Source organism: Crassostrea angulata, chromosome 9 (assembly GCF_025612915.1).
Source record: "Crassostrea angulata isolate pt1a10 chromosome 9, ASM2561291v2, whole genome shotgun sequence".
Taxonomy (NCBI): domain Eukaryota; kingdom Metazoa; phylum Mollusca; class Bivalvia; order Ostreida; family Ostreidae; genus Magallana; species Magallana angulata.
The window spans coordinates 26,143,637-26,287,815 of record NC_069119.1 but is presented as its reverse complement, the minus strand read 5'-3'; the positions used below and the strand labels follow the sequence as shown (position 1 = coordinate 26,287,815).

The 144,179-nt window shown below is 33.1% G+C and overlaps 8 protein-coding genes and 1 pseudogene across 15 annotated transcripts; 6 read left to right on the top strand and 3 right to left on the bottom strand.

Annotated features, from left to right (window-relative positions):
- The first annotated feature begins 290 nt into the window (after nt 1-290).
- On the top strand, nt 291-1,505 carry LOC128163368 (WD repeat-containing protein 74-like). Its single transcript, XM_052826945.1, has one exon. It carries the CDS (start codon nt 291-293, stop codon nt 1,491-1,493), a length of 1,203 nt encoding a protein of 400 aa, XP_052682905.1. The 3' UTR covers nt 1,494-1,505.
- A 3,345-nt stretch (nt 1,506-4,850) lies between these two features.
- LOC128162939 (phosphatidylinositol 5-phosphate 4-kinase type-2 alpha-like) lies at nt 4,851-28,324 on the top strand. The gene is made up of 9 exons (XM_052826369.1): nt 4,851-5,190; nt 11,554-11,651; nt 12,611-12,707; nt 15,846-15,995; nt 16,595-16,741; nt 18,767-18,805; nt 22,231-22,344; nt 22,767-23,034; nt 23,981-28,324. Exons 1-9 carry the CDS (start codon nt 5,059-5,061, stop codon nt 24,163-24,165), a joined length of 1,230 nt encoding a protein of 409 aa, XP_052682329.1. The 5' UTR covers nt 4,851-5,058; the 3' UTR covers nt 24,166-28,324.
- Nucleotides 28,325-33,068: 4,744 nt separating this feature from the next.
- Nucleotides 33,069-33,501, bottom strand: LOC128162981 (putative nuclease HARBI1; annotated as a pseudogene).
- Nucleotides 33,502-33,856: 355 nt separating this feature from the next.
- LOC128162462 (uncharacterized) lies at nt 33,857-40,237 on the bottom strand. Of its 4 annotated transcripts, none has more exons than XM_052825674.1 (4): nt 39,157-40,237; nt 38,972-39,033; nt 38,070-38,350; nt 33,857-35,882 (listed from the first exon to the last, which is right to left on the bottom strand). In XM_052825674.1, the coding sequence occupies exons 3-4, from the start codon at nt 38,347-38,349 to the stop codon at nt 34,879-34,881; spliced, it is 1,284 nt and encodes a 427-aa protein (XP_052681634.1). In that variant the 5' UTR covers nt 38,350; nt 38,972-39,033; nt 39,157-40,237; the 3' UTR covers nt 33,857-34,878. The 4 variants fall into 4 exon arrangements, with proteins under 4 accessions (XP_052681634.1, XP_052681635.1, XP_052681633.1 ...); XM_052825675.1 differs by having other exon boundaries at nt 39,970-40,237; XM_052825673.1 differs by lacking the exons at nt 38,972-39,033; nt 39,157-40,237 and having other exon boundaries at nt 38,070-38,398.
- Nucleotides 40,238-49,581: 9,344 nt separating this feature from the next.
- LOC128163263 (uncharacterized) lies at nt 49,582-51,820 on the top strand. The gene is made up of 2 exons (XM_052826808.1): nt 49,582-49,663; nt 50,009-51,820. The coding sequence occupies exon 2, from the start codon at nt 50,016-50,018 to the stop codon at nt 51,678-51,680; it is 1,665 nt and encodes a 554-aa protein (XP_052682768.1). The 5' UTR covers nt 49,582-49,663; nt 50,009-50,015; the 3' UTR covers nt 51,681-51,820.
- A 9,051-nt stretch (nt 51,821-60,871) lies between these two features.
- Nucleotides 60,872-76,741, top strand: LOC128163474 (caspase-7-like). 2 transcript variants are annotated; one of them, XM_052827088.1, is made up of 5 exons: nt 60,872-60,969; nt 62,521-62,761; nt 62,970-63,184; nt 75,054-75,327; nt 75,841-76,741. In XM_052827088.1, exons 2-5 carry the CDS (start codon nt 62,551-62,553, stop codon nt 75,927-75,929), a joined length of 789 nt encoding a protein of 262 aa, XP_052683048.1. In that variant the 5' UTR covers nt 60,872-60,969; nt 62,521-62,550; the 3' UTR covers nt 75,930-76,741. The 2 variants fall into 2 exon arrangements, with proteins under 2 accessions (XP_052683048.1, XP_052683049.1); XM_052827089.1 differs by lacking the exon at nt 62,521-62,761 and having other exon boundaries at nt 60,899-60,969.
- An 11,623-nt stretch (nt 76,742-88,364) lies between these two features.
- On the top strand, nt 88,365-94,537 carry LOC128163473 (caspase-2-like). Of its 2 annotated transcripts, none has more exons than XM_052827087.1 (6): nt 88,365-88,716; nt 91,585-91,801; nt 91,886-92,130; nt 92,789-92,977; nt 93,339-93,468; nt 94,024-94,537. In XM_052827087.1, the coding sequence occupies exons 2-6, from the start codon at nt 91,588-91,590 to the stop codon at nt 94,254-94,256; spliced, it is 1,011 nt and encodes a 336-aa protein (XP_052683047.1). In that variant the 5' UTR covers nt 88,365-88,716; nt 91,585-91,587; the 3' UTR covers nt 94,257-94,537. The 2 variants fall into 2 exon arrangements, with proteins under 2 accessions (XP_052683047.1, XP_052683046.1); XM_052827086.1 differs by having other exon boundaries at nt 88,366-88,767.
- A 13,427-nt stretch (nt 94,538-107,964) lies between these two features.
- LOC128162623 (dentin matrix acidic phosphoprotein 1-like) lies at nt 107,965-126,174 on the top strand. The gene is made up of 10 exons (XM_052825864.1): nt 107,965-108,095; nt 110,903-111,022; nt 111,361-111,457; nt 113,935-113,990; nt 116,219-116,263; nt 118,188-118,263; nt 118,703-118,736; nt 120,208-120,306; nt 122,518-122,598; nt 122,870-126,174. The coding sequence occupies exons 2-10, from the start codon at nt 110,911-110,913 to the stop codon at nt 124,844-124,846; spliced, it is 2,577 nt and encodes an 858-aa protein (XP_052681824.1). The 5' UTR covers nt 107,965-108,095; nt 110,903-110,910; the 3' UTR covers nt 124,847-126,174.
- A 959-nt stretch (nt 126,175-127,133) lies between these two features.
- Nucleotides 127,134-137,080, bottom strand: LOC128162624 (polycomb complex protein BMI-1-A-like). Of its 3 annotated transcripts, none has more exons than XM_052825865.1 (10): nt 136,958-137,080; nt 133,679-133,790; nt 132,897-132,993; nt 131,565-131,620; nt 130,339-130,383; nt 129,348-129,459; nt 129,044-129,092; nt 128,581-128,679; nt 128,378-128,458; nt 127,134-127,939 (listed from the first exon to the last, which is right to left on the bottom strand). In XM_052825865.1, exons 2-10 carry the CDS (start codon nt 133,788-133,790, stop codon nt 127,298-127,300), a joined length of 1,293 nt encoding a protein of 430 aa, XP_052681825.1. In that variant the 5' UTR covers nt 136,958-137,080; the 3' UTR covers nt 127,134-127,297. The 3 variants fall into 3 exon arrangements, with proteins under 3 accessions (XP_052681825.1, XP_052681827.1, XP_052681826.1); XM_052825867.1 differs by having other exon boundaries at nt 129,348-129,456; XM_052825866.1 differs by lacking the exon at nt 136,958-137,080 and adding an exon at nt 135,430-135,625.
- Between the last annotated feature and the right edge of the window lie 7,099 nt (nt 137,081-144,179).

Genomic DNA, 144,179 nt, shown 5'->3' with positions numbered 1-144,179 from the left:
TAAGTAACAACAAAAACCCATTCGAGAGATAACTCGGGATGTACTAGTAATCACAACTGACAAGCCCGATACTTTATCCACTCGGCTACGTATTAATTGTGTGATAAATAAACTAGGAAATAAAGGCAGTGTTACTGTATCAACCTGTGGATTGGGGTCTGTTTTTTTGTTGTTCTTGATTTGTATTGTTGCTGTTTTCTTGATAATCTGAGGAATACTATACCGACCATAGAGATCCGGATAATTAGTATTTGACTGGTCCGGTTTTAAGATTTACTTCGCACTTAAAAATGGCTGCGCCCATGCTGAAAGTGCTGGACGTGTTCGTCGGTTCAGAAACAGGACTTTTAAAAGGAATCAACGTTTCCAAAGCCGAGTGGTTAAATTTACACGACACAGAATCTGTGGATAAATCAAAAGAAATTGTATCATTGTGTTGGAAAGACGAAACGGAGACTGATGTGTGTATTGGGTCCAAAAACAGAACTGTGACAATTTGGCATTCGGCGACTCGAACCTTTTCCGATTCATTAATTCTTGGGACAGAGGAATCAAAACTTCGAGGTGTCAGATTGCTGAACGGTGATTATGTTTCATGTGTTGATACAGGACTTGTCCGTTTGTGGAAAGATGGCGAGGTAGAGTCCGAGATAAATGCTGGGAAGGACGTGTTTACTTTCGAGCAAAATCCAACTGAGAGAAATATTTTTGCTACAGGAGGGAAAGAAAATGAGCTCAAAATATGGGACATAGAATTAACGGAAAATCCAAAATTTACCGCTAAAAATGTGAGAAATGACTGGCTTAATTTACGGGTACCTGTTTGGGTCACCTGTGCAAAGTTTCTACCAAAGTCTGAGAAAATTTTCACTGCAACAGGTCACCATCAAGTGAGAATGTATGACTTGAAAGCACAGAGAAGGCCGGTTCTAGATATGTCATTTGACGAATATCCCATCACAGCTCTATCTCTCTGCCCTAAGAATGAAAACGAAGTCGTGGTTGGGAATACGGTTGGAAAATTAGCAGTTTTGGACATAAGAAAAGGGCGACCAGTTCAAGTGTTTAGGGGTCTCGCAGGTGCCATCCGGGCAGTCCAACATCACCCTACATTGCCGGTTATAGTGTCCTGTGGGTTGGATCGATATCTGCACATTCACTCGACGGATGACAAATCTCAACAGAAAATCTACTTGAAATCTCGACTCTCCGCTCTCCTTCTAAAATCTAGCTGGGATGGGAATGATGTGGACAATGAAGAGGAAGTGGTCGTCAAAACGGAGGTCGTCTCCGACGAAGATGGAAATGACGACGAAATCTGGGGGAATATGGAGGTCGTCCAGACGAAAACCAAAAGAGAGGATGTGAAGAATTCTAACAATAAGAAAAAAATCAAAAGAAAGCAAACTGGAGAAGAATCAGGGGAATTTGATAAACAGTCAAAGTCGAAAAATGTTAAAAATAAGAAAAGGAAAACTGGAATAAAAGCTTGATTGTATATTGATTTTGAGTTTTTATGTACTGTGTTTTACAGTTGTTAAAGAGGCATGGTCACAATTTTGATGATTTATTTTTCAATTTTCAAAAACATCTCAATGGATACAAATCATCAATCTATTTATTTTGTTCTGTATAAAATACAGTGCATCATTGATAGGAATAATTTTAAACTATCAGAGTATTTCTTTCAAGGTTAAACTTGTATAATGTAGTACTAGTCAAAATACTTTGACAAATGGGAAACTATTAGGAAATTACAAAGTGCATGTCCAATGATCAATCAGAATGGAGCTAAAATACAAAATAATAAAATCAAGATACATCTATAGGTATAATACCGTCCAGACCCAACATAACATAAATTGTAAAGCATACTCCAACCAAAGCCCAGACTGCCTTTCTGTGTCCGTTCAGGGTCTGCTTCAGGTCTCCTATGGCAGACCAAGAACTGACCCCAGGCTGACCCAGACTGGATATAGAAAACATACTCCAATTTCAGAAGCAGACCCTTAATTAAATTGTTTTGTTACTGAAAAACTTACCAAATGTCTGTATATGTGTATTAGGAATAAACAAGGGACAGACTTACAGGTGTTAAGAAAAAAGAGGGGTCTGCTTCGATGCTTAAAGTGGACTCGAAAAGCAGATCCCAAGTGGACCCTGAGAAGACGCAAACTTTTAAAAAGCAAAACTGGGGTCAGCTTGCGGAATCGGATTAGATTTTATCTGGATGGTACTGTAACTTGGCCAACTTTTATAACTTCATTGAAAATAAGAAGAGTCATCAAAACTGAGGAAGTGACAGATTAAGACAATATTTGCTATCATATTCATTTGCAAGAGTCAAGGTTGGGGTCAATTACTTTGAAAAGTAAATTAAATACTTTGAAATACATTAAGAATTTTATCAATTACTTGCAATTACAATTACATTGATTTTTTAAAATCTAATTAATTTCTCACTTACTTTGATAAATGTAATTAATTCCATTTCTATTACTCTAGTTTTATTTTTTTAAATCTTGAGAACACGTGCATATACATATATAAACAACATTAAGATATACAAGGCTTAAATATATATGTAAGGTAATGTTTTTAAAGGTTGAAGTTAAGTTAAATGATTATTTATAGATTTCTTGAAAATTTCTAGAAAATTTTTCTTTAACATCAAATTCATCAAGTACCTTAAAAACGATTGACTTCATGTTTGGTTCTGAACAATATTTTCTCTATAGTGAATTAATTTTTATTCACATAACTATGTTTATTCAGAAAGTACAACTTTTGGCTGTACAACATATCAGTATATAAATACACATGTAATTATGGCTATAATTCACAAGAATGTGATGGTGTTTTAGGTACCTGTGTTCCCGTTTTGCACATATTTAATAACTGGGTATAGAACAACAGGTGTGATTTGTGTTGTGATAGCAATTAGATCTATAGTCTGCTTTCAGTCAAAGATTTTACCTGGGTGTTTTATCATTCATTCATCAGCGCCGTGAAACAAGAAAAATATAGGTATTTTGTTGTGTTTTAGTATAGTATTAAACTAATATTAACTATCACCATTTTTTTATATTAATATTTTTAGTCTTAAATTTCCGCTCACTGATAAGAAAATAAGGATTAGATGATTTGACTTTTACATTTTTGCCAATTTACTTTAAACATAAAAACTCGGTGAATTAAGGGAAAATTGCATGTCCCAAGCCAAATGGAAGCTGATTCAGTGGATAATTATATGATAAAGGGGAAAACTACACGGACAGTCATATGCATGGGGTACTCCGTGTCTCTTTTTTACAACTTACATTGTAGATGTAGCTGCAAAATATGTAAAACGCATGTTTACAATTGGTTGTTTGGTATCAACAGAAAGATTATTATGAAGAGAAACTTCAGGCTGCGTTTTACAAAAGAACTTAAGACAAAGTCGTAATTCTTTTCAATCTCATGGAACGGTCTTTAATGAACAAAATTTATATCAAACCATTTATTTACAACTATTTTGATATTCATAATTAAATTTTACAGATATTACAATAATATATTGATTAGTTTGTGGTTCATTAATTCGGTCGTAAGTCGTAAGTTCTTTTGTAAAACGCAACCCAGACCTTTATCTCAAAATATTTCAATCTTTGAAGTAGCAGCCTTGACAGTAGATCTTATGATCGACATCACCGATTTAATATATTGCGGGTCACTGTTCTGGTTTTTCAAATTAGTAGCCCAATAAATTCCGACAAAAATAATAATTTAAATATTGATTTCATATACCTCAAACTGAAGAAGGTTGAAGATGTATGAATTAGATCTACATTTGATATGTTTTGTGAAAAAAGATTTTCAGTTTTTGAATCCAATAAAATTGGCTATTAATCATCATACAGTTTGTCTATTTTCTTCGATTATTCAAGCCAAAGCATAAATGAAAAATATTTAGCAGCGTTTTCACTAGACACATTTCCTCCATTTATGTAAGCAGAGGCAATAAATAAACATTAATTTATGATATTTTCTTTTCAAACTTGTAGCATGTACTTGTACATATACTTTCTAAAGGTAAAAAGTTAAACATAAGCACTACAAACACAACAATTTTGCAATAATCTGTTTTGTTAAAAAAAAAGATATTAATGTAATTGTTCATGCCCAAATGGGTGTTTAAAATTAAGTTCAAGAACATTGATCGATGTCAATTATTATGTAAATGTGCTTTTATGCAAGTCATATTGTAACATTGTTTGGCACACATTTTTTCGATACCTAATTTTCAAATGTGTGCAAAACGGGAACAAACTCTCTCTCTCTTTCTTTCTTTCTTTCTCTCTCTCTCTCTCTCTTTCTCTCTCTCTCTCTCTCTCTCTCTCTCTCTCGCTAGAAAAAAAGAGAAAAAAAAATATTAAGTGATAGGTTCATAAATGATTTTAATTAGGCCTATAAAGCATCGTTCAATGAAAAGGACATTTGATACAAAGTAATAAAGGAAGATACGTAAATTATAAATCTTATTATCAATTACTGTCGTTTTTTAAAATCTATAAATCAATTTAATATTTGATAAATAAAATGTTGATAACTTAATTCAGAGACATAAATAACATGTTAACATGCTAACTAGGCTATTTATGTCTCTTCTTTATTCAATATTAATTTCAACAATAAATTTTCAAAACTTTTTGTGCAAGGTTTTATTTCCATTTCTGAAAAATTAAAACCTTTTGTTTTAATAATTTCCTTGTTTATTGTCTTTCTTGACAATAAAACAGTAGAAGGCTTGTCTGAAAACGTCATGCAACGCCCACGCAACCATGTGCATCATCGACCACGAGTTGTCTTTCTTTAAAAAAAGCATGTTGGGATATCCATTTGTTTTCGTCGCCATTTTGGATGTTGATTCTGGGTAGCTTCATCTGTCAGAAGAGCGAGAAGAAGTTGACGTATCTGGCCAGTTAATCGACACGTGCCTGCCGATAAATGACATCAACACAATGAACTCTTGACAGTAACGTTAGTGAGCAGACACCAGGGAGTATAAAAACAGAAATGGCGACGACGAAGGATTCAAAACAACAAAAACGGAAGCAACTGAAATTGAAGGCGGTGCCCCAGAAGACGAAATTGTTTCGAGCAAGTGAACCCCTTATGAGTGTGTTTATGTGGGGTATTAACCACACGGTAAGAGCTTTTTTAATTTCAGATTTTTCACGAGTACATTTTATTTGTTTGAATTCTCATAAGGATTTTAAAGCTGATGTTTGCAACATAACAAGATGTAATTTGGGATTGTCTGTCTGGTGCAAGGCCCTTGTTAAAAAGAATGATACAGAATTAAAAAAAAAATGTGTATACCAATTTATGTATGTTTGATATAGAAGGGGTAAAACTTGTTGTAAATTGATAACAATAATAGGTGATCTGACCGTGATCAGCAATATAGGATGCCTGTATGATGTGCAAGTAAAACGGGGGTGGGTGATTGGCATTTAGCAACCACTATCACTTTTCTTGAACAAGTGCCTAATGACACGCTGCTGCTAAACAAGGCTCCAGGACCTAATTTTTACTCTCGTCATACCATATGTCATATAACTTAGAGCATAGTGGCACTCAGGTGCTCAAGTTCTGTGAAATCCAGAGATATATACCCAGGATGTCAGCACGAGTCAGCACAATAATGTTTTGAAGTTTGAAGTTACCATGTTAAAGTCAATCAAATTCAGTTTTTGACAGCTGAACAATTTACATGTACATGTATATATTTTCCTTAATTAAAATTGCACAGCATGGATCAGAAGTGTGACTGGCACGTTTATGTTAATATGAAGCCAGAAGGTGATGATAAAAAGATTAAAAAATAATTATTTATGTGATTATAGTTCACTAACTAAGCTGGTACATTGTTCCTCGTATTCCACAATTGATCGACGGCTACATGTACATGTTCCAGTTATAGACTGAATGCAGGGAACCCAAATAATTTGAGTTTCCATTTTGAGTGAGAAGTTAAAAAATACATGTAGTTGGGGTGTTTTTTTTAATGTGTACCATGTTTATATAATAAAAACATCATATCTTTCTGACAAAAGCAACCTAAATAAGTAAGTCTTACATTAAAATATGAAAAGTAAAATCTTGTACCAAATTTGAAATTAAAGTCAGACACATGTGGAAAAGAAAAAAAATCAGGCCAGTCAGGAAAAGTGCTAACATAGTTTTTAGAAATGTAGCAAGGTAGTGTGAATTTTAAAAGACAAGAATGAAGAAAAACCATGGGTTGCAAGAAACAGAGACGTCGTTGTATTGTGTGTGTGTGGGTTTTTTTTTTTTGTTTTATTTTTTTGGGGGGGGGGGGGGGGGGGGCTTTAAAGGGGGGGGGGGGGGAGCTGAATTTATATGGGCATATGTACCTGCTCAAAAAGAGACCTACAATCTATATGGTGAATATATGTGTATAGATTTGATCAGTTTCATTAAATGTAGGTGATATATACATAGAGTTATGTATAACAGTATATATTGATATATATAAGTACAAAATGCAGTATTTAAGTGACGATTTACCAGTAAGATAAGATTTCGAACAAGAAATTGTGTTTATGATTACTGTATATTTCTCTGGGAACTCGATACACGGGGAAACATTTCACCCACTTTATCATTTTTATTGCAGATTTTAGTGTTATCAAGACGATTGATTTGCACAGTTCATAGCATTATAACCAAGATTTATAATGCTGGTAATGTACAATGGTAATTTGATTATTTCTCCGTGTATATGCCATAGGGACCGAAAGTGAATTTGATGAATTAGAATAACACTGCATTACGGAAATAAATCTTAATTAGAAAGTTATATTTTTTAAGGGGGGAGGGTTGTTTTCTAAAAATATCACTTAATTATGCTTTGTCTCTGATATGTGCAGGAGGCATAACTACTACTTAATTATTGATGAATTACTGTCTATGGCAACAATAATGCTATTTGTAGGACTAAGTAGTGTAAATATTTCATCACAGAAAGAAGTTATTTACCCCAAAATAAAGTGCTGTAAAATACAGGAAAAATGTTCACCCACTAGCAAACACAGGGAGTGAAATTTGAATGGGGTTAATTTAAAACATTAAGTAAGTTTTTAATGTGCATAATTATGTTTAGATAATAAAGTATTAAGAAGAAGACAGAATTTTCTATAGTGTATAATTAAAATTGGGTGAATTAACAACAGGAGGCTAAAATAAACCTGTATATTTAATGTTAGTATGGCTGGTACTTATATCACCTAGACTAGTAGTACATGTACTGGTAATTATAAGTCTACTTTAATTTTGAATCAATCCTCGTGTACTTTTCTGTACATCCATATTTTTAATGTAAAAAATTAAAATAAAGACGTTGGTTTGAGATTACATTGTAGCTTCACTACCAAAACCATCTAATACTGTTTATAATTGCAAAGGGAGAAAAAAAGACACCAGATATTAATTTGTAGAATTGTATGTGGCAATGTTAATTAGAGTATTAATGGCAAAATACTACTCCATTTAACCTTTTCTAAGGTAATTTAATTTAACCACACATCCCAGTGATTAATGACCACTTTATACATAGCTTCTAGATTTTATTCAAAAGTACATTGAGCTACCTTCTTTACGAAGAAAAATACATGTACCAAATAAAATGTCTTTTTGAAGGGATCTAAATTTTTTAGGACAATAACATTTAATACAATAAATACATTTTGGTTTTATAAAGAATCAGATTATAATTAAGAGTGAATTAACAATAAATTGATCAAGCTGACATTCTTCTCAGACTGCCTGAAAAACATCATTTGACAGATAGGTTGTAGGTTTGATGTGGCGGCCAATGATGAACTTAATTTCGAACATCCTCCCCCCCCCCCCCCCCCCCCCCCCCACACACACACACCATCGTTTATCCTTTTTCCAGTATCGACTGGCTTAGATCAAATAGATTCGAACATCCTCCCCCCCCCCCCCCCCCCCCCCTAAGGTGTACCACTTTACCGGTATCTATGAATCTGTGACTGGCATACATCAAACAACGAGTCGTTGAAGTACTCTTTGCTCTCCTAAAGTAAACTGTGCAGATAGAAATCAGTGTTTGTATAATGATGTAATCATATCCTGTTTGGGAATATGTTGAATCACCGTCACTCCGAGATAATGCAGGTGTGATATGACTATAGTCTACACCTGTTCTATAGGTGTAATTAAATCAAACATCGTTAGGAGGAAAATGGTGTCAATTATTAATTTTCAAGGTGTGAATTTTGTTAATGTATACATTCAACATTGATCTATAATGAATATTTCCTCCCATTATGAAGCTATATAAAGAACATAATTTTATGTATTTATATGTAATACGTGATGTTACAGGTAGATTAGAAGTTGTGAAGTTGTCATGTCATGCATGCATGTACCGTATTTCTAAACATTTACTGAGGGAAATAAAGATAAGGTATTGGAAGTCATTGCACTTTATGGTCTTGTACTTTGCTACCTGTCTGTTTCTATCTGTTTCTGAAAAAACCAAACAAATGCATTAGATATATTTGTACCTGGAATATTTTTGAGTCCATGATAATGATAAAATTTAAAAAATGTAATTGCTAACCCACTTTGTTTTTGGGAAGAGGAAAAAAAAACCTGGTGAAATAAAAACAATTGAAACAATAGGCCAGTGGAGAAGGTATTAATTTTGCACTCATTTTGATTCTGAGCCATAATCTCACATCAATAACGTTAATCGTATATATATACATCTGATATTCTTCATGAAGAACTTGTCTCGAGCTCTCTGCTGTTAATGGAGTGTAATGGTTGGATGTGACATTTCCCTACAAGCCGGTTATAGATTGTTCTCCTGTCGTGATTGAGACATATTTACTCCATTTAGCGGTGCCAAGAGCCGATCTTCCATTACAAATTTATGCTACTGATCTACATGCAAAAGTTTGTGCCACGTACAAAAGTTACAAAACACAAAAGTTTTTTATCATTTTAAAGATACACTGTATTTTTTATTCAATTCGTTGAATGATACATGAATACATTATTCATGTAATCTTTCTATTAGCCGACGAGAGCAGAGCTTCATCTTGCTATCAATATTTACAAAATTTAAAATACGGTATTTCTTTTCTTCTGTAAATTAAAAGCCCTCAATTTTTGTCTTATAATTAATAGAGCGCTTAACTTAATACATGATCTTTTTGTAACAAGATTTTTCTAGAGGGACCGGGATAATGTTTTTTCCTGAAGCTTTAGAGACTTCAGTAAATTGATAAAGAGAAAAACGTATCTTGGAAGTTGCTTTGCTGGCAAGTTCATAAAGTTAATGTTACATAATGTTAGTGTATCATGGTTACTATACCAGTAATATAAGACATTCTGCAGAATCGGCCTGATTGATTAAAAAATAAAAGTTGTTAACCACTCAAACGCTTGTGTTTAAAACTTTTTCACGAGCTTTTAAATTTTTCTTCAAGGAGCAATAATTGCTTGCTTTGCCTTTGGTGAAATTTCAAAAATGCTCAACAAGTTGTTATGTAATGTTTTGGTGCATTATCGGATAGCACCTAGGTGCGCTGTATATGTAGTTATGCAAACATTGAGGTAAAAAATAGGTAGAGAGAGAGATGGGAAGTCTGTTTGCCTTGGTTCATCAACAAGTCTATTCATTACAGAGGTGGTGTCTGCCACCGTTCAGCCAATATAATGTTATAGGATATAAAGTTCGGCTGATCCGACTGATTAGCTACTAGACCATTATATTATTATTGGGTGTTTTTACAGGTACACAATGCAGGTATATACAGGTTGTATATATATAAGGGCTGAACACCTCATGCTTGATGATCATGCTCAATGCACCAGGGCAGTTTATGCATTTTTAAAAAAATTAAGATTTGAAGACTCAATCTGGCTGAAACAGGAATATGTGCCTACAGTCGAAAGATATGAAGCATTAAGTTTCTTGAATGAAACTTACGGGTTGTTTTTTTTATTTTCCCATTTTTTAATCGGGTTACAGAGGAATTTGAATTTTTCTTGATCAGAGAGGTGAAAGCTTACTTAAAGGCTTATATACTGAGAGATTTCCTTTAGAAAAAGGACGTTGAAAAAGTCAATAGAATAACAGATATTATATGATATTGTTGTCATATCAACAATATCAATATCATTGTTAAAAAATCAAATCAAAATAAAAAAAGCAAAACAACAAAAAACCCAGATCCGTTGGCTGCTAACATTGATATTGAAATTAGCAGCTTTGGATTGCAATAACTGTATAAATAGTATTAAATTATCCTTAGCAGTAATATTAGTGACTATACATGTATATATAGTTAAAGGGTCCATAGAGATTGACAATGGTTCAATGTCTGGAACTGTTAGGCTATTGCACTCAACACCAGGTCAGCCTCTAGCTCTGACAATCCGCAAGGATTTCACAAGTAACTCTTCAGACTTCTGTGGATGAAGGGAGATATCTTGTCTTTACTGTCAGATAACTTAAAAGATTTGGGGGTGGTGGGGTGGTGTAACTGGTGTTGCATTATTAGAACTTTGGTAGGGTGGGCAGATTAATTTTGAAAAAAGGAACATGGAATCATTCTTTAAGATGTATTGGAGTATATGTTACTAGATTGATTCGTAGTGTTTTATCACCGACAAAGACGCTGGAAAATGTAAATGTTTTCTGATAATTCCTTGGGATTGAAGAATTCCATTTTGGGTTGGTAAGGTGGGGGGGGGGGGGGGGGGGGGGGAAGTGGTCAGTCGGAGCACACCTTTGTAATCTTTAATGGGGTATGTTGGATCAAAGGGAGGAATACTTCAGTACCTTATTGTCTATGGTGAGGATGTTGGTCAGCGTGTATGCATCTGTTATTGTATTCCCTTGACGAACATCAATGCATTAGTGATGAGGTTAGCAATTAGGGGACAGTAATTATTGATAGAGGTTAATTTCCACTTGCATACCATGTCAGCTATATCCATTACAAACTACTGAACCTCCGGTTTTACATGATTGTATGAATTAAGTGGCAATATCAAATGAATTCTCTATTCTTCTTCAATAATTCATCCATATACATGTATTAATAGCTTTAATGGTTTAAATTAGTATTTTTTGGCAGAAATGTTGAGAAGTATATATTTTATATAGATACAATGGTGAATATGGTTAGAAAATGTTTTCGTCTGTCAACGTATTAACTAACATATTAATACTGTGACATGATTCTGCCCATCTTCCCTTGTAAACGGTTTCACCCTGTTTTGAATTCCCCCAGACATAGGTGTGTTTAAAGAGAGGTCATTTGAGACATAATGGAATTCGCACAGTCTTTAAAATTCGATCGTTGACAACGAGAGGGAAAAGGGCGAAAATAAAATGGGGGCGAATATTTCCCTTAAACAGTATTTTACCTGGCTATAATTATAAAATTACATGTACACATATGAATTACATGCAATGACTTTCAACTTTTCTTGTTTCGACAGATTAATACCTTGAACCATGTTAGCATCCCTGTTATGCTCATGCCTGATGATTTCAAAGCCTTCAGTAAAGTTCACGTCGACTACCACAAATTCCACAAGTAAGTAAAAAAAAATTATGTTTACCATCCCTACAACTAGAATTATTTTGAAGAATTATTGATTCTGATCATAACCTGCGAGACGTTGTTCAAATGAAAACCTCGTATATCGTTTATCTTAGCTGTCAGTGTCAAACTATACCCAGATTCAACGACAAATAAAAAAAAAAATGTCTGCGGTTTCATAAATATTTTTTAAAACCAATTTTTGTTGATTTTTGTTGTTGAATTGATCCATGAAATTAAATTTTTTTGAAGAACATTTTCAAATAGAATGTTGTATTTATTTAGAATCATTAGCCATGAATTGATGTAACATTAATTAAACTGTGATTTTAACTCAATCCAAGAAAATTTATGCCCAAAATATTAATGAATTTAGCTTCAGCTAGGTCTGTAGCTCCCGGTCTGAAAAAATTCAGATGGACAACCTTGGTCATCCATCCAAATATATTTAGTTTTGTAAATAATCTGCATTTAGGATCATAACATATAGTCATTGGTTTCAATTGGTAAATTTCTTACAGAGTCATAAAATAAATTAGTACATATTACATACAGTTTATTATTATCTATCAGTGTTTCATTTGTATATATTAAATCTTAGGTGATTTTAATATAATCTCATTAATTTAGACTCACAAGGTTTATTCAGTCAAAATCAAAGTACTGAGACATCTGATGGGAGATTTTTTTTTTTAAGGTTAAGAATTTGAGTTGCCTAATTGTACGGGTAAATATTGAACCAAATATTGCAAAGATTCCAAAGGTTGTTATAATTAAAACTAGATATCCATGATATCAGAGGAAAAAAATATTCATGGAATTTTTTTTCCAGGTTTGACTGAACAAACAAGTATTTACTTGCTTCTCCATAGGGATCTAAGTTTCGAATGCAATCAGTATTTCCTTATGATAGAATTTTCTTTATTTGGTGTATTTGATGGATTATTTTGTAGAGAAGCAATGCCAAGTCACTTCAAGTTCAAAGAATACTGCCCGATTGTGTTCAGAAATCTGCGGGAACGCTTCGGAATTGATGACCACGACTACATGGTAAATATTATTACAGATATTGATGCGATGACATATAGATAGGAGGTACACGAACAGGAAAATCCCATCACGTAATGATGGCAGTATTAATAGAAGATAAGCTAGTCTAATGGGTCCTGCTTCTGGTCTGTTCTCTGCCTTGTTCTTATGTTGGAAATAGAGGAGAAGCCATCGTCTCGCCGGAGAAAAATCAATGCTTTATTAACTAGTGATGAAACGATTAATCATTTTATAAATAAATCAATTCTCTTATTGAATAGGTCCCTGATTATATAGATATAGGATAATATTTTGTAAGGTCTGTATCTCAATTAAAGCTGGACAACTGATGTTCAGCATTTGGATGTCACACGAAGTGCCTTATTTTAACAACTTGAGCTAAAAGTTTTCAATTTTTCTTTTTTTTAAATTTGTAATGTCTGCATACTTTTAGCTGAAGTTGTGATCGTGCCTCTTAAGGAGGTTGAGTGGTCAACAGATTACCCATCAGATAAACCTGGAAATTTTGGAGAGAAGTTCTTTATCTACAAACAATCATTTAGTAAAGAAAAAAAAATCCGAGAATTTATAAGGATTTCAAATTTGAATATTTTACTGTATCTTGATTCAGAGCTCTTCTTTTAAAGAAGATTTATAAAGTCTAAAAATGGCAATGACCATCCAGCCCTCTTAAGCAGGGGGGACTTTATAGGAACCCTCCCTCCCCCTTCCAATTTATTGGGACTTAAGTGATTAAGAATGAGTATTTGGATTGTACAAAACCCGAGTCCAGTCATTTATACCCTGCCACTAAGCATGACTTACGTAACTCCCCACTTGATGAATGAATTGATAAATTTGACATTTACATGCGCGGGAATCGCTGTGTCAAATTAAATCTCCATAGAATAACGGTGTCTGCAGTCCAGAGAGAGACTTTCAGGGTAAATGGAGGAAAATTGAGTTGACAGAGGTCAAAAGTAGCAGGAAGGCAAATGTTCAAGTCTTGATAAATGCATGCAGGATCTTAATTTCTCTGTGCTCATGCAGAGCATCACAAATATGTTAAAGTGCTCATAACAACAATTGCATATTGTAAAGGCTGTATAAAATTCCCCTGTAGGCTCTATGTATTCGCTTTTGATCTTGTTGAGTCTAATTTAAAACTATAAAAGGAAAATATATATATTAGGGGGGAAAATGATATCGAGATCAAATACAAGCTTTTATGAGTTTACAATGGCCACAGATCAGGCGCGGTCTTTAGTATATTTAATGCTTTCTATGATCATTCCTAAATTGACATGACAGAGCTTAATATGTTTCAGTTATGCTTATAAAAGATGAAAGATTCTTAGCCATTGCATTCATGTGTTGCTAGGTAACCATGGAAAATCAGTCATAGGATAAAAAAAAAAGAAAGAAAGTCAATTGAAAGCAAATACATTGTGGACATTAATTAATTTGTCATTCTTCTAGGTATAACAACAACCTATTATTTTCCAAAACCATGATGTGCGTGTATTATTTATCGGGTATTATGTGCAACAAAAGACTTCTGTCAACAAGAAACTCCAAAGTCTCTTAACTTAAATGCAGGCACCAGCTGGGGTCTACGTTTTGTATATCAGTTGGTGTTGGAAGTCTACAAGAAATTTATTTTTCAGTAGAATTTTACTGAAAAGGGGATATGAAATGTATGATGCATTTAAAAAAAACCCAAGGAAGAACTCATTTGAGTCTCTTTAAATTCAAGTTGTTATAAGCTGTTTCCTTCCTGTTTCATGAAGATGTTGAATAATTCTGTTAAGAGTTCTGGTTGAGAGAGAGAGAGAGAGAGAGAGAGAGAGAGAGAGATTTATTTTAGTCTTTCATGCGGTACTGCATGCATGGACCCGGTAATTTCTGTTTTATACGCCTTCTTTCCTGTTCCCTGTGTATGTTACATAATTCTCACGAGAGAATTGTTATATTAAGGAAATAACTGTAGGGTATTTATAGGTAATGCATTAATGTGTTCAAATTCAACAACAAGGAAAGCCATTGTCATGTAAATTAGCATGAAATACCGCTTGGATACTTACATGAACATGTAACTGCACATGTTCATGCCATATTGCATGTACATCTTATTGCAAGTCCCCCATCAATGGACACAAAGAGTTATTTTGTACATTTAGAGTGATCTGCCCTTTGACTTTGAATAGAGGTTAACTGTTACCAGCATATACTACATGTATTGTGTATTGTGTTACTGTAATTTGTCTATAATTTAAGAATTCAAATATTTTACCAGATCTAGATTAAGTAGTTAAAATAAATGTTATTTTCCCGTTTGATTAATCAAAATAGAGTTCTGTTCATCAGGATATCTTTGTCTTAAATTGTAATAAATTTCCTGAGGGAAATTGGAATGTTTACCATGTTAACCATGTGTTGTACGTGCAGTTTCATGCAGTATCATTTTATCGAATTCCGAAATGTGATTTTCATTAGTCGGTTACCAATATACATGTATATATTCATTGAGCTGATTTTTCTAATCAATGTGATTGTTTTACTAAAATTCATTCACCTCTGAAAAATTTTGAAAGCTTTAGTCAGTTGGTCTTACTCAGACTGTCCTGGCCAGCTTATTGAACTTTTCTCATTTTGATGAATAATACATGCTCTAATCCTATTGGCTTCTTCACACTTTCATTAAGGAAATTACACTAACCCTGTTAATGCCTTGACATTCCTAATTTAAGACAAGTTCTGAAAACAGTAATTGATCGCCATTTATAGACCTCCAAGAACTAAAGAGTTCTGCTCACTCAATGTGATGTGTCGATCTGTTTGTAGAAAGATGCATGTAATAAATGGATCACACATGCATAAGTGGATTTTTTTTTTTTTTGGCAATTTGAGCTCAGATGCTAGTCTAGACTAGCAACCAACCTCTAGTTGAAGAGGGGGGGGGATGCTGAGAAGAGAGATTGCCCTTTAAGAAACTTAGGCTGGAAATGCATTCGATTCAAAGGACTGTTCATAATATAATAGCTTTGCACTTATTAGAAGGTGATACAACATATAACATGGTTTGACAGTAATATTTTCTCTGATGTGTCACTGATGACCTTTTTGATGCAAATTTTGATGTTGATTTTGTACTCCCAGAATTCCTTGACCAAGCCTCCGGAGGACATTGATTCTCCGGGCAGAAGCGGGGCCAGAATGATGATGTCAATGGACAAGAAATACTTCATTAAAACACTAGTCAGTGAAGAAGTGGAACAACTTCACCTCATCCTGAAACAGTATCACCAGGTATGTACTGGGGCGGACTGATAGACAGACAGATAGACAGATGGACAGACACACTGGGGCGGACAGATAGACAGATCGACAGACACTGGGGTGGACTGATAGACCGACAGATAGACAGATGGACAGACACACTGGGGCAGACTGATAGACAGACAGATGGACAGACACACTGGGGCAGACTGATAGACAGACAGATAGACAGATGGACAGAGACACTGGGGCGGACTGATAGACAGACACACTGATAAACTGACAAGAGAAATACAGACTGATAGACAGAGAGATAGACTAAGATATAGATAAGACAAATACCAACTGATAGATAGACAGACAGGTAGACAAGACAGACTAATAAAAAGACAGAATACAGACTGACAGACAGATAGTCTGATAGACAGACACCTAAAGACACTGAAAAACAGAATGAGAGACTGAAGAACTCTTTCATCATATACGTAACATCCTAGTTTATTTGGCTATATTGAAAAAAAAACCCCATAAAGTTGTTGTTGATAAAGCATGCATAATACAATTTTCCCTTTGTGAGTGTTATTTGGTGCTAAATTGATAGTCCTACATTATGGACTTTTATTTTGCAGTTCATAGTGGAAAACCATGCAAAGACTCTACTGCCTCAGTACCTAGGAATGTACCGCATCACCGTGAACGACACAGAGACGTATCTAGTGGTCATGAGATGTGTGTTCAGTCCCCGACTCACCATACACAAAAAATACGATCTCAAGGTATGGTATAATGAAAAGCTTCAGTGAGATATACAAACTCAAGGTTAGAATGTCAAGGGCTTCAGCAAGATATACAATCTCAAGGTAAGATTGTAAAAGGCTTCAGCAAGATTATGATCTCAAGGTTAGATTGTCAAAGGTATCAGTGAGATATACAATCTTAAGATTAGATTGTTAATAGGCTTCAGCGAGATAAACAATCTCAAGGTAAGGTATTATTAAAGGTTTCAGCGAGATATACAAACTCACCATACAAAAAAAAATATGATCTCAAGGTAAGGTATTATTGAAGGTTTTATTGAGATATACAAACTCAAGGTTATAGATTGTCATTGGCAATTTAGCTTCAGCAAGATGTACAATCTCAAGGTAAGGTATAACAGTATTAAAGGCTTTAGCGGGATATACAAACTCAAGGTTAGAAATCATAGGTTTCATCAAGATTATTGATCTCAAGGTTAGAATTTCAATGGCTTCAGTGAGATATATGTTCTAAAGGTTAGATTGTGAAGGGCTTCAGTAAGATATACAAACTCAAGATTATAGATTATCATTGGTAAAGCTTCAGCGAGATATACAATCTCTAGGTAAGAAATAATTGAGATATACAATTTCAAGGTAAGATTGTAAAAGGCTTCAGCGAGATTAACGATCTTAAGGTAAGATTGTTGATTTCTTCAGAAAGATATACAATCTTACAGGGGCATGGTCACGAATTTTGTCAAAAATTATTTTTTCGATTTTAATGTTTACAATGCTTCAGTGAGGCATTTTAAAATAGGCAACCAACATTTGAGTGCCATTTGTTGAGTTACATGCGAGTTACAGAGCTTACAGTTCTTTGCTATGTAAACAAAGCTTTTGTTTACGTTTTGAATGAAGTGAAAATTCCAGTTTTAGACCTCAAATGAATGTGTTAATCATTAGAAACTGTTTATTTATGCTTAGAATTAATAAGAAGGTAGACAAATCAGCTTGAAAAAGATTTTTTACGGGTATATTGAACCTATGCAAACAAAAACAGGGCACGAGCCTTGTTTACATAACAAAGAATCGTGAGCCCTGTATCTTGCTTAAAACTCATCGGCTGGCACCCAAATTTCATTTGATCTTAAGAAATGCATTCCTAAAGCACTGAAAATAATAAAAACAGAAAGATAAATTTGACCAAAATCGTGACCATGCCCCTTTAAGATAACATTGTTAGGGTCTTTAGTGAGATATTCTACCTCAAGGTGAGATTGTAAAAGTCTTTTGGGAGATATACAAACTTAAGGTTAGAGAGTAAAAGGCTTAGAAATACAAGATATACTATCTCAAGGTAAGAGTGTTAAAGGCTTAGACGAGATAGATAATCTTTAGGTACTGTAAAATTTTTATAATGCTTCAGTGAGATATATTATCTCAAGGTGAGATTGTGAAGAGCTTCAAGGAAGTATACAATCCCAAAAAAGGATTGTAAAATACTTCAATGAAAATTACAATCTCAAAGTAAGGATTGTCAAAAGCTTCAACAAATAATGCAATCTCAAAGGAATGATTGTAAAAGACTTCAAAAAAATATACAATTTTAAAGTACAACTGTCAAAGACTTGAACAAAAAAAATATAGACATCAACAATATATATGATCTGTGAGGGTAACTTTCATGAACCGTAACAAAGAAATCCACAAACTTCTAGATATATGACTGCTACGAGCTTGAAGCAAAATTGCAGTCTTAAGCAAGGAATGTCAGAAGCATTATAAATCTTATTTTAAGAAATAAGATCTAAGAGGAACTCAGCTAGCTTGGAAAACTTTTTGTCGCTAAATATTCCCACAGAATGTTTTAAGAAATAACTTGATAAATCCCACACTAGGGCATGTTTTGAGTGCCAAAAATTGCAAGTTTTTTTTGCATGTTTGGAGCTGTAGCTCTAGAAGCTTCAACCCAAATTTTCCCATTTATAAAGCTATTATAGACCTGCAGCTACATGACATGTGATTTGATAGTCATTCAAATAATCCTTTCTTTGCTTTCAGGGATCAACAGTTGACAGATCAGCCAGTGATAAAGAGAAAGTAAGTTCACAGAACCGTTTTAACAGAATCTTAGATTTTGGGTAATAGTGTCAAACAGCAATGTGATGTAGGCCTGTCTATTTCATTTCTGGCCACTCAGCCATGGCTCTTTGAAATCAACAAGATATGTCCGGCTTTTGAGCTAGGACTATGCAATCTATGCATTTTTCACTGGAAACAAGCTTCATTTTTTAATTACCTTGTTTTGATGCAGAATCTAGATAGTTACGAAAGTCCAAGGCAGGGGCGTAGCTAAGGTTTGTTTATTGCAGAAGCAAATTCAGGCAGGGGGTTTGGGGGCCGCCTTATAGTGGAAGTTGACGAGTTTTCAGTATTTCAAATTTTGAGTATCCAGAAAAAGGAGTTTCATCAAAATAGCCCCAGTTTGTAATGTGTAAACTGCTAACAACGTCATCATCATCACAAAAATAAAGGTAAAGAAGAAAAAGTAGTGCCAGATTTATGATGAGATTAATCTAAATTTTATGTAATAAGTTTTGTGCTTTCATGTGATGATTTTTTTTTTAGCCATAAACTATTATTAAGTAAAGAAAAAATCCAGATATTTCAGATTCAAAATTTTAATATATTTCGATAATTTTTCACAGACCTCTTCTTCTTTTGAATAAGATTTATACATAAAAAATGGGCACTTAGTTTAGTACATGCGTAATATAAGGAAGCTACATGAGTATTGTGTGACTCATGACCAAGAAATACCAGACTGATATTATCTTAAGTTTCTAGATATTAATAATTTTAGTACAATACATGCATGCACTCTGATTAGTCCCATATTTGTCTACATATACCGAAATGTATCAATTTTTATTTAAAAATATAAAAAAAATCATGCAATTACAGGGAAGAAGAAAAAGGAAGTGCTAAGAATAATTTAAATTAGGCGGAAGAAATTTTTTAAAAATATTAGGAAGAAAATAATGAAAATACTTAATTTGAGACAGACTATATAATTTTAAAGGCTTCCTTCCTTGAAAAGTGAAAAAGGAAAACTTAAGATCATTGTCTTTTGAAAAATATGTACATAGGCCTACAGGGGATGTTTAAACTAAAACTGAACAAGTAATACTATGTCCGTCAATAAAAAAAAGATACAAAACTAACTTGTTTAAAAGCTTTTTGAAGTTAGATTTAGCATACGAGACATAGTCTTATAAGCCTGCTCAATTTCTACAAATTTTTTGTTTAACAGTTCATGTTATTTCTTTTAGAACAACATGTTTCAAACTAAAGTTTTTAATCTCCCATCCATGCATTGTTTACAGTGGACCCAACTTAATTATACCCCTGCTCCGAAGGAGATGGGGGGTATGCTGTTTTACCCTTGTGTGTGTTTGTCTGTTCGTAACAAAGAACTATATATGATAAGAGTTAAATTTTGCCCCCATAATTCGCAATTTTTTAAGTGTTTCGGGTACAATAAAATGTTAACAAATTTTTTAGAAGAGTTGATATAAAATATATTTTTCATCTTTTTATTTTATTTATTTGCACTCACTGGCAGTATATGACGTCAGAAGTGACGCCATTTCTATAATTCAATCAAAATCGGCCAAAAATTGACATTTTTCTTATATATTTACGAATGGGAAATATAGAGCGCATGCTTGAACAAGGAAATTTTTTTTGTCACTTATTAGTCCTGGCTAGATACATCTCTGATTAAAATATTTTATTTGTTCAAGAATGCGCTCTATGTTTTCGGAAGGAAAAACTGCTTGAAAACAAGCTGTTTTACGCTAAAAATGCAAAAATGGCGGGAAAAGGTTGTCTTTACGATGTCATATTTCTAAATTGTGGACACTTGAACCAAAATGAATATTATGTAAACACATCACAGACATATCTGTATTAAGAAAACAAAGTATGATAGTAAAATGTTGATGTTCATTTTAGGGGGCCATTTTAGGCCCTTATCATATATAGTCCTTTTTGTTACATTTTTACCAGCAACTATTAATCAGAGATGCTTGAAAATTTAACACACTCTTTGTTTATACGTATGTTATTTGGTAGGATGATCATCCTATCAGTTTTGTACCAATCAGATGTCAATTTCCTGTTTAATGACGACTGTTTATTTTTAGTCTAAATTTTTTTTTATAAACTATGGGATATATTATTTGAAATATGTTTTCATACTGATATGTAAAATAAAAGGTTTTAATGGGGCCTTTGGTTTTGAATCATGTTACACTGTCGATTCCTTATTTTACCTTAGAATACTTAATTCCATGTTTAAGCCATTTTGTATGAAAATTGTGGAGAGACTAAAACTGTGAGAGCTTAAATTTAAACAGTTTTTAGCTCACTTGAGCTGAAAGCTCAAGTGAGCTATTCTGATCACATTTTGTCTGTCGTCAGTCTGTCCGTCTGTCTGTCTGTCCATCTGTCCGTAAACTTTTCACATTTTCAACATCTTCTCAAGAACTACTGGGCCAATTTCAACCAAACTTGGCACAAATCATCCTTAGGCAAAGAGGATTCAAAGTTGTGAAAATTAAGGGCCACACCCGTTTTCAAGGGGAGATAATTAGAAATTGATGAAAATTTTCGAGATATTTTCAAAAATCTTCTTCTCAAGAACCAGAAAGCCGGGAAAGCTGAAACTTGTGTAGAAGCATCCTCAGGGAGTGTAGATTCAAAGTTGTGAAAATCATGACCCCTGGATGTAGGGTGGGGCCACAATGGGGGGTCGAATTTTTACATAGGAATATATATAGAGTAAATATTTAAAATCTTCTTCTCAGAAACTAATCAGCCAGGAAAGCTGAAACTTGTGTGGAAGCATCCTCAGGTAGTGTAGATTCAAAGTTGTGAAAATCATGACCCCCGAGGGTAGGGTGGGGCCACAATGGGGGGGGGGGGTCGAAGTTTTACATAGGAATATATAGAGTAAATCTTTAAAAATCTTCTTCTCAGAAACTAATCAGCCAGATGATTCTTTATAATTGATAAGACTTTGGCTCCAGGACAATTCTTCGGCCTCACAAGAAGGTTCAGAGTTTGATGTAGCTTTTTTTATCCATATATAAACAATTGCTAAGGATCTTTTTGAAAACTGCAATACTCAACATGTGATATGACTATAAAATCATCCTGTTAGAAAAGAGACTAATGATTATAAACATAGGAATATCCAGGGGGAAAAATGAATTTTATTTATATAGGATCTACATGTATTATTGTACATTGTCCAGATTGTTTGTATTATGACTCCATTAAGCTGATTTTATCATACCTATTGTTCCTCAGGTGAGCGATGTGGCCCATGGGCCTCTTGGTAAAAGTAAACAACTGTCAGAAAAATATAAATGAGTTTTTAAAATTCTATGATGATGATAAATTCTTCAGTTTGAATAAGAATCAACTGTATACTGACAATACCATTTTCCTCTTCACAGACTAAAGAGCTGCCTACTTTCAAAGACAATGATTTCCTGAATGATGGCGCCTCAATTCACATAGGAGCAGACAGCAAGGAGAAGTTGATGACCATGCTCAAATCTGATGTGGAGGTAACATTGAAAACAGAGAGCCTCACTTTCATTTCGTGAAAGCAAAAAAACTCACTTTCAATTCCTGAAAGCATAAAATCTCACTTTCATTTCGTGAAAGCAAAAAAACTCACTTTCCAATTTCTGAAAGCAAAAAACCTCACTTTCATTTTATAATAGATAAAATTTTCAGTTATTTTGTTGGTATTGTACATGTATGACTGTAGTCTCTTTCATTTGAATTAAATTAAGCCAAACGTTCATTGAATGAAGTCAGATGAAAAAGAACCCCATCATTTCATTTGTGACAGTCACAGAATTGTTCTTTCGAGTTTAATAATAATAATTAAAATTGAATTTAAAAAAAAATTATTGTAAGATTTTTGCAAGTCAAATAAGTGCCATTTAAAATCAGTTCTCATTCCCCTTCTTTTCTCTCTCAGTTTCTATCTAGTTTACACCTAATGGACTACAGCCTTATTGTTGGAATACACGACTGCGAGCGGGCGGAGCAAGAAGCGTTGGAGAACTCAAATCCAGACCTGAGTGCAATGGAGGAGAACGACTCAGAGAATGGCCTGGACGATGACGAGTACTACGGTCCAGGGGGTGTCCCCACCCCCCCAGACAGCCCACAACCCGCTGTCTACTTGCCTTACACCGGGGAGCTGGACAGCGAGATGGAGAGATACGGGATCAAATCTAGTCCAGGTGAGATACAGGATCAAATCTGGTCCCAAATCTAGTGCAGATGAGATACGGGATCAAATCTAGTCGAGGTGAGATACGGGATCAAATCTAGTCTAGGTGAGATACGGGATCAAATCTAGTTCAGGTGAGATACAGGATAAAATCTAGTGGAGGTGAGATACGGGATCAAATCCGGTCCCAAATCTAGTGCAGGTGAGAATTAGAATAAAATCTAGTGATGGGGAGATACGGGATAAGATGTAGAGCAGGTGAGCTACGGGATCAAATTTTGTCCCAAATGTAGTGCAGGTGAGAGATAGGATCAAATCTAGTCTATGTGAGATAAAGGATCAAATCTAGTCCAGATGAGATAAGGGATCAAATCCAGTCCCAAATCTAGTGCTGATGGGAGTTAGGATCAATTCTAGTCTACGTGAGATACGGGATAAAATATAGTGCAGGTGAGTTATGTGATCAAATTTTGTCACAAATGTAGTGCAGGTGAGAGAAAGGATTAGATCTGTTCTAGATGAGATATGGGAACTAATCTAGTCCCAAATCTTGTCCAGGTAAAATATGAGATCTTATCTGGTCCTAGTGAGATAAAGGACCAAATTAAGTCCAAATGAGATCAGGATAAAATTTAGATCAAATAAGATATGGAATCAAATCTAGTTCAATTGACATATTGGATCTGTTAAATTTTTTGTTACATGTAAATCAAATCGAGAGTTTCTTTAATTAAACAAACAGTAATACTTTAAAAACAAATAAATTGTATGATTTGAATGAAATAATATCTTTATACTTCTTTGCATAATTCTAGTAATATGTTACTGTAAAGTCTACACTATGTGTAGCATTGTCAAGTATCATAGGTGCATAGTGTATTTAGGATTGCCAGCTTTTTTCTTTCTTTGCATTTGTTCATAAAATTATTTGTTTTATTTTTTAAAATTTCCAACAGAGAGTCCAAGACGAGAAATTTACTTTTTGGCAATGATAGACATTCTGACAAAATATGGTGTGAAAAAACGGACTGCGACAGCGGCAAAGACCGTGAAACATGGCGCAGGAGCGGAATTCTCCACAGTCCGCTACGATCAATACGCAAAGAGATTCCTGGAGTTCATCAACAAGTGCATAGAATGATGACCATGAAGTTTGTGTTCTCATTTTCACAGTGTATACAAATTAAGGAGATGACAATACTTTGTCCCCTAACTACTGTGTTACAAGTGACGGTCAGCAAAAGTCACCATGTAAAAGCATCACTTCCTGTTTGGGAGTTTGAATGACACGTCACATGGCACTATTTTACGTCAAAGGTCTCATTGCACTTGTGGTTTGTTTTTTTTTTTGATTGCACACAGCAAGATAATTTTTTTTCCCAGTTAATAATTGTAGAAAAAGTTGCAACTTACAAAAAAAATTAGATGTTATCCATATTCTGTTTTGCCTAACACAACAGTAATTCCTCTGAAAAAAACCCCCCAAAAACTCTGCAGAATTTTTACTATACATCTGGAGATGTTTTAGGTGAAGATAATCATACATTTTTTGTACAAGGTTTATTTTTTGTCTGGTGGTCTATAAAAGTACTTATGATATTTCCTATGAGTTTAAACTTTAAAATTTAAATCAGTTTTTGAACTGATTCATGGAAAAAAAAATTTAAAGTAGTAAAAATTTAAAAAGAAATAAAAATTAAAATGTGTCATTACTTTTTAAGGGATAGACAGTGCACATATTGGGTAAAACAATCTGATATAGAACAGTATACATAATGTTGTATTGTATGGGGTTTTAAATGTCCAAAATGTGATGTAATATATTGATGTCAGTTTGTTGTTGTATTACTGTTATCAACCATGACACACAGCAATCGATGCAAGAGTTATCTTCCTTAACACGACAAAATAATTAATAATTCTTACCTGTCAAAAAAGATTAAAAAAAACTACTACATATAACTGATTAGTAAACCAAGGTTATAAATATTCATGTAGTGGACATGTATATTAATGAAGGTCATGATGCATGAAATTATTGTATTATCTATACATTCAGCATTCAGATATTATCATACCCGGTTTAGATATGCATATGCATTGAATGCAAATGATAGTATTACAGATGTATACAATTTATGATTTAGTTTCAGAAATATTTCAGGGTGTCATAATGTTATTTGTCTCATATACTAACCAATATATTGACATATTTTATTTATGAATAGATTTTAAATGGACAGTATATCTTATTCATAGCTTCATATTAAATTTAAAAAGGCTGTGTGGTCATGACTATTTTCAAGATTCTATAAACTTTCCAGAAATAAGCGCTCTCTATAGAAATGTAAGGAAATATTCAAATGGAAATCCTTTATAGTTAAAACATTTTGTTTTCTTCTCTTTATGAAATTAATATACTGTTAAAGAAGACATATTAATTATTTAAGTGGATCTTATTAGTCCTCTGATTTTTGGCAATCCAACCTCCTTAAAAGCAGTTGTTTGTTTTAAAAACTAACGCCACAAGTTTTACTTAAGAAAGCTGGATGGTCAAGGCAATTTTTAAGGCTGTATTTACCTCCTTTAGATGAAGAGCCCTGTATGAAGATACAGGAAATTGATCAAATTTTTATGCAAAAATGTTTGGATATTTTTCTTTTTACAAAATAATAGTTTATGGCAAGTAATATTATATTCAAAAGTGTATGGCAGATCTGATGGGTTAAAACCACCCAGCCTCTTTAATTTGACAACACATGGGTTTTGATTTTAGTGTAGAGAAAATTCAGATTTTCACTTTTGTCTCAAATTAAGTGCATTTTTTACACCCTCCCTTTCGAAAACAAACTTTCCCTAGTAAGATTTGATAATAAGAGCGAGTGGGAATGAATCCTTGTTAACTGATGCACAAGTTACATGGAGGACCAACTCATAGGCATAACTCATTTTTTGGGGTGAATTCAAACTCTTTTGTTTTGTGCACAGTATTTATCGCTATGTACATGGATATACCTAATAACAAGGAGGAATAGGAAAAAGAAGAAAAATGGGTTTTGTAATTCAGTTATTATTTAAATCTGTAGCAAGAAGTTTTCGGTACTGTGTAGCATACATTGTTTATCATAGTTGGTCTCACCTGTATGTAACTTTTCATCTAGGAAGTTTGACTGGTCCTCGCCTACCCCCTTCTGAATTCACCTCCCTATCCTCAACTACATAAACCATACACAAAGAAAATACATATACACAAAGAGTTATAAATTCAAAGTTTGTCAACAGAGTTAAAAATGCATTTAAAGATGGCTGGGTGGTCAACAAACTTACCGTCAGAGCCACCTTAAAATGTTAAACATGATTTTTAGATTTTACAGAGCTCTCCTTGCAAAGGAGATCAATATAGTCTTAAAAAATGGCCAAGATCATCCAGCCCTCTTAATATATTCAGACACAATTTGATTGGTCATTTAAACAATTGGTCAATGATTTAAGGGGAGGGTAGCAGGGTGGTGAGGTCAGGTGAGGTGAAGAAGAGGTCCTACTTGTACTTCTTTTGACTCATCATAAATGTTTGTATTATATATGTGTAATGTGCAATGCCGTAAAATTCACCATATTGTTAGTCCCATCATGAATTAATAACAAAATCGCTTAAATGCATACTGTAAACCCCATTATTTCTGCATTTTTCACCATCAATATGTATATTAGAACATGAATACATGCAGGTGTACGTGTAACAACACCACCTGGTTTTTGTGAGAGTACATGTACGGATCCAGAAATTTTTTCCAGGGGATGTTGGGGGATATTTGAGTTTTCCAGGGGGGTGTGAGAAATGTTTTTGGCAATTTAATTACGAGTACGTAAATTTAAGAAATTTGAATTTTCCAAGAGGGGCTCTGCCCACCCTTCACACCCCCCCCCCCCCCCATCCCCTCTCTTCTATATCCACGCAAGGGGTACACTAGATGGGGAGATGTCTTGCTGTTTTTAGGTTATTAAAAATCTTGAACATCTTTTGTAAAGAAACTGTGATTAGTGAAAGGGGATTAAATTACCCATATTCTGTAGATCTGTTTTTTTAAAATACATTTTTTCTTCTTTTTCTTCTTTTTTTTTTAAATCCTGAACAAATAAGAACAATTTAAGAAAATATTTTGCTCCATTGTTTCATAGGGGGTTTCTTCGTTTTGTTTAATATATTATTTTGTTTTCTCTTGTTATGAAATGTATAATTATTTACAACAAGTTACAGGATAGATATATATATATAATTTTTGCATGCAATAGAAAAAAAGAACATGTACACAGCCATTATATACATTAAGTGCTAACTTAACTGGATATTGAAGTGCCATCCAGTTTCTCATCTTTTGAATCCTGTCTCTTTTATCATCTGTGCTAGCAAGATTATCATGCATATAATTGCAAGGGGTAAACCCATTTCTCGTGGTGTTTGACCAAATTATTGAGATATAGTATCGGTTTTCTTTTGGGACAATTGGGGGTTGGCTTTGTAAAGTTTGTGAAAGCCTAACAAAAATCGTACCATCTGCCTAGAATTATTTGAGTTGATCTGAGTGAATTTAGTTTAAGTTAGATTGTAGGAGAATTGTTTGATTACGCATTCACTGAAGTTTTCGTGAATAGTCTTGAATTCCAATCTGTTTTGTATTTCGATCCAAAAATTCAGAAATGGTGCACTTTTTTTCATTTTTTATTTGTGTTGATGTTTAAATGGAATATTCACTTTTGAGATTTTTTTTTTATTGTTTATATATGAATCAATAAAATCAATAGAAGAACTAACCTAAATCAATTTAAAATTTAATAAATATAAACTCGGAAATGGTTGCTGAGCATACATTATCTGAAGAAACTTGAGATGAGAAATGATTTTTAGCAAGGGTAACTACTAATGAATTAGGAAAATTGTTTACTGTCATATTTGTTTTCAAATATTGTATTTTACTTAAAAAGTATTCACATTTTTTATCACAATGTAATTCCGTGCAATTTTACCTAGTTATGTATTTTTTGGACAAAAATAATATAAACTTGTGGTGCAAACATCTTTAAAAAGAAATGAAAGTTGCAGTAGAAGTTCTCAAGCATTCCCTGTCGAACGCACCATACCGATTCAAATGACGTCACATGAATTAGTGTTCATTATGCTGGAGTTTGACGATATCGAATATTCAGCACTGTCCGATCTAGATTTATATGTTGTTGTATGGCTCAACCTATTGCTTCATATGTATAATATATATGTAGGTAATAAAGATATAACAACACTATACCTGAATGCCTTTTTTATTCTCCCAACTTACTTTTTTTTCTGAAAGGGGTGTGTGGTGGTTCAGGAATTTTGCTCTTTTTAGCTTACCTGAACCAAAGGTTCAAGTGAGCATTCTTGGAATAAATGGCAGATCTCTTTTTCAAAGGGAGATAAATGCGAAACAGTGAAAATATGGTGCATGTCTTAAAAAATCTTAAGAACCACTGAACCAGAAATGCCAATATTTACACAAAAACTTGTATTTAAAGTGAAGAATCAGAATTTCTTGAAAACTACAATGTTCCAATTTGTGAGATTGCTATGCGAGAATCATCAAAAAGTGTAGATTTTATATTGTAAAAATCGCGACCTCCCAGACCAATACTGAGGCCCAAAGAGGGAATCAAAGTTTAACATAAAAATGTATAGGAAAATGTTTAAAACTTTTTCTCAAGAACTACAATGAGATTACTATGCAAGTATTCTCAAATAATGTAGATAATAAATTTATAAAATTGTGACCCTCGGACAAATACTGAGGCCCCAAAAGGGGTTCAAAGTTAATATACTGGGAAAATGTTTAAAACAAATCTTTTTTTTTCAAGAACTGCAATGCTCTATTTAGTGATATTACTATGCAGGCTTCCTCAAATTATGTAGATTCTAAATTGTTAAAATCGTGACCGCTTAACCAATACTGAGACCCCAAGAGGGATTCAAAGTTTAACATAGAACTATATATTTAGGGAAAATATTTAAAAATCTTTTTTTTTCAATACATGTAAGTACATTGTACAATGCTACAATTGATGAGAATACTATGCAAGTATAGTCAAATATTGTAGATAGATTCTTAGTTGTTAAAATCGTGACCACCGGACCAATACCCAGGCCTCAAGAGGGGTCAAAGTTTAACATAAAAATATATTAGGAAAATATTTAAAATCTTCTTAAGAACTACAATGATACATGTAAAACTTGTGGGATTATAATAAAGCATTCTAAGATGATGTAGATTCTAAATTTTTAAAATCGTGACCCCCGGACCAATACCCAGGCCCCAAGAGGTATTTAAAGTTTAACTTAGAAATATGTTTATTTAGTAAAATGTTTTTAAAAAACTGATATAAAATTATATAAGTAACTGTTTTCAGGTGAGCGATGTGGCCCATGGACCTCTTGTTAAAGAAGTTTTCGCAAATTTTGATATTTTTTTAAAATTTATAAAATGCGCAAATATTATGCTAATTATTTTTTTGTAAGTTTTATTTTCAAAACAGATTTTGATTGGTTTCATGATCTATTTATGGAATCGATTAGATGAAAGCAGACGAATGTTTTTTGATTACGACTTATGTCAAGGTATTAGTTTGATAAGGGAAACAATTAATCTTGGTAAGTTTTTCTAAAAAAAAAACAAACAAAAAACCAAAAACAAACAAACAAACAAACAAACAAAGCAGAAAAAAACTTGAAAAATCGCAAAAAAGTATTCACGATATTAATGAAAAAATTAATTATTGTTGAGACAAATCATGGCCACATGCAATAAAAGTATGTTGACATGCTTTAATGATACAAATATGTTTAAAATATACCGTTTTTAACACATTCATTTTTTCATGTCCCCCTGTTTAAGGTAGGTCCTTACAGATTTAAAGGGGCATGGTTACGATTTTGATCAAACCTTATTGAAACGATTTTAATGTTTACAATGCTGTAGTAAGGCATTTTTAAAGTGTAATAGGCAACCACACTTTGAGTGTCATTCGTTGAGTCATAAGCGAGTGACAGAGCTTACAATTCTTTGCTATGTAAACAAAGCGTTTGTTTACATTTTGAATGTTGAAGTGAAAAACTCCAGTTTGACCTGAAATGAATGTGTTTAACGTAAGGAACTGCTTCTTTCTTCCTAAAATGTATGAAAAGATAGACAAATCAGATTGAAAAAGATTTTTTTATTGGTATATAGAATCTATGTAAACAAAAACAGAGCACGAGCCTTATTTACATGACATTGTATGAAGAATTGTAAACCCCTGTATCTTGCTTATATCTCTACAAATGGCTCTCTTTCATTTAATCACGAGAAATGCATTACTAAAGCATTGTAAAAAATATTAACAGGAATATAGAATTTGACCAAAATCGTGACCATGCCCCTTTATTTGGATAACAGAATATTTCCTAGTTGACATGTATTTCATACAGTTAGAAAATAATTACTGATGACATTTTACATATCTTAACTAGACTTACAGAAACATTCATCATTAACAAAATAGAAAGTTAACTAAATAAGACAAAATAAGAAAAAATGTTGAACATAAAAAGTCACAAGAGAATAAAAAAAGGAAGATGCATTTTTACCCAATAATTGATATTAATAAGCTTTAAATCTAAAAAATTACCCTGATTACGATTATCGTAGCTATTTGTTCCTGATTTATCAACATAGATACATGAGACATATATCAAACACAAATTAATCGGTTGCCTAAAAGAAATATAAGATAGGCTACCGGGACTCTAAAAAGAAAAAAAGTACATTGTTGACCAATGATGATATATATTTTCATAATCATATTTATGAATTAGACTAATTGGATGGACTTGCCTAATAGATGGACTTCAGCCATTAACGGAACAATAGCATTTTTTTTTCTAAACACACATTTTTGTTTGCTTAAATGATAATGATAATGACAATATGTTAATTCTCTTAACTACATAAATTATAGTGTTGATAAGAATCCAATGAACAATAAAAAATATATTACATTGCATATATTGTAAAGTGACAATGCAAAAATGAAAAAAAGGGAACAAGTAAAAAAAAAGTATGATTGGCAGTCAGCCTAGTACGAAAGCCGAGAAGGATCATTCGAGATTCGAGATTCGAAATACGAGATTCGAAATACGAGATTCGAGATTCGAAATTCGAGATTCAATATCTAAATTAACCAATCAAATCAAGGATCTGAAAATATATATGTATCCTAGCGACATCAAACTGTTCTAAATAAAAATCATACGTACATGCTCTTATATACAAATAAATGCTATGTTCACTTCTCCCTACCTAACTAAATAAATAATTATTTGTATTTACTTTTACACAGAATATCTAAGTAGACTAGTAATAATGCAGTGTGCTTCGCGGATCTAAGTGATTTTGTTTGCCCTGGTGCATTTCCACCTGATGCGTTTGAACCCTAAGGTATTTCACCACCAGTAATAGTTTAAAACCCGGGTGGCATGTTCACGAAAGTATCTTAAGATTCGTCTTAAGACATGTCCTAAGACATATCTTAAGACGAATCTTATGACCAGTCTGAGATATATCTTATAGGATGTTTCTCGAAGCTATCTCAGATGTGTCCTAATTTAAGACATCTTAATTTCAGTTTGTATGTATCCTTACAAGAAAAACAGTTTAAAACGATGATACAAAATACTGTTCTATTCTTTGGAATGTATTTTTTTCAATCAGAAAACATAATTTGGGTACATATATCATAAATAGAGTAAATAAAATCGTCTTAATAAAGTATTTATATTTTCACATGATTCCTGTGTGTCTATTTCAACTTTACGAAAACTCCCGAACTTCATATTTCCACCAGATCTTGTTTTAGAGAGAGAGAGAGAGAGAGAGAGAGAGAGAGAGAGAGAGAGAGAGAGAGAGAGAGAGAGAGAGATTTCTTGTGAAACATTCACTACATTATTGTTCTTTTGGATTTTTTATCTGCCTTTAATCCAATAAATGTAAGTGATTGTCTTCAATATTATGGAATTTTAACATGTAAATAAATACTTTTAGGAAAAGCTAATGTATGTAAATGAATGGTTCACACAGCAGTCAACATACACTTGTAAAAGCACGTGTACCTTCTTTATGTTTTTATATGATCAGCCAATGATATTTGTAATTGGTTTTAATTCGCGCCAGTCTTAAATCACCCGTGCGTCCAGTTCTGTCCAGGGCCTATTCATTACATTATACATATTAAGCGAGTGAACCATAGCCATGTCATCAAGAAAAAGAAATCCTAACTTTTCTGAGGCTGAAATTCAAATCATTCTCAAAGAAGTGGAAAATGCAAAGGAGTCTTGTTTTCGAAACTTTCGACGGTAACGACAAACAACACAAAAAAGCGAGTATGGGAGGCAATTTACGAAAAAGTCAATTCCTTCAACTCTTCCGGACATGCCAGGAATGTGGATGAGATACGAAAGAAACGGACAACATACATGTACATGTCAGAAACAAAGAAAAAGCAGCAAAACAAAAGAGAGCTAAAAAAAGACTGGAGGAGGACCGCCGCCGGCTGATCTGACGCCTCTTGAGGAGTCGGTGATAGGTATAATTGGGGACATGCCCATTGACGGAATTCCTGGGGGTATTGATGTTGCAGGGAGACAGAACTCGGTACCGCAACCCCCGGTCCATCCAATATGAGCGAATCAGCTGATGTACCGGTAGTTGAGGCTGCATTGAGTCCTAGTCTTGATCACGGTAAGTGTAAACAATTATCTAATTATTATATTAATAAGATGTAATATTAAACATATATAGATAACAAGAAGTCGAAGTTGTTTATATAACTATTGATTTTGATTTTTAAAATTCTTATGCAATAACCTCAATGAAGAATCATTATGTAAAATGTAAATATGATAATTTTAATATTATTACTTTCAGAGTATTATGGCGTATTAAAAACATATATCAATATGATAAAATAGATACATGTACAAATTTAAGCAAATCGTCTGTTGATGAGTCTGTTTCTCACTGTCACTCCGTCGTTGATGGGACCAATGTACTGGGGGCGCCCAATTCGTCCTCTGTCACGGGCATCGACACAGTCAGCCGGAATGGGGACTCCATTGTTAATACACATGTTGTGCATGCCTTCGTGGGTGAATAAAAGAGAGATCCTCCACTTGTGTCGAGGCACCTAAATCTTGATTTTAGGACTCCGAAGCTGCGTTCCACGCTATTCCTTGTCCTGAAGGTCTGGTTGTTGGGTTCAGCACTGGAGTGAGCAGCCAAGGCCGCGGGGAATAGCCGCTGTCCCCAAGGAGCCACCCCTCAGGAATTGCACCCCTCTCAAACATATTTTTCAACGTACTGTTTTCTAGAATGAAAGAGTCGTGTGTGCTGCCTAGCCATTTTGCTACAATGTTCATTAGTTTAAGCTTTGAATCACACACAGCCTGCACATTAATGGAATGGTTGTCGATTTCTCGAAATATGCGCTCGCGATGTAGGTTTGTGTTTCTTCTTCTTATGTAGTTGTAATAGGCGACGGCCATTTTTACTAGTTAAGACACCTGTTAGGATGTCTTAAAGTTAAGATATTTTTTAAGACATGTCCTAAAATAGGACGGCTTCAAGAAATTGACTTAGGACTAAGACGTGTCCTAAGTGATGTCTGAGACATATCCTAGTCCTAAGATAGCTTCGTGAACATGCCCACGGGTTTATTCACCCCTTTTATGTCAGCCTGCCAAGAAAAATACTTCAACTCATATAAAGGTAAAAAGGTCATTTATTAAGTAAATAAATGACATTATATAAAGCAACATATATACAAGACATATATACATATATATAACTAACAATGACAGAGTCCTTTACTTGTTCAAATTAAAAACATTGCAAAATATAAAGCAAGAACAAACAAAGATATACTCTCATATGCCATAACTAGTATTACGTATATCATTGGCACATATTGGCATAACAAAAGGACTAGTCAATAAAAAAGTATCAAATATACATAAAAGACCTGAGAAAATGGGGCGTTCATCTGCCGAACACATAGACAAAAATTTGACATAAGGAGGAGGGGTGGGTGGCGGTTAGTGCGAAAACAATAACAAAAGAATGGATTAATGCGCATGCGCATAGCTAAAATTACCTAATTGGTCTGAATGCGCATGCCTAGTCATGCTAAAAATATTCACCAGTGTAAACATAAACAATGACCCACGTGTAAAGCAGATGATGTATTTGGCAGCTTACATAAACATTTTACTGACATAAACTGTTTTTATGTCAGCCTGCCAAGAAAAATACTTCAACTCATATAAAGGTAAAAAGGTCATTTATTAAGTAAATAAATGACATTATATAAAGCAACATATATACAAGACATATATACATATATATAACTAACAATGACAGAGTCCTTTACTTGTTCAAATTAAAAACATTGCAAAATATAAAGCAAGAACAAACAAAGATATACTCTCATATGCCATAACTAGTATTACGTATATCATTGGCACATATTGGCATAACAAAAGGACTAGTCAATAAAAAAGTATCAAATATACATAAAAGACCTGAGAAAATGGGGCGTTCATCTGCCACCGTAACAAGGTAGGCTATGTTTTGTTAGCTAGTTCCCAAGCCAAAACTAGGCTGTCTTGTTAACGCCCCATACCAAAACACAATAAAACAGTGAAAAAGACCAACAGCCCTTGACTGTGTGGTAGTAAAAATATGTGTTTGTCATTGATCTGAAGCCCCTGTCTTCAAGATCTGGATGAAGAAAGTTTTCATAACTGTAGAGTTGGGATTCTAATGTATTTCCGAAATGCGTTAGAGTTCCATCGTCCCATAGTCTGGATTTGTAGTTCTGTAAAACCCTTGGCAGCAGCTGTAGATGCCGCTCCGATTCGAAAACTATGTGTATGATAATTATGTAGATTAAGATCACAGAAAGATAATGCTGCTTGCATCTGTTGTGTAAAATAATGACGGGTAATTGGCTTACCATCCAAAAAAGAGAAAAGTGGTTCAGCGCAAGAAGAATGTTTCCTCAAGTCAAGGTAGCGCACCACAGCTTGGTAAGGACAGAGGTAAGGAGTTGAAGTATTCTCCTGTAGTCGCAGGGTTGTGTGGTGTGATTTCGAATGTTTGAAGTGTGGAATATTGACATCAATAAATTTTCGGACTCTCACATCTTGGCTAACACAGATATCACCAAATTTGAGGAAATGTTGGTTAGCATTACCAGTTTTAGTAATTTCCCCTACGCGTAAAAAGGCACAGAAGGCAAGAATAAACATTGCACGTAGAAGAGCTCTTAAAAATGGAGATGATGTCGTATGTTCAAGTGCATTAACAAGTTTCCCTAATATCAAAGGAGTGATTGGTAGTCTGGCATCCATCGAGGGTTTGCATTTCTGGTAGCCTTGAAGCATTTTCTTTATTATAAAGTGTTGGGTTACATCCGAAAAATCCCCCAATTTGAATATAAAGCTAAGAGACGATATCAAAGTTCTGGTTGTAGATGCTGCCAAGTTACTCTGGAAGCAATGGGCGATGAATGCTGACATGTGCTGAACTGAAGGTGGTAAGAGTTGTACTTGTTCTCCAAAAGTTTGCACCAGAAATTGCTTATAAGACTGGAAAGCTGATTGGTATGAAACTATGGTTGACTGCGACAGTGAGTTTTGTAATAACATATTTGTTGTGGCACTTAGAGATGAACTAACTCCTGTGGGACTTGGGTGGGTTCGTTGTCCATGAAAGGAAACTGAGCTTTGAATTCGTCCACCTGTAAGCGAGAAAGTAAATCCGCAGCTTTATTTGATTTGCCTGGAATATGTTCAGCAATAAAATGAACATTATGAGAGAGGGATAAAATCATGAGTCGTCTCATAAGTTTCATAAGGCAAGAGTCCTTAGAAGTGTTTTTATTTATCACTTGGACGACAGCCATATTATCTGAGTGCAAGATTACCGTGCAGTTTTTAAGACTAGATCCCCATATTTCTAAAGCAAGAACAATTGGTAAAAATTCACGTACAGAAATATGATATTCGAGCCATTCAGGGGCGAATGCACCAAAAAACCATTTTGTTCTATATACACATCCAAAACCTGCGTTACTCGCATCAGTGAAAAAATGCAGGGATGAGGGTGTATGTGTGATATTTGACACAAACAGAGCTTTGCCATTGAAATTATCTAAAAATATCTGCCAAGCTTTGAGGTCAGCTCTAGCTTCCAAGTTAAGTCTGGTATGGTGGTATGGTTTAGACAAACCTATAGTAAGGTTTGTTAAGCGTCTCAAAAAGGTACGACCCGGGGGAACTACGTTGCAAGCAAAGTTCAGTAATCCTATAAGAGACTGTAATTCAAGAAGTGTCACTGATCGTCTGTTTTGGAGTTTAGCTAATTGTTGTTTTAAGCGTATTAATTTGTCCTGAGGCAATCTAATTTCAAACAGCACTGTATCTAACTCTAAACCCAAAAAAGTCAGGGTTGTGGAAGGGTAGACAGTTTTTGAAGCATTGATAGGGAGTCCAATGTCTTTTGCTAAAATATAGAATGCCATTAATGAACTATAGCAAGAAGAGGACTGGGGTGGGCCAAGGAATAAGAAATCATCCAATAGATGCACACAATGCTGAACGGAAAACTTTGTCTCCAAAATCCACTGAAGTGCTGTGCTGAATTTTTCAAATAAGTTACAAGAATAGCTTAATCCGAAGGGAAGGGTTTTGTCAAAATAATATTTTTTATCAATCATAAAACCGAGGAGTTCAAAGTCATCTGGATGGATTGGAATCTGTTTATATGCATTTTCAAGGTCTGTTTTGGCCAGGAGAGTTCCTTTTCCCAATCGCTGGATAATACTAATAGCGGTGTCAATTGATTGGTATTGGACAGTGCAAAACTGTTGTGGAATATAATGATTAATCGAGCTGCCTTCTGGAAAGGATAAATGATGTATTAACCTAAATTCACCAGGTGTTTTCTTAGGAACTAAGCCAAGGGGGGACACTTGTATGTTAGGAAAAGGAGGGAATTCGAAAGGCCCCGCGATGTGCTTTGATTTTAACTCTTTGGAAATGCGTTGGTGAAGAATGCTTTCCTTCCCATTTATAGACGATAAGTTTTTTGACAATCTGAATGACCGTGGCCCTTGGTAAGGTATTTTAAATCCAAAGGTGAAGCCTGTCGTCAAGAATGATGCAAGATCTGCATCGTAGCCTTTAAGGAAATTTGCTAATAATTTAGGGTTTATTGGTGTACTGATCTTCAGGTTTTCGATTGACAATTGGTTGTCTGGTAGATGCATTATATCGAGGGTTTTGTTGCTTGGTAGTCTTTGGTCTGGTACAAGATTTCCGAGGGTGTTTTCCGGCACAATATTGGCAGACGTGAGGATGGGGGCAGGCGTTTCCACTGGAACAAAACCCATTGTTATTATAGGAAAAGCAGTATTTATGTCTGGTTTGGGCACGAAAGGGCTGCTGTTTCTTGCTGTGTAGTTTAAAGTCTAGGCCCATAACCACAGCCTCCTGGTACAACTCAACGTTCTTCTGATGCCAGGGGCAAGCAGCAGAGTCCTTTTCCCTCCATTTCCTAAACTTCTCGTCATAAGAGAGTGCTGCTTGGTCTCCACAGGTATTTGCAATTTTTTGGATAGTTTGGGCATAGGTCATTAAACTACCTATTTCCTGTGGGAATTTCTCCGAATATACCGCCACAAAAATGTGGAATGCTTCCATCCATTTTGGCATGTTGGGTATTGAATGCTTTTCATTGTGCTTAACAAAAATCAGTTGACCTTCTTTTTCCAGTGAACGGTACCGATTATCAGTAGATTCGTTGTCTGGTGGGAGCAAAGAAGCAAACTTCACATATTGCCCCTCATGGATACTCCTTCGAAGTTTATCATCTACTCCTAAGGTGAGGGAAATAGAAGAAGATGCTGGTGTGCTACACGAATTACCTTGTGGTGGGGTGGTTAGTTCTTCAAGTAGTGAGATTTGTGAATCTGCCGCAGAGCTAGCCTCTTGGTTGGATTTGTCATGAAAGTCCTTTATGCATTGCTGAACGGTTTCTTTTAACGTTGGGGTGATTGCCGCCAGACAGGAGCTGACCATATTTTCCATCATTGATGTTGGAAGCGGAGTCGACGGGTCAGGCTGTACAGCACTGGATGAGGGAGGGTCCTCTGGTGACACAATTGTAGCACTTGTACGTTTCCTACGTTTTGGTCTGGTGGCCATCCTGTGCAAATGGAATGGAATTAAAAATGAAGTTAGCATAAGGGATTGCAGGCAGAATAGCCTGAGCAGGTATAATTCAACATAAAAATGCTGAACTTGACATTATTAGGTATATATAGCTACATGCTGATATATGAATTATAGCACTGAAGCTGAGTGAACTTTAAAGATAAAAATATAGCCTCCAGGCTTGTATATATAAATTATAAATAATATTATATTGCACTTAAGCTAGCCAACATCATGTTGATGTATATATCAACACACTCAGATACTATTACAAAAACATAGCACTTAAGCTGAAGAAACCATAAAGGTTCCACATAGCATTGAGGTTTACTTATAATAATAATTATGCAGTAGTATGTATCATTGATAAATAGCACTTAAGCTGAATGGTATGAATGCAAGGCATATTTAGGGTATAATTGTATTTAAAATTCCCTTAATAAGTCATGATATTGATTTGCATTATTACATAAAATGCATGTATACATAATCATATAAATGTTGAATATGTATACAATATATGTATAGATATATACATCTATGAGCTATCAAATGCACCTGGCATTTCATCTCTCGTCTTATAATGGAAATCACCACAGATTCTAAATATTACCTGAAGCATTCAAAATTACATGGAATAAAAACAGGCAGGAATTGGCAAAATCCCAGGAATAGCTGAAATAGATATTATCTAGTTAATTATTCATGAATACAGGTTCAAACATAGTGGGTTGATCAATATAAAACAAAATGAGTTTTGATTTCATTACATAATACAAAATAATTATATGAAATTACAGCTAGAAGCCCCTGTCTTCCAGCTTTCTGTCAAAACGTGGATACTGTTCTCGAGTAAGAAAAATCCCTCTGATTTGTCGCACAAGTTTATGAAAACCTAGACTATTTAAGTGGACACCATCACAATAAATATTTTCCACGCTGTTATAAAAACCTCTTAACTTCCAACAAATAATGTTTGACTGTGCACAAAGTTCATATAGAAGTTTATTGGCTTCTTTCACACGTTCGTTGTACTTATCCACTGAAATATGACGACACACATGTCTTGGGATGAAAGTTATACAAGTCACTGTATCTAAATGAAACCTATGTCCGATCTGAGTTAAAAACGCTATCAAACGAGTTAATGTACACTCCAGGTGGAAATGTTCGTCATTCGAATCTAGGTCGTTTCCTCCAAAGATCACAATTATATGACACGGTTTAAAATGTCTCACAGCATCATCGATCAAACGTAAGTGGTTATTATTAGAAATTAATCCCCCACTTATCCCGTAGTACTGAACATTACCCAGGTTAGAAATTCGGTATGTAATAGACGCTGGCTCGTTTGTATTGACAAAGCGTTTCAGTCTTTTCACATGCGAATCTCCAATACACAAAGTAGTCATTCTCTACACATTATAAGATGTATATTAGAACACAGTTAATTGGTGGTATTTAATTGTTACATGATCCAGAGCCAGAATGTTCAAAACTTTTATCAATCAACAAATTCACGTGGACGCCATTTTGTAAACAAAGGTTCAAAGTCCAGCAAGGGACGCTATCACCACAGTACGCATATTTCGAAACATTTTAAACTTTTACCTATGGCTATAATTGAAGAATATCCTCCTAAGCACTATACGTCCCTATTAGAGGCGGATCTTGATAATTAGATGTTGTTTTTCTTCGAAAAGGCGCTGGTCTTTCTTAGTGCGAAAACAATAACAAAAGAATGGATTAATGCGCATGCGCATAGCTAAAATTACCTAATTGGTCTGAATGCGCATGCCTAGTCATGCTAAAAATATTCACCAGTGTAAACATAAACAATGACCCACGTGTAAAGCAGATGATGTATTTGGCAGCTTACATAAACATTTTACTGACATAAACTGTTTTTGTGTAAAAATGCGGTTATGGTAGAGAACTTCATAAGCGTAGCTAATTTTTTCTGTAGGGGGTCCTAGGCCAATTTTAAAAATTTTTACTATGTAAATCTAATAAGCTCCAATTTTCCCGAGGAGGGGGTCCAGATCCCCTGACCCCCTCCTTTCTAGATCCCCGCATGAAGATTAGTACATGTATCTAAATAATCTAAATATAAATAATCTGTCCTGTTTCACTAATAAATATAAGCATTACTTATCGTTTTTATGTATGCATACAGTGATACACTAGTACTATGATTATAAACAAATCATTGAGATATTATCACATCATACGGAATTATTAATAAATACAATTTTTTTCCTTTTCCTCAGTAAACAACTTATTATGAGTCTTACTTTTGGAATTGTTTTCAATATAGAAGGATACCTACTCTCTACAATTAAAGGTAGGGATGATAGGGTGCCAATTTGTTGACATTGCCGATTTCTTGTGCAGAGAACAGTAAGACCTTTTATTTGATTGTGCATGAATATTTCAAAATTAATTGTTGTACATATATTTTGTTATAATTCATTCATTGATATATCAACAAGAAAGAATAAAAGCATATGTTTCACAGCCAAGTTAAGTTTCTCTGTAGTTTCCTACCCCCTACCCCCCACCGCACCAAAATTGACAATAATTACATATAAGTCATACAAATGTTTACTTTTTTTGTAAGTAAATCTCTAAAGATGTAAATAAGCACTGCAAACAAAGATGGGTGTATTTAATATACTACTACATTACACTTAGCCAGCTAAAATGTAATCAGGATGAAGCTACAAGGGGTGAGTGGTGCAAATTTACCAATTTGTCGCCATACACACAGAACACCAAATAAAGAAACTGTGAGTGGTGTGTGGAATGCATAAAAGATGGCGGCAAATTATCTCAAATAATCAGTGCAAAAACCCACAAATAGGCTGTTATTTGTTTCATATCCTGCAAAAACATTGATAAAATATGTTTTCGTCACATAACATAGCCGATTAAGTTAATGTGTACATATGGTCAACGTACATGTAATTCTAATATACAAGAAGGCGGACGTATCAGGCGGGGATCCAGAAAATTAAATTTCAAAAATGATCGGTTGAATTACATTAAATGCTTTGAAAATTGTTTTAAACTATCGCACGGGTCAAAATGCGTAATAGAAGCTATGTACAGTGTAATTGGAAACTTTCATTTTATAATATCAATATGTAGTAGTACCTATTATAACAAATGAGAGTATAGCACAACTGCCACAAGCAATACATGTCCTTTACCGGCACCACCTCCCTCCCCTTAAAAAATGAAACAATTGCCGTTTTATTTGCTAAAATGTGTGTGGTTCAAGATTTTTCTAAAGGACATACCCGATTAGAATTGAAAAAGAGTCGTACGTTTAAAACTAATTTTGTCAAAATTTTTAGATTCATTTGGTTATATTTTGGTCCATTTGGGTAAATATATGCACCAGCGCAGCTCTAATTTATATATAATCAGGCCATAAATTCAAAATATTTTCAAAAATTAATAGCTCTATATCCAGTGGATGAAAGAAAAGGAAAGCAAGTCGAACTCGATGAGTGCTAATACCTGTGTTGAATGAATGGTACAGTAGGATATGCGCAAAAAAGTCCCGTCTACTCTTTCCTACCCTATAATTATTGGAATATTAAATCCGATTATAAGAGTCAAATTAAAAATCAAGTACGGATATGTGCCTGTTTATCAAAAGTAAAACTACTCATAATTTATCTACAGTGCATCGTTATGGAGCTACACAGAAAGTTAGCTACCTCCTCTCTTTTCTCGTTTTAGAGGCTTAATGCTTGTAACAAATCAAATCAATTTCAAATTCTAAATCAAACTGAATTTGACACTACAAAACTCTCTCTGTGTCTGTCTGTCTGTCTGTCTGTCTGTCTCTCTCTCTCTCTCTCTCTCTCTCTCTCTCTCTCTCTCTCTCTCTCTCTCTCTCTCTCTCTCATATCGACAATGGCATTGCCATACCCTACAATACACTATTCTTATCTGGATTTTTGTCTTTGAGGTTGTAAATCATTATATCTTCTATGGTTTAAAACTTTATCATAACCTATATTTTGACATGTCGATTATTTCATTGAGTTTCGTTTCATAGCTAAAACATTTAGATTAAACCGATCTTTCTTCGCGAGCCGATTTTTACACAGTTGGGGCGAATACACTCCGGGTTAAAATTTTTCGGGGGGGGGGGGGGGGGGAAATACATACAGGGCAAACAAAACCTCTTAGATTCGCAAAGCCAACAGTGTTATTTCTAATTTAATTGTTTATACTGTGTGGGGTTAATTCATCAATGTTAATTTAACCATTTTATAACCACTATATAAGAGCTATTAAGACATTTATTTGTAGGAAAAAGCATGTACGAAAGATCTTTATTTAGAACAGTTTGATGTTGCTAGGATACAGGTTTCAGATCCATGATTTGATTGGTTAATTTAGATATTGAATCTCGAATTTCGAATCTCGAATCTCGTATTTCGAATCTCGTATTTCGAATCTCGAATCTCGAATGATCCTTCTCGGCTTTCGTAGCCTAGAGAGCTAACTCTCTCAAAATGAACATGGACTTTAGGCCTGCTCATGTCTTGAGTAATTAGGATAACTTCTATATTATATCTAGTTTATTTCTAATGTCAAGTGAAACAAGAGGCCCATGGGGCCACATCGCTCACCTGAGCAACAATGGGCGTTCAAAAGATATTGTGCCATATGGTCCCTCGGTAGAATAACAAAAAATAAATAATGTAAAGTATTCGAATTTTACACTTATTTTTGCATACACGTAATCTTTGACATTGTACCTTCATGGAATACTATTTTTTACCCAAATAAGAAAATCCTACGCAAGATATAAAACTAAACATTTGGTAGGGGTACACTGTTAAGTTGTTAACTTCCAATTCCCTATATTTTCGTTCTGCCCCCCCCCCCCCCCCCCCCCCCCACACACACACTTTGTAAAGCGATCAAAATATATGAGAGCATATACAATGTAGGTACATTTTTTTCATCAACTACTTACTAGTTATTATATTTAAAAAATATATATAATAGTTATTGTTTTTTATTTAAAAAATCATACATGTATAGATGTGAAAAAGAAAATTGTACCTCAATGTGCTCAATTCCTCAAATTAAAAACATTCAAAAATTTAATTTGTCTTCTCCATTATAATTAAATGACTGTTATTTACCTCGCGTACAAACCACGATAATTTTCCGCGGTGATAGTTTCTTAGGAATAGCAATAATTACTTTATCCCCGCAACAGAAATGTGTCAGAACTATGGAAACTGTTTTAAAGATGTCGTTTTTTATTTATTCGTGTCTGAAAAACTATCAAAATTGATGTAGATTTCACATTATTTATTGTATAAAGAGGGGTCCCAGAGAGTAGGTATATACAGAATATCATTCTTTTATTTTGTTGTACAAGTATTTAACATACTCTAATTCATATAGAATTTCTAATGTTCAACCAAAATTTCAGCGTCAATCGTAGAATTATAAGCAAGATACAGAGCTCTCAGTTCGCTTAGGTTTGAGTCATATTTTGTTCGCATGAGTTTATTACATTCAGCTTAAGATTTTTAACTTGGCCGGTATTTCCTATTCAGCATTTAAAATGGAAAAAAAGAATGGCCTAAGATTTTCAATTCATCATTCACTCAAGACCAGTTCACTGGTATTTGAGATTCAAAATCAGTTTATACAAATTTACACAAACACAGTCAATTTTGATCACATGTACAGTAGGAGTGATAATGACGAAAAAAGGTTAAGTTTACAATACAATAAGTTGTTAAAGTTGGTTTTTGGAAGAACAGACTTTGAAAATTTTCTTTAAAAATATTGACAATTTTTTTTTACTTTTTTAATCTTTAGTTTTTAAGATCTGTGTACAAACATAGAATTGTGAGCAAATCTCTGTATCTTGCTTATACATGTAATTCGAAGCTTAACACTCAAATATGGTTAGTATATAGAAATTGTAAACAATTAAACACAAGAAACATGCACTATAACAAATAAAGAACACAATTTATTTTTTCGAAATGAATCATATATATACATGTATATATACCTACATATTTCCGTCAGCGGTATCAAACTCTATAATTTAAACTGAATAAACTCGAGGAAATGCCGAGCATCTTAACAAAACCTATTGCATTAATCTACCATTACGCAAAAGATAATGCCGAATTACCGATAGAATGAATTGTATAATTCAGTACTTTTTTGATACATCAGATTTTGCTTAATTTGCGCAGGTAAACAGTTCACTGTTTGATTTACCGAAGCCTCTGTTTGATTTGATACGTAAAATCACGAAATACAGACGATAGTTCCCAGGTTACAAAGCATAAATAATGAAAACGAAACGAAAATCAGAACAAGCTAACACCAACGTCATGTGTAAAAACTGTCAACGCATTGAAATATTTAGCCTTAATTTACTTCACAAAATCGGAACCAATATATTTTGCGTGTTTCAAAAATTTCCCTTCATACGCGAACTGTTGCACAACAAGCAAATTCATCATAGTCAGATCGACCCTTTTTCGTATAATGTCATGGCTGCTTTAAACAAAGAACCTCGTTTTAGAAGTATGGAATACGAGTTTTGGTAAAATGGGTATGCAAACCCGGGCCGTGGCAAAATAAAAGCCGGGGCAGATCGGCAATCGTCAATTCCAAATACGCATTATTTTGCAGCAATATTTACAGCGAATACAAATATACTGGTCCATCAAATATCCTGAAATTTTAATAAGATTGGCAGATTAATAACTGCCAATCTTTTGTTTTGCCCAGGCCAAGTCTTGCCTACCCATTTTACCGGATGCCGAACCCGCGCGAAGCTATTAAACTGATTTAACACGCCTTTCCTTTATTATTATTTTCGTAATAACTCAGATTTGAAACAGAATTATCCCTTAATTTTTGCAATTTATATTTTCCTTCCCATAAGGATAATTTATGCTAAACTACGTTGAATTTGCCTCGGTAGTTCTTGAGAAGAAGATTTTTAAAAATACACCCCCCTTTTTCTACAGTTTCAAGGTCTTCTCCGCTTTGAATACAGATCGGACTTTTATTTCTGCAATTTATATTCGCCCTCCCAAAAGGATGCTTTGTGCCATTTGGTTGAAATTGGATAAGCGGTTTTAGAGAAGAAGTTCAAAATGTAAAAAGTTTACAGACGGACAGACAGACGGACAGACGTACGACGGACAAAATGTGATCAGAATAGCTCACTTGAGCTTTCAGCTCAGGTGAGCTAAAAAGTGAGTAAGATGTAAATATTAGATTGGTCCATATGCAACACTCTAAAAAAAGTTTTACTTAGTAATCATTTTTTACTTAAAATCATATTAATAAGTAATAGGTAATTACTTAACATTTACTTACAAATTTAAAACAATTACTGAACTTCATGTCAATTACTAAATAAAAATATTTTACTTACATTTACTTAATGTGTAGAAATGTTTTACTAAGTAATTCCTTTTTACTGATTATTGTTATGAAAAAAGGGACAATCATTTACTAAAAACAAAACATGATTTACTAAGTAATTCCTTTACTGATATTTGTTATGATAAGGAACTATCATATACTTAACATGATTTACTAAGTAATTCCTTTACTGATATTTGTTATGATAAAGAACTATCATATACTTAAAGCAAAAAAAAAAAAAAGACTTACTATATAAGTATATTTTGAATTATATAATTCTAAGATAGACTCAATAAAAATTTCTATTATTACGAAAATACGATCAACTTTAATTGCATGATGTTTCATTACATAAAAGGCAAAATGACCCCCCCCCCCCCCCCCCCTCCAGACCCCACGTATTACGTGAACACCAACCTGTCTGTTCTTTTGTTATGCTATATTCTTTTTTCCTACGTTCAAATATCAGTTAACTTATATTGGAGTGTCTAAACCGCTTGATGTTGAATCATGAAGATTGAAGATTTTTTTCGTATGTTGTTCAGTGTTTGTTTCTACTTTTACTTTTGTTTCAATGTTAAGCTACGCGCGCGCTGATTGGTCGATCAATAGCTAGCCGCCAATTTTCACATTCGATGCTGCCATGTTGTCTGCCATCACCGAGATGGTAAAATGAATGAAAATAAGGGAATAAGGCTGTGCACAAGGTAAAAGAATGATTGCCAATGGAGTGTTTACTTTTGGAATATCCACGGCTAAACAGAGGACGAATATAAATGAAAGAATCGAGTCTCAACACCCAAGGCCACTGCATGCACCATGGTCCATCTCGTGCATGATCATGAGCACGTTTTTGAAAAAGTAAGTGACGTAATGAAAATATATTCGTTGAATGGCAGTTTAAACAGTTATTGGAATATAAAACGAAAGACTGTGATCTTTTATAATGAGTTTACACTGGCGTCGGAAGCAAATTGAAAGTGGGGGGGGGGGGGGGGGGGCTATACTAATCCTCAGAAAATTGAGGGAAAAAAAACTAATTCCCAAAATCATGGAAATCCTAATCCATGCGCGGGGAGGGGGGGGGGGGCTATACCTATACATACCAAATTTTTTTTTACCCAAAACATGAAATTCCTAATCCGTGGAGGGAGGGGGGCTAGTATGCCTATGACTCCAACTTCTCAATCTTTCAAGGTAAATTTAGGAACAATTATCATTGCTGCGAGAAAAAGTGGGGGGGGGGGGGGGGGGGGCTGAACCCGGCCTCTATGATGCTATGTCCTTTATGATTAGGTCTAACTTTGCAAAATGAAATTCCTAATCCGTGGAGGGAGGGGGGCTAGTATGCCTATGACTACAACTTCTCAATCTTTCAAGGTAAATTTAGGAACAATTATCATTGCTGCGAGAAAAAGTGGGGGGGGGGGGGGGGGCTGAACCCGGCATCTATGATGCTATGTTCTTTATGATTAGGTCTAACTTTGCAAAAAAAGTAGGGGGCTAAGCCCCCCCCCCCCCGGTTCCGACGCCTATGGTTTAACAGTTTAAGGCCGTCCCTATGAATGACAATGCCGGGTGTCGAATCAAGCTCGTTATTGACATCTTTGTGATGCATGAACAAATACTTTAAATTTATTTAAACAACGCCAAATTTAGTGTATTATCATTACATAGTGTATAAGTACATTTTATATGACTTACATTTTTATTACTTAAATAAAAGAATTCATGTTCTACTCACATAGTCAGAGTTAGTAGTGCAAATTTGTAGCTATATTGATTAAAAGATCAGTAGATGGAGTAGATATATGATAGACTAACTTGTTTTTCTTAGAAACTGCTTTAAATTTGAAAAAAAATTGTGCTTATATTAAATCCATTTATCTTCCCAATAGGTGTCTGCCCTGGTGACTGGGTTACACAGACCTAAGGAAAACCTTGCATGAACAACTAACTCACTGATTTTATGATCAAATGATGCAAACAAAAAAGAGTGAAGACAGAATTTGTGTAAGACTACGTAGAAAAGCATATACACAACAGTGCTGAAGTCTGACCATTCCATTGTGGACATTATTGTGATATTCGGCTATTTGTGTGATATTGTTTATGTGTGAAATTATATCGGAGAGCACATACAGGAGACTGTCATAAAAAAGACATCAAGAATGCCTTAAAGATTGCCGTGATTAATTGTAATATGACCAGTGATCTTGCAGGGCTTAATTGTGAACTATATGGTTTGAACTTTGCTCATTGTGAACTTTTGTCCAAGTCCATCTGTGCATGCATGTTGTGATCAAACTGCATTCAAGTTTATCAATCTGCAGCAAAAATCATCACCGATTGGTTGAGAACTATTTCTCAAATTTCATTATGGTTTGTTCATCAATTTTGTGTTTATTTTTGAAATTTATAAAATGTGCAAATTTAAAGTTGATAATTTTAACTTGTGTTCTTTATCTCTAATTTTGCTGCAACTGTTTAAGTTAAACATCTTTGTTAATCACCAGTAGAAGTTATTTGTAAATTGATTAAAAAGCATAGTACATGTATGAGTAACTCATTATTAAATGATTATAAGTGTTTATTAATTGTTTTTATGTTGTAATATCTTAAAGTTGCTATGTTTATCTGTAGCTTGCGGCAATTGTTTGTCGCAAATTTGCAGCAAACTCTCTGCAAAATTGACGTTGCATTAAAATGTTGTAAAAAAACAATGTTATATAATATTTGGAGAATAATATGTCCACAACAAGTAAAAAACAAATGGGTAAACCATATTGGTATCAAATAAGTAAATTATTTAGATATAAAGATAAGTATTGCTATTACTTAATTATAGAATATTTCAAAATAAATGAATTTGATTACTTGAAATGAGAATTATATTGAGTAAATAAATAACAAGTATTTATATACATTTTAGTAATTGCAAAAAAAAGTAAATAGTGAGTAATAAATTTGTCTACTACAAGTAATTAAATTACCTATAACAAACCATGTTAGATAAACTAATGAAAATAAATGAATTTAATTACTTGAAATGAGAATTATATTGAGTAAATAAAAAACATATTTATATACATTTTAGTAATTGCAAAAAAGTAAATAGTAATTAAATTACTTATAAAAAATGATTTTGATTACTTAAAATATGTATTAAATTGAGTAAATAAATAACCAATCTGCATATACATTTAAGTAATTGCAGAAATGATGAGTAAAATAAATCATTAGTAATTGTATTAGTGGTATTTACTAATTACGATTCCAATTACTAAACGAGATTGCCTTTTACTTGCTATTCTGACTAATTGTATTACTTAATATTTATAGTTTTTCTAAATTCAAATACTTATTTTAAAAATGTATAGTAAAACTTTTTTTAGAGTGAATGGCGTATTTAGGGATATACCACATCATTTTACAATGGAAAATCCACCTAGTTATGGTACAAAAAGACTTGTTTCAATTCTATTTATATATGAATATACTTATTTCTGGAAATTCTATGGTTATTTTTTAAGTACAATATATAACATTCTTTAAAATGTTTCCATATTTTATTTAACCTACCTCGTTAAGTCTTAGATCTAGAGTCAACAATTTTTAGGGCTGTATACAATATCTGTCAACACTCCTCCATGTACTTCTTTTGAAATTAAGTCATCGTAACTGTTCAGTAAGGAAATGGGGTGCAGAATTATGATACACGGGGAATAACTCTAATTGTTTTTAATTCTTGATGTCAGGTGACCACATTCTATACAAGCAAGCTCAGCCATGTTTAAGTTTCGTCTGCATGTTTGATGTCCAATTCGACGAATATGTAAATTGATTTATTTTAAACAAGGTTAGTGCCGCTTATAATTGACTTTATTTATTAGACGAAAATTGAGATATCTACGTGTAACGTTAGTTGTTTTAAATTAATATCTTTCAAATAAGTACTTTCGTTTTAATTGTCTGTATGAGTTGACCTTCAACAAATATATTTTATGCTTATATGTTTATCAATTAATGCAAGTTGATTATTCTATTTGGTTATTGTAAACCCTTGATAAAAGCATGGCTGCAACATATGGTTTTTTACGTTAACGGCTCTTAATATATTAACAATTATTCCTACGTTTTCTTCTGGATTAAAGACAAACAGTTAATTTAATTTTTCATTTAACTTTTTCATTAATTTTTTTAGAAAAGCGATGGATCCTCATACTACTGCCCAGGATGTGCACCGATGTGACCTTTGTGAGACCGCCATAGTACACAGCTACTGTGACTTTTGTCATGTCAACCTCTGCAAGCCCTGTGTAGTAGATCACATCTCAGATGGATATGACAAACATAAAATAGTCCCTTTCCAGGAACGAAAATCAACTCTGATTTACCCAAAATGTGGGACACATTCACACAAAAATTGTGACTGGCAGTGCAAGAATTGCAACGACGTATTTGTTTGTTCTTCTTGTACTGCATCAGAAATACACAGAGGACATATATTTATAGAAGTTTCCGAAGTTTACATGACAAAGAAAAATGCTATTGCAGATGAAGCAAATAAATTAGAAAATCTTATTTCTCCGACATATGAAGAAATTGCACTCGACTTGGAAAATCAGCTTGCCAACCTGGATGGAGGATATGAGAAACTTACAACAACAATTTCCAAACAAGGAGAGCAATGGCACACAGAAATTGACATCGTTATCAATAAAATGAAAGCTGAAATCAGTGAGATAAAAGTAAAACACAGAGACATTTTACAGAAACACTTGGATGAAATCAAACAGATACAGTCTCTCATAAAACAAACATTATTAGCCATAGAAGAAATCAAGAAATCCACTGAAGTATCTCCTACCATTGAATACAGCTCTAAGATCAGAGAGTTCAGCAAGCTGCCACCCAAAGTGAAGATTACACAGCCAACATTCATTCCCAAACCATTAGACCATGAAACGTTGTATAGTTTGTTTGGGCAGATCACTACTTTGTCTACTGCTACAGAAGAGAATGTCTTGTCACTAAACCAACCCAACACTTCAGTGAGAGAACTACTGGATGAACCGGAGCTTGTTGCCACAATACAGACAGGGTATGAAAAGGTTTACAATGTTACCTATCTAAATGAAGATTGTGTTTGGACAAGTGGATCGTCAAAGGATATCAAGTGCTTTAACATTAAAGGTGTATTGCTTCATACAGTTAGCAACAAATCAGGACAACAACCCAATGATATAGCTGTAAACAGTGATGGGAATTTACTTTTCAGTGACGGGAAATCAAGGACAGTGAATAAAGTAAAGAATGGACGGACAGAAGAGTTGATCAGATTACGGGGATGGGTACCTGGTAATCTATGTGTCACCTCTAATGGTGATCTACTGGTTATCATGTTCAGTAATGATAAAACTCAATCCAAACTTGTCCGTTACTCGGGATCTACTCAGAAACAAACAATTCAATTTGACGATGAAGGTAAACCTCTGTACTCGGGGAATATGATGGTAAAATGCATCACTGAGAACAGAAACCATGATATCTGTGTAGCTGACTATGAAACTAGAGCAATAGTGGTGGTTAATCAGAACGGGAAACTCAGATGGAGATACATCGGTCATCCCTCAGTTACCAAAAAGGAACCATTTAAACCAGTTGGTATCACAACAGACAGTCAGAGTCGTGTCCTGACAGCAGATTATTACAACCATTGTATTCACATTCTGGATCAGAATGGACAGTTTCTCCGTTACATTGATAACTGTGATCTGCAGAATCCCTTTGGTTTATGTCTGGACAATAATGACAATCTGTTTGTATCAGAACATTTTAAAGGCAATGTAAAGAAAATAAAAATTTTCAGATAGACACCAAACTGGGAGATAGAGATAAAGCAAGACTATTTCCATGAATTTGATGATTTGTTGTAAGTAAAGTAAATTTGTTCATATCAGGGGTGCAGAACACGTGTATTTCATACTATGTATTAATAAATATTTACATTCAGTGTAACTTATTATGATTGCATTCAAAATCTGCGATGTTTAATTTCATGTGAATACACTTATATTGGCCTATTCATGCGTCAGGGCACAAATAAAAACGTCATCACGCATTTTGAGTTATTGTACGACTAAAGGAAACGTTCCCACTTATATAACCAATTTGATATTTACTTATGATATATGATATACTATTGTAATAGTATAAAGCACACAGTACAATACATGAAAACTTAAGAAATCGTATATAGCAACCAAATTAATTAATTGTCTTTGTACTAAACATGGTGGCGGCAAATGATTCATCAAAATTAGGCATTTTATCCATAGAGGCCAAGCCCGTTTTAATATTGATTTCAATGTAACTATAAATTTTCTTCATTTATCATATGGTTACAATTTGTTGAAATGAATGTTAAAACAAGCTCGGTCCCCATGGAGGGAAAGTGTCGAAGGGGGGGGGGGGGGGGGTACCAGGAGGTGATTGTCTTATAGACAACATGACGAATTATGTCTAACTTATATTTGATCTATTAGGATCCAATAATTGTTTACATTGATATTGGATCTGTTAGGATCTAATAATTGTTTACAGTGATATTGGATCTGTATTAGGATCAAATAATTGTTTACAGTGATATTTATCTGTGTTAGGATCCAATAATTTTTTACAGTGATATTGGATCTGTTAGGATCCAATAATTGTTTACAGTGATATTGGATCTGTGTTAGGATCCAAAAAGTGTTTATTGAATCTGTGTTAGGATCCAATAATTTTTTACAGTGATATTGGATCTGTGTTAGGATCCAATAATTGTTTTACAGTGATATTGGATCTGTGTTAGGATCCAGTAATTGTTTACAGTGATACTGAATCTGTGTTAGGATCCAATAATTGTTTACAGTGATATTGGATCTGTGTTAGGATCCAATAATTGTTTACAGTGATATTGGATCTGTATTAGGATCCAATAATTGTTTACAACACCTCGCACATAGATCGGTATTCTACAAATTTCACTGCAAGAGAAAGTGATATAATATATAGTATATTGTATTTTTATTGGGAGTTGAAAGGGGGAGGGATATTGGGTGACGAGGCCTACATGTATGTCTTTTTTTTAATACCATGTTTGATTTCTCCAGGGAGGTTTGGACCCCATGCACTCCTCATTCTAGATCAATGCACTTTTTATTTTATGTCAGTCGATTTTCATCCTCGGCAATTTTAAAGAAACGTTCAGTTTTGTAGCGTTAGATGTCACGAGACTCTGAAAATCATAAAATTATAAAATAGCACTTTTTTTACTAGCAGTTGTTTTATTTATTAACTAACGATAAAACTATAACAATTACAGCAATATTATAGCTTTTTGGCAATCAAAAAGAAATTCTGTCATTGAAATATAACGAGCTAAATCAATAACACTCTTTCACCTTATTATTATTATAACAGTTTAATTAAGGTGCAAAACTTGTTTGTGTGTTTGGTCAAAACTCTCTCTCTCTCTCTCTCTCTCTCTCTCTCTCTCTCTCTGTGTGAATGTTTGTTTTCTGTTTAAAAAAAAAATAAAGAGAGGCATACAAAAACTATTCAGTTATATCTGGAATCTTCTATGTCACTAAGATTTTACTTCTCCAATCCGGAACTATACCGTATCGCTTAAGGTTTAAATTTTATGAATGATGTACTAAAATTACCTTCCTTTAAAAAGAGTAAATTTGTTTGCCCGCCCAAGGCCGGTTAGCCGTTACGACTTACAGTCGTTTAGGTACAACAAAGTTAATAGATTTTATTTAATCTGAAATATTTATACAGGAAATATGATCCAGAATAAAAGCATAAGTACACATTGGAAAATATCCAAATAAAAAAGCAAATGGTAAATTATTTTCTTTTATAAAAAAATAAATAAATAATAAACTGAGTAGTAAAAAATGATAAAAGTTACTGCTCTGACCACCTCCTCCCCCTCACATGTTAACACTCAAATTTTATTTTAACAATTTTAAACATGAAAAATATTATACTAATTAAATTTTACTGTGTTGTATTATAATGACCGGGTAAACATATTGTTAAGAGGAAGTTGAGCTTTGTAATAACTCAATGCTCTTGACTTCTATGTCATAATAAATTAAGCATTAGAAAAAAAAAATTGTATTTACTTTTCATGTCCAACTCTTTCTGGATACCCCATTCATGGAAATGATCGAAGATTTAATGATATCACGTGTTTCTTTACAAAGAAATGTTACATGACGATAGATAATTCTTCAGAACTTGAACAAATTTCTCAAATAGTATGGAAACAGGTTCGTTTCTCTTCTTTTCAAGAGTCATTTTTCTTCACCATTAGTCTAAAAAAAAGTCTGCACCATATATAAAATTTCATCGTATACATTTATTTTATAATTTACTATATTGATATTCTACGATGCCAAATAAACCATCTTCAATTAAAGCTATAGTGGGGTAAATAACCTTGGTTATATTAAATATATAAGGAGTTTAGCAGGTATCTTTGTTTTGTGGCAGGCAGTTTTTAAGAAAAAAAAATAATTTTTTTTTATTTCAGCTTATTTTATAAGTACTGTAAGTTTGGCTTCCAAACTCAAACACAGGAGCTGCATAGGAAGACAGTAACTGATAAACTATACATGTATTTATAAGCACGCACCTTAAAGAATAAACATTATTGAATTAAAAGAATTTAAAAAAGCAAACTATAAATCAATTTAATAAACTATCTGGTACTCTTTTTATCCAATAGACAAATGGGCATGCAAAAATGCATGTGTTCAAATCAGTGCTATTTCATACATAATTGTTCTATATATATGGTAAAAGTCCATCCACTAATGCAATAAAAGAATGTCATTAAAATGGTGAACGGTGCACTTATTATAATAATGCGATAATATCTGATATCGTTCGTGGATGTGCATTTTGACCATTGATCATGTAATTCTAAAATTTTATCATTATTGGACGGCCGTTAATGATAAAATTATTTCATGCATGGTCAGGATTTTGACCACTAAAGAAAGTTCATATGATAAGGATATATATCTTGATTTTATATTGTTGGACTCTGTTTCCCATAAGATACAACGTAACACGTGCTTCCTGCGTTACCTTATAAATGTTGATATACAAATCACGAATGATGCAAGAATAAATGTCAACCTTGTATTGAACAGATAATAAATGAACAATTTACCAAACTCGATAAATCTAAAAAATGGCGATCTACAAATTGTTACATAAATTTTTTAAGACCTACCTAACATGTGAACAATTTTAAGATATTCATCTATTTCAATTAAACGAAAAACGCAATTAGGGAACACAAATACATAGAATTACATAGATAGAATATTGTAGCCTCTAGCTTTCTATAAATTTGGTCGCAATTAATTTAATCGCTCTTTGTTGTTTTTTTTTTCAAAGTGTGTTGCTGCAGTCATGTGTTAAAAATTAAACGTTTGTTACCAACAAGGAACAGAAATTGAGACAAAGTGTTTATCACTTGATTTGTCATATCAAGTTACCAGAAACGGTCCCTGTGTCCTTAAAATAAAATAAGACCCTTCACTTTTTAAAAAGTTGTTTTTCTTGAAACTGTGAGCCACTCACTCAACAAGTAGGTGACAATGAAGTGTACATTACCATGTGTTTCCTTTCATATCAAGAGAGTTATGTAATGCTACTTACAAAGTACAAGTACAAGTTGGTTAAGGTTTTGTCATTACTGGTACCGGTATTAACAATCCAGGATATATGATGCATCTTGTAACTTTTAACAGGCTTATATAGATGCTAAATTTGAACCGTTTCGGATGCTAGATGAGGTTAAAGATTTTGGAGAAGTTTAAAACTTTTTTGATTTAGGTCACATATCTATGTAAATATTGGTCCTAACTTATTCAAATTTGCATGGTTAATTTACAAAGTAAAAAACCAGAGCTCTCCTTTACTACAAGTACACTCCGGGATAAAACGAATCGAAGGCAAATACACCCAGGGCAAGAAAATTCACTTAGATTCGCGAAGCACATGTTATTATGACCAATTTTGCTACTCATATTGTAGGGAATGATTAAACTAAGTGAATTTAACCATTACATCAGAGATAATATAACATTTATTTTTAGGTAAGAGCATGCACAATTGATCTTTAGTTAGAACAGTTTGTTGTCGCAAGGATACAGATGTCAATCTAGATGTTGAATTTCGAATCTTGAATTTGAGCGTTCTCTTCTGGGCTTTTGTAACCCTTAGATACGGAGTATGATCTCGATATTTTGGATGCTAGTACAGGTTTAATTTTTTTTCTCTTAGCTTTTCAAAGAGGGTTAGCGTATTGGAACTGGTTACATTTTGACGTAAATACTGGTCATATCCCATTAGGATGTGCATATATTATGTAAATACTGCTGGGTAATAAACGGTAGTTATAGGTTAACATCAGAGCTTGATCTTGAATATCCAGATGCTAGGGTAGGTTAAAGTTTTTTGAGTAATTCAAAGCAGTTTTGAAAGAAAAACCTTGTACTAACAAATAATGACTGTCATGGTTCATAAAATTATAGATACATTACATTAGGCCAGCTAAAGAGTTTTATCTCGATTTTCAAGGATGTATCATAACGAATCCAGTACTATTTTATAAAAATCCACAAGGGGGTTATATGGGGTGTTAAGATATTTAATTTATTTCGATTCTCGAGATCTTAGTTCCAACATGCCCACACCTGGCGGGTGCCCTAGCCAAAGTGTTTCCGGAATGCCTCCTCTTCTACATGGGGAGTAGCCCGTGTCCCAGTCTGTATAAAAAGAGGAGGCGGAAATACAAGTTCCAGATGACTACTCTTTTACTAGTATTTAGATATAACAAATTAACATGACATTTTAACAATAAAGATCAATATTCATTCCAATGAAATTTATCAACATTATCAAAAATCCCTAAAAATAAAATATTATTTGAACCCTCTGAATCTATTATCTTTACTTTTGTGAATACGTTATAATTTATCTTACTTGTATAAAAAGAGGAGGCAGAAAGACAGCTTCCAGATGACTTCTGAAGAGTTGTGTTTCCCACACCCCCATTTTATACGCACGGACACTCTGCTACTCCTCATAAGTAAATGCAATCAAGTGTATACTAATGATCCGACGCACCGTGGTCAGTAGTAGCATTTTATTTAGACCCGGCGTTGACAGGCTCATCACTGGACTTATCAACACACATTTCTCCATGAACATAAATAAACATACGCTATTGATATAATGCATGCACTTTAAAGAATCTTCATTATGATAGATGCTATATAAAGAAGAAAGAAAGAACTCGTGTATGGGCGAGGGAAAGGGTTAAAAAAGGACGTTAATGCAAAACAAACAACTCTTCTTTTTTTTTTTAAATTCTGAAATACAAAGACTCGTTTGCAAAATGAACAGACACCAATGCAAACAAACACCGACCGATGCAAAACCTACAGTCTTTCACTGAATCGACGCCAGATGAAGTGCAAAGAGGTTTCAGGAGAAATCGTACATCGAAAACGTTATAACCTGAAAAAAAAACCGTAACCTTAACTTAGGGTGCGTTTTCTCTAGGAAAAATCGTACTTTAGTACGTCTTTTTTAAGATAAAACGTACTCTGGGGAAATTATAACCAGACTTTGAAATTGTTATAAAAACTATTTTAATGCACAAGAATACATGATTATATCATGGAGTGAAATTTCAATGAACTATAATTCAAGACATTTTGTATAAAACTTCAAATTCACATTCCTTTATTTGTTATCAATTTGCTAGAATATCTTTATCGCATTTTGTCTTTCAAAACATTAATCCCAAAACATCTGTTTACGTAAGGCGTAATTGCTTAATCGTTTCAAATTAACTCTTAACTTTGCGGACTTGATATAATTGACTCACTCAATTTGAAGTTTTACTCCGTGTCATATATCACTCATGCTTATAGTGCTAATTACTATTGTTTGCTATTCTTATTTATATCATTTGTTCATTATTATCATGAGTCAAGAATTAGGCTTCGGATTGTTCGGGTGTAGTTTTTGGATTTCCAGAATTCACCCTACCGACCTAAAGTTCAAATAAAGTGCTTTTTAACATCTAGAGCATTTTAGTCTTATTGTCGCCGGATATATAGAAATGCCATATTTTTCCCGGTGATAATTATATAAAGTTTAGCAGTATTAATGTCTTGTACAGTTCATGTAAGGTAATTCTTATCTATGTATTGGTTTAATATTTAAAGGGACTCGGACACTCTTTGCGCTCAAACATTTTAAAATGTATGTTTTTTATATCTAGAATAAGATACAAGCAAGACACAACAATTAGAATTCTTTGTTTTGTAAGCAAAGCTCGAGTCTTGTATTTGCTTATATAGTTGTTAAGTTGGTAAACAAATCATTTAAATCTTCTTTTTATTTCGTGTATAATGATTATCATGAACAAAATGAATAAATTTACCATGTTTGTTACAAGTAGTTTTCTTTGAGACGTAGTAATTTCATTACAGTATTTGTAAACAAAATCATGCTTTGAGTTTACTTACATAACAATACTTTAAAGCTCTGTTGTTCTTTTGTAACGCTTGTTCGTGTGTAAACACAATTATTGTCTAATTAATTAATGTACGTGATTTTGTAAACAATACAATAGCAAAAATGATACAAATGTTTATTGAATAATATTGATTTATGATATTATACAATTAGCGAATAAATATATCAAATGAGAAGTTTGTTCATGTTCTTGACTGATTATTAAGTGCTTAGTTCAAATTCTAACTTATAATATCTGAGAAATATCACGTTTCCATTCTTCACGTACTTGTGCCTACAAGTAGTAGTTTCCTCTCTGCATGCAAAACAAATAATTATATCTAGGAAGGAAAAATATCATATTACATAACAAATTTGTAAAGTAAATAAACATTTTTATTTAGTTTTTATCCTTGCGTGCTTCGAAGAAAAACAGAAAAAAATAAAATATATACAAATTGCATGGTTTGAAGTGCGTTACTGGTAAACCAATTATTGTCATTTTCATCTAAGAGCATTTTTGTTAAAAATAATAGCGAGCGAAGCGAGCTCTAAGAACCAGTGTGCGCGGGAAAAAGAACGAGCTAAACCTACAGTTCATCAAACAAATGTTTTTGTCTACGTCCCATAATGCTCTCTAATGTTTTCAACCGTGGTGCTATGCCAAAAATGGCCGACTTTTAACTCGTAATTTACGGTGACTTAAAGTTTGAAGACACGTTTTGAGTGCCGCATATGCTTTTGCAAGACTCAAAAGATTTGTTACATGCTTCCATACCTTCGTATTGAGTCGAGAAACGTAAACAAAGACGAACAAAGTCATGGATGACGTCACAGTGCACTCGCACTATATTTCCAGCGATAAATTTACAGGTGGATCAAACATCTGTAATGAGTGAACTAGCTATTTCAGTAAAGACTGCGATACCTGCCTCATTGACATATGATTTTTGTAAAAAAAAATTTAATACAGAGATTATATAAATATATACTAGCAAGAGCCATACTTTACTGTCATATCGATCCATTTTTAAGCTAATTGTACATGCATGTACAGTAGGCAGGTACAAGTATATAAGTAGGGAGGAAATAAACAATATGACATTTAGAACTAAATAAAAAGGAATAAAATAAGAAAAAATAAACAGTTAAAAAAATGTATGTAGATATTGCATATAGCCAGGCCATTAAATTTAAAAGTGGGAAATTACACACCTACAAACAGGGACCAGGCTCTCTCTCTCTCTCTCTCTCTCTCTCTCTCTCTCTCTCTCTCTCTCTCTCTCTCTCTCTCTCTCTCTCTCTCTCTCTCTCTCTCTCTCTGGATAGGGGGTTGCGCTGTATGTATCATAACCATTAAAATTAATACCTTAAGCATACTTATTGTAGAGCAATAATCTCTCAAAAATTCTTTAACCTTCGTTGATACCTAAATACCACTAGGTTGACAATGATGCAAGGTATTTGTAATTCTTGCTGCGCTCGCCAGAACGGTAGCACCGTAAAACATATTAAAGCTGTCTATGTAGAGAATCCCTCAGAGTATAGACGGGGGAATAACAATAAACGGATAAAGAAGGATATGAAGAAAAATTCATAGCACATGAACACAATCTTTAATCAATCATTCAGTATCTGTTTGTACATGTAATGCGCTATGTCCTCGGTTTGATCAAAAAGTTTAAACTTGTATAAACGTTTTGATGACGTACCAATCCGCATGACGTTACGTCAATATTCTGTACAAATTATTCGGGACATATATGTTAGTATATAGATATATACTAGTATATACGTCCTGAAATTATATTCATGAAGTCTAAATTTCTGTTCTTGATGGTAGAAAATTGAATGATGGAATTAATTCAATAGCTAGAGAATCCATACTCATATAAACTGGGTTGGAACAGATTACGCTCTTTTATAAACCGCCTCGCAGTTTGTACACTGTCGGACCAAGTTTATAATCATAAAAATTCTGAAACTACTGAATTTATTTTCATGATAAAAAGACGTCGTGTTTAATTGGAGAGATTTGGGTTAAAAGTGAAAATTATTATTAACTAAAGGGATGGTTTATATTAGTATGCCAGGGAACCCTCGCCATTTTATACTAATTACCCTTTTCCCATACAAAGGCAGATTTAATTTTTAAATATAGATTTTTATATGAATCACGCGACACTTGAAATTACGAGAGTGTATCATATAATTTACAAGTACCGTCCGGAAAATCTCATTCTTATGCTACAATTGTTGTTGATCATAGTCTACACATAAAATCATGTGACCATTTTAAGGCGGGTTCAATATATATATATATATATAAATATATATATATATATATATATATATATATATATATATATATATATATATATATATATATATATATATATATATATATATATATATATATATATATATATATATATATATATATATATACATAGTGGATTTCTTAATAGGAAGGATTTTATTTCATCAGGTCGTTGATCTCACAAACGTTGCAAGACTAGGAGAAATTATCCGCCGATTTTTGGACTCACCATTTTTATAAAGGTTTGTAGTTTCACATTTTGACAGCTTACTTAACTTGATAATATAATTTACAAATTATAAATCGATATAAGTCAACCATCTAGCAACAACATCCTCCTTATAATTTTAGATATGATTTTAAAACTATAGATGGTCCAGATGTGTTGCTTTGTAAAAGTTATATATGTATATATGTATATATGTATATATATATATATATATATATATATATATATATATATATATATATATATATATATATATATATATATATATATATATATATATATATATATATATATATATATATATATGTGTGTGTGTGTGTGTGTGTGTGTGTGATATTGCTGCATGCTACAGATTTTTGCAGTTTGGTATGGCATGCATTGGATAGAAATTATTTTTTTAAAATGACATCCTCCTTATAATTTTAGATAGGATTTTTAAAACTATAGATGGTCCAGGTGTGTTGCTTTGTAAAAGTTTATATACAGGAGTTTTAGTGTCCGTTTTGTCAACATTTAAGCGGTATACAAAATGCGATAATCATATTTATAAATTGTCAACGTTTAATTTGTGTCCGATTTATTTTGGACATTGCCCCATAATACAATTTATTGCAGTAAAGCAATTTTTGGTTTTTAGAAATTATTTTGGAAATTGACATCAATTGTGTCTTCTTCTTTTTTTTAATGAAACTAAATACTACAATAGCCTATTGCAAATAAGTTCATAAACATACTAACTTATCTGTTTATTATATAGGATAACTCTAAGATGAATCTGAAAATATAAACAGTATTCGTTGACACAAATAACTACATGCACATCTCTACAGTTAAATGAAATTTCTGCATTACGCTATGTAAGTTTTCTCCGAATCTTTTGGTATATAAGAGCGCAATTCCAATCAAATTAATGTACTCATTGATAACAAATTGAATTATAAGGGTGAAATCAAAAGTTATGGAATTTATGATAAAGCGTGAACTGCCCCAACACAGTTTATATTGGTTTCTTTTGAGAATCACTGACATTTGCCGGTTTACATGTACAAACGCTCTCGTTATGCTAAAAGTATTTAGATAAAACAAGTTTTATAGTAATAAAAAACTGTAAGATTAATACTTATGTCAAACAGTTGCATGTTTGTTTGGTTTTTTTAAATGTAAAGTTAACTTTGTAATCAAATTTTAATGATCTTTAAAAAAATTTCTGCTTTAAAGACAAATGCAACTAGAATGTACCGTATGTTTATTATCATGACAAAGGCTCCGTACAAAAGCCAAGTCAAGCCGTTGGTTGTAAATTTAAAGTAAGTGATTCTTGGAAAAAGTCCACTCGTGTAAAATAGGTACATGTGTACTTACTAAATTACATGTAACACCCAATTTGATACAAGCATTTGAACTGTCAATGATATTGACCATGCATCGATTCACGTCGCACCGATTTCAAAACATCCATACATTCAGTTCTATCCGGTGACTTAGCTGTCCTCAATATAAGTTATTACATACAATTGCACAAATGCGTCCTCATGCAAATCTATAGTGTAAAGATGTTTTGCAGGATAAAACCTAGAGTTAGAATAAAAAAAAAATGGACTCACGAGACGACACGTATCATTTTAATCCACAAAAACTGCAGGGTCATGCCTTAGTAATAACCAACTTTACAACAGACCCAAAATGGAAAGGTGGGGCTGAGCGTGACCACAGAAATATGACGAAAGCATTTAAACGACTTGGATTTCAAGTAGATTGTCATAAGGATGTGACAAAATCAGATCTAAAAAAGTTATTGGAGCAATGCAAGTACACGTGTTTGTATGAATTTCAAAAAGTCAGACGAAAGACAGTTATTTTTTAAAATCAGTAAAATAGAAAACGCAGTCAATTTAAATGCATATACACCAGACTGTTACAAATATTTCATGCTTTGGAAAATGAAAGGTAATCACTAAAAACATATTGAATGTCTTTATAAGTGTTTTTTAAAAGTTGATATTTTGATTTTAGACTCAAAGACAGATTTGAATATGTCCAACTGCTTTGCGTTTGCAATTAGTTCCCATGGACATGAAGTGGAGGAGATCAAAAATGGGAATATTGTTAAACGTCATGCATTAAAAATGGTTGATGGCTCTCGTTTTTATACAGAGGATATCTTGGCCTACTTTAAGAACGAGACATGCAGTGCTCTAGAAGATAAACCCAAGATTTTTTTAATTCAGGTATGAACAAATATCTTACCTCCTGCTAATTTATAAGGAAATCATTGGCTAACAGCTGTCACACCCCTGCGAATGTGTTCGGAATGTTTTCTTTATCGGTGCTAAGTATGTAATAAATCCAAAGGTGCCCGAATGAAAGTTCACGAGACTTCACCGAGATAAGCTCAGTTCCTGTGAAATTTCGAGCGGAAGTATGAGTGCTCGGATAATATTCTCAAAATACGTAAGTACTGGTCGTTTTTATATCATATCCTACTTGGATTTATGTTAAAACATGAAAACCTTTCAAGATGTATGCCTTATTTCACCATCTAGCGGTTATTTATATTAAACGCTAATATTCAGAACAGAGTTATCGTTCGTGTTCAACCACGTGTAAAGTGGTTGAAAGTATAAACATTAGGTTGCTTAATAAAATCATAGCCATGTTTGATGCTTGTGGTGTGCAATACCATGTTTTTAGAGAAATAATGGGTGTCTGTTCTGTATAAAAACTTAGTATATCGAGCCATTTTCAAGGAACATTCTGCATAAAATAGTATAGTCTGTTGCACTATTAATGCTATTACTAGGTCAGGCGCGGATCGAAAATTAATCATCAGGGGGATCTCTACAAGCATGTTAATTGTTGCAAAAGCAGACAGAACTATTTTTTGTATTGTCGCATTTATTTCTAGAACACATTTTATCCACCAATTATTAATGAAGATAAAGTTTAGAATCAATAAACCTCTAGATTTATATTTGACTACAAATACCTAGATTCTATGAAATAGACTATAAACACGAGGCATGATTTTTACTGCGAAACTGAAAGGGTCAAATAAAATCACGTGGTCTAAAATTTAAATGACAATAACATTCGCAGGGGTGTGTCACGCGGAGACCGTGTATAGTCTGTCCCAAGATATTTATGCTGCACATTTGGACGATTTTTAATAAAAATACACTTACCTGTGAAAGAAGTGCAATTGAAATAGTTGAAAGGGATATTTTCCAAGATAATTTCATTGACACATTATCATCTTTCACTCGGAAAAATTCACAGGAACGAAAACAGATTCCTTACGGAGATTTATAATGGGGAATGTTTACATCTTTTCTCCATTCGGAATACCCTTGGAATACATCGCGCAATATTTCAACGTTATCATCCGGGCTTGCTGCAATACAAAATCTCCGTAGACATCACATTTTTTACATTGTATTGAAACCTGATAAGCTTACAGGGGCGTTTTGACCGAGAAATCTTGGAAATTTTTCATACTTTTGAATGAACATCGTTTGAATCCTGAGGTATTTATAAATATCAAACAATTAAGCCAAACGTGAATCCAAAATATCTTGGGACAGAGTATAGGAATATACAGTCAGTACGAAATATTATCCCCGTAAAGCATTATAACGTCATTCTTAGGGCATTGTGACGTCATGTTTTATACCCAAATTGAAACTTGTAACTTTGTTATAAAACGCTTCATTTTCATTGTTTAATTATCTTTATGCCATTTAAACAAAAGTAGTAATTAAGATATAATCGTTACAATTAAAGTCATGTAGTGACCGGGTACGGGATAATACCTGGTTAGTAAATGTCATATCCGGCTCGGCTTCGCCTTGCCAGGTATGAAATTTAATAACCAGGTATCATCCCGTACTCGGTCTCTGCATGACTAATATTTTGACCTGAGCTTCAAGGTCACATACATTTTAGTAAATGGAGCGGATCCAAATTTAAATGGTTTTTAAAGTAAACAATTTTTTACAAAGGATCTTGTTGTCCGTCAAAGTAAATTAAGATTATGAAATTTTAGTAGAGTACATAATAGGAATATTTCTTTAGGTTTCTTTACAAATGCACTCATAAGCTTTAGATCCACGTGGTTGTTGTAAGGCAGAGCTGTGCATAACATGAAACGATTTTTTTTCATTTAAAACAAATAGTGCATTATACATTCAAGAATTCAGAAAATGAAATCAATCGATTTCTGCATATCTTATTATTTTTTAAAAGTACTATTTGAAGTGGCTCTGAAGCGTTGTCAAACCAATGAATTTAAGAGTTTGGATCACATTTTAGTTGTAAAAATTGTGTCTTCAACTGTGACAAAATACGGAAGCTCATTGAGGCCAGCTTAGCAGAAACAATAAATTCTTTTGCGTTTAAACGCAATATCTATTGCGTTTAATCGCAATCTTTTGCGTTAAATCGCAATAGGTTTTGCGTTTAAACGCAAAAGATTGCGATTAAACGCAATAGATTTTGCGTTTAAACGCAAATAACATTGCGTTTTAACGCAAAGGTTTGCATTGAAACGCAAAGTTCTGCGTTTAAACACAAAAATATTGCGTTTAAACGCAAAAAATTATTGCGTTTAAATGCAAAGCTAATATTGCGTTTAAACGCAATAATTTTTGCGAATAAACGCAAGCATCTTTGCAATTAAACGCAATAATTTTGCGATTAAACGCATTAATCATTGCCTTTCATCGCAAAAGGTATTGGGTTTAAACGCAATAGTTATTTCGTTTTATTGCAAAACTGTCTTTTAATTTGAAAATGACTTTTTTATTCAGACTAAAAGAAGAGGTTTATGTTGTTAGGACATACGAATGTTATGCCACAATCATCCGTCAATCTGTCCATCAAACGTAATGTTATACATTTCTCGCTTTTGTCGTCGTGTTCCCTCCTCTATTTCGAATGGTTTTTCATATTGTTTTCATAAATCGAATCTTAATTATTCAATAAAATCAAATAGTCCGCACATACTCTGTATAACTGCCATCCATAATGCTTTATTACATCATTGTCAAATGAAAGTGAAAATGTTTATTCAATATGACGGACTTATTTCGCATTTATTGTAATTGCTATATCGCTGATTTGAATTAGTGATATCACCTACTTGAAAAGTGATAGCGGATTTATCAGAATAGGTATTATCACCTATCAATCACTTATTTATCTTGTGATTTGAACAAGGGATATAACATATTTTTTAAAAATCGATACATGTATCACTCTTGGAGTTTAAAATCACCTATTCAAATAGATGATTTTACTTTTTGAAAAGGTGATATCACCTATTCAATTTGGTAATATCTTTGAGACAATAAATTTTCATAGTATAGCCATCAATGCAGCTGTTTGTGCAAGTTCCATTTGTTTTAATTTGTCACACGAATCGACATGCCTCCATTAAAAAGGCCCCTTAGCATAATGCTCTTTGCGAAGGAGTCCTTTCCGTTTTTTCAATTCAACTTTTTCTCACAGTCTAGATACCAAGTATCCGGCATGCAAACATCACTGGTGCTTCCATCAATAACTATTTCAAGGAAAAATTGGAAACAAATATAAACAAAGACTTATTTTTCTCTTTTAAAGCGCGATCCTTCTTTTCGGGATACGTTTGCTTAGAAGTGCATGATGCTTTCAAGTTATGACAGCTTACTATTTCATTTTGTTATACTTTCATGTTAAATACTGAAATCTGATTGGTTAAGACGCAGTTAATAATATTTACTATTACCCTCAGCGTTAGCAACGCACTTGGCAACGGGTAACATTAAAAAATGTTACATGCGCGAAAATTATGCGCGTACGGTTCGCTGTAGAATTCACGTTATTCCTATATAAAAGCAGTAAAATTTTCTTAAATTTTTTAAAAAAGACATTCAGTATAACAAAATAAATAGTGCCTGTTTGGGAGGATAACAGTTGAAATTGACACCCCTCGAAAACCATTGTCAACCTCCGCTTCGCGTCGGTTGACAATGGTTTAATTTCAACTGTTACCCTCCCAAACAGGCACTATTTCTATAATATAGTTAATCTAAATAAAAACCAGAAATTGAGTCTTTGTAATGTGTCAAGTGTTGTCACCAAATCAAGGACGTGGTACATGTACATGTACTAAGTGTATATATAAGCAAATTCATTAATTGCGATTTAACGCAAAAATCGTTGTATTTAATCGCAAAATCATTGCATTTAATCGCAAAGATTATTGCGTTTAATCGCGAAATATTTTGTGTTTATTCGCAAAATATATTGCGTTTAAACGCAATAATAGCTTTGCGTTTAAACGCAATATTTTTTTTTGGGGGGGGGGTTTAAACGCAATACTTTGCGTTTAAACGCAATCCACTTTGCGTTTAAACGCAATCCACTTTGCGTTTAATCGCATAACTTTTTGCGTTTTATCGCAATCTTTTGCGTTTAAACGCAAAATACATTGCAAATTATTTTTATAGGAAAAGGGTTAACAATTGGAACCACAATTGGAATTGAAGATTTGAAAATGAAAATACTGATATATTGAGCTCTTGCAGGATCCCGAGCCCCATACAGCCCGGATCTTGCACCTATGGATTTCGGTTTATTTCCCTATCTGAAGTCGAAACTGCGTGGACAGAGACTTTCGGACCTAAATGATCTACGCAATGACACAAAAGATATTATACAAAAATTTGACAAATAATTGTGTGAACATGCGTTTTATAAATGGGTTAATGGCATGAAAAGTGTGTGAACTAAAAGGTGTTTACTTTGAAAAAGAGTGACAGGTTTAATTGCCTTTCAGTAGTTTAATGTCGCCTGACGTCGCGGAAACATGAAATGGTGCTCCGTAAATCCAATTCATGCAAAATAAAAATCGCTGTATCTTTTGATTTTTGCATACTTATTTTCAATTATTCAATTTAATTAAACATACGTCATCCTACAAAGTTCACAGTAGTTTTGTCGTAAATTACTTTGTCCGCGAACTTTTCTAACAACCCTCGTATAAGTCTTTTACCAGTAAATCATTTAAATGATTACAGGAAAGTCCTCTACCCTCATATTTTCTTCCAAAACATATGATATTCAGCATCTTGGAGTAAACGTATAAGAACAGAAAAAGAAAAGTTTTTGTAAATTTAGTACAGTGATATTGTTAAAAAAGCAAGCTTGCCAAACAATTATTTCTCGCATGATATGTTAAAGAATCTGTAAGTGTTTCAACATTACCCTCTTTTAAAATATTCTATTCAAATAAAACACTTCATTATAAAAAAAAAAGTTACATTGCCAAACATTGAATTATTACAAACTTAAAAATAAGCATAATGTGTGGGATTTTTTCTCGCACTGATGTTCTACAAGTACAATATTCTACATTAATAACAATTTTGGATTATGACCCCAGTAAGGAGTTAAAGGTCGGCCCCTAAAACACTGTTGTTCAGATATCTCCAGAACGAGTACCAATACCTGTGGCCCGTATTACTAAAAAGCATAAGATACGACGAAACTTAAGTTAGACTTTGGAGGCGTACGCCAAAATTTAGTCCGGCGTAAATTGCATTTCACTAAGAGCCGTACGCGTGGCCGTATATACTAATATCGGACTAAGTTAAGACCAGACTTACGTGCTGGACTACAAGTTTATGCACATGCGCAGATGACAGATAGATAGATAGATTGATAAAATGATAGATAGATAGATAGATAGATAGATAGATAGATAGATAGATAGATAGATAGATAGATAGATAGATAGATAGATGTCATTTATATTTTTGTGATCGTTGTGATTGCATACCTTGCGTAAGTGAGAGAGAGAGAGAAAGAGAGAGAGAGATATTATTTAGGCACATTACCATTATGTTCAGTACAATGTTGTTTAAGATTAATCCTGTTTAGTGTAAAATCACACAACAAAGCTTGCTGAAATGTTTTATTTGAGGATATATTTCTTCGAGCCAATAGGATATATTTAAAATTATGAATTTAACAGATTATTTTTGTTTAATATCTAGGGTTATTTAATCATGTATTGGGCACCCTGGAAGTTTCGTATTGATCATGCATTTATTATAGACCGAGTATAAATATTTTTTTTTAAATCTGTTTTCCTCTTGCTTAATCATTGAGAGAAAATCATTGAATTTGTTTAAACATAAAAAATAAAGCGAATTAAGGGTGTTGTTTACTCAGGGTTTGAGTTCTCAAAATTCGGATTGTTATAATGTTCAATGTAATGAGTAAAATTCGTTCTAAACGAAAAAAGTATTTATGAAATGAATAATTATTGACAAAAAAATCGATATTTTTACTTTATTATGGAATTAGGCTCAATCAAAAATAGACGTTTAGTTAAACAGAGGAAATTCGGACTAAATGTTGCAGATTTTGTTTTCCGCTAAAACCGTTTTTTCAGTACTCTTATATCAACAGTTAAGATTTCATATTTTAGTATATATAATTTTGCATATTTTCTGTTGGTTTTACTTCACTTATTCATTAAAATAATCGTATGGCACGAAATGCAAAAATATTGAAAAATGCTTAAAAATGATAAAAGACGCCATATCTCAAAATTTTGATCATTGACCTCATATAAATTTTATGCCAACAGAATAATGTCAATATAATTTGGCCATTCCAAGTTTTTTCTATGTTAAGCGTGCGCGGACGGATTGGTTTTGAGTTGTAAAAATAAAAACAAAAAAACACAATTGTTGTTCATAAAATTAGATCGCTTTTTCATATGTCGGGCTCAGGATCGCATTTTTAAATCCGAATCAGAAATCAAATAGAACAACATTCAAACTGGAAATCATATAGTAGGTATTTGTTATTTTTGTATTTTTGTTACAAAATGAAGAAAATACTTCAAAATGTATAACAAATTTCATTTTGTTGAACCTTTAAAGGTGTTTTTAGCTCACCTGAGCTGAAAGCTCAAGTGAGCTATTCTGATCACTTTTTGTCCGTCGTCCGTCCGTCCGTCCGTCTGTCCGTCTGTCTGTCCGTCTGTAAACTTTTTACATTTTGAACTTCTTCTCTAAAACCGCTTATCCAATTTCAACCAGATTTGGCACAAAGCATCCTTATGGGAGGGCAAATATAAATTGCAGAAATAAAAGTCCGATCTGTATTCAAAGCTGAGAAAACCTTGAAACTGTAGAAAAAGGGGGGGTGCATTTTAAAAAATCTTCTTCTCAAGAACTACTGATTCCAATTCAACGTAGTTTAGCATAAATTATCCTTATGGGAAGGAAAATATAAATTGCAAAAATTAAGGTCTTATTCTGCTTCAAATCTGAGTTATTACGAAAATAATAATAAAGGAAAGGCGTGTTTCAATCAGTTTAATAGCTTCGGATTCGGCATCCGGTAAAATGGGTAGACAAGACTTGGCCTGGGCAAAACAAAAGATTGGCAGTTATTAATCTGCCAATCTCATTAAAATTTCAGGATATATGATGGACCAGTATATTTGTATTTGCTGTAAATATTGCTGCAAAATAATGCGTATTTGGAATTGACGATTGCCGATCTGCCCCGGCTTTTATTTTGCCACGGCCCGGGTTTGCGTACCCATTTTACCAAGTCTCGTATTCCATACATCTAAAACGAGGTTCTTTGTTTAAAGCAGCCATGACATTATACGAAAAAGGGTCGATCTGACTATGATGAATTTGCTTGTTGTGCAACAGTTCGCGAATGATGGGAAATTTTTGAAACATGCAAAATATATTGGTGCCGATTTTGTGTAGTAAATTGAGGCTAAATATTTCAACGCGTTGAAAGTTTTCACACATGACGTTGGTGTTAGCTTGTTCTGATTTTCGTTTCGTTTTCATTATTTATGCTTTGTAACCTGGGAACTATCGTCTGTATTTCGTGATTTTTACGTATCAAATCAAACAGAGACTTCGGTAAATCAAACAGTTAACTGTTTACCTGCGCAAATTAAGCAAAATCTGATGTATCAAAAAAGTACTGAAATACAATTCATTCTATCGGTAATTCGGCATTATATTTTGCGTAATGGTAGATTAATGCAATAGGTTTTGTTGAGATGCTCGGCATTTTCTCGAGTTTATTCAGTTTAAATAGAGTTTGATACCGCTGACGGAAATATGTAGGTATATACATGTACATGTATATATATGATTCATTTCGAAAAAATAAATTGTGTTCTTTATTTGTTATAGTGCATGTTTCTTGTGTTTTAATTGTGTACAATTTCTATTTACTAACCATATTTGAGTGTTAAGCTTCGAATTATAAGCAAGATACAGAGATTTGCTCACAATTCTATGTTTGTACACAGATCTTAAAAACTAAAGATTAAAAAAGTATAAAAATTGTCAATATTTATTAAGAAAATTTTCAAAGTCTCTTCTTCCAGAAACTTATTGTATTGTAAACTTTACTTTTTTTAGCTCACCTGAGCCAGTCTTCTTCTCAAAAACTATTAGGCCAGGAAAGCTCAAATTTGAGTGGAAGCATCCTCAAAAAGTGTAGATTCAAGTTTGTTCAAATCATGGTCACCGGGGGTAGGGTGGGGCCACAAAAGGGGGATCATGTTTTACATAAGAATATATATAGAGAAAATCTTTAAAAATCTTCTCAAAAACTATTAGGCCAGAAAAGCTCAAATTGAAATGGAAGCATCCTCAGGGAGTGTAGATTCAAGTTTGTTCAAATCATGATCCCCGGGGGTAGGGTGGGGCCACAATTAGGAGATCAAGTTCTACATAGGAATATATAGAGAAAATCTTTAAAAATCTTCTTCTCAAAAACTATTAGGCCAGGAAAGCTCAAATTAAAATGGAAGCATCCTCAGGTAGTGTAGATTCAAGTTTGTCAAATCATAGTTCCCATGGGTAGGGTGGGGCCACAATTGGGGGATCAAGTTTTACATAGGAATATATTGAGAAAATCTTTAAAAATCTTCTTCTCAAAAACTATTAGGCCAGAAAAGCTTAAATTTGAGTGGAAGCATCCTCAGATAGTATAGATTCAAGGTTGTTCAAATCATGGTCCCCGGGGGTAGGGTGGGGCCACAATTGGGGGATCAAGTTTTATATAGGAATATACAGAGGAAATCTTTTAAAAATCTTCTTCTCAAAAATATTTGGCCAAGAAATCTCAAATTGGCATGTAACCATCCTTAGGAAGTGTAGATTCAAGTTTGTTCAAATCATGGTCCCTGGGGGTAGGGCGGGTCACAATGGGGGATGAATTTTTATAGATAGAGAAAATCTTTAAAAGTCTTCTCCTCAAAACTATTAGGCCTGGAAAGGCCATATTTGAGTGGAAGCATCCCCAGATCATATAGATTCAAGTTTGTTTAAATAATAGTCCAGGGGTAGGGTGAGGCCACAATGGGGGATGAATTTTTTACTTAGGAATATATAGAGAAAATCTTTAAAAATCTTCTTTTTAAAGAATTTTTGGCCAGAAAGGGTTTAAACATGTGTAGAGGCATCCTTGGGTAGTGTAAATTCAAGTTTGCAAAATCACAGTCATTAGTGGTAGGGCGGGACCGTGATGGCGGTTTGAATTTTTACATAGGAATATAAAGAGAAAATCTTTAAAACTATTCTGGGAAAGTGTTCAGTTCAAAACTCAGTACTTAGTGTGAAAGCAAAGGTTATGCAGATTTAAGTCTGATGAAACCATGATTACCTAGAGAAAAATGGGGCCATGAAATGGGGGGGGGGGGGTATATAGGAATAGAGAAAAATCTTCTTACAGGTACAACAACAAAAGGGGCTTGGTATTTACCAAAAAATAAGAGGTTGATAAAAATTGGCAGATTTTCAAATTTTTTTAGCAAGATCTACTGTACTCAGTTGTCAATATATTTTGATACTGTAATGCTAATTTGATCAGAATTAAGGCAATTGTTGCTCAGGTGAGCGATGTGGCCCCTGGGCCTCTTGTTTTTTCTTAAGTTTTTGTTTTATTCCTGATAGAAAGACAGGTTTTTGAGTTTTGGGTGGACGCTAAACAAAGAAAAACTTGCAATGGCCTTAGTTCAATACTTTAAATGTTTTTGTATTATTTTAATCATTCAATTTTTTGTAAAATTGGATCAAAAATGGGTAGGGATTTGAAAACTGATAAAGGAAATTCGGACTGGAATATTTTTAAAAATTGTTGCTTAAATCTTAATGCTTTGTAACTTTTTAGTGCCACTACCATTGATAAACTGTATTTAATTTTTAAAAGTGTTTTATTATTTGTAATATTATTACAATGAAGAAAATTTCAATTGTAGTGTAAAATCTTATGGGATTTTTCTTGATTTTTCAAAAAATATTCAATGGCCATTAACTCAAAAGGTAGGCATTGACCTACTTTTTTTGAAAGTGAAAAATAACACTACAATCAAAGGTCTCTAACATACAATAGATGGTTTTTCATTACCATCAGTGGATTTTTTTTCATTCTGAGTAAACGTCATCCTTTTTGCGGTTTGCAACGAGCTTTGCTCAGGTTTTATATTGTTATTTTTCCTTTAACATTTTTACGAGCGCAAAACTCAGAAACTATTCGGTCTATTTTAACAAAATTTTCAGGACTGATAGAACATCACATGCACGTGGAATTTTAAAATGTAACTTGATGACGTCACTTCCGATTCGAGATTTTCAAGATTTGGTCAAATTTTAAGGTCAATTTTGTCTTAGTATTTCCTCTGAAATTAATGATGAAAAAAACCCGTGAAACTTTCAGAGATAGTTGATGGATGTCTCATCGTATGTATGTTACAACGCACTTTGATAAATTACGCACTTTAAAAAAATGTGCGTTAATTTTCGGACCAAGTCAACGCACTTTGAAAAAAAAATATTTTTTTTTCAAAGTGCGTTGATATCACCGATATTATAGCACTTTGAAAAATAATTCCCTAATTGAAGGGTCAGCCCCTTTTTTTATGTTTTATGAAAGGTCCCGTACATATAAACAAATTTTTGTTTTACAACTGGTAAGAAATTTCAAACCGTCGTAGAGATATCTGAACAAAAGTGTATAAGGGCCGTTCTTTTAACTCCTTACCGGGACCATAAACCAAAAATTTTAAGATAGCATATTGTTTAGAACATTATTCTGAGAAGCTTTTCTTCTACATTGCTTTTCTAAATATCTCTCCTTTTTCAGATATGATATTTGATCAAAGATTTTAAAAGGTTAAAAAATATCACGTAAATCCCCCAAATACTGAAAACACTATACCGGATAATTATGCCAGTGCCAAGGTGGCATTTTTGCACCCTATTAAGATGCAGTTTCGGAAAAATCGATATTAACCAAATGATAGACCATTGTCTAGAAAGTATATAACCACTTCTTTTTTTAGTGTGTCTCACCTGAAAGGTGAGATATTTCCCTTTAAAAATAATAACCCACAGGAAAATTCTAATTCCCATAGGAAAAAAATTCTTCTACAGGAAATGTTGAAAACCCTATTTTAAAAAAAAAATCTATTGGAGTTTTATTTCCTATAAGAGAAAAGTATTTCCTGTAGAAATTAGATTTAGACGGGTATAGTTTTCCAAAAGGTAACTAAGATTTCCTATCGGATTTTAAAATCCTATGGGAGTTTTGTTTAAATCCTATCTGAATTAAGATTCCTATAGAAAGTTCTTTTATTCCGGTGGGAAATTTCAAATTACTATATGAAAATAGTTATTTCCTAAGGGGAAAACTATTTTTTTTAGGAATTATTTTTTTTAATGTAATTATCCCACCTGACAGGTGAGATACATTAATAACAAAGGTGGTTGTTAACTCTTTAAGCAATGGTCTATCGTATGGCATATTTGAATTTTTCGATACATGCAGCTTATGCCACTTTGGCACTGACATACTTATCCGGCACAGTATTTGATATTTCATTCAGTTAAGAATTTCCGTTAAATTAGTGTCCAATAACTGCGGAAAGAAATAAATTAGTGAGTGATAATTATAAATCAAGGTTAAAACAAAATGTGCATGCTTCTCTATCGCGTTTTGCATTGTCCTTTACTAATTATATGTATTTGTTTGTGAATTCTTTGTGTATTTCTTTTGTTATTTTAGGCCTGTAGAATTCCTATCAGTAAAAGTACAGATGCTCATAAAAGAGTTGGAATCGGTTTTGACCAAGGCTCTGATCCACCTAATCTTGCACTGCCTAGTCCTGCACAACCTTCTCTTGTACAACCCAATTCTGCACAACCCAATCCTGTAAAAACCAATCCCGTAGTTAACCCTCAAGGTACTAAAAGTCAAATATACTACCCCCCGGCTCCCGTGGAGATAACATTGGTACCCTGTCACAATGATATGCTCATCATGTTTGGCTGTCCTGAAGGTCAGTTTTACTTGTATTTCTTTTTGCTTGGTTTAAATAGTTTTTTTTAACTTTTAAGGCCACCCAGACCTTTGGAAAAGAGTTTTCTAAAGTTTGAACTGGTGTATTTTTATACATAATTATGCTTTTAAATGTTTACAATTTGAAATAGACAACTAACTGCAAATATTTATCAATCTTTTTTTTAATCTTGTTGCAACTGACCTTGACAATTCATTTGTGTTGTTTTTGAACTTACGATATACGAAGCATTTAAGCAAAAACAAATTAAATTCAACGATACATTTAAATTTCCTTTGTGTGTATACGTTTATAGCTAGAGTAAAAGTTCACTAGAATATGAATTTTGTTAGTCTTGTATTTAATTATGTAATACCCGAAAGAAACGTATTTGAAAATATAGATAGATGTATTCTAATTTTGCAATCTAAAAGACGTGGACAAACACATTTTCTTTAATAATCAGATTTTATCGAAGCATGAAAATGATTTAAACAGATTTATTTCTTGTAGGTCATTATGCGTTTGGAAACAGTGAAGATGGATGTGACATGTTTAGGCTGTTTTCCGAACTTGTGGGTGCATGGTATACGAAATCTTGACCGGCTTCTGCTAATCTCATGGACATGTTAAGAGATGTAACTTACCAGATGACTGAAAAGACATATCATTTAGATTCAGATCCTAACGAATACAAAACCGTGCCATGTATTGTTCATAAACTGAGAAAAGATGTCATCTTTACTCGTGAATGAAACATGATGGTAGAAATGTGCGTCGGCTGTTGTGCATGTGCAATACTTTGACTTCACAAAAGCAAAATTGTCTTCTATCTATAAATCAATATTGTATTAACCTTTTACTTATATAAGAGGATTTTTATTTATATTAATGGTATATGCTTTTAAAAATAATCAACCGAGTCGTGGGTTTTTCGTCTCAAAATTCTAAGGACGGGTAAAGTTGGATAAAAATCATACACATGTACAACCATTATTCATGAGAAGTTTTTTCACATTTAATAGCAGCTTTTTCGTTAGACTATAAAAAAGTCATCATGATGCTGAAGATTTTTCACTTACGCACTTACATGTATATATAAATTGAAATAAAACCGTGTCACGTTAATATACCTAAAAAATTCTGAACATTACTATAAGATACCTGCACAAGCATCCCATATTATCTCTGTTAATCAATTTTCCTAAGCTAGCTTGCTTTCATTTCAAGTAAACTAATCATACCCTTTATGATGTTGTCCTTATCTGAACCCAAGCGAGTATGGAATGATTAAATCTGAAACATAATCATCTAAAACATGTTGTATTTATTTTACTTGTATATGAAAGAATTATACTTCACTATATATATGAACTGAATTGATATTTAACATTAAAAGAAACATCAAATTGGACTCCACAAGCACCTGATTGCATGCATAAGCACTTTTATTCAAAACTTTAATTCGATAATATACAAAATCAAAAGATATTTCGGACAATATGTTAGCCGCTTAAAATATACATCTAGGGCACCGATGAAAAGACTGTAACTTACTAACCAAATATGTTTAAATAAGGAAGCTGTTATTTTTATTTGTAGCGAAAAAAAATCTGCTGCGTTAAGAAAAACAATAAGTCTTTTGAATTGTGATCACTTTATAACGAGTAAATACTTGACTAAAAACATTAAGTCGATGATCGTTGTGACCGAGCAGCGTAGTGGAGTGCTCGAATAATCGTTGTGTGGTGAATCAGAAACTTATGCATACGGATTGATTTGGTTTTTTTTATTAGTGTTTACATGTGCTCGAGGCATTTTGCCCTACTCATTTTTGATGTACATTTACGCAGTACGGAGTATATATTTTTTAGCTTTGCACATTGCATAATACATCTAACTATTCCCAGGTTATGTAATTTTATTGTCACACCTTTAGATGTCAGTTCATTTCCACTAGTTTTGTCAAAACGGGCAGATAGCATAATGTGAAACATTGAAATTCAGAAACGGTGTTAATTACATGTTATTTATTCATACTAACCATAGGCGTCGGAACCGGGGGGGGGGGGGGGTCCAGGGGGGGGGGGGGCTTAGCCCCCCCGCACTTTTTTTGCTAATTTAGACCTAACCATTAGGCACATACCAGAATAGAGGGTTCAGCCCCCCCCCCTTTTTTTCGCAGGAAACATGATTTTTCCGTAATGTACGTTTGAGAGATTGAGAAGTTGGAGTCAAAGGCATACTAGCCCCCCCCCCCCCCCCCTCCCCTCCACGGATTAGGAATTTCGTTATTTATGAAAAAAAAGAAAATTTGGTAGGTAATTTTTTTTTGTTTATTGGAACTAAAGGTATACCCCCCCCCCCCCCCCCCCCCCCCCCCCCCGGATTAGGATTTTCATGATTTTTGGAATAAGGTTGTTTTCTCTCACCATTTCTTAGGAACAGTCTAGCCCCCCACTTTCAATTTGCTTCCGACGCCAGTGCTAGAAGAATGTTACTCTTATCATCTTTATATTCTGACAAGTTTAAACTGTTATTATCAATCTTAGTTATGTACAAGCTTAAAATCAAGATAATTTTTTTATTGTTTGGCATAATATAAAAAAAGTTTGGATTGGACTTGACATGATAAACTTTCTGTAACTTGTATTTGTACTTCACAGTTTTTACCCTCACTAGAGGAGCAATAAACGCTATTCTCAAGAAAAAGACTTAGTTGTTTATTGGCATACGTTGAATTCCCTAGTTTTTACTTTACTTTTCAAACTTAACGTTCCAAAATTTCTAGAGGAAATGTGCTTAAGATTGCCCCCCACTCTTATTATTACCTCAGTTTTACAAAAGATATAAATAAATCTTTAAAACTCGCACTTTTATTCTAGGCCATATTATAATAATTCCATAAAATGTTGACCCGAAACCTATAGCCCCTGAATTCTTTAAGAAGTTCTCTTTATTTATTTTTTTAATCTTTGAACCCGTAGGTTCAATTTTTTCAATCGGGTTAATGATTTAAAAAAAACCCCAGTTAAACTGGAAAATGATTGGAATCAATCAAATACCCCGCCAAAATAAGCGTTTTGTTTAAAATTTTGTTCAGTTGGATGTGTACGAAAACAAAACAGGACAACTTATTTGATATACATGTAGTTAGAAGTAACATTTGAGAATAAAAAACATAATTTTTAATTTGCTGACCTATGAAACCTTATAATGTACTTAACAATTATGTTAGACTAAACCGACATAATACTCAATCTTTGAAGTAACAATTAAAATAATAGCCCCATGATGTCATGCATTACTTCATGTTAATATTGAATATGTTTAGATAGCTATCTATCAATGAGTGAGTGGGAACGCAGTGCATTATACTGGTACAAAATTGTAAGAAAATGAAAGTTTCAGAAAATATTCTCGTTAATATTTAAATACCTCAAAATTATAAGAACCAATTAAATACCGAAGATAAAACAGGAACTTTAGTTATACTAAGAATTTATGTGTTAACGCTTAAGGCTGTTCATGAAGACTAGTTTATTACTTATATATTAGTTCTTTAGAATAGAAACGCAGCAAACTTGACCATCGGCATTAAAAACGGGGGGTGGGGGTGGGGGGGGGGGAGAACAAATGGAGTGTTGTCCTTACTGAACGTAAAAATTGTTGGAAGCTGGAAAAAACTCAGGTAAGGAAGAGAAACATCGAAATACAAAAGGTGGCAGATCTTTTTTTATGTGAAAAACTTGGAGAGACGTCACAATGCTTTGGGGGAAGGGGTGGGGGGGGGGGGTGGTGAATATCAACTTTCTGTTGGTGTGGTTTTTACAATAGCATCTTGCTCCATTCTGACACCTGCGTCAAGCATAAACAATACACGCTTCCGGTGTAAAAACTGTATGATTAGTTGATTTGTTTTCTTAGGCGGTGTCATCTATGCACGTTTAGGTAATGCCAGAGCTTGGGATTTCTTAGAAGAGGATGTTTTTCCCAAAATTCCCCACCCCTTGTGTAGTAATTTTTATGCAAGTTCATCTCTCTCTCTCTCTCTCGTTTCAAATTGTATGAATCACGAATATATTATAAATTGCATTTCATGTATATGATGTATAACCTGCAGTTATTATTTGAGGTAATAAAATAAAGTTATCGATTTCTACACCTATCAATCGCTTATCGAACATCCAATATAAACGATTTGAAATAACTTGAGACAGAAGTGGAAAGTGCAAGGAGTATGTACTGAGCCATATTCGCAAGCAAGGATCCGATTCTTTTAACATTGTTAACAAAATATACATACCAAAAATATTCATATACATTTCACTACAGATGTTGTTACTTTACTTGCCTCTGAAATTCTTTCAACACCAACATCAGCCCAGTAAAATGAAGAAGTGTGATTTGTTTACATATACATGTATATAAATTTCCAAGGTTGGTGAGAGTATTAGAGAGTAAGTCTGAAGCAAATAAAGCCAGTCTTATTAAAATGAGATCCTAGATGATCCCGCTTATAAATGATATGTCGGTAAGAGGCAGCGACATATAACGTAAGGTTTTCTGCATGTTAAGCACTGTAGCTCTACAATCTGTCAACAGTCTTTCAACCTGAATTTTCTCTGTGTAGCTACAGTTCTGCAGCTGTACGTACATGTATGTATGTTTTGTCACATGTACTTTTTATACACTAACAAATAATTCCCCAATCTCGACAGTCCAGAGATGTTTTTAAAGTTTAGAAAGTTTTATACATCTATACTACTATATTAAAATAATAGACTCGAATTTTTGGTCTTTAATACCGAGAAATCGGAAGAATACTGTCCTTTGTTTTACATATTTTAAACATCATTGGTACTTGAAGATTACCAATTTGTTTTTATTTTTTCTCAGGTAATCTTCGCTAATTAATAATCAACGAAAATTCCTCAATAAATCCCGGAAATCACCTGGGTTTTTTGAATTTTACAATCTTGCGTTTGCGCAATACATTCACGCTAACGGGATCTTAAGTTTATGTTTCAACAACATCACATCTGCATGAATAAACTCAGGAATGATAATACAAATACGGGTAAACTTTCATTGGACTTTTGCTATATATTCTGTTTATATATATTAATGATTTCTCATGAGAGAAAGTATGAAATAACAACTAAGTACTTACTTTTGTCTTCGTGATGACAAAAAATATTTGATTACATGCAAAAAAGTTACATTAAATTTGTTAGGAGAGTGAAGATCGAATATGTTTTATCGTTAAAATGAATAATGTCCTACGGACCCAGTCCTATGGATTAAATTTTTTAGTTGAAAGGTATTTGCAGTCTCGAAAAGGTTTGTTGTGATGAATTTGTCTGTTATTTTCAAGGCAACATCATTAACTCTCTTCAAAATCGTTCTGGAGCGATTCTGCAATTTTCTGCTACATTACGGGTAACTGTGGTAAGGGCCTTTCTATGGTGTTCCGATGGGGTCACTTCGACCTTCGCAGTTTAACCTTTAGGTCGAAGATGCGAGAGTGCGAAGTTGCGAAGGCGAAAGTGTGAGAGTGCGAATATACAGCTAAAATTGTCTTTAAACAATAGAGAGCTCCACAATGCCGAAAGCGCGAAGATGAGAGTGCGAATTTGCGATGGCGGAGAGCAATAGTAGTATCGCTTCTTCGCCTTCGCAACTTCGCACTCGCGCACCTCGACCTAAAGGCGAAAGTGCGAAGGTCGAAGTGGCCGCATCGGAACACCATACCTTTCCCGAGAAACAGTTAGATTATTCAAACCAATGAAAGTGTAGTAAAATTGATAGCATTATTGTAGGCTTATAGCTTTGTTATGTAAATGTCAATAATAAGGTGTGTCGATCTCTTTTTCGTAAATGTCCGATATCCAATGTCAACCCGTCCACGCACGGGTCAAAGTCTAGTATTTATTATTACGCAAAATAAATTACTTATTACAAGTTTCAACAACTATTCAATATAATTTTTTTTGGAGTTTATTGATTTATGCTAATTCCATCAACATGTGGTCCATATACCATATTGCTCATCAGAACAACGTTCGAAATTTTGAAATATGAAACTCTTTTTTAAAATTGTAAAACTGTCATATAATCAAAGATTTGAGAAGACTTTAAAAACAATCTATAAAATGATGCCTACTTTTATGAACATCATATCCTAAGATGTAAGATGCATCAACTGACCTATCTTTTTATCCTAGGTCTCAACGCATTAAAGATATCAAAATTGAAAAATGAACTAAAAATTAAATTGTAGGAAGGTCATTGTGGCATTGATATAAGAATATAAGGATATGAGGCTGCTTACATAATAAAGCATTGTAGCATTGAATCTTTCAGGAAAAGACTTTTAAAACATCTCCCTATATATTTCTATGTTGACCTTTGAACCCTCTTGGGACCCAATATATTCCATTCATTTCATTTTTTTCATTTATTTATTCGCTCAAAACCATTTCAAACATATGGTACATGAGGACAAAAATAACATTAAAATATACATATAAATTGGTCAGAGGTAAACATATATTAATATAAAGGTTATAGAGTTAGGAAAAGTTATACAAAGTGAAACTCATGGAGGACAGACTACCTCGTATATCTTTGTTATAAAAATGCACAATTTTCTCAGCAATTTCATGTTAAATGTTGTCATAAGATACGAAAATTTTAACACATTAGGTCTAGCTGAAATTTTTTTGTCTATAAACTTGTTCCGGACTTGTGATATTGCATCACATTCTAAAATATAATGAAATTCATCGGCTACACGTTTTGTATTACAGAGAGGACAAAATCTTTCATTGAATGGGACACCCTCCCATCTTCCCAGTTCAACTGGTAGATGGTGATTTGAAGTACGAAATTTACCAAGAATTTTTCTGAACTTCAGGGGTAAAATATCTAAATATTTTTCATATCCAAAATTTGTTTTAAAAATTTTATAAATTACTCCTTTTGATGAATTATTTATATCAGCATGCCACTTTTGAATAAATTGATCTTGTAATCTCTGTTTAACTGCCGTTGAAACCCATTTTTGGTTAACAATATTTAAAAACTGACTTTGCCAAACATTTGATAAACCACATGAATTAAAAACATGACGAATACAATCAATCCAAGGGTTAGTACTGGTTGTCTTTTCAGTCTGATTCAACAAGTGCCGGTATAATATATTTGTAATGCTAGAATTCGTCCTAGAAATTAATTTACACCAGTATGATACCATTCTAGTATATACAATTACAGATAAAGGAAAACGACCTGTTTCTCCGTAAACCATATAGTTTGGAGTACTACTTTTTAAACATAAAATGTGCTTTAAAAACTTTAGGTGAACACGTTCAATACTATCAAGTTTTTCAAAACCCCATACTTCGCAACCAATACAGGTACAACCATTTTATCAAAGAGTTCTAACTGACATGCAACTGGTAGATTAGATTGTCTAATTTTTCTAATGACACCATACATTGCCTTTTGGGCTTGGTCACATAAATGTTTTTTGGCTTTTAAAAAAGAGCCAGTTCTTGAGAATATAATGCCAAGGTACTTAAATTCTTTAACAATTTCTAAAATTCTATCGTTAAAATAAAAAACTCTTTTACACATTCGTCCTTTGGAAAAAATTAATACTTTTGTTTTATCTATATTAACATTTAATTTCCACTCTTTACAATAACATTCAAACTCATTCAGTGCGTTCTGCAAATCATCGCCAGATTCCGCCAAGATAACAGTATCGTCTGCATAAAGAAGTACAAGCAGTTTTATATATATACATAATTCATTATTTTCTATTGATGTGGTAAAACTTTGCAGACCAGCAATATTTATTTCAACAAGATAATTTTCTAAATCATTTATGTATAATGAAAACAAAAATGGTGACAAATTTTCGCCTTGGCGGACCCAACATTACAACAAAAAAAGTCGGATACCGTGCCATTCATCTTGATGAGTGATTTAATACCTTTATACATATTTGTAATATATTTAAAACATTTACCATTAATACCATAATTTAAGAGCTTGCACCATAAACCATTTCTCCAAACTGTGTCAAACGCCTGTTTGAAATCTATAAAAGCACAGAACAGTTTTTTCTTACATTTCATCAACGTATTGGATAAAAATTGTAAAGTAAGAATGTGGTCTAAAGTAGAAAAACCTTTCCTGAAACCCGCTTGGTTATTATGGATCAGTTCTATCTCTTCCGAATACAATTCTAAACGCTTACTTAAAATGGACGTAAATAATTTACCCAGACAGCTTAGTAACGTAATGGGTCGGTAGTTTTCAGGAGAAGTGGGATCGCCCTAGTTCTTATAAATAGGTTTAATAATACCAACTAGCCATTCCTCTGGTACCAGCCCACTATCAAATACAGGATTAAAAAACAACTTATAAATTGGTAGGAATGTATTCAAAGTAGAGGCAATATGCTCATTAACAATATTATCATAGCCGGGAGCTTTACCATTTTTGAGTTTCTTTACAGCGTCGGTTATTTCCGACTCGTTAATTTCGCAGTTCAGTAATTCATTAGAGCTTCCATCTACCTGGGGTTCGTGAAGAGTATCGCTATCAGGGGACAAACTACCTTCATTGATATTTTTAAAGAAATCAAACATATCTTTGATATTTACCGGGCTCTTAGAATCCCTTTTTGAGGAGTTCAGGATATTCCAAAAATCTTTTGTATTTGTTGATCGCAATTGCATAAGTTTACGGGTTATACCAGTATTGTATGTTTTTACAGCATTGTCCATGGCCTTTTTATAAATTTTACTTTTTTCTTTAAGTTTATTTTTGTTATCGTCCGTTTTAGACTTGTTGTGCATGCTCTTTGCTAAATGATATTGTTTTCTAGCAGATTTACACTCTCTATTGAACCAAGGCTTATTATGTTTTTCAATACAAGGAGAGAAATGTGAGGGTCCAAAAGTATCCCGGGCTGCATCTGTAAATACAGTACAGATGTCTTTAACTACCTTATTGATATTGTCACTGCAGAGATCGCCGGGGGAATTACTTATTTCATTCAAATAATTTTCAATAGATTTGACAGCTTGGACGTCAATATTGCTTCGAAATTGGTCTGCTTTATCGGGGCACCATAATTTTACACCTGAGTGAAATGTTTCTTGATAAATAGCAAGTAGACAGAGAAAAAGACACTGGGTTATGTACATCTGAAAAAAGGTTACAAAAATCATGTATATCGAAATCTTCTAATATTTCAAATACATTTGCACTTGCTAGAACATAGTCAACTGTACTACAATTTCTACACGTAACAGCACCAACATTTTTATCGTTTCCTACCCGGCTATTAACAATATATACATCGTTGTTTTTACAAAATTATGTTAGTTTATATCCATAGTTATTTACTGTAGAATCCTGGACAATTCTTTGTAAAGGTATTGAACGCTCCTTAAAAATAGCAGAGCGAACCTCAGTTTCATTATAGGAAAAATCACTTAAAATCACATTCCGAGAGTCACTTAATTCACTGCAATTTACACTACTTTAGGATTTTGGCATTGTAATCTCACTAATTGTAAAATTGTAGTTCTTGAGAAAAAGTTTTTAAAACTTTTTTTTATATATACAAGGTATTTGTATGTCAAACCTCTCTTGGGGCCCAAATATTAGCCTGTTGGCCACGGTTTGAACGATTTAGAATCTATACACTCTCTGAGGATATTTGCACAGTAAGCTAAAAAATTGTAGCATTTGATTCCTTGAGAGGAAACAGGAAACATTTTCCCTAGAAATCTGAATCCTTCTTTGGGCCCAGCATTAGTCTTCAGTTTTAACAATTAACAATCTACTCTAATGATGATGCTTGCATAGTAACCTCACAAATTGTAGCATTGTAGATTTAGATAAGAAGGTTTTAAACATTTCCCTATATATTTCTGTTTTGAAATCTAAACCCTTCTTCATGCCCATGCAAGTATTGGTCTGAAGATCATCGTTTTAAGAATTTACAATTTAAACTACATTTGTATCTGAGGATGTTTGCGTAGTAATATCACGCATTGTAGTAATATTGTCCCTAAGAAGAACATTTTAAAAATGTTATTCCTTCATATTTCTATGTTGAATTTTGAACCCATCTTTGGGCCCAGTACTGGTTTTGGGGGTCACAGCTTAAACAATTTAGAATCTTCACAAAATATCCAAGCTTTTGTGAAATAGTAGTATCTTTGGTGGAGTAGTTCTTGAAAAGATTTTAAGACACACATCGTATTTCTCCTGCTTCGTAATTATCTCCAGTGGTCGTAGAGAGAAGTCAAATATATGAAAAGTATACAAACAGACGGACGGACAAAGGATAACAGGTGATCAGAAAGGCTCACTTAAACATTCGGTTCAGATGAGCTCAAAACTGTAATTGTAAGAGTTAACTGTCAATTAAACCTCATCCCATATCAACACATCTCTTACTGATCACCAGAAAATCTTGTCCATTGAAAACGTAGTCAGGGGCCCGTGTCTCAAAAAGGCGTAAATCTGGGCCTAAGTTAGTCCGACTAACAAAGTTACGCCAATATTTAGTCGGGTCTAAGTTGCGTTTCTGAAAGAGGCGTAAGTTAGGGTTTAAATGTCGAAAGACTTAGACATCTCCGCTGAGTACTAAGCATGCGCATATCGTATTTTGTTTTGCTTTGAGGCTATGATTATATGTGGTGGATCAATTCTTCAATTTATAGTACATGTAGTACCCGAAAGTACGCATGTTTTACTTTACCACTGAATGTGCATAGTTCAAGCTGTTCATGACATTTTATATTAATAAAAGTAGAACAAATTTCTATAGATACTTTTCTTAACATAATGAAATTTTAGAGAAAAACAGTTGATTTGAAAGCGGCATATATAAGAGGTTTCAGAAACCAAATATTTGACAATTAAATGCATTGTAGATGATATTGAGGCACAATCTTACATATTAATTGAACGAAACAAAACAGAGAAATTAACTTCAATGTTCGTGTAAACTTCAAATATTTATAGAATACAGGGACAAGGTACAGTGGATATGCCCCAATACGTCTGCAGAATGAGAAGTATGCTTCATAGACACCGTAGATTTTTTAGACATTTTCAGATGCTGGGATAAGGCTTGATTCTTTTTTACCAATTCACTATATTATTTATAGAAAATAATATGACCATGAATATAACAGCAACCAACTGAAATCGAAAATATCTACTGTATAAATAAGATTCCATCCTCTGTTCCAATATTAAAAGAAAGTAGACAATGACATGGAAACTATGCTTGATTTTCTGCGATTCAGATGATAATAGTTTTGAAAGATATTAATAGTCAACAGTTAACAAAACAGGAATTATCAACATTTGAGGCCGGGGTCTCCCCAAACTCCCTTTCCTGTTTTTGGTTTAATCGATCGATTGCTGTTTTGGGGGTTTTTCGGGGGGGGGGGGGGGGTGAAAGTAATATACACCATAAACAGGGAATAAATCGCTCTGTTTAATTTTCAATCATTTCACCCTCGTTGTCAGCGGGCGAGTTTATGTTGATTTTCAATATCTAATAATAAGTAACTTAAGTAACAGCTGTGACTGGGCGAAGTCACGACAGAGTGAAACTGTTTGCAGAGTAGAAGGACGGAAATTACACGGGACCAAAATAACCCTGTATACAGTATCTTGATTAAAATAAAGATATAAAAGCAGTTATCTAAGAACACCCTTAAAAAGGCATACAAAAATCCCCTATCCCCTTCCGGATAAGACATTTTGCATCTTTGAAGTTTTAACAAGCGCATGTGAGTTTTACTTTTTCCTTATTTGCTTTGGGTTATATGGTAGGGGATGTATACAATTGTTTATATAATAAGTATGACAAATGCAGGCTAGTTAAATTTGTAAATAATGCACACTGTTGTAAAACTGCTAAAACAACGCTTTTGTATTGCAAGTTGACAACTTCGAAATAAACAAAAATCCCTTGATATACGTACATCTTAAATATGATGAAACAAAACTATCATAAATTCAAGTAATTAAAGATCAATTCAGTTAAATGAGTACAAATAAACAATGCATATGAATATGCACGAAGATCATCGATAGTACATGTGCCCCATACCTATTTTAAAAGAATTACCTCGGCCACAAATGTTGTTAAATATGAACGCAATTGATTACTTCTTCCTAGAATTAATAAGATTAATGAATTTGATTTCCAAAAATTCAAGGTGTGCATGTGACATTTTATAATATTCGATAACCTTGACAAACGCTTGTCAACAGATCTAAAATTGATGCACACTCTGCACGCTTCTAAAACATATTTTTAAGTAATATTTTAACAAACAAAAATTGATTGTATCTAAATGCGAGTTCATAAACATTCCAAAATACATGTAGCTTTCATACGGTTTTGTAAAGATACTAGGGGTAAAAAAATGAAAATGAGAATGCATACGTGTTGTAAAGTTTTCAGTAATACATGTATAGGTAAAGAACAAACAACCACACACAAGGAGAAATTACAAATGTAAACGTTTTGAGTTGCTCCTATTCATAATTTTGAAATCAGTTTCGTTTCACAGGTTCAAATTTGATTAGAAACATTAAATTCTAGTTCATGCTTACTGAGTATTGATTAAAAAATCAATAATCTATTCGTACTTATATACATGTACATCTATCTTGTTGGGGAATACATATTTAATTTAAAAATAAAGCATCTCTTTAATTATTGTGTTAATATTAATGTTATATATCATTTATCGGGGTATACCCATCTTGAATTCTTCATACTTAAAGTAGATTTCATTAATGAGTAGTAATGTATATTATATGCGTTCAATCAGATAAGCCAATTAATTATCAAATTGATTTAATCTTAATTTATTTAGAAATAGGAACAGTTATCGAACAATAGGTATCTTTTAAAGTTATATGTACATGTACAAATATTTCAATAAATGTGAATGTTTACCTTAATAACACGTATAACAAACCAAAAATTAAAATTCTCTGTTTATTTTGCCTTTAAAACAAAACACTCGCCATTTTTGTGCACAGACTAAGGATTTACGCCTACCCATTAGCAGGCGTAGATTTAAACCCAAATTTAGTCCCGACTAAGTTTCCGCCTTTTTGTGAAACGCAACTTAGTCTGGTTTTGAGGTTTAGTCCCTACTTTAGTCCGGACTAAGCTTACACCTGGACGTAGGCCTTTTTGAGAAACGGGCCCCTGGTATTTAAAAAAAATCATCATAGTCATCGACCGAAATAGATCAACGTTGTATCACGTGACCATTTTAGGGGAAATTGTTAGATCAATAATAGCAGCTTGTATCTTATCAGGTTGCATAACTAGACCAGGAAAAGATAGTGATTTGTGGACTGAACATTTAGGTCTGTAGTCACACACTTGTTTCTTTACAATCCATTTAAATTATTTATAATTTTTGCAATAGCCAAGCATTGCTTTTCAGAATATCATTTAGGTCACTCTTAGAAGTATATTTATTTCGATTATTGATAGTACACAAATTACTTGACAAGGTTCCGATGTTCTATAATGTTAAGCAAAAAATAAAAGTTGGCTACATGCATTATTCCTCGCTATGACCCCCTTATGATTTTTGTTTTACTTTCGATTTCAATTGTGCTTGTGACAACATGACCGCTTAAATAGTTTTAATAGTTTTAATGGGTATTCATGCTAGATCGAACTCGAATAATACAGGAATTTAAACACGTTACATGAATGCAAAGCTTAAAAACACATTATAGCATGCACGTAGCATCGTTTTTGAAAGAGGGGGGGGGGGGGGCAGACTCATCGTAAAAAAAGGGAAATTCCAAAAATCATGAAAATCCTAATGTGTGTGTATGTGTGTGTGTGTTTTGGAGAGGGGGGGGGGGGGGCGTAGTCTACCTATAACTTCATTTTCTGTCTTAATTTCCTTATTTTATTTCAATTTTTACATACTCTCTTAAAAAAAAGGGGGAGCAATTCCATGATAATTCAATTTATTAGTTATATGTAAATTTACATTCAAAAATTTCTTGCTACGCCCCTGTATAGTCAGTGTATTGAAAGGTAATGTTCAAAATTCAAATGAGACATTTAGCATGGCAGAATGAAATTCATAGATATCGGCATTACAATGTTGCGTTATTTAAATTTTCTTATGTTACGAAATCGCACATGCGCAAAATATAGAATTGTTAGGACAAACCGTAATTGATCACATGATTTCACTTCTTGGATTCATTATCATTTATACCGACTAAAAATAAACATTGAGACCTCAGTGGAAACTGCACACGTGTTCCATGCACGCAAATTAAAGGGACCTAGACACAATTTGAGCACAAAATTTTCAAATTTTATTTCTCCATGTTAAACATCTATAATGGTTGATATAGGTATTTGTAATGATTTATCAAAAGAATTGGAAGTCAAATATTAAGTTACAAACATACATAGATTGAAATTCTCTTGTGTAAATAAAGCTCGGATCTTGTTTTTGTTAAAGTATGTGTTGTATTGGTATATGTTTCAATCAAAAGTTGCTTTTTGTGTTGAAAATATCATTTTTAAACTCGTTGAATTGTTTGTCTTGTTTTCTACTGGTCAAGTTTTGAACAAAATTGCAATCTGTCTATTTCACAATATTTGAGAAAAAAATAAGACTTTTGCTTTGCTTACATAACTATGATTTCTTGACTCCGTATCTCGCTTATATCTTGACTTATAACGTTCTTATTTTGGTCAATCATTCTAATTACACTAGTTAACAATTTTATACTTTAAAAATTGATCTCAAATCATGTCTAGGATCCTGTTAAACTACAGACTCTTTTCTGTGCAAGATAATTATGATATTGTGGTCATTCTTGAAACCAAAAATATTTTTTGAGAGAGATTTGTTCATTTCTTTTTTTATATTTTTTATATTAAACAAAGTTTCTTTTCTTCAAAGTTAATGTAATCCAAAAACAGTCGGTCGTTTATACATGTGCAAACAATCAATGAATATATGGTGACCTAATCATGTGCAAACAATCAATGAATATATGGTGACCTAATACTTTAATGACTTTATATCAGTTCAATGATCTCGATGGATGTGTGTCAAAATGTAAATATGCAACTTTTTGTACATATTCAAACAATAGATGATACTATGGCGACCAAATATACTTTAATGACTTGTATTGATGTGTGCAAATACATATACAAAAACTAATTGTTATATACTCTCTTCTTAGTCCCCTACCGGTTTTCACCGGAGGGGACTATAGCTTTCCTCTGCATCCGTCAGTCCTTCCGTCCGTCCGTCCGTCCGTCTGTCTGTCTGTCCGTCTGTCTGTCCCACTTCAGTTTTCCACACTTTTTTTCTTTATGCGTTTGAGGAATAATATGAAATTTGCTGAACAGCTTCAAAATGTCAAACTACAGATCAAGTTTACACCTTGACATATTTTCGAGAAAATCAATTTTTTATATTCCAATTTTTTAATGTTCGGGTTGGATATTCTGCATAACAGTGCATTGTTTTCGTAATTTCCACAAACCGGTAGGGGACGTGTATTGCTTATGTAATACTCTCAGAATGCTTGTTTATTTTAGTGAGACCCGTATTGTTTTAATTGGATGATACCATTGCAAGAAAGCAATGTTTGGGCATGGCCATGCGGCAGAAATTATATTGAAAACATGGCAACAATAACGTCTAATTTAACATAACATAATTGGTAAATATAGTATTTAATCATCAGAAATATCGATGATTGATTAAAATCGCGTTAATAGTTTTTATAACAATACAGGACTGGATAAGGCTTGGTCGCGAACATAAGTCGTCGCGAACCAGTTTATCGGCAGTTAAAGTCGCCGCGAATAAAGATTGGTTTTTATATATATATATATATATATATATATATATATATATATATATATATATATATATATATATATATATATATATATATATATATATATATATATATATATATATATATATATGTGTGTATATATATATATATATATATTGTAAATGTTGTACTAACACCCACCAAGAAATTTTACACAATTTATTATTTGCTATTTAACAATTAAATACCGACTGTTTAGCCTATTTCCTACTCAACAATTCGAATACAAAGAGCTTTTCAGGATAAAAAAAAAAACCTTAAAGTTTATATTCCGCTCTGTTCAAGGAAATGGGTTCGGAAAAAGAAGACAGGTATTTTGATCCAGATAGAACATGGAAAGGACTGGCGTTGGTGATTACCAACTTTCTTAAGGGGCCACACGTTCGAGGTGGCGCTGATAATGACCGGAAGTACATGAAAGAATCATTTGAACGACTGGGGTTTGGTGTGATATGCCATGAGGATGTGACAACACCAGAGCTAACAACGCTACTGGAAGAATGTAAGTTTATTATTAATAACTAAAGTATATTTATATAAGTTTTAAAAACAGGCACCAAAATGCCAACATTTTCTTTTATTGTAGACTCAAAGAAGACAGATTTGAGCTGTTTTGCGTTTGCTATTAGTTCCCATGGGTTCGAAATGGAGAAAAAAGATGAGAATGCAAAGCAAAAGAAGAGAGGAAAAGAGAAACATGAGATAAAAACTAAACATCACGCAATACAAATGTTTGATGGAAATTTTGTTTTTACACACGATATTTTGGACTGTTTCAGTGATGCAAAATGTCCTGGTCTAAGAAATAAACCCAAGATATTTTTGATTCAGGTATGATTAACACCTGCCCACTAACATATTTTTTTTTTTGGAAAAATTTTCAAAATTGGTGTGAGATGATTTGTTATTCATATGTGAAATAAACTATAGCTATTAAGAAGACCCTCTAGTAGTATGGAGGAACAAATACCGCGTTTTGCCTCCCTATTTAGGCGGTAAATAACTTTTGAATACATTTTTATACTAAGTCTAGTATTTAAAATCAACATTATCTGCGATGGTTTATGAGCATCTTCAATTAATCGATCTGGATGAAATAATATAATTATGTAAGGTTTATTAAGGACAATATTTTCTAAGAAGGCGTTTAGTGAAGACTTGTCACTGCGTGTTTTTTTTTTAATTTTTTTTGTCAATAGATATACTGTATTGTAACGATGGATGTAGGTCGCAAATTCAGTAATTTGTAAATTTGAAATAATTTATATTTTGGCGCATTTTTCACTACAAATTTAAGTCAAATTTGAGTTCAGTTGAAACATAAAGGTTGAGATTGTGAATAAAAATTTATCAGTATAGGTGTAAAATATCAGGTATTATCAAATCAAAATGCAAAGGTTTCTCCATCGCACCTCGTGTTAAGCCCATTTATGTTTGTGGATATTAGTTTGTATGCATGCTATGTAGAATTTTTATGATAATATTTTAGGCCTGTAGAATTCCTGTTAGCAAGGCCACAGTAGATCAAAGGAGAGCTGGGGTTGGTTTTGAAACAGGCTGTTCTCAATCTAAGGTTGCAAAATTTAATCCTGCAGAACCTAATCCTGTAAAACCAGATCCACAGACTGCTATCGAAATGGAAGTTGATTCTTATCTACCTGATGCAACAAAGACAGAGGTATTCTAGTTTGAATTTTTGAATAAGCCTAGAATTTGCCTCATCTTTCTGCATAATTAGAAAACAACCCCAGATATATGGTTTTTTTTTAACAAATAATTTATTTAATATATGTATTTATACATTTATAATATTAATAATATAATATTAATCTTTTAAATATCTAAACTATGCATATTTAAAAAAAATGAAGATTGAATGAGTTTGAAATAGAGTGTGCTTTTAAATGTTGTGAGCGAGCTATTTTACCAACATGAATGTCGAAACTATCTCGAATATACTGGTAGGAAATGCTGTGAATGAATAGTAAGCTTTTCTTCATTCACGTCGATGTCTGTTGAATGGAAAAATCATTCTTTAGAATCCTTCGGTTGAGGACAAAGATAAAATCGACGCTCCTAAAGCTCAAATTATCTATCCTCCGGCACCTTTTGAGATAACAGTGGTACCCTGTTACAACGATATGCTCATCATGTTTGCCTGTCCAGAAGGTCAGTTCTTGCTTAGTTTAAATGATAATTGGACTGTCAATGTCACCGTTACAAAAAGGTTCTCAAATCAGCTTAACAATTTTTTTTTAATTTTTATCAATTTCATAACTATCAACGACAATGTGTTTTCGAACTAGGGATTTATTAGGCTACATTTAAGAGAAACATTTATTGATGCATTAAACTTTCCATGTTGCGAATGAAAAAAGTGTGCATTTATAGACCTCTTCATGGTAACTGCAGTACTGCTCCCTTGCGTTGTAAATTGATAAAACGGTGTCTAGTCGTGTTCAAAAAGACGATCAGCTATATCCGTAAATATCCGTAAATTTGCTTGTCGGAGACTTACGAGGATAGCTGGCCGAGCGTTTGGTTGAACGGTACTAAAACTGTTGGCTAAGTTGAAGTACATAGACAAATACATGGCGTACATTAAACAATATTAAACTATTGACAACTTCATATTTCAACAAACAATTTCAATTCGCTATTTTAAATTTTTCCTAACAAACCATTAAAATATCCACGCGCAATCTGTATTGTTTTTTTTTGTAGGTTATTATGCATTTAGAAATCAACGGGATGGTAGTTACATGTTGAAGCTGTTTTCCGAGTCTGTTCTTGCATGGCGTACACAATACAGATCAGCTAATCTCATGGACATGTTAAAAGATGTTACGTACAAGATGTCTGAAAATAGCTATTTTGGTCCTAAAGAATACAAAATCGTGCCATCCATTGTCCATAAACTGAGAAAAGACGTCATCTTTACTCCAGGTAGAAAATGATTGGATGTTTTGCGAGTGTAATACTGTGACGTCACAAAAGCAACATTCATAGCCTCATGCATATTTCTACATTGTTGTCGCTTGTTTGAAGTAAAGGGTTTGCTTAGGTGACCTTATGATGACATCACGAATCTCAAATATTTGTCATGACTATACAGCGGTATGTAATAACCACTGCATGCTATTGGCGGAACGTGTTATAATTATAAAGTGCTTGGTTAATCATTATTAGGAAAGAAATGTTATGTTTTCATGTTAATCATTGTAAAACAGACTTTCATTTATATATATATATATATATATATATATATATATATATATATATATATATATATATATATATATATATATATATATATATATATATATATATATATATATTTCAGTCAATATATGTTTTGATCAAGCCAACGAGATAACATCAGCCTCGGGTTTCATCCTCGGTGCATTCCGAAATTTCGTTCTTACTTTCATCATACAGAGGTACACACGTGTTGCCTAGATCATTAAACCGCGGCAATTCTCCAAGATCGTAAACAATTTTAAAATGTTAATGATTTAATTTGATCCAATTTTGAAAAGGGTTTATTGTGTGTTGGAGCAAGGGACAAAGCAGTGTTACATATTAGCGTCATTCAAAGGACAAGTTCTGTAGATTCATATTAAACCCCACGTTTTGTGCGAGGCAACCATCGCGGTTTTTTAAGACTACCTATTATTTCATTTAATATTAATTTTGAATTAAATGATAAGATAATAAACGTTTAGCGTTTCCAACTTTATATTTTTGCAATTTTATACAAAGAGGCAGTATTTAGTTCTCGTTTAGCATTATAAGATTCTACAGCTTCTGTAACGAAGAATCGACGATTCGTAATTTGATGTCGTAAGAACGTAGATTTGGCCATTAAAAATGAAAACTGTGAGTGATTAGTTTAAATGTTATCAAATTCTCGCCTGAAGTAATAAACTGTATTCAATATCTTTTTATGATTGAATTCTATTTGTAAAGCCTTATTTGATTGGCTTATATATAAAGCCTAAAATGCCCCAAGTTATGTAATATCGTATAACGTATTATACCTTATATAAATTGGAAATTTATAAGATTGATGCATTATCAAGTTTGAATTACTTGCAGCAGAAGATCAAAAAAGAAAATACTATAAGAGTTATTACTAAGTGCTTTTTATTTTATTTTATGAAATAATTATAAATACATGTAATATAGGCCCATAGGCCACATAGTTGATTTAAGCTGACTGCTCCAATGACATGTTTTCAAATGCAATCTAACTCTATTTTGCCCTGATGTATTTTTCTAATTTTCTTGATAGACTAGTCCAACTATTGACACCGTACAATTAAGTTTTGCCTTCTTTGTTACTAACAAAATATATTCAATAAAAAATTCTAACAAGAGACGAAAACATTATATTGGGATTTATATATGTTTTATATAGATTTATATACACGTAGTTGTTGTAACTCTTGTCAGTACTGACATTTTTGGTTGAATTTTTTGCATATTTTTGAACGAAATAAATGATACTTAAATCAAAATTACAGAATGGTATTTATAAAATAAATTACAAGAATATTATTTACGCAAGACTCTAGGTATATTTCCATAGTTGTATCCATTCTCTAGAAGTTTTAATTTTTTTTTTACATTATCAAGGACATTAGCTAACGCCAAACTTGGGCTTTAAAGTCAATCTTTAGTAGAATATTTATTTTCCTTTTACAGGTATTTTGTGCGTGGTTGATTTTATTACCACTAAAATCCTATTTTTTAATTCATTTATTTTAACTCGGTTTTGAATGAAAGCCCTACTGAGGTAAAATCCTCAACTTATTATAAAATGATGTACTTTAAAGTATCTTATATAAATGATTTACCTTAGGGTATCTTTCATGTGCAAACGAACCCACCAAATAGCATGCATTCATCATGATGTAATTACCTTTAAAAATCGACATATCTGGAAAAAATGACCCACATGAATTGAAATGTTTCTAATAAAGAAAAAAGCTGATGAATTTTATTATTCTACCTTGTGCTTTTAAATTGTTTGGATCTAATGGTAAAATCATGTGTATCTGTTATCAGATGAAAAAAATTGAACTTTGTGCTCTTAGGAGAAGGCATGAAAAAGGAAACTAAATTAACTAAAACTGGAATTGTATATATTCTTACAAACAAAATGAAAACTGAAAGTTTTGAATTTGATATTCCACAAAAACATGGAAATTGAAGATATGAAGACAAAAAAGCGTTTCTTTATTTGAACATTATTCTAATTTATGGGCCAGATGGTAAGGAATTAAAAAAAATTATGGGACAGCATGACGGAACTATAAACTTGAATGAAAAAGAACGCATTGCAGAGCCAAATGATATCAACGGGCTTATACTAGAAACATCCTTCACAAAAATGGACATGAAATCAGTTTTTTGTTTCTTTTTTTTCATAAAGTATATAGGGAATTTTTGCAAGCGGTCAAGACCGCCAATATTGTTTAACTTGCTTGAGGTGTTACCAAAAGTCATTTTATTTGTTCAAGGTTAACAAAACACAATTTATAAGTTTAATTTATGAATATTTTTTTTTATCTAAAAATCTTGTTGATTAACTTTGACATGATATGATATCTTCACTTGTCATTCATTGTTTAGCAGCAAATGTGCATCTTGTTTGCAACTTTCATCAATACAAAATCTCTTGTTTTTGTTTTCAGTAAAAAAAAAAGTTCAAACTGAAAGAATTTGACTTGATAAGAAATAAAATCATTTACGAAAAGTCTTAAGGACGTACAAAAGAATATCTGAGTATTCCACCTTTAAGGAAAATAAAAAAATAGACAGGGATCCGAAATGCATTAAATACAAAAGTGAAAAAATTTGAATAAAGGACTTATAAAACCTCAAAATCAATGTATAAATGAAGATGAAAGATTTTTTGAGAATGGAAATAATTTAAAACTTTGATCAAACGTTGAAAAAGCAGGACAAGATGAACAAAAGCAGGGCAACCTTTGGATTACAAAGCAAATGAGAAAGTAATGAAGCAGAGAGGGGAGTCAGACACAACTGTATGCTAAATAAGCATGTTGAGTTGGCAGTCTAATAAGGATATCAACATGCAAAAACGTATTAAGGTGAGGTGGGACACCTACAAGTTGTCAGGTACATCCTAACGAAATAAGGAAAAAAATCGAGTAAAATTTTATTAATGTTTTCTTTCCCAAAATAAATAACAGTGTAGCGCAATTGGTTTGGGCGTTAGCTATGAATCTGTAATTAAGTCATGAGTCATGAGTTATGAATCCTGCCTGGGCTTTCATTACTATTACCTTTCCAAAAATTTCTAAAATGTATTTTTTGCTCAAATGTTGTAAAAAAAAAATTTAAATTCGGAATCGGTAAAAGTATTATGATTTCTCTTATATAATGTACTTTTATCCACACTAATATCGATAAGTGTCCTCTCAATTTCATTGGAATAATATTGAAGGTATAAATGAATTAAAATCATAAACAAACGGGAAACAAGGAGATTCGTAAAACAATGAAAGGAGGTTCTGATTGTGAAATAAATCTACTAGCATTATTGAGTAAGTAGACTAAGTCTTTAGTCTCTAGTCTTAGTACAGTAACCTCGTATATCCGAAATTTTGAGAGAAATCACATTGCCATTTGTAGCAAGTAGTAAATAGAAAACGAATGTAGCTTGTAAATAGCTACGATATGAGGCGTCCATTCAAAGAAAAAGCTCTTAAATTTAGACCAATTTTATTTATCTTTTAAAAAAATGCAATGCACCCTCAATAGAGAAGATTCCTGGCAACATTAATGTGTAACCCAAGATTAAGACTGCTACAATAGTAAATATACACTGTTTGAAGATTTCGAACTAGGCCGCTATGAAACTGCATTGTTTAGCATTTGGGATTCTAGCTTTGAGCAAGGAGGCCTAATCTTTAAAAAAAGGATTGGACTGGTTTAAAATCTACTGATAACAAGTCCAAAGAAATTCATTGGTCTTAAAGAAAATTGGGATTATAAGATCTAGATTTTGAGATACTGTGTATTTGTGCTGAAACTTCAACGCTAGAAAAGATAACTTTAAGATTTGGATGGATTCGACTTTCAATTCGATTCAATAATATAACAAAAATAGATCAGAACCTATTTACTTTTATTTGACGAATAAGATTCCGCCAAAAATTAAAACAACAAAATCAATCTCTCCCCATTATTTCATATCAAATTCGTTAAAAATTTCCGACGTCCAATTAAGCCCAATTTATAAGTTCTTTTATTATAAAAAAAATTGACATTAAAGTCATTACAAGTGTTTCAGGTGCGAATAACATTTCACACTCAGCTCATGGTGATTTACACGTTCTTTCTCCGTAAAAATTATATAATTGAAATCATGACTATTTCGGATTCTAAATGAGAATAAAGAGAAGCAGCATCTGCGCAGTCTGTATCAATTTGTTTAACTTCATTACTGTACGTGTCTGAACTACTTCTTTATTTTCAAGATTTAAAAAAAAATGTATGATAGAAGCACCTCATCTGTAATTAGCATCTGCTGGCTCTTGATTTTAATTAAATTTATTCCGTGTCTACTTGGTTTCTTTTTCTACAAAAATAAATACATTGCGTAATAGAATTTATTATGGAAGAACGAAATCACAGTTTTTTGAGAGCCTTGGCGACATTTTGAGATTCATTTTTCAAGAATAAAAAAATCATACTGTCAATTTCTTTTTAAAAAAAATTGTACATGTATTTCTTGACTTTATTTACACCGCCATCGATTACAAGTATATGTAACTATATAAAGTAAGTACAAAAAATTAAAAAAAATGTAAATACAGTATACAGTACTTTATCTGTCCTGATATCAACAAAAATTTAAAGCTTTAGAGGTTTTTTTTTTAATATCAAATGTTCATTATGTTTAAAATAAAAGACATTAAATATCAAAAATTGAATAATAAGAGTTATCTTTCTTGTTTCATGCATTTAAATTCAACGGAAATATACATTAAATTTCGTGGATTGGTCAAAAAAATAAATTGTGTATGTGAATTTTATTAATAATTATAAAATCTATAAAATGTACACAGACTCAAATACTAGACAATAACTAGTAGTAAATAAAATCAGAACCTATTTACTTTTATTTGACGAATAAGATTCCGTCAAAAATTAAAACAACAAAATCAATCTCTCCGGGCCCCATTATTTCATATCAAAGTCGTTAAAAATTTCCGACGTCCAATTAAGCTCAATTTATAAGTTCGTTTATTATCAAAAATTGACATAAAAGACATTACAAGTGTCTCTGGTGTGAATAACATTTCACACTCAGCTTATGGTGATTTACACGTCCTTTCTCCGTGTAAATTATACAATTTTGAAATTTAGAAGCATTTACATGTTTTTCCTCCTTACATATACTGCCAAAGATTTATGAGTTTTGTTTCCTTATTGGTGAGCTGAAAATGATACATATTCATGAGAACCAGAAAAGTTCAATGAGTTGGCCCACACTCTATAAGGCTATATGAAATTGACATTGCCTATACAATAATTGGCATACATTAAATGCTAAAACTCATACACTTAATTTATTTCTTAATAACTTAATTTGATCAATAACAAAAAAAACCAATCAACCGCATATAACAAAAGATAAAAACAGAGCTTCTTGTTCATGTTTGAAACTTAATTTACTGATTTGAATTGCAATATTCAAGTCCAAATAAATCGATGCTGGCCTAAACTAACGGTTCCAATTCATAAAACAGCTTTGATGTCTGCTCTTGCAATTCCTTGTATCTGTTATCAAATCCTCGAAATTACAAAACAGATTCAAAGCCTACGCACTTAACGTTGATGCATCAAAGTCTTTTCAATTACGTAGTTTATATAAATTCGCAACCACTATCTTATAAGATGCGTCTAGCAATTAATTTGTATTCCTGTTAGATAAGTACTTACAGTCCTGTCTCTAGCTAAAGCAGTAGAGGGGAAAAAATTTAATCAATGTTTCTGAAAAAAAAATGTTCAGAATGAAGCAATCAATGTCATTTTGTGCGTCTGGAATTATCTTTCTACAAAACCAAAATCAATACACAACTTCTTGCAAAATTGCAGACGATGAGAAATTATGGCCGTCGAAGTCATTCCCGCGATTATAGCTCGCCGTTAATCTCTTAGCTGCACGCGGTGTTTAATAATCCCTGAAAACTGGCACGTTTTTTTTTCATCATGATGGACGCACCTTTTTTCTCTCAGTTTACATTAAAACTTAACAAACCATTGATTACTGTTTTGAATAATTATTACCGCCGATGATAATGGTTCTTTCTCCTTTATTCCATGCCAAGCCTTCGCGTGTAATAATTTAAGCTGTGCAAATTTCAGTCATGCATTATTTAGGGTGAAAAAAAAATACTCAACAAGTTTTTTTAATGACATTTTCGTTTAATCAAACTTCAGAAAATTAAGCATGTATTTTGATTTAAATGAATCATTAAGCAAGACTCAAAAGAGGTTAATATCAATCCTTCCCCCCAAAAAAATCCTAAAAAAAAAACCCCAAAAACCCCCATAGAAAACCAAGAATAAATGATGTACAGGTATATTAGAAAACAACTAAATGCAAAAATCATTTAAATCAAATTCTTTAATTTTAATTATTCATAATATTTTTTTTCAGTTTTCTCAGGACAATTATGAAAGTCTTTTTTAACACTCAAATTATCAACTAAACAAAAGAAATTGCTTTTAATTAACTCTCCACTATAAAATGTACGTCTAGTATTCAAAAGATTGGCTGCTTCCATTTTAAAATTTGATTATTAAAATGATGGATCTTAGTTTAAAACATTTTCTTAAGACTTGAACTGAAGTTATTTCAATTTTTTAAGCTATACCATCGATGTTTTGGCTTAAAAAAATGAAATAACTTCATCAATTAACTTTTTGAAAAAGTTGACTTTGATATCCACATTAAGGAGTTATACACTATTAGTATCATAAAAATTTATACCTTGATCTCTGATGGAGAGAACTAATATAGGCTATTTTTGCCTGCTGTTCAATCCATATTCACCACTTATATATACTTATATGTTTCTTTTTGAATAAAATATTTCTTAAACTAAGGAGGAATCCCTTTGAGACTGTATTAAACTCCTTTGGATGAAGAGCTCTATATCAAAATATAGCAAAATATCTAAGTTTAAAATATTTAAATTTAATACGGTTTTTTTCTTTGGTCAATAATAGTTTATACGTATATAAACACGTCATATCCTAAAAGTTTAAGGTAGACCGAACGGTTAATTTATTGACCTTTTTGCCTCTTTAATTCCTCCATCACTATGTTCCCTCCATTCTAATACAACGCAATTTAAAATTGTCTGAGGACTGATTTCTTCATCGGGTTTTTTTTTTGTTTTTTAGATTCTATGATTTTTTTTTTTACTTAATTGTATAAGACGACAATTACATTATTTCTTCATAGATCCATAACCTTCGCTTTCATGGTGATTTCTGACTTTAAACATAACTTTCAGAAAGTAACTCAAGCAACGATGCAAAAAGCTTACCCCACTTTGACCAGTAAAGCGCTTATAAATAGCAAATGTTTTTGCTAGCTGACACCCCCCCCCCCCCCCCCACCAGAATTTCTGTGTTGATCGAAAATGCTCTTCACAACGGTTTTGGTCAAAATATTTAAAAATTGATTAGCTCGTTCATGGGAGAATTTCATTGATTAAGGAGCCCGGATGGTCAACAAGGAAAAATCCGTAGATTTTTACCTTTTTTAAAAGTTGGCTATCTTCCTATAGTTTGTTATATAGAGCTCTTCTTCTAAGGGATATTAGAACCATTTTAACAAGACCTTGGACTTTCAGTAGGATGTAACGATCTATTTCTTGCGTCAAAACAAGTTAAAATGATGCTGGTTTCAAGCAAAATATACACCGATTGCGTAGTCGTCGCTCGAAAGCCAGACAAATCCTGTTGATTTCAAAGAGCCATGGCTGAGTGGCCTACAATGAAATAGACAGGCCTACGTCACATTACTGTTTGACTTAACTACACGAAGTCCAAGCTCTTGTTAAAATGGTTCTATTACAGTCTGAAAACGGCCACAACCATCGATCGCGAGCCCTCTTAAATTCCAACAAATCCATCAAAACAATTTACGATGTCTATTCGGGTTACTCTTGATGTGTATATATATATCGTTTTTTGTTCGTCATCGCCTCTGCGTCAATTTGTTTTTATTGAATCATCAGTGAAATCATTAAAATTCATAGGAGGACTCAAATTAAATTGATGGTTTTTTGTGCACGTAACTCTCACCATCAAATGGATATTCCCAACGAACTACAGAAACACATTTTTTATTCATTGCATATACAGTGAATTAAGCACAATGCAATATATATATATACGAATATTGATTTTAAAAATCGATATATTTCGCTGAAAGATGGGGCACCCGAAAATCTGAGTCGGCCGGACTATTAACTTCCGGGTTTCGGAACCGTCATGTGTATCCGTAATATATATATACGATCGGTTTTCCATGAGGAACTTACGGTTTTCAGTTTGTGACCCTTAATACCGTTGTCACTGTTATTTATTTTATTGATATAAGAATTGCAGAAAGGGCACTTCAAATGCATTCAGCATATATAATCCGATTTATGTTATGTAATAATAAGAGGAAGACAGAAATGAAATTCGTGAAAATACAGTTACTTAATTAAGTCTGTATTTGATTAATTAAATCCCTGAGTTATCAGTTCCACAAATCTGCGGCTATTTTCTGTAAGATTGAAAGTATTCTAGAGAGCAGAATTGGAAAATATCATAACGCGATGCGGAAATTATGAATATTGATGTAAGGATTTTACAAAATATTTTTCTAGATTATTATCAACTTAATGTACATATTTACTACATATACTACTTTAACTCATTTGGGAGAACCTTTTATCACGAGATAAAAACTCACTTTATATTTGAATATAGCCATTCACAGCATTGACTATAGACGTTGAATTCCAAATTGCCCTAAGCAATGGTGTAGAAAGAGGGGTGGGTGATTCTTGATCGCATACACTCCACCTTTATACTTGGCCCCGTATCCCATTTACCAGTTTTAAAATTTGCCAACGTTATGAAATTGTGCTCTCTCTCTCTCTCTCTCTCTCTCTCTCTCTCTCTCTCTCTCATTAAGAACATTTGTGTGCAACGTACGTTGATCGAACAGCTGGCAAAAGAAAATCTTTATTAGTTTTCTACTCATGAATATCATGCATGCATGTTATTTTAAGATATTGATGACATTTGTTAAAATTCACGTAAATTTACGACAATTTCGAACGATTATTTTTTCATATATATATTTAAGCATTGTGCCGGTCAATTACGCCAGTGCCAAGGTGGCATTTTTGCACCCATCTAAGCTGCATGTATCGAAAAATTCAAATATGTCTAGGATAGAACATCGCTTAAAGAGTTTATAACTACTTTTGTTATTGATGTATCTCATCTGTCAGGTGAGATATATTTACCATAAAGAATAAATTAATACAGGAAAATAATTTTTCTCATCGGAAAAACAAGTTTTCTGTAGGATATTTGGAAGTTCCTATATACTGGAATAATAGAACTTACTCTAGGAATTTAAAATTCCAAAAGGATTTAAACAAAACTTCCCAAGGATTTTAAATTATGATAGGAAATCTTAATCTCCTATAGGAACACTACCTGTTTTCTCCTATAGGAAATAAAATTCCTGTAGGATTTTTAACATTTCTTGTAGGAAAACTATTTCTCCTCTGGGAATTATACTTTCCTATGGTAAATTAATTTTCAAAGGTAAATATCTCACCTGTCAGGTGAGATACACTAAATCCAAAAGTGATTTTAGACCCTCTATACTTCAAAATTTTTGAAATGCTGTGTTAATAAATATAAGGCGTTCAAAATTATTAGGACAAAATGATACTGCAAGTTAACGTACGTACATGTTTTTACTTGTACATATATGGGTTTTTTTCCCTAAATATTATATATTTATAAACAGTAGAGAAATTCAGTATATTAATCTGTAAGGAAATTTATGTGTATTTGTTTTAAAAGAGTGATGCGATTATTCTTTAACAATTTTATTCACGACATGAAAGAAGTTGAATAAAGCTTTGAATAAATTAAAATGGAAAATTATGCCATAAACTTCATTTTACTAATTTTTTCGCAGGTTTAAGGGCGCTCGATGGTCAACTAATTAACCTTGAAATTTAGGATATGATATTTTAAGCCGTTTTAAACCAAATATTCGTTCATCACGTGCAGAAGAACGAGTCCAAATAATCTAGATTTAATTTAGGGCAGACAAGACGTTTATCACGTGACTTTCATTGATCACATGACAGTTTTTAAAAAAATATATATATAGATATAGGTAATAAACATTAATGAGGTCAATCGTTTGACGTTCATATAATCTAAAGTTATGTGAAAAAGACATTTGTGCCCCCCCCCCAAAAAAAAAATAAAATAAAAAAAATTCAGTCCAGTTATTTATATATATATAGGCTAAGTTAACATATTCTGATCAGTTGTATTACATGTTTGTAAAATATCCTAATGAAAAGGACAAATGTGGGCGGAAATGTAACAAATAATTTTACACTGCGACGTCGATCCTGTTCACTTTTAAGGTCGTATGGGACACCTGTCGATATGAATGTACGTGTAGATAAAAGTACATTATAAACAAAATACTCTCATCGGATCAGAATTTTCAAATTTTACAATATTTGACCCCAAAAAATGTTTTAAAATTGTTTGGAAAGTAAAAAATTATCAAAGTCACAGGAGGAATCCAAACTCTTGACTCACAGAATCGCAGTTAAGTTAACGCTCTATCCCACTGCGAGGAAGGCTGTTATGTAATGATTGCAGTAAATAAAAATACTATAAAATTTTACTTGATTTTATTGTTTATATCAATCGGAAGAACGTCACAATATGGATGTTTCCCATGCCACCTTAGAATTTGAATCTAAAGATCGCTCTTTATCACATTGTATTAGCTATTGTGTTTCTTGCATTCGTTTGTAGTCTAGACCCCCCCCCCCCCCCCCGAAAAAAATATAAAGAATTATAAATTAATAATCCTAAACAGTCATAGATTCCTAAAAACATAATCATTAAGAGACTCGTGAAAAATAACATGTCTCTAGAATTTAATTTGGACGCCCACGATTGATGAACATCGATTCATGGCATATGATCAGCTATACAAATAATATATCTATGTACATGTATGTATGGAAATAAATTTTTCTGCGTATCTTCTCGGTATCATATGAAAAACTGCTGTCGTTAGCAGTGTAATCAATTACAAAGAATAAAACGACGCAGTAACCATGTCATCGTGACGCGCATGTCCAAGTGTCTCCCTGAATATGAATCTATATTGTAATAAATCCGGAAGTAATATGATCTATAGATTTCTGCGCACTTTTACATGTTCAGGTGTGTGAATTTTATCTGATTCTATGCAAGGAAAAAAAATAGATTAAAATTTAAGGAAACAGAGCGACATATATGAATGTACAGGAAATATAACGCGAGCCGAAAATAACCGCAGGTTCGTAAAATTGCATTGAATTGAACTTAGTACTTTTTCCCCCTAACAAAAGCTTTTTACACAGTTTTAAACCTGTTTTCTATTTGCCATGTTCATTTCACAGCATTTCAATGCAATTTAAAAAAAAATGAATTAAAATGCTGTTATCTGCAGATTTTCTTCAGGCAAACTATTGCAGTCAGTATGCTGACGTGCTATATAAAATCAACATGTATATACGCAGATACATAGACAATATAAATTATATCTTTTAGACGAAAGATATTAAAATTCTTCTATCATTGATTAAGTGATTCTATTGTATTATAATTAAAATATAAATAATGTGAGTTCTGGTATCAAAAGAAATGTTCCTATTGTATTAAAACATTTAAAAAGTTTTGCATAATTTATAAATACAAAAAAATTGGAGATTTTTGGTGAAAAGTTTCAACATTATATAGGAAGGTCGAATCCATACATTTCTTATAAGTAAGTAAGTAATTTATTTATTTGTAGTGACATTTGTATACATTTTCAAGTATAATATCAACAGATATAAGCATAGAATTAACACCCGGACCGTCGGGCCTATGTGCCACTTTAAACACATTATAATCTAAATGAAAAAAAAAGGAAAATACACAGAGGTACCATTAATGAGTTACAATGACTATATATCGTGTCAATTTAATGCATAATGAACATAGTTAGAAAACGATATGTGTTTTCCAATATGAAAACCGAAACTATATTTGATGGCTGAAGTTATACCGGAACACACATTTTGATTAACTTTTTTTTTTTAAATTAGTTTTCAATTTTTAGTTTCTTAGCAAAGATAAAAAAAAAACTTGAAACATTTCAGATCTCCATCTTGTATATACCTTTTTTAGCTGACGGGATAGAATTTAAATATTTATTGGTCTATTAATTTTGAAAACTCTATTTTATAACATTGGTTTCAGAAAGCCGTTCCCGAAAATCCAATAAAAGTCGAAGCTTCATGAATTTTTCATCGCATTGAGTCAATTGAAAATATTATCTTTAATGGATCGAGTATATCAATGTGAAACCAATATATCATGGTTTTGGTCTGTGCTTTTTATTACATTATCCATCATGTTCGTGATCATATTTCTATAATTTCTATTTTAATTTGTTGTTCGTGTGTTGTCAATTTTTATTTCATTGGTAGAAAAAAAATTGAACTCCCTCTTTTCCGGATTTCTCTGGATTCTTGTGAGTGTTTGCTTCCGATGCCGAATTAATAAAATTATACATAATCACATTTCTCATAGTCACATTTCAAACATGCATTAATTAATTAATTTAGATATTAATTATAATTTGATTAATAAATTTTATGAATCAAGAATTTAATTCCGAAATAAAGTGTTTACATGTTTTTAGTGGGTGATTCATTTACAGAGCGTAAATTCGTGCCACATAAAAAAAAGAAAGAAATAATTGTTAATTTTCAAAGATTTCACCGGCAATATTTTAAGACACCTCAAGTATCAAAAAGTCTATTGAGTTTTCTTCAGGAAAGAGTGGAGCTAATAATTTTTTTTTTGGATATGAAATTTATTCAGTAATCTTTAAATTACCATAATATATACATAAAGGAACGCGATTCTTATTTATAAAAAAAAAAAAATAAAACTTCCATTTCATTCAAAAAGTATACGTGTTAAATAAAACTGGGTTAGTTAAAAGCAAGATTGTCAAGTATGGTAATGTGAGTCATACATGTATACATTTTACACTTTACACAAATGTGAAACATTAAACAATTAATCGTATCTTAATCAATTTTTCAAAAATTCGGTTTTTTAAAATTATAATATCTTGATTTCATGAATTTTTTTTTTCTTTAAAAAAAAATAAAATCCGTCGTTTGTAATGTTTTTAAAGCTGTTCATGTAAATAAAGCAAAATAATGATATAAAAAAAAAACTTGATGCGGTTGACGAAGTCGAACGTAATTGGCGATCCATGAGCTGATCATGTGACTCGCGCTGAAATGAACATGTACACAATATATCGACCCGGCGAAACAGCCGTCTGCTAAAATCCTGCTGAATACGCCACGAGAGTTTTACCGCATTTATGCACATCCTTCCACGGGGGTAAACTTTTATTTTTGGGGGTAAGTACAGCTCAATTTCAGAGATTTATTTTATGTATTGTCTGCTTTATTCCCGCAAACTGTTCTATTTGATCGGCTTTGCGGTTGAGCGCTCGGCGATCTAACATTATGTTGTGGTTTTTGAGTCAACAAACATGGCGGCTAGATTTACTACGTGTGTATGTGTGTGTAGTCTGCTAGCGATGTGTAAATCTTTTACTATTTAACGACCTGCACTTTACACTTTCTGTTTGCGGGGCTGTTAATTGTTTTTGGTTGTACAAAAAAATCGAAGATTTCTAAGGTCCTTTCGAGTTTGCATATTTTCAAGCCACTTTCGGGGCCCATTTGCATATATTCAATATTTATGTGTCGTCTTGCGTGTGGTTGCATGACCGAAGGTTTAAACACACTACCCCCATATCTTTACCTAACCCTCTGCAGAAAAATAAACAATGCATGATAAAATGTACATTTTATGAAGTTCAGATACCACGATCAATAGCTTGTATTCATGCGGGAAATAAAATTGTGAAAAACTATTTCATAATTTTGACAAACCAATTTTGAGGGGTTTTTTATATATATATTACATAACGAATAGTTTTTCCTTGTTTTAATTGATTTTTGAAAATATAAATCTGGTGCTAACTATGATTAGTTTCAATTGCTAAATGCAAGCTTATATGCAGATAATTAACGCTCTATATATCAATTTATATTATTTTTTTTAGTTTAAGTATCACATCATTATCGTGATTGCAATTTTGAATTTATTCTCTCTTGCTATCTTTTCCAAGTTCATGTTAAAAGAGAATTTACCAGAAAAGAGCGAAAAGTGAACGAAAATCCAATGTAAGAAGATCGTCATAAAAATTGTAAATTGATTACCTTTTAAGTGTCATCCAGTACCATCATCGATTCACGGTCCGCGGAGGTGCACGTGTGTGCACGTGCTGGTCACGTTGGATTTGCTGTGTATCTTTCAACACATTTCCCAATCTTTCATATTTATCTTGGCCCAACATCTTATAACGAAAGGTTTCTGCAAAGTTAAGTTCATGCCTTCCAAAAAGTTTAAACCTTTCATTCTTTTCTAATAAAGTTTATTTGTAGTATAATTTTTGAATTTTGCATGTACATATGAACACTTGCATAGAATTATATAACAAATACAGTCCCGTGAAACCTTGAACAAAGTTGACGATTTGAAATCAGATATTTATGGCCCATAACATTTCTTTACCATTATCAGTTTTGAAATTTTCATATACGGTACCTATCTTCAACCTAAACGATCCCGAATTTTGCATATAAACTGTTTTATCGCTTGGGGGAAAACATATCATTATGCATTTTATATTATATCATAGATTGACCTAACAGATACGATGTATAATTTCGAGAGAAAATGTAAATGTGAAGAAGAGAAAAAAAAAATCAATCGTGATGTATTGCAACTAAAGAGCAAAGTTGTAGGGATTTGTCGTGTTTGAAGAGGATATCAAATGTAATGTTTTCATTTTCCAGTGTATTTCATCCGTTGTCTTATTGCTTTATATGCAAATTGGTGTGCTACCAATTTGTATTTATTTATTAGATTTGTATTGACGGGGGAGTGAAAAGTCGACCGTATTCAATAGACTATCGAGCCACGGTTTCCCAATTCATTGGGTATTCATTCTTGATGGTGGGCAATTAGTTCCGTGCTACTGATGAAAAATCGGTTCGATGGAATTAAAATGGATTATATCGGGAGAGAGAGAGAGAGAGAGAGAGAGAGAGAGAGAGAGAGAGAGAGAGAGAGAGAGAGAGAGATTTTGGGCTGAAGGCAGAAAATGAGGGCAAGTCAAGCGTTATATGATTGTATTTGTTGCTAGTAATCAGTTTATGATATTTTATTTGCAGTGATTTTTTGCTTAAGGCAAAGCTGTCGTGAAGTAGAATTTCAGATTAGATTGAAAAATAAAATGAGAGGAAAAGAGATTTGAATAGCGATATGTATTTTTGTATGTTAGTGATTATTTCGACCCGGATGAATATTGACATGCGCGCTCTGAATTTTGAGAGAAAAAAGAAAGAAACTGCAAACGGGCCATCAATGTGTAATTTGCAGAAATTCTTCCAAATTTACCCCCCCGTAATGACCTACACTGATGCAGAGTTGATAGTAGGATGGGGAGTAATTAGAGAACGGAGCAGTGGTAGATTTCGCATTAAAACCGTATTACGTCTTCCTTGGAGTTTGACCCCTTTTCTGTAATTAACCATCGAGGGCGGGAAATTTCGTGTCCGTCACACAGAGTTATGTATGAGTTCCCTAAGCAATTCGGACACACCATGATAACGGGAATTTCGATTTAATTTGGGGACGATGAGAGAGAGAGAGAGAGAGAGAGAGAGAGAGAGAGAGAGAGAGAGACGGCGGTAGTTCATTATCTTCGTAAATGGATGATGAATCGAGGGTTGGTGAAAATTGATGACAAGGTTTTATCGGGGCTGCAGCTTTAATCCCATCTTATCTACTTGCAGCTCCAGAGTCTCGACAAATTGTTTCCCGCCTTTTTCCTCCTGAAAGAAAAAAAAAGAGGTTTTTAGTCTAAGAAATATCGATCGTGCATCTCTACGTATACTAGCCAATGCATTGTGGATGATTTTTTTTTTCTTCGGACATTTTCCCTGTAAATTGGGTTTTATCATCCTTTATGGACATAATCACTTTCATCCATTAGCATAAGGCCGATTAGCTTTGTTTGAATTGCCAGGATAATTGGGGGGATATTCGGTTTCATTGCCATTTTTTGGATTTGTCTCTTTATATTTTTCAGTCGACGCCATGATGAAAAATGCCCGGATGCCGGTTCAGGAGCTGAATCCGTATCTGACATGCGTGCTGTGTGGCGGGTATTTGATTGACGCAACCACCATAATAGAATGCCTTCATTCGTGTGAGTTCATTTAAATAATTAATTACTTTTTTTCTCTGAAGTTTAAGGTAAATAATTTTAAATGATCATTTGGTCATTATTCCTTTTAAAATGTCACGTATTACGATTGGTAATCGATTAAAAAATACTTTAATTCATAAGCGTTGCCGTTTTGGGGATTCACACTGTATAAAGGGGTTTTTTTTTTTTTGCTTCATTGCAAGTCAAGGGTTGGTATCCATTTTCTTACGGAAGTAATATATTTTGACCTTATTTTAACAAATCAATTCATTGATCTTGAATTTGGTTCTTGCAGAGATATGAGTTTTTTTCCCTAAAACAGTTGTGTTACGTTTCAGTTTGTCGGACGTGCATCGTGCATTATCTTCATACCAGTAACTACTGCCCTGTGTGTGAATGTCTCGTCCACAAGAAACACCCTCATCAAAACCTCAGGTATGAACAGTTGTAAAAAAACTCAGAAAAACCATAGATATGTACATTTCTAACAAACCTCATCAAAATCTCAGGTATGTAAAGGTTCTAACAAACTTCATCAAAACCCCTGTGTGTGAAGGTTCCACAGACTCCTATCAAACCCTCAGGTATGTAAAGCTTCTAACATACCTCATCAAAACCTCAGATATGTAAAGGTTTTAACAAACCTCATCAAAACCCCAGGTGTATGAAGTTCTAACAAACCTCATCTAAACCTGAAGTGTGTAAATTATCAAAAAATCATCGTCAAATCTCAGTTACGGACAGTTTTAACACACTCATCAGTACATTAGGCATGTGAAATTCTTACAACGTAATCAAAACCAAAGGTATGTGCAGTTCTTAATTAAAACGGCATAAAAACCTAAGGTAATTTTACGTCATCAATACATTATGTACCGGGGTATGTGCACTTCCAAAAACGTCATCTAAACCTTAGGTGTGTGCAGTTTTTTAAACTCATCAATACCTCAGATATGTGCAGTTCCAAGAACATCAACAAAACCTTAGGTAAGTGAAGTTTAAAAAGCGTTATCAAAATCTGAGGTATGAACAGTTCCAAAAACCTCATTAAGATATCAGGTATTTGCAGTTCTTAAAATGTCATCAAAATCGTAGATATGTTTAGTTCCGAAAACGTCATCAAAATCTCAGTTATGTACAGTTCTAAAAATACTCTGTAAAACCTCAATGCATTTTCATGTTCCGTAAGTAGTCTAAAGAGAACTTAGGAATATTTGTTTTAAAAAAGATATTGAATGTGTTGGTTTAGTTAACAGAAAATTAGAAGAAAAAATAATTTTCCAAAGGAAAGAAAACTCATTCACTTCAACAACAAAAAAATGTCCTTTTCAAACATACCGTATTACCGTATCACTTAAAGAAAAAAGAAAATCGTTGACTTAAGAGAAACAAAATATCAATGCGCCGCAGATAGCGATCACAAACAATCAACAAAAATTAAGAAATAAAAGAAGACATTGGGTGTCAAATGATTTTCAAAAAAAGTACAAACGGTCAACATACAACGTAAATTGGGAAAAAGAAAGAAGGCGTTGTGTGTGAAACGCGTTAAAAACAAATTTGATCCGGCGGTAAGGAACTGTATGAAGGGTATAACATGACGTGTGTAATTGGTTCGAGCGATGCTTTTGTCTGGACTTAGCTAGCTTTCCCAAATTATCAATAAAATCCTCCTAATCACCCCCGTGCTCTTGTTTACCAGGGTTAAATGGCCGGGGAGATGGGTATAGTCGTGCAAATTGCGTTAGTCACGTGTACTTGTATAGTTGACGTACGTGCGAAGTTATTTTTTTTTTAATCAAGTTGAGGAATTTTAAGGCTGACCCTAATTCTGTTGTTTAGAAACGTATAGATTTTTGTTGTATGACTTAGATGACTTGGAGATTTGAGATTTTGTGGACGAAAATAAATACTTTCAGATTACAGATGGTTTCAGATATTCCTGCATGCACTAGTAATATTCTGATTGAATTATCAACATAATACAATTTTGGTTACTTTTATTCATTTCGAATTTTCTCCAAATTCAAGTCGACATTTAAGTCGTATGTATAATTGTTAAGATTTTTGTTTTTAAAAAAAATAAGAAAATTACAATCACACTTAATTTTGTCTAAACGAAGTCGTTCTAAAAACGAATGATATTTTCTGACATCAATGTAACTTCATTATCCACATCTTTTTTTTGTCCATAACGTCGATCAAAAAAATAAAAAGATCGAAACCAATCAACGCTAAATTCTGTGAAAGAATCCAGCTGAATAATAAATCGAGGATTAATTGGGAGTTTTTATCGGAGCGAATGGTGTCTGGTTCAAATCTTTATCAGTGATCTGTCATCGGAGACGTACGTGCCCGCCTGTGAGCTGGTCATTAAAGCGGCCAGTGACCCCCTTACGAAGTCGGGCATAGGGATAGATATATAATTTATATACAGTATATTCTCAGATCGTTTTTCGTCAAGAAACGGAATATTATATATATATATATATCAGATCGTATTGAGAAAAATCATTTCCACTTTTTTTCCCTTAACAATGAAATTTATATTTATATACCCTATTAATTGGAAATGTAAAAAAGATAATAAATTCGTTGTTCTAATGTACAAACACCAATTTTAATTTTTTTCTCCATTTCAGTTTCTATTGCGCAGTTCGACGAATTTTTGTTGACTTAATTTTCTTAATATAATCGAATTTCATATTATTAAAAAAATATTTCCTTTACAATGTATCTCTTTCATATTTCACCTATTTCCTCTTTTTATCTCCGTTTTTCTCTCTCTGTAAATTAGGCTTGGAGTTAGACACATATGTTAACTATATAAATGATAATTGTGCATGGACGCTATATTTAGTTGTACATTAATTATATCATGGTAAACCTTGTTTCTTTTTTTCCCTTTTTAGATCAGACAAGACGTTACAGGATGTTGTGTACAAATTAGTTCCAGGACTCTTTATGGGTAAATAGCCATGTTTTATTTTATATATAAAACACTTATACATTACATCTTACACAAAGTAGTTTATAAATGTGGCGTTTTCCGTGCGCCTTGAGAAGAAAATCTTGTACACATACACATAAAGAGTGTTTCAAGTGTAAACTAAAAATGTACTAGTATATTTATAAGTTTATGCAAGCAATGCCTTTTTTAAAATTTCTCTTCCTGGTTAATCTCTTAAAAACATTTTGAAGCTAGGCCTTGTTTTAAATTTTTTTAATTTTTGGCAAAACCACATTTGATATACATAAGTGAATTTCAATACAATTTAAATTTGCATTGTTACAAATAAGTTAGACTAGGAATACATATAAGTAAATAATCAGTTTTTTCAATTTGAAAAAATAAATAATTGTGCAGGTAACACAGTTTTCACCGAACAAATTCGTACATTACATTTCATATCTCATATAAATGCCAAAAATCAATGAACTGACGAAGAATCTTTCATAAAACTTGACTTTGGATGATTTTGCTGGGGTTCAATAACTGTTCAAGAGACCGCAGTTCTTCTCAACCGCTGACGGGCCGTGCTCTGAAATTGTGAAAGATATTTACGACGTATTGTAATTTTATTTTTTAACGTTTTCAGCCTTTTTCTGTGATATATACTGTCACACTTTGTTAATCGGTCAACGTCCGCCCTTCATTTGTTTGTGCACTTGTTTTTGTTATGAACGTTTTTCACTCACTTCGAAATTCATACAAACGTCTTTACTTGAATTAGATAAAGTAAACATTTTTATCAAGGGGTTGACTTGGTACGGGTTCAAAACAGTGTTTAATACAAATACAAATTAGTTCATGTATATATGTTGTATCGAGGAATACTGTAATCGCAACCCAATATATAGGCAATTGACCACAAAGATAGGGTACTGTAGATTTCTATTTTTTGCGAGTTTTTAATTTCGCTAATCCACCGTTTTGTATCGAATCGCGAGAATATAATTATATATAAAATCACCAGAACCAAACTTTTGTTACATTTTCATGCAGTTCAAAACTGTCGAATGAAATAAAAGCGGTATCTAAAATTCTCGAAGGTTGCTCCTCGCGATTGCACGCAGATATTAATTCCAGGCGTTTAATTGGAAATCTACAGTACTGTCTTTTGCTAATTAACAATTTTTAATTGTCAATGAGTAAAAGACAGTACTTCTGTATTGTCCTATTGTAAATTTTGCATTTACTGGGTGGACGAAAATACAAAATTTTAAATACGTCATTTACAAATTAATGGTTGTTTATGTTAACAGTATACAAACACACGCGGGATTTTTAGCAAAGGACAAAACTTTGACGTTCAGTCGACAAATTGTTAACTGAGAGGTCCGGAAATGTGACTGAAAGACACAGCTTTGCCATTATGTCACCATTTTATAAACTTAAGTCATATTCCCAATGACTGAAAATTAGAGTTTTATCCAGCGGAGATCGATTGCAAGGCATCATATATACTTATATACTGCTACTCAAGTATTAGTCTTATGAAACTTTATTCGCCTTGGATCGCGTGGGATTACACTAGAAATTAAAATTAATCCAGTTTACATTGAATGTTTTAATTGTCGTATAAGCTTCATCAATACATGTAAGAGAACATATTTCTTATAAAGCTAGGTTTTACGGTGAATTTCATATATTCGTTATCTGTGATCATAATTATAAAGTTTTTTGTGCTCGAGCCCTTTATATAGTATAATGTAATTTTCGATCGACGGTCACTAAATGTCAATTCAGGATCCAAGAGGAATAGGGTTCGGGGTGTGTAGGTTAGGTGGGGGTTCGAATTTCCCCTCGGGAAAATTCAAACTTCTTGAATTCTCGGTAAAGTTTGCAAAAATAGGCCTCGGTCCCCCTGTTAAACAAAATTATCCCTCGGACCCCTCCCACCTTCCAATTTTTTTTTTGTATCCGCACTATAGAGACTCGTGTCATTGAGGGAGCAGACGAAACAGCCATTTTATGCGCCTGCGTTTATTGTTATATATAAATATGTTATTATTTTCCTCGCTCACGGTATAGATAAAGTTACCACGCAGTACTCAAATTAGATTTGTGTCTGATAAACACGAAAATGATCTTTTTTTTTTCTTCTTGTGGAAACAGATGTTTTTTTCCGCCTTTTGAACGTGGTTTAATTTGGAACAATTACGTAAGACTTTCTCTCTTTCTTTTATGAACAGAGGAAATGAGGAGACGAAGGCAGTATTACAATGTACAGACAGATGGTACGTATCAAAACGAGGCCAACTAGGTCACGGGGTCATGACCCCTGTATATATAAACCGAAAGATCAGAGACGATCTGTAAAAGCTTTTATAGGCGTTGGTGAAAATTGCCTTATTGTATCTTCGCATCGTAATATTCATAATAAATCTGTATTTGATAAAACGTACACAATGATATAGGATCTTTCTTATCCGTGCCAAAAAAAAAATAAGTATTAAGATTATTTCTCATTCATACACAAGCCAAAAGGGCGTTATTGTGTTTTGACAAGACTTAAAAATACAAGTGTGTAAATTTTCTCTGGTTCATTATGTCGTAACATAAATAGAAAAGTTGACATTAATGAATTTGGCAACGGTTACGGCACATTCCACTCGCCCAGGAATATTGCCTCTTGATCTATCGAGCCATCTTTTCTGGAAAGCTTATCAAATTGGCACTCTCAGTCTCATTTTCAAAAGTTAACAATTGTTTTTAAAAAATTAACTGTTAAGAAAGGGTAAATTCACGTGTTTTTTTTCCCTTTTGTTTGTGTAATTCAATTTATTTGTTAGTTTGTTTTTTTTTCTGAAAAAAAAAAATCACATGAACCTAGCTAAGATGCATATTTCACATGTTTAAAATATAATATGAATTTTTTTTATGATTGGATCAGGTTTGTATTTCACATATTGAAATGATAAATGTTTACATGAGCCTTTGGGTTGTCTAGGCGTACAATTTTTTGTAAGTCTTCTATTATCTAATTTCGTCCTCCTATAAATGTACAAACTAACTTCACGTGAATTTTTCTAATGAACCATCCGATCAATGAAATTGAAAACCCAAACATGCAGAATGTTACTGAACAGATATCGAGACAGCTGGTTTTATGGTTTGCGTATCCATAAAAATGACTTCAATTTAAAATTTGAAATATTTTTCGATATTTTATTTTGAACGTTGCTGCAAATTGGTTATGAATGAAAACTAATTGCGTTGTTGTAAAAAAAAAAAGAAGTCGGAACCTTTTTTTACTTTAACAAAACCTTAAAAAATAAAAAAAAAATATGAAGGAGTTATATAAAGTTACATCACATACATTTAAGTAGTACTAAAGTCACCCATCAGATTAAAAAAAAAAATCCCAAATGGATCATTTTCGCAGTAAGATAAAAATAAAATATAGATGAGTGATCAAAATATTTGATGCTAACTTCCCTCGCGGCTGTTCGTAGAATTAAATATTATTGCTCCGCTGGGATTTTTGTACAGCAACGCAATTAGTTTTACGTATTAAAATCTAATGATTTTGAAGTTGTTGTTTGGTTTTGGGGGGAGTTTTTCTCACGTGGAATTCTAAAATACCTGTGTATATTGTAGGGGGAATAAATGACGTCAGCAGGTTATTGTCGTGTCTGAAATGATTTTTAGTAATAGTAATCACGTGCGTTTAAAATGATGAAGATGAGTAATATATCGTCATTTACAATTTACATGTAATTCTCTGGGGTACATGTGTAATCTGTTGTCTTGTTTTAAGAGAGAGAGAGAGAGAGAGAAAGAGAGAGAGAGAGAGATGGTATTTGAAATTAAAAAACAAAGATAATGCGAACACAAAAAACTTAATTTTGGAGAAAGAATTGAAGTATTGGAAAAAAAAATTAAAATGTGGTGAAGACGGGTAGTAACATTTGAATGATAAGTAAATTATTTTTGTTGCTTTTGATATTGTAATTTTTTTCTTGATACATCTACAATATTCGAAATATTTAATGTATTGGATTAGAATCATTTCCAAGGCACACGTGTGTAAAATGGTCTTTTTAGTTATGTTTTAAAAAAAGATTTTGATCACGAACACTACTAACGTCAATGAAAATCTTTCTAAATTTGTGAATTCTATATACAGAGGGATACGCATTTTAGTTTGATATTTTTCAGACTCGCAGAGTAAATCCGGGCGGATCATTTTTTCACCTGACGAAAAGATCAGTCTGTGTGTCAGACTATGCACCAGGTGTGTACGAAAATCAATGTATAATATTTCATCACTTTACATTATTCTGATAAACTAGTACAGATAATTACACCATGCAGGAGTAAAAATCTTTCCTTTGAAAAATTCATGACTTTTTTTGCCGTTCGCCACAGGAATTAGCCCCCAAAAACTGCATAATATGCATGCATATATATACCCACATTGAATTAATTTTTTTTTTACATATATATGCAGAGTTATTTGTGGTAAAACCAACCACGCAATGTACTTGATGACTTCATTTAATTGAAAAGATTTTTCCCGTACTTTCATTATATCGATTTTTATGCAGGATGATGTTTGACGGTTTTTTTTTTGTCATTTTCATGTCGAAGAATTTTCTTAATTATAATCAAATTTCCTCGTATTTTTTATTAGAATAAAAATCCAAACCCTTATTAGTTTTCTTATTTTACAGGAAAATATGTTCGAGTAAAAAAGAAGACAGTGAGGTAAAAAAGAAATCTTTTTAAAGATGGCTGCATGGTCATGGCCATTTTTAGATTATATCAACCTTCTTGAGAAAAAGAGCTCTATATATCGATATTGGAAAATATTTTAATTTTTAATCAAAATTATTCGGATATTTTAAGTTTATAGTTTAAAAAATCATATCCAGAGGTCTGAGGGTTAATTTGTTGACAATCCAATATCTCTAAGTTAGTCTGAGAGATCTTGAAGATAATTTTATGTATAATCACCGTTTTATGATTTTATGGTTTTCAAATTATACAATATTTAACCATTTATTTCATTGAAAAAAAAATCTCTAAAGGTTTAAAAAAAACTGTAAACTTTTTATGCTCGAGCGGGTTTCGAACTCATGACTTCCAGATGTTAGTCACTCAGATCACGAAAGATACACAGTGTATTGCGTTATTATAGTTATTTTTATTGCCGATTTCGAAGAAAAGTACATTTCAATATGGAGTTGTCCCCTACATCCTCATGCATGCCTGCATATAGGCCTAGATAATATTTAAAGAAAATCTGAACAATTTATTTCAAATTTTTATTGAGCTTTTCATCATGTTGTATTTGATTAATTCCATATTTCCCAAGGAAATTCAAACAAACAAGGAAAAAAGGCTGTAAGCCGACTTTCTGTGAAATATAAAGTCTATCTCTAGAGGAAGTGATTAAGAGAGAAACTGAGCTTTAGGTGACGCGCCGGAAGGTTTAGATTTGACCTGTCAATTAAAAGCCCTAATTTGATTAATCTAGAATCGAATCTTAACGGTGAATTACCGGCGTAGGGCAGAACTTCGTCGAGATCAAAGTACTTTGTAAGAGCCTAGTAGAAGAGCTCGGTGATGCATGCCTATTATATATAGCTGCATATTTAATTTCATCAAATTTTTGCGCGAGGAATCATACTGCCTCCCGCTCTCTTCCAGAATTAATTACGATTTATAGAATCAGGAAATGGCATCATTGTTCTTATTTTAACCTATTAATTACATTGTATACCTTTTTTTTAAACTCATTTTTTTTAAATTAAAAAATTCTGGAGTGTAGTAAACCGGAAATGTTTGCCATTAACAAAAATATATTTGTTAAAAGGCTGGGTAATTAACGAATTAACCACCAGATCTACTTAAATTTGTAAGATATGATGAATTAAGCTATGATCTATTATTAAGTAAAGTAAAATTCCATAAACTTTGGCTATTTTCCCCACAATTTTATATAGAGCTCTTCTTTAAAATGAGATCAATACAGTCTAAAAACGACGACGACCATCGAGCCTTCTTAAACAAATAGCCACATGACAATTACATGTGTATATATAATGTACTTGTCGAAATTCTGATAAACACTTTCAAGTACCAAAATTACTGTATTTGATAAAGTCATATTTTTAAAGACTTTTTTTTAATGTCCTTGACATTAATCATTGTCTCATGACCTTTTGACCTCCAGGTCCAGGATAAGCGATACCTCCTGTGTCCCGCCCAGATGAGCGTCTCGCACCTGAAGAAATTTTTGCGGCTCAAGTACTCCTTGTCCGACAGATTAGAGGTGAAAATCTCTCTCTCTCTCTCTCTCTCTCTCTCTCTCTCTCTCTCTCTCTCTCTCTCTCTCTCTCTCTCTCTCTCTCTCTCTCTCTCTCTCTCTCTCTCTCTCTCGTACATTCGCGTCATATTTTAGTAAACTGCGCATTGAATCCCGCATTTTTCGCATGATTGATTGTGCATGTGCAAATGAGACGAATGAAAATAAAGCTGATACTTTGTCATAATATCCCCTCCCTTACCTTGTGTTGAAACGGTATACAACAGAAAAAGCTCTAGAATTTTTACTAAAGGTGAAAATATGCTATCAAGAATGCTGGATTTTTTTATATCTAAAAATATTATTCTCCTGTTGAGCTATAAACTCTGTAAATACAAACGAAAAATATTTTTACTTTAATCCATGTTTCGGGGAGAGAAAACACTGCATATTTCCCTAATATGGATAAATATCAGACTTACTCTATACAGATCAATAATTAAGACCTTGCATCGATAACCTATAGTTTACACGTCTGATTTTGAGTACTTCGATTTCCATAGTTTTCGATATTGCCAAACATGAAATCTGGCAGGTCTTTATATATGGTAATGTTGAATATTAACAATAAAGAGCAGAAACGCACACACAAAAAAAAATGTTAAAACAAACAACACAGAATGTATGTACTCGAGATAGCATACAGTCAACCCTCCTAATAACCTTTAAAAATAAATGCATCGTAAAGTTCGGTGTACATTTTTATCTTTTTACTGAATCAAATGTGAATACGATACCAACTATAATTGCTTCCTGTGATAAAACAGCAAGACATTAGGGGGCGAGAACCTTACACCCCCTACCCCCCACCCTTCACTTAACTTCACTTCCTAAGGTCGTCTCTCAATCGATCGCCTTTAATGTAAAATTTAAAAAGTTTGCTCTTTTCATGTTCAAAAGCCTTTTTTAAAGTTCAAACCTGGGTGATCCCGTTTCCGGTTTGAAATGAATCAATTTCGACCTTTTTATTTTCATACATGTTATGTAATATAAATCGATTTTAAGTGCAGAGGAAACTGTTTATTTTAGCAGTAATCTTTTTTTTTTCGCATACGCCTTTGAAATTGATATTTTTGAATACTGGAGATGTGGGCAAAGTCCACGTTATAAACCAGGGATTGTAGACCACTATTCTGTAGGTGGGAATAAAATTGCAAGTTTTCATCGCATCACCTTAGTAATAATTTTCCTATTTTGGTATTCAATTGAACAATTTATGAAACACCCTTAAAGTGACGTGATACATTTTTAAAAGCAATATTACAGAGTCACAAACTGTAATGATGTTTAAATTTGATCCGTATTTAAAAGATGAATATATTCAAAACTTGTAATGCTGTCTAAAGTTTATTTACCGTTACCCACGCGTGTAGTTTCAGGAGAAATTGTCGTTTTGAAAAACAAAATATCATGCTTTCCAGTTTGATTTTAATTTTGCAATCTGTCGAAGTAAAAAAAAACTTTTAGGGCACAGACAGTAATAAATCAAAACCAAGAGCCAGAAAAATAACTGTATTTTAATATTTTTTTTTTTATCTGAACTTGTCAATTATTGTGCTTTGGTTAACAATAATTATTGTAGGTGTAGGTGTTAATGCAAATGTTGAACCAAGAACTTCAACACAATTTATGGATGGAAAAAGTTGAGATATTAACTTACGTGTGTTATTCAATTATCCCCTAAATACGCAAACCAATAGTACTATATCCTCTCTCTCTCTCTCTCTCTCTCTCTCTCTCTCTCTCTCTCTCTCTCTCTCTCTCTCTCTCTCTCTCTCTCTCTCGTTTATAACTCCACTACTTAACTTTGTATTTGAGAGAAAGTTTATAATAGCCAACGCCTGTTTCCCCCCCAATTCATTTCAATATCAATTAAATCCTTGGGGAAAGGACCTACATATGAACACTGCCTGATGTCCATTCTTTTTATTATCTAATAATAAGATATTGGTTAATTAAATTTATATATCAATTTTAAAATTAAGTTTAAATTAACTATAATATTGTATTGTTGATTGGTCAACAGCTGTACAGCTCATAGACATAAACAATTAATATACACGTTACAATACATATACTGGTCACTTGAAAAAAGGCAAGTTTATACATGAAATGATGTTAATAACTACACCTGACACTACTGTGTTAATTACACCTGTTATTTTGACTCACCTGTAGGTTGTGATGTTCCACCTGGATGAGGTACTGAAGGACGAGTACAGTCTGATGGACGTCAGCTACATCACGGGCTGGAAGAGGGTACGTAATACTATAATAGTACACACTAGTTCCTATAATAAGTACTAATTAACATTTCATATTCAGGTCATATTACTATTTTCAGAGCGAGAGAGAAAAAAAGATTGTTTGTAAGAATAACTATATGCCTGAATTAATGAGACCTAAATACACAAACATATAAGCTTATAAAATATTATTTTTATATGCATGCTAAGAAGAGTTTAAGTCAATCAACACCAAAATGTGGTGTAAATGTAATACTATAGTATTCATTTTTTTCATATTTTAGGAAAAGGCTATGGTGCTAAATTATGCATTCTACGAAAATCCAAATAAAAAGTTCAAGACGAACACATTCAGTGGTGCTGTGTCGCCTAGCAACGATGACTCGGGAATCGAGGACGAGAATTCAAATCAAGATGGCGGCAATAACCCGGATCAAAACCACGTGACGTCACAGAGTTCACCGGCGGCATCGAAAGAAACCGACAATCAACAAAACCAAACAGATGGCGCGAATAAGCCGTCGGACCCACACCCCGAGGAAATTTCGGAACAGGTGCTCGAAACAGCTGCTGCTGCTGATATTGTTGATGATGATGCAAATACCGATGCAGTAAACAATGCAAGCAGGTCGGATGCAAATCAAGATGTAGGCGAAGGGGAAGAAATGGCTTCTGATGAATGTGATAATGATGATGGTGGAATTCAAGATGGGGATGATAGGGCAATAAACAATGAAGATGGGGATGATAGGGCAATAAACAATGAAGATGGGGGTGATAGGGCAATAAACAATGACGATGATAAAATCAGTGAGAAAGGAGGTAGTGGGGAAAGTGAGGAAATGAAAGACTCGCGTAGACCAGGTGATGAAGACCAATGCAAAGAGGGGGATGGGACTGGGGAGGCATCGGAAGCGATGGAGACGGATACGTCATTGCAGGAGACCCCGAATGTTCATGTTCATGAAAATGACAATCAAAATCTTGACGGCAAGGAGGATCCAAATGATCACGTGGCTTGTAATGGTGAGAGAAATAATGAAACCGCTGATGAGAGGAAAAGTGAGAGTCCCGAAAACAGTAAGGCTGCTGAGAGTTGTAGCAATAATATAAATGAAGGCAGTGTGCAAAGTCCAAACAACAATGGTGCAATTACTTTCGAGGATGAGGAAGGCGCGCTACAAATTGTTATTGATGATTCCAAATCGGAGAAAAGCTCGGACGATTCTGGTGTCCAATTGTCCGAGAATAGTAGCTCGAAAGAAAGCGACAGTCTGTGTTCTACCGAAACTAGGTCCCCGTCAGTTACAATCAAAATCCCCAATCCGGAAATCTTCAGTCGGAAGTCGCCGATTCCGTTCAAGAATGGTGTCAGAAACCATCATTCAAAGTCCCCCAAAACGTCCACACCTCTCCACTCCCTTCATAGTCCCAGCAGAAAGTATCCAAGATTTTCCGAGTCCCTGAGTTTTAATGATTCCGGATACTCACCTTACAGGTCCTTTACCGATCCGATTCCGCGTTCAACTTCCTGTCCGCAGACGGATTTCGACGCGGACGAAATTTGGACGGACGGAGTAATGGACTTGTCCAAACCAAAAGCTAAACATGTAGAATCGAGTCAATTCCAGGAAGCGAAGACCTCTTCGGAGACGGAGGCAGACGACGGCGAAGAGGTGGAGAAGTATACCTACGTTGCAGACGACTTGGAGGAAGGCGATGGTAACATGGCGGTAGATTCTGACTATGCAAACGAGAACAAAACTCCGGAGAGGTATTCTTTGATATCCCCTGACCAGAATGAAGTTACGTCAACTCGAGGAGATCACGTGCCGTATCACGCTCCAATGGTGATCGACAGAACCCCGCAAATTTACGCGCCAAAATTCACGGCGGAATCCAATCTCGTTTGGAAAATCGACAAGTCGTCTGCCGATCTATCGAAGAAATCATCCAGCGGAAAACATCATAAAAGGCGGAGGTCTTCCGAGGGTTCCAAACATAAAGTGGCTCTATCCAAAGCGCATTCGAAGTGTACCGATGTTTGTAATGGACATTCGGTGGTAAATCATTCGCATATCTCGACGACTAAAAATAAACATTGCGAAAAGTTGATTCTAAATCAGCCTCGTTGTGAAAAACTTATCATCAGTCAGTCTCGTTGTGAGAAGGCGCCAAATAGTAAGCCTCGTTGTGAAAAATTGGTTGTCAAGCTCAGCAAGGAAAGAAACTCTGAACATTACACTGCGACCATGTCCTAACAGACTCGTACTGCGCATGCGGGGTACTCATTATTTGTTACATGTACCTGTACGGTATTTTACCTTCACATATTCCACTGCCATAAAGTGCTTCATGCACACGCATACTTTGTGTTGTTAATCCATTCGAAAAATCCAATATATACTCAGCAAAGACATTTTACACAAATCCAACAAAGCTATGATATGGATGTTATACAGTGTGAAAGGAGCTTTTTTATGTGTTGTTGTTTTTTTTTTATTTGTAAAACTTATTCCACAATGTCGTTTGTATGTATACATAGTGTAGTTAGGTAGATTCCTAGATACAGAATTTTATATTTGTTTGTTTGTTTTTTTTTATTTATGCTTTGTCATTACTGATGAATGATTTGTAACAATGGTGATGGCAAAGATTTGAAGACAGACTGGAAAAACCATTTGTAAACACAACTGACAATAATGATGAATGTTGTTTTTTTAACATTTACGATATCATTTGTTACGGTGCTGTACAAAGTTTAACCATTTATTATACATAAAAACCCCTCGACATTGTACCGACTTGTTAGAGTTGCATCCATTTGTCTACTTTGGTGGAACAGTCATGCTTTATTAACTGTATTTGTATGTCAGACAAGAACCATATACGAATTATTTGTACCAGTGAGTCACGCTGACTTTTATATTTGTGGAGAATTCTAACATACGCATTCGGTTATTGTTATTTTTTGTAGAAAAAAAAATTGTGAAGATTTATTAGTTGTAACCCCAAATGGCCCAAAACAAAAATTAAAAACCATGAAAAAAATTGTACAAAGTGTAGAGATATTATCATAAGGTTTATATTAATTTTCAATTTCATTTTTCCTTTAGCCCACCTCTCTCTTTCTCTCTCTCTCTCTGTGATGTTAAGGACTCAAATTATTAAATTACATGCAATAAATTATGCATAAATATATTATGCATAACCTAAATTACATGAAATTCATTATCTCTCTCTCTCCTCTCTCTTTCTCTGATGTTAAGGATTTAAATTATAAAGTATGCAATTCTCTCTCTCTCTCTCTCTCTCTCTCTCTGAGTGACATAATTCATGACTGCTCCGTATATAAACATGTATTCTAAGTTCGTTGTTTGTTGTGCACTTGTTACATTGCTTGTATCAGACTGTCATAAAAGGATATGACAATTGAGTTCCAATTCTATTAGAGTTTCCTTTTTTTCAATTTTCCGTTATTTAGTGTACAAAATAAAAGAATATATATTATTAATTTTTTCCCCCAAAATAGATTACTTTGTTATTATAACTACAGTTTTCTTTTAAAATAAAACCAATAATTTGTTAATTCGTGTTTGTCTTGTTAATTGGGTTGGTATATATGGTACTTATATATATAAGGTGGAGGGGTGGTCAACAATTTACCCATCCAATATATGCCTTATAATTTTAAATGTGATAATTCTGGCCATAAGCCACATCTTCCTGAGGGGAAAATTGAAATATTTTAGATTTCAAATTTGATTATTTTTCCTTTTTTCCTTGTATGCAGAGTTCTTCAGCCAAAGGAGACCAATACAGACTAAAAAATGGCCACGACCACCCAGCCTTCTTAAAGGAAGAAATATTTTAGAAGTTAAAAATTTTATTACAGTTGTAATTGTCGGTCGGTAAACCATCTGTTTAGATAGCTATTTCTGCAGTACATGTATTATTGTTGGCTCAGAGATGACTATCAGTACAGACTTTTAGACCCAATGAGGTTGTACATCATACTTGGTACATACATACGTTTCTTTTGGTTGGTAAGAGCAAAGAATTTCGTTATTTCGAATATTAAAGGCAGAGGTGCTCTAGATTTTATAGAACATTCCTGTTTTTTTAAAGACTTGTAGGCAAAACAAATATTATACCGGCAAATGCACAATTATCTCACAAAGTGTATAGGCTGATTTTAGCAAAAAAGGTCCTTATTTGTCAATAAAAATTAGATCACGATTTAATTAGTTGGTAATACCTTCTACATCATGTACACACTATTCCTTTCTGTGCCACGTTTGAAGATTATCTATAAGAGAATATCATGCGAAGAGATTGTAAGTCAAGTTCATAACTATTACAGATGTGAAATATAACATTACAGTCGTTGATGAAGGTGTAAGTTTCATTTAAATGTTTTGCCTGAAATTCATGCTAGGCTTAAATGGTTTTGATTACGGGCGAACACCTCATCCACCCATCTTGTAGCCAGATAGAGCCGTATGCGACAGATAGTGCAATTGGTTTGAAAGATTAACCAGAAAAAGATTGAATTAGTTCCCTTTAAACACTTTCTTTAATAAGTGAATAGAAAGTCCATAACAAAAAAGCTGTTTGACATGTACATGTAACAATGACAAAAAAAAAATCGCAGCGTGGATTCGTAAGTTATTGGTGCCTGTCCACAGGATACCAACTCTTGTCTTCAGTCGTCAGTCGGTGAACTCGTATCCGGGAAAATGGGTTCCGTTCACGACAGTTTGTTCTTTCCCAATCTTCTTCGCGCTCAAGTCCTTGTGTTTTTTCATCGCTTTCTTCGTCATGTCAATAGGACAGTCACCTCCGATGTCAGCTTGGAATGCCGCCTTCCTTTTGTAGAAATTGGACGAGAAGAACTTGCCACCGTCCTCATGGAGGGATTTGGGCGTCACACCTTTTTTGCCTGTCATGATATTTTTCACACTTTCTTTTTCAGTCAGTTTTGGCTTGTTCGTGGCAGACGTTTTTGTGTTTTTCGTGTGACTTGACGGAAACTTTTCGCTATCGTCTGAAATACTTTCCTCACTCGACTCTTTTACTAATTTCTCACCCACACTTTCATCACATTCCTTTTTGGGTTCTCGTGCACTCTGTTCGTTTACATCCGGAAACGAGTTTTCGTCACCTTGATCTCCTTCCGGCGACGTGCAGCAACCTCTGTTGTTGTCTGTAGAAGTCTGTTCCTTCGGACTCTCTCGGTCATTGACCCCTAAACGAGGGTGTTTCTGTGTCTGGATCGTGTCTTCTTCAGTGGAATTTTTCCGTTTTTTCGTGACTTGCTCGTAAACAGTATACAAAAGTCTCAACGGTGCCGTCTGAAAAAATAATTAACATTTGTCTCAAGTTTCATACACAACAAATCACGATTCATAAACACCTCTATACATGTTTTGTATTTTTGGATTTTAAAACTCAAAGAATACATCTATCTACAGAGGATATCTTAAGCATGGATAACGCTAACTTAGAATAGATTTTATAGTATGATATGAAATATAAAACTGCCCAAAATATAACACCTCTATACATTCCATGCGCGGAACTAGAAAAAAGGGGTGGGGGAGTTCTGGACACTTCCACTCCTTTTAGAAAATATAAAACTTAATTATTAACTTCACAAAGTTAAATTCATGACAATAGACTTCGCCCCCCCCCCCCTCCCCCTTGGCAAACAAATATATCCCTTTGCTAATATGGGGAAAAAATATTCTGGATCCGCGCAAGATGCATTCTACAGACTTGCTCTTTCATACCCTTCTCCACGTGTAAATGTAGGCAATGTCCATTAACGTGAAGAAATCCTTCAGGGGCTCGTCTGAGTGATAAATATCGATCTGTAAAAGGAGAAACCACAGGAAAATAATGTCATTTACGTATAACACTGTTAATGTCATCATTGAAATAGCAATGCAAGCAACGAAGGTCAATTGAAAAATAAATTTCCTTTGCCACGAACCGTGTATTTTGGCGGCAAGTCGAATTTAAGGCGGATGAATTTCTTCAGATGTGCCACGGATACTGCGGCTGGGCATTGTAGATAGCGGATGTCTCTTTGCTATGAAATAAAAAAGAAAACGATTTCAATGATCAATCTGTTTTTGTCGTATTCTGAGTATCATAGAAAAAAAAAGTCATCACATGAGATCGTAAAACTACACAACATCAAATTACAGTACAGCCAAAGTGATCATGAGCTCTAACATTAAGCAAGTGAAAAATTTTCTGTTTGCTTTAACTTGTCTAAAAGGTTTAAGAGAATAAACAGGGTACGGTAGGGCTTTTTATCTTTTTGTTAAGGTTGATATGAATCAGTAGACGAATTGGACAGGCTACAGGTAAACTGTCACTAGAATTCTCCGCTCATAGTCGAAGAGAACTACAGGAGGAAGTTAGCAATTCCGTAATTCTTTCTTTGTTACCTGCAATTTGTCAGGATGATTCGGGTCTGTTGTTGTGGATTCTGGCACACTGTTAAATAAAAACATAACAAATCAGTTCGTGTGAAATCAAAATATAACGGTATATATAATATAGTTATGCACATAAATGTACAAGTATATGTTCACTATGCAAGCTACATCAATCTAAAGGATTAATTGAAATGATGCATATATTGTTATAAACTCTCTTGCAAGTCAACCCCTCTCTCTCTCTCTCTCTCTCTCTCTCTCTCTCTCTCTCTCTCTCTCTCTCTCTCTCTCTCTCTCTCTCTCTCTCTCTTACTCGGAGAAGAGTTCCAGAGCGAGGCTGATCTTCTCGTCCTCTGTATAGATCAGTCTGTCTTTGTCCTCGTACCCCCTCGCCTCACTGGGCCGCGGGGGATCCACGCTGCCTGCTGAATGAAAAGATTCTGTTTTGAAACGTCCCCTCTATCGCTTCAAGATTTGAATTTACTGGATCGGTGTAAAAAAAAATTTGTACTGTTACACTCACCCAGTAAATTCAAAATTTGACACTTCTAAGGTTTCATTACACATGCAGTCAAATATAAAATAGTCTGCGAGGTTTTTTGAATTGCAGACGACATGAAAATACCCGGATGATTAACGTTAAAAAATTGTGCGAGGTGTCCCGAGTACTTCCGAATGGAATAAAAAAAGTGTCAGAAAATTTAATTGTAAAAAAAAATCTGTAAGATATCTGTTTGGCGATTTCTCATTGTTTGGAGGATTAAGGGATTAAGAGAGTATGGGGAAATAAATAAACTAAAGTGTGCAAGACAGTGCAAAAACATTGTTATTGCGAAAGACATAAAAGCAATAAAGATACCCCAACGGAAATGCATGCATGGTGTTTAGCCTAAAGTTTATTTCATATTGTCAATACATGTATTATTAGTTTGTAAAATACTGTTAGAACCCCACAATTCTATGCGTTATGATCCCGAACTCGAAAATCAAACCACAATTCTATGCGTTATGATCCCGAACTCGAAAATCAAACATCAAAAATGACTAAATTAGCAGATTCCAATTCGCTGCTCGTTTCAAAGCGTTTATATGACAAAATTCTGCACAACAAATTATAACATTTGGTCCAGGTGACTATGCTTCAGAATTTACGTACGTTTCAGAATTTACGTACGTATTAGATTTTACGTACGTTTCTGAATTTACGTAAGTTTCAGAATTTACGTATGTATCAGAATTTACGTATGTTTCAGAATTTACGTATGTTTCAGAATTTACGTATGTTTCAAAGTCGTTTTACTTACCGTCAGGATGGCTCCCATAGAAATCCCTCCGCCTCTTCATTTCATCTATAAAGAAAATTAAAATGTCAGAAAAAGTGAAAAACGTCAACTGCAAGAAGGGTTATATATGTACATTGTACTTTATCAGTACAGTTAATGGTATATATGAACGTGACAAATGTACAATTCACATTACAGCCAGTAAAGTAATGTACTAGTAATATATATAAACCTGGCAATTTTAACGCACTTTTAAAAGTTTCATGTTACTGATGGGTGAGGGCAAAATCCTTTTACTGTTAAAATAAAGTATTTATAGACCTTTCTTTTTTTTTTTTATCTACAGGGTTTCTGTTACATTGAAGTTTTAAAATTCAGAGAATTTAAAACTATCTATAACAATTTTGCCAAATATCTTCGACGTCTTTAGCTGACTGACAGAAACTGTGTTTAAGTCATACATAACATATTCATACTGTCTATCCATGCAATATCTATGAAAACCCAAATATTATAAAATTTTACGAGCTAATGAATATTTATAATGAAGAAAAACTAAAAAAAAACTTGTCAAGATTTATTAAGAAAATTAAAAAAAAAAGAAGTCTGCTCTTCCAAAAAACAAACTTACACAACCTACTGTATTGTAAACTCAATTTTTTAAAATCTTTACTACTTTTTCTGTACAAGTGATCCTTGGCTGTTTTTGTGTACATTTGTATATACTGATTTTGAACCTCATTCAAATACAAGTGAAGTGGTCTACGGTGAATAAAGAAATAAATTGAATTACAAGGATTATCACTTGCATATTAATACTACATGTAATTGTTCATAACCAATACTGTGCTTATACATCTAGGGCACAAATACAAGTACCAGTTCATTAATGTACAAACAAGGCAATTTTAACTTCAAAAAGTTTGATTTTATTGGCAGATGAGTGGAAAACCCTTATAGGAACACCTTTTAAATATAGTATAGAATTCAAAAATTTACTGAATTTTCCAAATTTTTTCGACGCCATTAGTAAAAACTGATAAATATACAAACGCCATTAATTCAACAGTGTAACAATGATATAATAAGGGTTTTTATTTTTTTTTCTTTACTTTAATATTATTATTAGATATAAGAAAGTATTGTATGATAAAAATAAATACAGGTATTATAATATATCAATTAACAAGCACTGTGTCTGATTAACATATGCATACAATATTCAGCATATTGTTAAACCTACGTACCTTTGTAGAGACCTGGTACAAGCTTATAAACCAAATCTTGAAGATTCTTGTCTGATCTGTTTCATGGAAAGGATGCAAAAATAGATATTGATTAATTATTATTAATTAATTATATTTTTGAAGTACACAGAATACATATAACCGCAGTGATTAAAATGATGCTGGCTGCACCTGCGATATTGTTACGACATCGTAACGGAAAATGTAAAAATATCCATTTCCATTGTTCATATTTAGACTTATGTCATAAACAAAATACTATTTTTTCATAAAGGAAAAAGTAATAATATCCATTTCCATTGTTCATTAATAGACTTATGTTTCATACACAAAATGCTACATTTTTTTTTACAATGAAACCAACTGTCATGTTGTAAAATCGGGTAACTGTTCATCCGTAGACTTATGTGTCATTTAAAATCATAAAAAATGTGTCATATAAACGCATAAACAAAATACTATTTTTTTTTACACTGAAACCAAATATCGTATTGTAAAATTTTGAATTTTCTGGTGGGCGCATGTAAATACAAAATTTGCAAGTTGTAGTATGAAAATTTTACACCCATCGAGAAAATTCAAAATTTACAATATGACACAATTAAGAATTTTTCAAGTAAAAAAAACAACCCCTCTTTTTATTTATGCACGCCGTAAAATTCATGGAAATTTGACAGTCAATCTCAAAACACATTTACTATCCATTCTCAAATTCGAGAGACAAAAATGACCCAATAAATATTTTGCTCAAATTGTAATATTTGTTGTTGAAAATTTGAAGTAAAATTTTTACAGAAAACTTTAAAAGAAAATAACACTCATATATTTGCATTGAATTTATTCTAGATTTTTTTTTGAAAGAGCAGGTACTTGCATGACGTTTTACTAAAGTTTTACCTGTACTGTGTAAACTGTAAATTTACAATAAAAAGATTCCACATTTTTATAAAGATTCAGAGATTTGGATTTTTTATCAGTAAATATTAACATTTTCTTAAATATAATTTTTCTTTGATGCAAGATAATTCAATATTCGTATTTATTTACTGTGAGAAAAAAAAATATTCGATAGTCAAGTCCAAATTTGACTTTTTAAAAAATAATCTACATTGTATGAGATGATATGCATTGAAATTCACCACCACAATACAAAATCGTACGAATGTCATGTTGTAAATTTTGAATTTACTGGGTGGGTGTAAATACAAAATTTACAACATGACAACTATTTACACCCACCCAGTAAATTCAAAATTTACAACATGACACGAAAATGAATTAACACCCTAATCAACAGCTTTGATTAATTAACAAAGAAATAATTGTACTTGCTTGACAAACTGGAGAGGCTTGGTTTTATGGACCATGACGTCACAGATTGGACAATATTTGGTGGTCTCCAGGTATTTTATGATACATGTTCTGCAAACTGAAATAAAATGAACGAGAAAACCGTCATATTTATAGCATTGACACAAGACACCAAACTCGGGAAATACATATATAAAGCTGCAAACACAGGAAGTGCATAGCTGCAGATCTACACATGTTGCTCTACTTGGGTTGACATACCCTAAACAAAATTTCCTGTACAGCTACATATATATGCAGCTACGGAAATACAATACACTCTTTCGTGGCCGTTTTGGATTAAAATTCTTGCTACAGGTTAAAGTAAAAAAAAGATAATCATGATCTCTCAATTTTTTCGCTTGACAAGATCATCCAACATATTCTCTCTCTCTCTCTCTCTCTCTCTCTCTCTCTCTCTCTCTCTCTCTCTCTCTCTCCTTGGGATGTGAAGAACATGTACATAATGAAATGTCAAAAACATAAAATGAATCATCCGTATGGTGACGCACGACAGACATGTAGCCTCAATTTCTAATAGAAACGACTTGTGTATTCGTAAATAAGTATATTATATTCATGTAAATTCAGTGGCGTCGGAAGGAAATTGAAAATGCGGGGGCTAGACTTATCAGAAATTCTTGACAAGCAAATATTGTTATGGTTATGTAAAACTTTGCAAAAAAGGGGGGGGGGGGGCTAAGTACCTCTCTAGCCCCCCCCCCCCCCCCCGTTCAGACGCCTATGAAATGAAATGTACTCACATGAGTGGAGGCACTCCCTGATGGTGGAGGCATCGATGTAGTAACCCCCGCAGAGGACACAGATCAGGTGGGGGTTCAACTCCGTGATCTTGATGCGGACGGTGCCGGGCATCTGCACGTGTAAAATAGACAGGGTGTGTCAAATCAAAAACAAATCAGAGAGAGAGAGAGAGAGAGAGAGAGAGAGAGAGAGAGAGAGAGAGAGAGAGAGAGAGAGATGCAGTGAGAATAGATGAGAGAGAAAAAAATAGGTGAGACATTTTTAAAACTAGAATACACTTTCATTTAGATGTATCAATTTAAATAAATGTAATTAAGACGTTTTTAATGCAATTTTTGCATCATATTAATTTTTTAAAAAAATATAACAATTGCAAATATTTCTCTCTCTCTCTCTCTCTCTCTCTCTCTCTCCAAACAAACTTTATCCTAATTTCTTCTGTCAAAAAGCAAAATTTAAACTAGCACTTTGGCTGTGTTTTACGGCCATATTCATATAAATGTCTTTAAGGTACAATTCATCTTGGTAAAAGTTAAGATATATTTAATATTAGATTACCCCTTGTCTTCTATACACAAAATATCAATAATATATCACTCTGTAAACTGGTAATACTATATTCTATAGATTATTCTATAACATCACTACTTGACTTTGTATTTTAGAGAGGTGGTTTACATATCCTTTGCCTGTTACCCAATCCAGTTGAATTTTAAAAAAAAATATGTTTAAATTAAATATAAATATCTACAGCTTTAAACATATACATGTAGTTTAAAAAAAAATACAATTCATATAAATGATAAAATTAAAATAATAAAAATTAACATAATCGAATTTCTATTTCTTTCTTGTAACCCCCCCCCCCCTCCCCACACACACACACACCCAGACACACATGCATAAAATTCCTCCTCTGAACACAAATAATTATACTGACTATTCTATGGTAATAAGATGAACCAGATTTTCACGACTAGACTTATACTTTAGGCGAGCGTTTATATAAACTAAATTCTGTCTGTTCTCCGAATCCCATCGAGGTCTGACACCAATGAAATATTACGAACTTTACAGCTGACATTATTGTTATAAATTCATTAAAAAAAGGCTTGGTACTTTTCAGGTTAATAAAAGACTTTATAAGAGGTATATAAAGGCATGTTAAAACAATCAGAAATAATTACAATAGCAACACAAGCTCTGACAACAAGACTGCCATATTAAAATTTTTGATCTCCCTATTTTGATTTTTTAAAATATTTCATTATTCTAAATTTTTTGTTTTCGTAAAATACAGATCAAACTAATAAGGCTTTATTCGTAAAGAAATTATTGGAAAAGAGGGGCGAGATACAATTCAAATTGCTCCATTTCCCTAAACGTGCCTAAAAAAAATATCCCCAAAAGAAAGATCGAGGTATATGACCTTGCGCGATTGGCTACAAAGTTTTACAAGTTTTTAATTCGTTTACAAGCCAGTTGTTGACAGCGTTTCAGAAGGAAAGAGTATAAACAAGATTTACGATTTAAGACACAAAGTTGGAAGAATACTGGCCGCGAAATTTGCGATCGTGGTTCAAATATCCTGCCCCCTTTTTCCCCTTCATGACAAAACATCCGATGACCTAATTGAAATAACTCTATCTGGGTCGCGACACGGCGATAGACAGTGTCTGAAGAATGTAAAAATTATGCAGGCGAAGCATCAATACACCACACACACAGTCAAATGTTGTAATATATATACCCTGTGTTGTTTTCGACGATTTCTGTTGTTTCCTCGTCTTGCTATTGAATTTATGCGCAGTCGCGGAAGAATTTAACGTGACGCGGTTTGAACAGGACCCCGAAACTTCAATGTTTTTCACGTCTTGTAAAGTAGTCCAATACACATCTTGTTTTTTTTTTTTAACATCATTATTTCTGACACTGCAGTAACATATATGCATATGTCATATCTAGCAAAGAAAGGGGAAAATTAAACTCTTCTTTTTACTTGGGAAGCATTATGAAAAATTCATACTTAATGCTCTTTAATCAAAAAATATGCAGAGTACACGATACCATAATAAATTCATTTAATTGTTGGTATTACCCAAGAAAAGCACAATTCTTTGCCGTCAAAATCCGTGAATTTAAATATTATTATATTGCCTTCTTGTAAATAACGCTATTCCAAATTTGATATTTTCTATATAATAAATAATTAAATTATAAAATAAATTACTCAAACGAAAATTGATAATTATATATACACAGATATATAATTCTTATAACGGTACATGTATATCTGCCATTATATTTTGTCTGCTGTGCTTCTTTTTATTCATCATAATCAAAAGAAATTATCACCTTTTTAAGTGTTTAAAGGGTTTTTAAACGTCAACCTTCTGTAAATCTTAGTGCTATAAAATAAAAAGCAAAATCATCAAAAATTCATATATTTTCTCATTCTTAAAGCCATTACTCATTTTCGCCGATTATTAATCATCACACCTTTTTTCTGTAATAAATGTATGATAAGTAATATGGGCCTCTCTTTTTTTGACAGGAATTAATTAAGGGTTTCTTTTCATTTCGCTCCAGATTACTTTGACACGTGATCGATGGCCCTGCGGCGATCCCCCCATTGTAAAGGGGGTGAAAGGCTGCTCTCTCCCGCGCGGGAGGTCATCCCCTTATCGCCATAACACCTGCTCCCTATGACCTTTAACCTCCGAAGTCTGCATCATCACAATGAAGATGTGTATGCATTCAGGATGTGACCAATTTTTATTTAGTATTTAAAAAAAAATACACAAAGTAATGAGTGACAAAAGACTGTAAATAAATTTAACAAAGTCTTTGCATTTACTTATTCGAAAGATTAGAAATAATTAAAGCAGATAGAGAGGGAGACCAAAATTTTGTACATTGTTCTGTTCGCTGTGTATGAACTGCGATGGAATAAAAATATGGTTCGTCGTTTCAACTTTGCCTGTTTGGGGAGAGATCCCGTGAGAGCAAAATGTTGATCGTCCTTGGTGTCAACTCGACTCAGAACGAAATATTCTTGCCAGAACTCACCCAGACTGATACTTATCGCAACAAACATGACAAAGGAAACAAGGATAAAAATCGCGTATTGACCGCCGCCATTTTGTTTTTGATATTTTTAGATCGTGCGTGGGGTCACTGTTATTTGTTGTCGTTGCATATCTCGGGATTTCCTCGATGTCTATCTCTCTGCTTACGAACTTAAGATCTCCTTTCAGTTATGATTGAAACAGACATACCTTTTGAGCCCAAATCTGATGAGAACTTTCTATATTTCTTGTTGAAATTCCTAAGCGAATTTTTACATAATTTTTCGTGGCGTTCCAAGCCGAGATCACGTGACCTGTCAATCGGATATGAGAGCTCTTTGTATTGTCGGTTAAAAATAGAGCATTTTCCTTTCAGCCAATCAGAAAATAGTACCTTTCTTAACCCATCTGCCATATGCCGATTTTTGTTTCTTTACAGATGTTTCATAAAATTCTTTAAAGGATGAAATCGTCGGAGGTTTATTTCTTCATAATTAGATACTTAAAAATTGTGAAAATGTGACATGAAAGAACTTCTTTTTTTCAGGTAATGGAAAAAAATGAGAGAAAAAAGAAAGAAAAGATATAAAAAAATTCAATGAATGAATTTATTTATTATGATGGTTGAGGAACAAAATATGAGTAAAGAAATATATAAATAATTTCAAGAGAATTGCTGTGCGTTGTAGTTTTTGTTTTATCTATCCAAACTTTCCATCGAACATATGGCAATTTAAATCTAATTTTTTTCCAATAAAACATGATAATTTTTTAAAAGAAACTGCCAACTTCAATTTGTCGAAAATTATGAATATTTTCATAATTTTCAGTTGTCATAGAAATTTCATATTTGATGTCTAAGACGACCTAAACATTTATAAATATTTTAATAAAACCACTTCAATTTTTCATAAACGTGCTTACAAAGACATTCCAACCTGGATACTTCATTGATTTAAAATTTGTAAATTATATCTAAGGAAACCGATTAATATAAGTGTTTACTTGTTTCCGAATATTTGCTTTATTATGTATCATTGTATATTTATGTTGTATGTTGTATTCATAATAAACTATTATTTAAAATAAAACCATTTATAAAACTAATTCTTTTTAAGTTGTTTTAAACTTCAAACAATGCTTGTATTCAGGATTCAAAATTTATATTTACACTGTATATGTTAAATTAAATAATATAAAATTTATTGTATTGTTAGATGTTACTATATTCTATATGTACATGTATTTTGTGTTTTTCACCGTACGGATTAGATTGCGTTTAACATGTACATATCCACTTATATAAGAAGAAAACATTATCTATTAACTTGAAAGTTGCTTGTATATATAGATATTATGAAAGATTTTTTTATCTAAGTATTTTTTTTTAAATGTATGTCATGTTTTCATAAAATTTACATTTTACTAAATTCTTAGGCCACATGCATAGCTATCTGTGTGATTTTTTTTTCAAAAATAATAATTGCCGAAGTATTTTCATTGTAATATTTCTGTTGAAATTATCAATTATCGTTAAGTACGTAAATTATTTTTTTTTTCAATTTAGTGGGTATGATTGTCACTAATATTTCCAACAATTAAAAAAAAATGCATTTATAGTCATCCAAGTAATGAAAAACATATTTTTAAATAAATACATAAAAGTGCGTTGCAAATTTGATTAGAAATGTTGAAAAGCTGCATAAATGCAGACAATTTTTATCAAAATATGGGCTATGGTATTATACTAAAATCACAATTATACATACTATCAAAATAAAATAACAAAAGTACACTAAAGGAAATATCAAAACAAAGCAAGGGACATTGTGAAATGATCGAATTTTCTCAATAATGAAATTCAAGAATACCAGTAGACTACACATTGATTTGGCAATTTGCTCTTCTCGCATATCAGGTGAAATTATAAAATTTTCTTTTTTTCCCCTACATTTTATCTTCGATTGCCATTCCTGAACGGCCATTTGAAAGTTATCAAAAATGCATGCAAATATATGGATTTTTAAATGTGCAAATTTGATTTTTTTCCTGTATAATTATTGCTTTTATTTATTATGAATTGGGAAAAAATCCCTGAAAAAATATTTATTTTTCTTTTCAAATGAACATCATAAAAATAAATTGCTTTTTATTTTGAACATATTTTATTGTTTGCTGGTGTAAAAAGGATTAGGCACACGTGCACGTTCTGAAAACGCCCTCTCTTACATAACTAGTGATTACAACACAAAGTGATGTTCAATATTAAACACAAAAGTATCAAAGGTAAATAAATACATAAATACTCTGTAGTGGTTGAAATTATGACAGTAGGAATACAGACAGATAATTTAATTAAAAGACCAATTTATAATTATAGTGTATATATACGTGTAGCTTAATGACATGCGCTGATCAATGGGTGGGGGGGGGGGGGAGGGGGGTCAGGAGGACCACCCCCCCCCCTGTAAATTTCAAATTTCTTTGAATATACCGGTACATTATGAAATTACCAAAAATAAGCCTCGGACCCCCCCCCCCCCCCCCCGACAAATTTTTTGGATCCGCGCCTGCAATATATTTTAGTAAGTTCAAATTCGACCGGATCTCTTGAAGAATAACTGTACATTGGAAATTAGATTTTCGTTTTTCTGCAAAACCTATGGACTTCCAAGGCAAAACATGAAGTTAAAATGAATTATCATGCCTTAGAGCAAGAAATTAAAGTCTGAATCAGAGAAAATGGCTGTTTCATGTATCCAAACATTTTTTTTAGCCGAGTCATGAACTATTTTAGTGCTGAAAATGGTCAACCTTAAAATATACATGCACATGTTTTCCGGAATATTGCAGGTCAAAATTGAATTCTTGGAATTAAGAAGAGAAAGAATCTTAGAGCTTACATTTATTTTTCTTTTGCTTATTTAAGTTTCCTCTGTGTTTTTTCTTTAATCAAATGCTTTCTTCAATACCTTTAAATGATGCATAACATAGATTTTTAGACTAATAAAGAATTTTTAGATCTACTATATTTCTATGTACAGTTTGTACGGTCTGTTACAAATAGGTATAAACTGTTTAAATTCACCACGGGACCTACATGTCTATAGCCCGTGTTAACGATCTTATACCGTTTTAAATAAAAAAAAAAAAACTGGGATGTGCTCATTGTGTCCTTGACCCCCCCCCCCCCTTGTCCTGGATCATCTCCATAAAGCATTTATGATTATTATTCTATTTTATTGATTTATTAAAACAATTATTGTGTAAACGTATTTGCTCAGTAATTTCTTTTAGCATTATGAAATTCATCAGTATCAGCTTTTTCCCATTTTTTTTTTTTAATTTGTAATGAGGACGCAAAAGTGCAACTGATGTTTTAATTTACTTTGAAGATGGCTGCATGCATGTAGATATATTTAGATTTTAGAAGTAACGGACCTACATTTTAGTCACAAATTTCTTGCTTAAATTTTTTTCGATTCTAATTAAAATTGCAGATTTCTCAATATATTGAGAAAAACACGACTCATGACCTAGCTAAATACTAGTATGCGTTAATTGATATGTACAATAGATAAGCTCGACATTCAATGTATACTGAAAAAATTAAGGACCAAAAATATAGAGCACAAAAAATACGGTAAAATAGTAATCGTAGACCAATGAAAAATTTACCTGTGCCAAGGTTATGTCTTGATTTAGTGACAAGTACCTGATTGGCTAATTGGCTGCGTTTCGTAGGCTCCAAAAAAGTTATTGACAGCGCGGCCACGCCCAATGGGGAAATGTCACGTGACGTGTCGAGGGTGGCAGACGATAAAATAATGTCGGTCGATAAACGGAAATAAATCATACACGCCATGCGATTGCATTAACGCACAGAACAATTCCCACATTGATAAAAGCTTGGGTGAAGGCCAAATAAAAGGTTGCCATTTTTCTAAGGTCAGAGAGAGGATACTTGCGTTGAGACGCCATTGTAAGCGAATTCCGGGGATTACGGTTTGCACTCAGTCTGTTTGTTTTTGTAAAAGTCAGAATATAATGGAGGTCTATGCTGCACATTCTCATGTCAGTCAATGAACAAAAGATTTTCCCCGGAGAATATCTCTTTATATATAAGTTATTTAGACCTTAAAATTCATTTCCTCTAATTATCCTTTTTTTTTTTTTAGAACAAATATACATGCAAGGACTTGAAAATGAACAAACAGATGAATATTATACAATGTCATTTTAAAGCAAACATCACATACATAGATTTTTTTTAGGTGTCTTTCACATTTGATCTTTTATGATGTTACATGCGCGGATCCAGAGTTCTTTTAAGGGGGGGGGGGGGGGGGTCTGACGGTTATTTGAGTTGCCCCTTGGGGGGGGGGGGGTCTGAAGCATATTTTTGGTAATTTTAAAATGTAAATTTGAAGAAATTTGAATTTGGAACCCCCTGACCCCCCTCCTCTAGATCCACGCATTTGTCATGTCTACTTGTATAGTACTTACAGACAAATTGGACGATCTTCTTCGCTATCAACGATGTATGTGCAACTACATGTAATAGTTTCAATATAGCATAAAAGAACGAAAAAAAGGAAGTGCAAAAAATTGAATTACTGCTAGAAAATTCCTAGAATTGTTCATGAGATAAATTTAATTCGTCAAGACGAAAAAAATAATTGAAGAGCGCAAAATGGAATTACCAAACGAGAATTCCTCGAAACGTTTATTAGGTGCATTTAATTCATCAAACTGCTTGGCATTAATCAAACAGAACGGCAAAAAATAGACAAAAAATTATGCCAACTTTGTTAGGAATTCATGCATTACTCCCAGCTAGTGAGGATATGATTGGGACATTTATAGCTTCTCTGACGTCATATTGCTCTTTAATCCCCCGATTAGAAGCTATTCTGTTCGTAAATATATACTTCTCCAATGATAACATCCTTGACTGAGTGAGAAGACCTTGCATATTCTTGCCTATTTAGTTTTAATGACAAAAAATAAATTGCTGCACAGAGAGAGAGAGAGAGAGAGAGAGAGAGAGAGAGAGAGAGAGAGAGAGAGAGCCTGCCTATTTTAGCCCTTATTTTAGACTTGCACACAGAGAGAGAGAGAGAGAGAGAGAGAGAGAAAGAGAGAGAGAAGGACGTATATCGATTCTTTTAGCCCTTGAGACCTAAGATAATTGTTCACGTAGCCCTGACACGCGATCCAATAACGCACATATACCACATAATCTGTAATGAAACACAAGATACTATTGATTTCGCATTTACTTCCGCATGTTGGAGTTTTTCGCTACAACGGATGCTCATAAAAAATGATATAATTATAGCATGTCGAATTTAAAGGAGATTTGAAAGAAATCACAATTCTGAGTATTTTGCTGCTAAATCTTAAGTATATTTTTTCGAATTTATCTTTGTTAATTTCAAAACGCGACCTCGAATCTCAGATCTGTAGATTTATTTTTTTCCCTGTGCACCCCCCCCCCCCCCAAAAAAAAAATTCAGCTATGAATAAAGGTTCTTTTGTACATGTATTTCATCAAAGTAGAAACATATATTTATGATATTTTGTAACAAACTGTTATGCATGTACATATATCTTAAACGCAAAAATGAATATTGATAAATCTGGGTCAGTGGATGAAAACTATGCATAGATCTACTGAATCCATCGTCAAAAATCATAAATAAAATGTATACCATTCTCTACCATTTGGGCAGGTATAGGCGAGGGCAATAAACGAACTCCAGATAGGCGAAGGCAATATACATGTACATGTACGAACTCCAGATACGCGAGGCCAATATACATGTACATGTACGAACTCCAGATACGCGAGGCCAATATACATGTACGAACTCGAGATAGGCGAGGCCAATATACATGTACATACTCCAGATAGGCCAATATACATGTACATGTACGAACTCCAGATAGGCGAGGGCAATATGCAAACTCAGGGTAGTCGAGTACATCAGGTTTTAGATTCTCAAAAAAAGAAAGAAAGAATTTCCTTCTTTAAAAATTCGGTCTTGTCGATAAATCACACCAATAGCTTTTGCATCACGTTTGGTATGTCGCGTGGGTCATGTGGTAAATACGCAATAATCTATTTGTTAATTAACATGAGGTGAGCACAATTGTATAAGTGCTTTTGCTTTTGAAAACCTGGAATATTTGTTTAGTCCTGTATTTCATTGCCTCCTTGTAAACGGATGAGAGAGAGAGAGACTCGACTCGACTTCTTACATTATATAAGACTTGTTGTATACGATGTTGAAGATAATTAACTATAAATTAATTATAAATTACGCAGATGAACAAGTTTATAGTTCATTCTTAGCACGAAACACAACAGATTGGACGTACAGATTATATGCATTTCCAGACAGTACTCGACCGTGCTTTGGGGGTCACCATGATACACAGTCAAAGTTGACAAATAAAAAGAAACGAAACCATCATTACTTAAGCGAGTTTATTTGCACATGGTAAATGTATCATAATTGATGTTTTTTTCTGATCTGATTTTAATTTTAAACAACACAAAAGACTATCAATAAACATAACAACACATGACGATAATATCACGTCTCAAGATCTCGCCAGAATCTCGCACATATACCGGAAGTATCCAAATGACTGAACAATTCAACTAAACACCATTCATATACCGTAAAATAAAATAAAATTCTTTAAATTCGATGTAGACTATGTCGAAGTAAAATATTTGATTCTCTAACAAAATCAGTTGGATTAAAAACCAGTGTTGCAAAAAAAAAAATGTGTACGTTGCACAAATCTCTCAAAACTAGTGCTGCCATTTTCATCAGGAAATCGATATACATGTACAGTATGAAACCTGTACTTCGTACAGTTTTATATGAAAAGAAGATTGTTTTAAAAGAATCTGTCTACTTCTACATCGATTTGAAAAAAAAAGAAGATATACCCACACATATGGCCAAGATGAATTGAAAATAATGAGAAACGATAAAAAAGGGAAGAAAATGCTTATATTGAAAAACATATGAAATCGAATAGATGTAGATAAAAAATGAAATTAGGGAAACTCCTCTAGAGGGCATAACATCCTGGATAATTGCCAATTTGCATTAATTGAAGACAGTATAGTTATCTATTTAAGGTTTAAAATATAAGTTGACAGGTCAGAAGATGATTTCTAGATAAACTGCGCGTGTATATAGTTATACATCAAAAAATCTTCAAACCGACTACTACCCCCCCCCCCCTCTCCCTCTTCAATCCTCCTCCCCCACGAGACGCTGACATCATTGATACGATAACGTCACAATAGCACAAAGGCTTTACGTCATACAGTAACACGTGGACGTGTTAGCCAGGGGACTCGTTTGATATTTTCATTATGATTTTCCGAATGACATGAACAAAAACT

What these genes read in the sequence shown, in the direction of transcription:
- LOC128163368 (XM_052826945.1), top strand. Translation starts at nt 291, where the DNA reads ATGGCTGCGCCCATGCTGAAAGTGCTGGACGTGTTCGTCGGTTCAGAA.
- LOC128162939 (XM_052826369.1), top strand. Translation starts at nt 5,059, where the DNA reads ATGGCGACGACGAAGGATTCAAAACAACAAAAACGGAAGCAACTGAAA. An exon ending in CAGCCAGTGATAAAGAGAAA is followed by an intron (nt 18,806 to 22,230) that starts GTAAGTTCACAG and finishes TCCTCTTCACAG; the next exon opens with ACTAAAGAGCTGCCTACTTT. An exon ending in CGGGATCAAATCTAGTCCAG is followed by an intron (nt 23,035 to 23,980) that starts GTGAGATACAGG and finishes AATTTCCAACAG; the next exon opens with AGAGTCCAAGACGAGAAATT.
- LOC128162462 (XM_052825673.1), bottom strand. Translation starts at nt 38,388, where the DNA reads ATGCTAACTTCATTTTTAATTCCATTCCATTTGCACAGGATGGCCACC. An exon ending in ACTAACCACCCCACCACAAG is followed by an intron (nt 35,883 to 38,069) that starts GTAATTCGTGTA and finishes TCTCGCTTACAG; the next exon opens with GTGGACGAATTCAAAGCTCA.
- LOC128163263 (XM_052826808.1), top strand. Translation starts at nt 50,016, where the DNA reads ATGGATCCTCATACTACTGCCCAGGATGTGCACCGATGTGACCTTTGT.
- LOC128163474 (XM_052827088.1), top strand. Translation starts at nt 62,551, where the DNA reads ATGGACTCACGAGACGACACGTATCATTTTAATCCACAAAAACTGCAG. An exon ending in AAAAAAGTTATTGGAGCAAT is followed by an intron (nt 62,762 to 62,969) that starts GCAAGTACACGT and finishes TTTTGATTTTAG; the next exon opens with ACTCAAAGACAGATTTGAAT. An exon ending in CCAAGATTTTTTTAATTCAG is followed by an intron (nt 63,185 to 75,053) that starts GTATGAACAAAT and finishes TTGTTATTTTAG; the next exon opens with GCCTGTAGAATTCCTATCAG.
- LOC128163473 (XM_052827087.1), top strand. Translation starts at nt 91,588, where the DNA reads ATGGGTTCGGAAAAAGAAGACAGGTATTTTGATCCAGATAGAACATGG. An exon ending in AACAACGCTACTGGAAGAAT is followed by an intron (nt 91,802 to 91,885) that starts GTAAGTTTATTA and finishes CTTTTATTGTAG; the next exon opens with ACTCAAAGAAGACAGATTTG. An exon ending in CCAAGATATTTTTGATTCAG is followed by an intron (nt 92,131 to 92,788) that starts GTATGATTAACA and finishes ATAATATTTTAG; the next exon opens with GCCTGTAGAATTCCTGTTAG.
- LOC128162623 (XM_052825864.1), top strand. Translation starts at nt 110,911, where the DNA reads ATGATGAAAAATGCCCGGATGCCGGTTCAGGAGCTGAATCCGTATCTG. An exon ending in CACCCTCATCAAAACCTCAG is followed by an intron (nt 111,458 to 113,934) that starts GTATGAACAGTT and finishes TTCCCTTTTTAG; the next exon opens with ATCAGACAAGACGTTACAGG. An exon ending in TTACAATGTACAGACAGATG is followed by an intron (nt 116,264 to 118,187) that starts GTACGTATCAAA and finishes GATATTTTTCAG; the next exon opens with ACTCGCAGAGTAAATCCGGG.
- LOC128162624 (XM_052825865.1), bottom strand. Translation starts at nt 133,790, where the DNA reads ATGCCCGGCACCGTCCGCATCAAGATCACGGAGTTGAACCCCCACCTG. An exon ending in ATCATCCTGACAAATTGCAG is followed by an intron (nt 128,680 to 129,043) that starts GTAACAAAGAAA and finishes TTTATTTCATAG; the next exon opens with CAAAGAGACATCCGCTATCT. An exon ending in ACATTTACACGTGGAGAAGG is followed by an intron (nt 127,940 to 128,377) that starts GTATGAAAGAGC and finishes TTATTTTTTCAG; the next exon opens with ACGGCACCGTTGAGACTTTT.